At 44.3% G+C, this 109,852-nt stretch overlaps 1 protein-coding gene and 1 long non-coding RNA gene across 2 annotated transcripts; both read left to right on the forward strand.

The window, feature by feature from the left end:
• The first annotated feature begins 6,375 nt into the window (after positions 1 to 6,375).
• On the forward strand, positions 6,376 to 83,088 carry LOC146074395 (plexin-C1-like). Its single transcript, XM_083182403.1, has 12 exons — positions 6,376 to 7,488; positions 17,160 to 17,294; positions 30,904 to 31,038; positions 34,937 to 35,037; positions 42,404 to 42,518; positions 51,916 to 52,078; positions 65,669 to 65,756; positions 75,231 to 75,324; positions 76,747 to 76,797; positions 78,063 to 78,193; positions 79,884 to 80,057; positions 82,958 to 83,088. The coding sequence occupies exons 1-12, from the start codon at positions 6,568 to 6,570 to the stop codon at positions 83,070 to 83,072; spliced, it is 2,223 nt and encodes a 740-aa protein (XP_083038529.1). The 5' UTR covers positions 6,376 to 6,567; the 3' UTR covers positions 83,073 to 83,088.
• Positions 83,089 to 94,832: 11,744 nt separating this feature from the next.
• On the forward strand, positions 94,833 to 96,521 carry LOC146074396 (uncharacterized). The gene is made up of 3 exons (XR_014473424.1): positions 94,833 to 94,959; positions 96,124 to 96,294; positions 96,375 to 96,521. It is a non-coding gene; the product is annotated as an uncharacterized LOC146074396 (long non-coding RNA).
• Positions 96,522 to 109,852: the final 13,331 nt, after the last annotated feature.

The following is a 109,852-nucleotide window of genomic DNA, read 5'->3' on the forward strand; positions in this document are numbered from 1 at the left end:
CAACCAATCAGTTTTATCTAAATACGTTCGCCACAAAGGAATATTCTGTCGTGCATGTTGGAGTGATCGCTGCAGCTCCAGGAGTACCCGTCCGTATCAGCGTTTTTTTCTATGCGAGTACTCAATCAAAGTATGTTTTTGCAATGACTGGGACTTCAATCTGTGGCCCACAAGAGGTTGTCAATGTACATGTTCCTAAAATGTATCGCCACATTGTTCCTAAAAGAACAGTATATCTTGAGGGCCACAGACCGAACACATGTGCTAAAAAGGCTTTATATGTGGTGTGATGTGTGTGTTTTAATATCCATATTTATTTATTTGTTTTAACAGACATTTCAGAATGGCTGAGAAAAACGTGGAATTTATAAAGGATTTCATCGAGGCCTACAGAGACCAGAATTGTCTCTGGAAAACCAAGTCTAGAGACTATTCTAATCGCCAGAAGAGGCTAGCTGCTCTTGAGGAGTTGGTGAGGGTGAGCCAGCCCTACTACCCACATGCAAATATCGAGTGGGTTAGGGCAAGGATTGCCAATATGAGGACCGTCTTTAAAAAAGAACTTAATAAGATGGAGTCCTCAAAGCGGTCTGGGGCAGGGGCTGACCAAGTGTATGTGCCCAGGTTATGGTACTTCGACCTGTTGGTCTTCACGGTGGACCAAGAGCTGCCCAGGGAATCGGTCAGCAATTTGGCCAGGGACCAGCCTGTCCCCTCCACCTCCTCGTGCAACCCAGAAGTTTCTGAAGACACCTTCTGCGGCACAGTAAGTACACAGATTTTATTTTAAATATTTTTTAATAAAGCAAGAACAATATAACAACCAGTGCAGTATAAAAAAATGAACATGTAAAATTTTATGAAATCATGTCATTCTGCCAATCCACAGCGCCAACACCATTAAAATACTGCATGTATTCATCCCTGGTTAATTTGGCATGCATAGATGCATTTCTGGTATTTAAATTAGTTTCCAGAGATGTCACCCCTAACGCCTCTTCAACTAGTTCACTTTCATCCGTGTCAGCAATATGGTGGTGTGTGGGCTGGGTTCTTCTGCGCAGATAGTTGTGCAGCACACAACAGGCCATAACCACCTTATCTATTTTGTCAAGGCGCAGATTTATGGCACTATGAAAAATTCTGAACTTATTGCTCAGAATGCCAAAAGCATTTTCCACCACTCTCCTTGCTCGTGACAGGCGATAGTTGAAAATGCGCCGTTCTGTATTAAGAGCCCTTTGGGGGTACGGTTTGAGAACATTAGCATGTAAAGCAAATGCCTCATCAGCGACAAACACAAAGTTTAGACCGTGCACATTTTCTGTTCGCTCTGGCAAATTCAGTCCATTTGTTTTGAGTTTTTCATGAAAGCCAGTCTTTTCCAGAGCCCCACCATCAGATACCCTGCCATTTTTGCCTATGTCCACAAATATAAACTCATATTTGGCATTAGCAATGGCCATTAAAACGATACTGAAGAAGCCCTTGTAATTATAATAAAAGTAATTACAGGCACAGGGAGACAGTGCACGGCTCACAGCACACTCAGGGAGTAGCAGAGTCTCTGGGGCAGATGTATGAACCAGCGTTAAGTGCAAAAATGCACTTAACGCTGGTTAACTGGGGGGGGGGATTATGATTCCTCCAATGTATTACTAGCGCACCTAACGTGCGCTAGTGACAGCCTGCCGAGTTACGCTCGGCGGGGCTGTCCCCTGCAATCCCCCCCCAGGGATTAACGGCCGGGGCAATGTATTAACAGCCTTCAAGGCGTTAATTCGCCCTGGCCGCTTCGCCAGCTCAGGGCTAGCGTTGTCCTATCCCCCACTGTGGGGACAACGCTAGCCCTGCGTCTGGCTTGGGCTGCGCTGGAGATCTCGGGGTTTTAGCGAGATCTCACGCATGCCCAGAAAGCTGGCCAGGGGGGGGACGGCGAGTGCGCATGTGCAGGGCGGCGAGGGAGACGATAAGGAGAGCCGTTCACGCTGGGGATAACGGCTCTCCTTATCAGCTGGGATGGGGTTAATACATCTGCCTATAACGTTTGCCCGCTTCTCCACGTTATGCTGGAGAAGCAGGAATCGTTATTCGCCAAACGTTATAGGCAGATTAATACATGTGCCCCACTGTCCCTCAGTGTGTGCTGTGTGCCGGCAGACAGGAAGTTAGTCAGTGGCTGGGCTCATGAGTAGTGTGGAATTGCAGGCACAGGGAGACAGTGCACGGCTCACACAGGGGCGGATTGGCCATTATAACTACCGGGAAGTTTCCCGGGAGGCCGATGATAGTGAGGCCGAAATACCATCCCCAGGCTCCCCGTGTAATGTGTCATTCAGCAGCAGCCCCGCTGCTGAATGCGGCTCAGCCTCCTCCCGGCCGCCTCCTCCCTCTTGCGCTCACTTCTATAGACAGCGCAGCGCATTGCGCAGCGCAGTGCTGCAGGCCTCCCAAGCCAGCGCCTCTTTGAAGTGCGGCACCGGCCGCCAGCCACTTAGAACTGTTGTGTTCCAGCAGCCGCGGTGATTGGCTGCCGGTACATGAGCTCTGATTGGCTCACAAACTGGAGCCATAGTTCTCTCTGCCGGAGGCTGCCTGGGACTAGATGAAGCAGCAGCGGGCGGCGGCAGCGTGAGACGTGAGTCGGGCTGGGGACTGGACTAAGCTCTCTGGGCTGGGGTCTGGACTGAGCTCTGGGCTGGGGCTGTGCTGAGCGCTGGGCTGTGCTGAGCTCTGGGCTGGGCCATGTGCTGGTCTGGGCTCTCTAGGCTGTGCTGAGCTCTGGGCTCCCTGGGGCTGTGCTGAACTCTGGGCTGGGCTCTGTGCTGGTCTGAGCTCTGGGCTGGGCTGGGGCTGTGCTGAGCTTTGGGCTGAGCTGGGGGCTGTGCTGAGCTTTGGGCTGAGCTGGGGGCTGTGCTGAGCTGAGTTCTGGGCTGGGCCCTGTGCTGGTCTGGGCTGTGCTGGGCTCGCTGGGCTGGGGCTGTGCTGAGCTCTGTGCTGGTCTGGGCTGTGCTGAGCTCTGGGCTGGGTTGTGCTGAGCTCTGGGCTCTGGGCTGGGGCTGTGCTGAGCTTTGGGCTGGGCTGGGGGCTGTGCTGAGCTCTGGGCTGGGCCCTGTGCTGTGCTGGGCTCGCTGGGCTGGGGCTGTGCTGAGCTCCGGGCTGGGCTCTGTGCTGGTCTGGGCTGTGCTGAGCTCTGGGCTGGGTTATGCTGAGCTCTGGGCTGGGCTCGCTGGGCTGGGCTGAGCTCTGGCTGCATCTATGGCCACATCTATGACCGCCACCGCAGCCCCTGCAAGAACCAGGTGCACACATGGCTCCGCCCCCTCTCTATTATACATTCCTCCCCACCTTCCCTAGGGATGTGTCAGAATCACAGCACACCTGCCCTGGGACAAGCAGTCCCCTTACTCTCTTTAATGAGTGGGGCAGTACCCAGCTTCCTTATGTCCTTGTCCTGTGCCAACCTACTCCTCCTGTCCCCAGCTCCCACCTATTCTGTCCTGGCTCTCCTCTAATACGCAGCACTCCTCCTAATACAGTACCAATTCCTCCTTTCCCTGGCTTCCACTGCAACCTGCATCTTTCTGCCCTCTCTAGCGCCCTACGCCTCTCTATCCCTCCCTAGTGCCTGTGTCTCTCTATCCCACCCTACATCTCTCTATCCCTCCCTATTGATCTGTCTCTCCCTGCCGTCACTGTCTCTGCGTCTCTCTCTGCTGTCACTGTCCCTGCATCCCCGCCGACAATATCCCTGCATTATGGCCCACTTCCATGTGACATAATGTGAATTTTGGCTCCTACTATGCGGCAGAATGTGAATTTTGGACCATTCCGTGTGACATATTGTGAATTTTGGCTCAATTCAGGTGGCATAACGTAAATTTTGACTCCTTCTGTGTGATTTATGGTTTATTCTGTGTGGCATTATGCAAATTTTGGCTTATTCTGTGTAACATTACATAATGTGAATTTTTACTCAATCTCTGTGAAATTTGGCTTATTCCATATGGTATAATGTGTAAGGGACAAGTACAGTATAAGGGGGTCTACTATTGTTTTGCATAATTTGCGTAAGAGGTATATGGTGGGGTACACTACACTCAAGGACATGCCCCCTTTTGAGCGGCCACACATCTTTCCCTGCAGCGTGCACGCTGAACTATCACTTTGCCATATCCCCACTTAAAAATATCTACTTCAATCACTATATATATATATATTATATATATATTATATATATATTAAAAAAATGTAAATATATTTATTTTTACGGAAAAGCTCCATTTCGTCATTTATTAATGAGCCGGTGCTCTGTACTTGCCCCCCAGGCTAAAAGTTGCCAGCCCCTGTGCGTGCCCGATCAGTGGCACCTGACAGGCAGCGGTCAGCGGCAGCGTGGCTCCATGCGCCGGGGATGTCAGCAACGGCGGTAGTCAGCGTCTCCATGTGCCGGGGCCGGGGATGTCAGCAGCAGCGGTGGTCAGAGGCTCCATGCGCCACATCAACGCACCCAGCGGTAAGATTGCCTTGTTGGTAGGAGTTGGTGTCCCCAGTAGTGGCTGCCTGGAGTTACTTCCCGGGAGAAGGAGGTAGTAGTCTGTGTGCCATGGCACGGGGGTATATGGCAGCAGTGTATGTATGAATGAGACTGTCAGTGCATGTATGTATGTTTGTATTTATGTATGTATGTATGAATGAGGCAGTCAGTGCGTGTATGTATATTTGATTGACAGTGCATGTATGAATGAGGCTGTCCCTGTATGTATTTATGTCTTTATCAGAGCGGCTGTACATGTATGCATGAATGAGAGTGGCAGTGTAAGTATGTAGGTATGAATCAGAGCGACAGTGCATGTATGTATGAAAGAGAGCGGCAGTGTATGTATGTATGAGAGCAGGAGTATATGTATGTATGAATGAGTGCGGGAATGTATGTATGTATGAATGATAGGGCAGTGCATGTTTGTATGAATGAGAACGGCAGTGCATGTATGTATGAATGAGAGCAGCAGTGTATGTATGTATAAGAGTGACAGTGCATGTACAATATGTATGAATGATAGGGGCTGTGCATGTATGTATAAGTGCGGGAGTGTATGTATGAATGAGAGCGACAGTGCATGTATGTATAAGAGCGACAGTGCATGTATGTATGAATGAGAATGGCAGGGCATGTATGTATGTGTGTATGTATGTATGTATGAATGAGAATGCAGTGCATGTATGTATAAGAGCGACAGTGCATGTATGTATAAGAGCGACAGTGCATGTATGTATAAGAGCGACAGTGCATGTATGTATAAGAGTGACAGTGCATGTATGTATGTATGAATGAGAATGGCAGGGCATGTATGTATGTATGTATGAATGAGAATGCAGTGCAGGTATGTATGAATGAGAGCAGCAGTGTATGTATGTTAGTGTGCTGACCACGGGGAGGGCACATTTTTCAATTATGAGGGCAAATTTTTCAGTCAGGGAGGCACATTTTAATACTTTAATCTAGCATCCCAGTTAGGATAAAAATAAATAAAGGCCTCTTCACAAAAAGCTTATTATTGACTAGATTGTGTGCTGCCAGATTAAAACAAAAAAAATGTGTAATGCCCATTTCACAAAATGTCACACACAATAATGCCCATCGCACATGATGCCACTCTATAATGGCCATTACACATTATGCCACACAACATTATGTCCCTGTGGCACTATCTCCCCATTTTCCTCTCTCTCCTGTCACCCTGCCTTTCCAAGACATCACGCTCTGCCTCTCTCAATCATCTGTTCACTGTTACCCACTATCTCTGCTTGTCATTCCCTTTGAGGCCATGCCCTTGTTTTGAGGCAACGCCAACTGTTTTGGGAACATGCGCAAATAACCCCCCTCCCTTCCCTGTTATGGTGTCTACCTGTAGTTTTGTTCTGAAAGCACCCCTGATGGGCAATGTATCAGTGGGGGCAACACCGCACAGAGCCCTGCTGCTGAATGCAGCCCCACCTCCTCCAACCCCACCTCCTTCTCCCATACACTGCAGTAAATATAAGGCCCAGGTCTGCTGGATGTGGCTCCGCCTATTGTTATGCTGGCTCCGCCCATTAATGATTTGCTGCCACCCACAAGAGGCCACTTCCAGATATTTTCCAGGGCCACTTTTAGTCCCCAATCCGCCCCTGGGCTCACAGCACACTCAGGGAGTAGCAGAGGCTCTGTCCCTCAGTGTGTGCTGTGTGCCGGCAGACAGGAAGTTAGTCAGAGGCTGGGCTCATGAGTAGTGTGGAATTGCAGGCACAGGGAGACAGTGCACGGCTCCCAGCATAGACTTAACTTGAACTCAGCTGCTACTGCACTCTCCTTTCTCCTGCAGAGCCTGACGATTCAGAGAGGAGGGGCTGAGCTTACTATGCTATAATGCTGCTGCTGTCTCGGCTCTTGCCACAGTGACTAACTCGAATCATGTATTCAGCTTAATGGTTGGAGTCACTGAGTCGAGGCAGTGATTCACTAGCCATCTCTACATACACCATCCAGTACCCGCAGTCCTCACAACTGCAGACCAGGGGTGCAGAATGTCAGATATTCTTTCTGCAAGTATCCTGCTGTCTCTTCTCATCAGCTTTGTAGCCACACAGCCTGAGTATAGTGAAGGACACTTCGTATTTGAACATCCTATCAATAACATTGCTGCTGGTAGGCAACATCTCATCGTGGCCACGGAGAACTGCCTGTACCAATTTAATCACAAACTTCATGAGGTAAAAAGTTCAGGAGCTAGTGAAGAAAATGACAATGAGTGCATGAAAACAGGAGCCATGGGTAAGACTGCTACTTATTACAACAAAATCTTACTTGTTTATAATGACACTGTGCTCAGTTGCTGGAATGAAAACCAAGGATCCTGCATGGAGCAAAGTATTGATGGGCTGAAAAACAGAACAAAACCTACCACAGGCATCGTTCCTAGTGCCCGGGAAAATGCAGCTGTGGGGCTTATATTTATTAAAAAATATGTCTACTTCATTGTTGCTAGATTTCCCGAGAAACAAAATCCAGAATCAGAAAGGCCAATATATATGAGAAAGAAAGAAGATGGTTTGTTTGTAACTGAAGGTCCAGATAACTATGTCTCGCTAAAGGATAATGCAGAGGGTCTGCATTTTGTTGATGCATTTCAATGGAAGAAAAACATTATATTTCCTTATTACACATCTATCAATTCAGTTGCGAGACTTGTTGTTCTGAATGTAGATGACCACTTGACATTGAACTTTCAAAGCCAGACTAATCTTACATGTGGCAGTGAGAGAGGAGTTATTTTGTCTTCATTTGCATTTGCTACTTCAGAAGGATATTTTTGGGCTGGAATATTTGCTACAAACAAGAAGGTGTCCCCGGACAGAACAGCACTTTGTGTCTACAACTTCACTGTCCTAGACAGTACAAAGAAATCGTGTATCGAATATGACTTTGCTGTTAATAACATCAATTATGTGAGTATTTACTGAAGCACAAAAGTGAGGGTGTCTGGCATAGATTTAGGGGGAGTGCAGGGCATACAGTACTCCGGGGTTCCCCTTCGTCGGGGCCCCTGGCCAGACATTTTACTAGCTGTCCCTCTTTTGAGGCAGCAAAATCAGGCAGTCAGAATGGGATATGGGTTAAAACTGGACCGGACCAGACAGGACCCCGGAATGCTGGACCGGACAGGCTCCATTCATCAATATATGTAATTCTGGAGCTTGTAGTGTCCAGTCCATGGGGGCGCTTTGCCAGGGGTGTCCCGTCCAGTAGGGCTGCTCTGACACCTATCACCAGGGAGAGGATAAGGGGGAGAATACAGCCTCCCTGCATGGTCCGGGGGTGTAATAAAGACTGTAACAGTCTGGACCACAGGGGGTGGCTGTAATCACCCCATGTCCATGGTGAAAGCTATCACAGGGACACCCCCCAGAACGGTCAGACACTACAAGCTCCGGAATGAAGAGTTTGATGGCCGGTCTGGCGTTCTGTGGTCTTGTCCAGGTCCAGTTTTTACTTAGTCCCGTCACAATGCAAGCAGGACACTAGGCAGTGATAGGCTGAGATACAGGAGGATCAGTAGCTACTTATAGATCTTTCTGACCAGAGGAGATATATATAGGAGGGCGGAGAGAGCTGTAGGTGACACAGGGATCCCAGTTTTTTCTTCTACCCACATGGGTGTCTAGGATTTGTTAAACTATTAGTATAAATCTAATATACAGTACATCATTGGTTTGAATTTAATATACACAATCCATACATGACCTATTCCAGGACAGACAAAATGCTGTGTAACTGTTACTTTATGATTCCATTCACCTGTGTTAAAACACCTTTCTTATCAGTTACATAGTTCTATACAGGTTGTTGGGTTAAACCCCCCCCCCCTTCCTCCCCACCTTCCACCGGAGCCCCCCTGTCTTAGTTGACCCAAGAAACCTAGGCCTAGGTTGCCTTGTGGAAAATCCTCCACAAGTAGGTTGGGTAGGTAGAGTATTTGCTGCTTCATGTGGGTTTTTGCTTGGTTTTTGTTGACTTTGGATGTCTTTGTTCAATATGTGTATAATGTGTGTTTGTACATAAAAAGGTGTTTTTATCCGCATTCAGAGCTGGACGAATTTCAAGTATCATCCAGTTATACAGGGCAGCAAATGTACAAGTAATGTAAGCAAGGAGAGAATAGTAGTATACAGATATGTCTTCACATGCCTAGCATCTATGTGGCATACGGCATGAGATGCCCGCCACAACTGAGATGTTATATACAGTAAAAACTGTGTATTGAATATATTTAAAAAAGCAAAGATATATTTAGGGGCCAGGGATGGTCGCATGCTCACAGACCTCCGATCCCTTGCTTCATAACTCACAACCCCTGCATTCATCAGCCGCTACCTCCATTCCAGGAGATGTCCATTAAAGGCAACATTGTGAGTTTGCTGCCCTGGAGATGTCCACCACAGGCTAACCTTTTGAGTCCCAGCTCTCCAGATTTTGCCCATTGTCAAGATATGCACTAGTCAGCCCCAAGATGTGCACCCCAGCCATTCTAACCCCAGAGAGCCCCGGAGGTGAGGTGAGAGGGTATCTGAGGAGGGTGCCAGGGCAATCACTGCAGCCACCATTGGACCACTGTACTGACATACATGAAGATCGGCTATCCCTCCTGCTAACGCCAATCACATACCCTCCAACTGTACCATTTCAGCCGGTACAGTACCGGTTTTAATGGACTGTACCGGAAAAAAATAAATGTACCGATTCTTCAGCGGTGGCCGCTCCTCCAACTCCGCAGGCGATGGATTTGATCAGGCCCAGCGGAGGTAATTGTGTAGCAGCCCCCATTCCCAGTGGTGCTTTGCGTGGCGTCCCGGCAGCCAGCATGCGAGTGTAGCATGACGTCATCATGCGGCCCGCGGACCCGCTCCCGCACTATGGGGATGTCCGCACAGTAAAGGCCGCCAGCCCCAGTTCATGCGTCCTTGACATATCCGGATGCCAGGTCAGTGCACTGACTGACTGACCCCCCAATGCGAAATTGTAGTGGGCTAAAGGACATTCCACACCCAGGGGTGGGACTTGGACGACGGAGCAGCATCTGGTGTTGAGAGAAGTGGCCGGCCATGCAGCCAGTGTCTTCTTGTTGTCAGAGTCGACGTCACTCAGCTCAAGGGGGTACCATACACAACACATTTAAAATGAATGTTTGTCCTAAATCCGTGACCACGCCCCCTGTAACGGTTTGCAAGGGTAAAATGTTGGAGGGTATGCAATCCCCCTCCACAGTACTGTTCAGGGATGTATGTATGGGCCATAGAAATATCTGTGCTCCCCACCAACATATGCGCAGTCTATTCCCAGCAGGGGCTATTTTGACCATGATTTTGGTTTTCATTCTACTAATTATTTCTGAGCTCCTATCCAGTGCTGATACTGCCTCCTGCTGTTTTATGTAATTTTGCTTTTGATCCATTATTTTCTGATATTACCCTTATCTTCTGTCCTGACTCTCTACGCTACCTTTCTTAATGTTTAATCTCTGTAAATTGCACATCCTGGCCACTGTTACGGGCACCTACATCTTTTGTATATCTTTTTTCTCATGTACTTTCGCCCCACTGTATGCTTTCCCTGTGTAGCCATAGCACCACTGTGTGAAACCCCTGGCCAGCAGCAACCTATGCACACAGCATGCCCCAGATGGGTCCCTCAGATATTCCGCCATGGGTAGGATGTACTACACAGTAGTGCCTTTTGTAGTGTGACAAACATGGCTGCCTTGTCTGGAACACACGCGGATGGGATGAAAAATACATATACCAGATGGTTATCTTGGGACACTACTCCTAGCATTAGGTTACTGTCACTACCCATTCTCTGCTAGCTGTGATTTATTCCACACAGGGTAATACAATATAGTGCAACAAATATGGCTGCCTCCTCTGGTACCTTTATGGCAGGGATACGGAAGGGATACAGATTTGCTATTTGCCCATGCTACACCCATACCTCCCAACTTTTCCATGGCAAGAATAGGACCACTGCGCCTCTGAATAGACGCTGTGCACATGCACATAGCATCTATTCTGTCAGATTGGGGGGGGGGGGGACTCCCAACTGCCCCCCCTTCCTGCAGCGGGAGACTGACGGCTGTGGGAACGTCCACAAATACTGGGACTTTCCCACGTTTAGCGGGACTGTTGGGAGGTACAGTATGCGAAAGCTGTTGCAGGGCATACTGGAAAGTCTTCCGGTCCCGCGTTCTGCTTCCCGTTTGTGACGGGGTGAAGTAGTTATGTCCCGGATCTGGACATCGTGTGCATGAGCTGCAACTTGTGGTCCAGTGCTACTGCATACACTATTGCAAAATGAGTATAAGCATCTGCTCTGCAGAACAGATGCAAATATCCTCGACAAAAAAAAATAGCCACGCCGCAAACGGGAAGCAGAATGCCATGACCGGAAGACCCGGCTGACAAAGTACATCTGAAGTCAGACCGCAGGTACAGGGTTGTGGACCCTAGGCAAAGCAATGCACTGGGGCCCCTACTTAAGTAAAAAAAAATAACTTCCTGCGGTGTCTCTCCATCTGCTATTAGCCACTCAGCAATTAGCATGCTTAAAGCCATTGACTGTTTGGCTGCAGGCCGGTAGAGAATGTTTCCCAGCAGGTCTGATTTTGGCCCTTATTCAGATCTGATTGCAGTACAAATTTGTTCTCAAAATGGGCAAAACCATGTGCACTGCAGGTGGGGCAGATGTAACATGTATAGAGAGAGTTAGATTGTTGCTGTGCAGGGTAAATACTGGCTGCATTATTTTTACACTGCAATTTAGATTTCAGTTTGAACACACCCCACCCAAATGTAACTCTTTTTGCACGTTACATCTGCCCCACCTGCAGTGCTCACTGTTTTGCCCATTTTGAGAACAAATTTGTACTGCGATCATATCTGAATAAGGGCCTTTGTGTAGATCAGAGACAAAGCAGCCAGGGAGCAAAGGTACCTGGGAGGGAGCAGAGGTATTAGCAAACCCCTGGTCATAGTTGTTGCTGTATTTATGCATTTTTTGTGCTGCTCCAAAATGTAGAAACATTCTGTTTATTTCACACTGTTGTGTTTGGGTTCTATGTGCCCATAACCTATAGATTTGACCTATTGGAGGAACTTTTAGGTGATGCCATTAGGATAACAGTGGATGTTAGGCCACACAAATGTTAAACAGCGGTGGTCTGGTACTCACAGTATTTTAACTCTCTACACAGTGGCATCAACTAAGCTGTGCATTCGCAATGCAACTTCACCAGATTAAAGTTTGAACTGCCTCATGACTCCGGTAAAGTGCTGAGATGCAGAAAACTTCTCTAAAGAAGTATCACTCTACCAGTTTCTCTAAAAAAACAATCCCCATTTAACTAGACAAAACTAAACAATGATTTTTCAAACAACTGGCATTGCTAGTTTTATTTACAAACTAAAGGTAAATTCCATAACAGACACCCAAGCTGTTTTCAGTTGTTTTCTAGCTTCCTAATTACAGTGGGGCTAATTTTGAGTTGATGCATCTGAATCTACTTTTCTGCACGCTTATTTACTAGCTTTTGCAAATGTAAGAATCTAAATCTACCCATTACTCTCCCGGAATGGATGACACGTTCCTAAAAATTGGTTGATGACCCATCCACATGTAAAATTGGGCAAGCCTGCAATGGCCAGCTGTTACCCACCACTTACCCCAATGGCAATGTTATTGTGAGGGGAGGTGTGTGCAGTGGTGTGGTACCTGCTGCCACTGCTGCTCCAGTGCTCGGAGCAGAGAGGCTGTCCCAGTAACGAGGGCACACTTCTACACCCCCCCTTTTTCCTTTGTACTCCCTACAAATATCTTGTTGTCAGTCATCTGTAGTTGAGGTCATTCCAGCTACAGAATTTTCCATGGCAAGAATAGGGCCACTGCGCCTCTGAATAGACGCTGTGCGCATCCACAGAATTTTTAGGGCCCCATACACTGATATATCTGGGGGCCCCCCACCCCCTCAAACGCTATTAACCCCCCTTTTTTGCTGGAACATAAACTGGACACACTGCGACCTGCGTTCTTTACCACTGACGCCCTCCCTCACCCCAAGGCTTGGGCTCTATCACATTGGCGCACTCCCTTACCCCGTGACCTGCGCATTATACTGTAACACCAATGCGCTCCCTTGCCCTGCGCTCTTTCACATCCATGCACTCCCTTACCCCGTGGCCTGCGTTCTATCACTGTCACAAACCTGACTTGATTCACACTTATTTCCTGATGCTGGTCTGGTTCCTAGCTGCTGCTGTTGCAGCTGCTTTCCATTCCTCAGTGATTAACTCCAATGAAGCTTCCTGAGTTCTGCACTAGTCACATGTTCCAGGTACTCAAGGTATAATTCTTAGTTCTGGCTGCTGCTGCAGCTGCAGACAATTAGCAATCACCTGGAGGAATATAAGCCAGCTTCCCAGAGTCCTCCTTGCCTTGAACAACTGTTCATTCTGCTTCATGAGTGGTTACCCCAGAGACAGAGAGTGCCAAGGCTCCTGCTTATCCAGTCTCCAGTGATCCTATCTCCAAGTGTCCTGCTGCTACTTACCTGGTTCCGGTCATCTCCAGAGACTCCTGCTAATTCCATCCTGCGGTTGAGTGAGCAAGCTATTCCCTCCAGAGGATACCACTGGCACTGGCCAGCAATCTCCACTAGCTCTCAGGCTAGACCCCTTGGCTTCCAGGCCAAACTACCTTCAAACCTATCAGTGACTTTCTTCCATCTCAGTCCTGATCTGCCGACAGGCACTGTCTACCTCACAGTCGACACTCAGCTTCTGCCGTCTATCCCTGACTAACAACATCTGCGTCATCCCTGACGTCCATCAGTTGCTGCATCTGAGTATTATCACGTTATCATCCATTGTCGACATTGTGTCAACTGTTTGCCAAAGGGCCTCCAGAGACTCTGTACTTCCGTCATCTCCTGGTGACTAACAACATCCGTGTCATCTCCGACATCCACCAGTTGCCGCATTTAAGCATTGTCACACCTACATCTGTTGTCGACATCCTGTGTCAACTGTTTTCCCAAGTGTCTCCAGAGGTTCTGTCACTCTCTCCAGGTTATCTACATCATGACCTGGGAGTCGTCAGTACATCACCACCGGCTCCCAGGCCATCCCGCAGCTCCCAGGCTGCCAACTGTCATCTCTGGCTCCCAGGCCGTCTCGCAGCTTCCAGGCTGTCAACTATCTTCCCCGGCTCTCAGGACGTCTCCAAAGACATTTCCTCATTTCTCCAGTGTCCTCACTCCCAGCCCGCGTCCAGAGGACCAGGACAGGGGGCTGCGACCTGCTTGCCAGGCGCAGCCAAGCCCATAGTTCCTTGCGGGACTTCCTGGTGAACACCGCTGGCAAGTTAGACTCCGCGCCCCTGCTTCTGGTCTCCGCCAACCCTCTGGTTCGCTCTGCTCGGGTTCCCAGGGTATGTCATATATAAAGTCTCTTGCTCAAATCTGCTCCCAGAGTTTCTCCTGTGTCAGCGAAGCTCCCAAGACTTCAGGCTTCCCAGTCTCATCTGAGAATCCTCCAGTTGCTATAACTGTGCCTCCAGTCGTCTCCCATCTGACTGTCGACATCCTACGTCAACAACTCCCGCAGCTTCCAGACTGTTCACTGTCAGTTGCCAACACTGAGTTACTGTGCCCTGCCTTCCCTGCGTAGGTCATACCAAACCTTCTATATCCTGCTACCCAGCGCCCTCCACTGGCCCACCACAGTCACAGCTGAGTACACAAGAACCCTCGGTGCTGACAATCACACTGACCTGCTCCCTCAGCCCGCAGACTGCTTTCTAGCCCACTGATGCGCTCCCTCAGCACCCGGACCATGCTCTATCACACTGACGCACTCCCTCACCCTGCGGCATGCGTTCTATCACACTGACGCACTCCCTCACCCTGCGGCATGCGTTCTATAGCACAGTAATGCACTCACTCACCCTGCGCCATGCTTTCCTTCACACTGACACACTCCCTCACCCTGCGGCATGTGTTCTATAGCACAGTAATGCACTCCCTCACCTGCACTCAATCACACTGATGCGCTCCCCCAGCCCATGATCTGCGCTTTATCGCACTGATCCATAACCCTTCCTACCCCTGAAACCTAATCCTTCCCTATTATTCTGCAACCTAACCAGTGCATTCTCACTGTGGGTGGCCCTGGATTGGCAGCAACTTCATTTATTCCTCTCCCAGGCTTTAGTACATGCAGCACAGCAGATCTGTTACTTTGTATCCCCGCCCCTTCCGGGACCCATGTAGCTCCGCCCCTTCAAGTTCTGTGTAGCTCCGCCCCTTCTTCACGAGTGCTTGCATGCAGGCAGGGGCACTGAGAGGGGAGAGTTTCTGAGGGATGCGGCTTATAATCTTAGGCTTGCCGCAGCCCACCCCGCAGGTCATATGAGGGAGGGGAAGGGAACCACTGTAGGGGAGACTCCATCTGAGTGACGGCTGAGCGGGGGGCTGGCAGGCCTTGGGGCCCCTCAGGTCGTCGGGGCCCGGGATGGCTGTCCCCCTTAACCCCCTGTTGCTGGGCCTGGACAGTGGCCCCACATCCTTCTTCCACTGGTTCTGGACTCGTTTTTGTATGTCCTAACTTCACTTTTCCTCTAGGGAAGGGGAAGGTTGTTATGGCAATTCACCATAGGCCAGCAGAGGGAATCCTTTTCAATGAGTGCAGCGGCCACCCATGCTTCATCCTCCACCTGGTCTGGGGTGTCATTACTTGCTCCATGGAGTGGAGCTGACCACCACCCAACAGTGAATTCCTCCACGGCATCCTTTTAATCCCGGGCAACCGTCACCATATTGCAAGCTTCCTCATGGGGCATTTCCAGTAGTTCCATGTCTTTTTCTGGAACGGTTCCTCCCATGGCATTACTTTCCCTTATCTCCATTCAGTTCTGTTCTTCTGGTAGGTGGTCTTCCTCAAGGACCTTCTCCTCCTTTTCACGGATGGTGATTAACTGTGAATACAGCTCCAGATCCTGCCAGGCACACTTTTCATCTATGGCCAACAATTCCAAGTCTTGACTCCTCTCCATAGACTCCATCTTTTCTGCTGCTACGTCTCAAAACCCAGGACACTCTTGTTCCAAATGTCCAGGTTAAGAACTCTTCCAATCTCGAGAATTTCTGATCTTCCTTGCCACTGGGTCCACACACTCTTCCTCATAGCATGGTTTCTTCACCTCCAGGTTATCATCATTCATATTTAATGGTAAACAATCTTTTCCAGGGGTCTCTTTCTCTGGACACAACAATGCCAAATCATCCTCCCAGGGACACTCATGGGCCAAATGTCCCTGTCGCTGACAATTTCAACATGGGGGCACCAATGCAGCCTTCAATGGAGTCATCATTGCCACTTCCATCACACACAGATCTTTACCCCTCGGCTCTCGCTGAGACAATATGGACACATACAAACTCACTTCAAGCAGGCTCTACCGCATCATTTCTCAGGTCTTTTCCTGCCAACTCTGTACTCGGCCATCCATAATCATCCGCTCTTCATCCAATGGACAATCATGGAGCTTGTACCCTAACACAAAGCTGACAGGGGTTCTTCGGCCACCCTGTTCCCAAGCTCCCATTTGAGCTTCATCTGGGACCTAATCATCGCCTCAGTCTTCGTAAGGCCTTCCACCCAAGGACAATTAGGTAACAGATGTCCTGGGACTTCACATTCTTCACAACAGTCTACTTAATGCTTGCTCATAGTTCATCCTATAGACAGCTATTATGCTCATGTCCATATTTCCCACAGATCAAACAGAGCCCTTTATCTTCCCCTGGGTCTTGTCCATGCTGTGGAATGGCTTGCTGGACCATCTGGGTCTTTTTCTTCAGGGATGTCTGGGGAAACTGTTTGCATCACAGGCTCACTCCAGGGACAGTCACTTGCAACAGGTTTCAGCTGCTGACAAGTCCTGCAGGGGATCACAGCAGCCTTCTTGTGCCCCTTCTCCTGACATTCTTCCTTGCTATACTGGATTGACCACTGCACGATCTTCATGATGTCCTCTCCTGTCACAGTGACCCATCCTCTCTTGTGCTCCGCTGCACAGGGATGGATCTGTTCCAGAGTGGCTCCTGGGTACGTTCCACGTCGTGTCTGTCCCAGCACCAGGGCACACTTCTACATTATCCAGCATTGAATAGAAAATGAAGCCACAATCACTGAAGCATCACTCCTCATATAGTCTCCTAATCCTTGCTGGGCCCCCTATGACACATCTCAACCCCCTCACTGCACTCTGCAGTGCTAACCTGGACTATGAAATCCAACTATTATTAGCACCCAAAGATACATCTGATCTGAAACAGGCATCACTTCTATTTCTGCTTACAATGCCATGACACTCCCTATAGATTGAACAAGCCTGTGCATCTGTTTGGTCACTGCCCAGTTACTGCCCAACCATGGTTTTATCACTCCATCATTTATAGTTGCAAACTCAACCCGTGTGCATTCACCTCACCCAATGTATGCAAGTGGAAGTGGTATTTTTTTATTGTTAGTTCTGAAAATTGTATTAATTCTATGTATTTTATTTTCAGGCTAATGCTATTCCTATTTTGCCAATACTTAAAAAACCAGTGTTGATCCATGGAGACCTATCTGCAGTATACGCAATGGAAGTGCAGAAGAGTATGGTATTTTTTCTTGGAACTAGAAATGGACAATTACTTAAGGTCAGCCAATTACTTAAATGCTTTCACATAGTAAAGTTAGACAAAATCAATGCTAGATTTTAATGTCATTAAGGGAACCCATTGCGCTCTTGCATACTTGTGTAAGGGGATGCCCATGACAGGATCTTGACAGCCAACATCCTAGACATCAAGTATCAAGGGTAGGATATGATGCTCCGGGGAAGGGATGGGGGGGTATTAGAGTTAGCCTTTGGGGAGGGAGGGTTAGGTTGATAGGGGGGTGGTGAAGGATAACTTACCCTACAGTTGTTGGAATCTTGGCAATTGGGAAGCCAGGGTCAGTGGGGCAGATGTATTAACAAGAGATAAATGCAGGGGTGATAAAGAGAGATAAATGTCCTGCCAATCAGCTCCTTACTGACTTTTTTTCAAACACAGCCTGTAACATGGCAGTAAGCAGGTGATTGGCTGGATGTTTATCTCTCTTTAGCACCCTTGCATTTATCTCTTGTTAAGGATTAATACATCTGCCCCACTGACCCTGGCTTCCCAATGGCCAAGATTCCAACAACTGTAGGGTAAGTAAGTTATCCTTCACCACTACCCTACCAACCTAACCCCCCCCCCCCCCCCCTCCGCAAACAGGGGAATGTGTTTAAAAGGCAGTACAATCTTTATGGAATTTCAGTACAGATATGTATAATGCTGGCTGACTATAAACTATATTCCTACACATTTTGTATAAAAGTTGTGCAAGTTTTTTCTATTCAAATGTTATTTATGGTAATGTGGGGAAGTAAGACAAGCAACGCAGAGTAGGTAAAAATAACATTGGCATTACTTGCATATAAGAAAAGGGACATTAGTCTGGATTAAGGCTGCAACCCCAACAAATCTGGCAGTCCACACAGCAAAACGTGTCAGGTTTTGGCATGCCTCTCTGCAGCATCATAAGGAGCATGGACCAGGCCCCTAGGATTCACAAGCGCCATCAAAAGATGTGAATGCTTTTGGTCCCATGGAGTTACTGCTTTATTCATTGACACTCCAGAGGACTTTCCAGACAGAACTTGAAAGACACTTAGGGGGTTATTCTAGTTCATTCTTTCTGACAAAATCCTTCTTAGATGGACAAAACCATGTGCACTAAAACCATGTGCACTGCGGGTGGGGCAGATGTAACTTGTGCAGAGAGAATTAGATTTGGGTGGGGTTTTTCTTCAAAGTGAGATCTATATTGCAGTGTAAAATAAAGCAGTCAGTATTTTCTCTGCACAGAAACAAAATAACTCACCCAAATCTAATTCTCTCTGCACATGTTACATCTGCCCCCCTGCAGTGCACATGGTTTTGTCCATCTAAGAAGGATTTTGTCAGAAAGAATGAACTAGAATAACCCCCTTAAAGACCAATCAATGTGAAGAAAAGAGGCTAAATTGGAGCTCCCTCTGATCCGATGCATGGCCCCACTTCAGAAGTATCTAGCAGATAGATCATTGGTGCTGCACCAAGGATCTATCTGATTTAAAGCCACCAGGGGCGCATTGGATGGGTCTTGTGTACTTCAGATGTATCACATCTGAAGTACAGAAGACTTTGGCCACTCCCACCTGCCCTGAGTCCTGCCCTCCCACCCAGGGGACCTGCCGCCGCCTCATGGATCATGGTGGATCGGGTGAAAATTGGCCAAACTGAATGTGATTGGCATCCGATCCGATGTAATGCGCAGTCCCATGCGCTCAAATCATTGAGTTTGGATGTGCTGAACCTCCGACCCGGCCATCCTCCCAGCATCAGTGGAACAGGATCGTATGAGATACATCAAATGCAGAAGGACAGCATGCAATCCTGCTGCCCAAGGGGGAATGGATGCCCATACACTGCTCTGAGACAAGTGTATGGCCACCTTAACCCTTTACTGACATTTTTACAGAGGCCCTTGCTTCAGATATCCCCCATTGTAGCCCAGCATACCATCCTATTATATTTATATTTTATATTTAGGAAAACTTATGGGAGCAGCACTCATTAATGAAGTTGATATTGGGTGCAGAATCCCCAGAAAATAGATAGGAAAACACAATATCCAAGGGACATATTTAGGCAGCACTCCTTTCTTAGAAATAAAGCAGATATTTATTCCATGTGAAAAAACTCAATAAAGGTTAGGACTGGGATGCAACTGATGGTAACGGTGTGGCAGTATCATGATCAAAAAATGCATATATAGTCACCAAATCAGGGCATAGTTTACAGTCAATAGCAGTCAACTGAGCCGTTTCGGCTTTTCAGCCTTCTTCCTGGACTGACCCACAGTAAATTAATGCACCAGTCCAGTATATAAAGCTGCCAAACAATTGAGTGAATCAGAAAAATGTGTGTGAATTAGATCAACTATCCAGTCATTACGCTTTGCTAACATTTGGGGTCACCCACCGGATCTCCATATAAGGAGTATCCGGAGCCTGCTCCAATCACGGAGCGCCCTGCGTCCCATACCTCCAGAGGAGTGTCATATACGCTGAGCCAATAGTCAGGTCCAGCGTCCGACGACTGCACATCAGCGTGTGCACTTCAGGCGTTGCCTAGAAACCAGACGCTTATGAGCGGCGTCTGTCAGCGGCGAGCCTTACTGTGTTATGCGCATGCACACCTTCTCTCCCGGCGAACTCTGCAAGTTCAGAGCCGCTGTCAATGCACGGTATTAGACACCGCCCTATGGGTGACGTACTGCACTGTAAGTAGAGCCAGGTCCCATCAGGAAAAATGTAAAGCCATATCATCTACCTTTCGGGAATAAGGGTGTAACACTAGTCGAGTGCAGAGTATGCAGTTATTATGCCCTGGTGACTCGCAACAACTAAACACCGCTACATCACTGCCACAGTGTCAGATCCGGGTCTCATCGGGGCGCAAACCAAGCACATCTCATACACTGCCAGACTTGGTGTTTAGTGAAAAAAAGGGAAGAGCATAACAGTTCAAGCTATATCGAGGTGGACAAGGGTGAGGCATGATTTCTAGGGCGAACCCCAATGTCAGCCAAGATCCTGGCTGTTTGTGATTTAGAAAATATTTTACAAAACATCTAATGACCAAAAAATATACATAAAAGTGGATATACATAAAAAAAAACCTACCAAAATGCAAAAAGTTGGTTCCACTTAAGGAAAACAGCATAAGCAGATTTTATGCTGAATAAGGAGAATGAAACAAGAAAAGAGGAGAAAAGGAGATACCTTTTAAGATTTACCAATCTATATATCTAGATCATCTTATATAATACGGTTAGAACTAATCACACGTAGGCTGACAAAGAACTCCTCGTTAAGTCCCACTGGTGACAGTGCATTAAGTTTACAGATCCACTGACATTCCCTTTGTAGAAGGAGTTTGTGCCTATTCCCACCTCTCTGTAGAGGGGCGTATATGATCCACTGGCATAAAAGAAAAGTCTTTTAAAGAATGTCCAGCTGTGTGGAAATGTTGAGCCACTGGAGGTGTGCTTGGATCTATTTTAATTAATGCCTTTTTAATGGAAGTCCTATGCATCGCAATACGCTCCTTTACCATTCTGATGGTCTTTCCAACGTAGATTTTCCCGCAGGGACAAATGATGACATAAATAATGAATTTAGATTCACAATTAAGTTGATTAAATATTTTGTGCCGTGTCCCTGTATTAGGTTGAAGAAAGTGTGAACCCGTGGTCAGGAAAGGACAGTTTGCGCACCTTGTGCATTTGTATGCACCCATAGGTCTATTGAGCCAAGTTCTGTTGGTGTTAATTGATGGACTGATGTCAGAATATGTAATACGTTGTCTGATGTTTGGGCTCCTCTTGTAACTGAAAAGCGGTGGCTGTTGGCATTCAGGTCCAATCACCGGATCTGTACTGATTATATGCCAGTTCCTGGTGATAGCTGCTTTTATTGAGCCAGATAACATTGAATACATCGTTGGAAACACCACCCTGTCCAATTTGTCTGTTTTGGACTTTAAACTTGGTGATAGAAGAGTTTCTCTATCAATCACCATGCACTTATTGACTGCCATATTGACCTCTGTCTTATCATAGCCATGGTCCAAAAATTTGTTTGCCATCAGTTGCAAATCCCTTATTAAGTCATCTCTTTCGGAGGTAATGCGTGTCACTCTGATCAGCTGGGAAAAGGAGAGACCCCTTTTGAGTGGAGCAGGATGAAAACTAGAGTGCGCCAGCAGAGTATTTTTGTCCGTTTTTTTTGACAAATACTTTAGTGACAAATTTGTCAGGGGTGGCGGTAACTGTCACGTCCAAAAAGTCCATGGTGTTCTGGTGACAGTTTTGGGTGAAACGGATCCATCCAGGTAGATGATTTAAATGGTCGATAAATTGTTCTAACTGATTTTTGCTACCAGTCCAGATCATAAAAAGATCATCAATATATCTACTGTAAAATAAAATGTGTTTTGAAAAAGTAGAGTTGGACATGATATGGGTTCTCTCATAGCTGTACATAAACAAATTTGCATACGTTGAGGCCATGTTTGACCCCATCGCTGTTCCAGATAACTGCAAAAAAAACATTGTTAAACAGAAAATAGTTTTTGTGCAATATAATGTTCATTAACAGAATGAGGTAATCAATTGGTGGACCATTGTAATGGGGACTTTCCGTTAGGATTTCACAAACAGCAACTGTACATTCTTCGTTGGAAATATTAGTGTACAGACTGCTGACGTCTAATGTTACAAGGAGACTATTGGGTGGTGGTTTACCCAAATTGCGCAATTTTAGGAGGAAATCAGTGGTATCTTTTGTAAAGAAAGGGGTATTAACCACCACTGGCTGTAGATATAAAATCCACAAACTGTGAAAGAGGTTGGCCCAGTGACCCCCCTGGCAGAGATTATAGGTCTGCCAGGAGGGGCCACCAGGCTTTTGTGGATTTTTGGGAGTATATAGCGTAGCGGAATTTTTGGAAATTCCTGAGTTAAAAACTCACTTGTATGTTCGTCTATCCACCAATTCGATAAACCCATAGCAATCACTGCATCTACCTCTTTTTTGTAGGCAGATGTAGGGTCAAAGGTCAGGTGTTTATAACAAACAGAATCACTCAACTGTCTGATGACCTCATTGATGTATGTCTCTTTATCGAGAATTACAATACCCCCGCCTTTATCAGTGGGGCGGATGATTATGGTGTTGTCATGGAGCGAACGTATGGCTTCTGATTCAGGTTTGGATAGATTTGATCTGTAAGGTCTCATGGTCTTCTGTGTTGTATCTATCTCATTCCTGACCACCCTAAAGAATGTGGCAGTCGAACGGTTAATAGTCGGCGGATCAAAAACACTTTCTCCTCTAAAGGGACCCCTATCCACTGGTGTTTGTGGTGCTTGTTTCTTAAAGAAATCCATGATATTCAATTTTCTTTGACATTTATACAACTCCACCTCCACATCAATTGGTTTGGGTTTGAACAAATGTGAGGCCCTTTGATAGGACTGACATTTCTGCTTGAGTGGGATTATATTTGGATAAATTAAATACCACTAATTCCAAGGTTTAGGGTTCCCCTCCTTTCCTCTTATGTCTCCTGCCTCCCCGTCTAGTTGGACATCTCCCTTCCGATTTCGGCTGCGTGTGTGTACACACTCCCGAAAAAAAGGACGTCTCCTCCCTCTAGAGGGTTGGTCCAAGTCACTTTGTGAAGTGTGAGACTCAACGTCAGTGAGTCATATTTTATATTTAAATATTGCATCAGATAGGGGCGTGGCTTGGCCGAGTTAGGAGAAGGCAGCAGCTTCCCTGCGCTCCCGTCATTTATCCTGCATAAAATCCTGTTTGTCTCCTGTTGGTAGATTTCCTACCTGTGTTGACTGGGGGACATTGTACCCCATTGCTGAATGCCCCTGGTGGTGACACACGACAGCATTTATCCATCGCTTCGACGGTGACGGCAGCTGCGGCGTACTGATACCGCGGGACCCGGAAGCCAGAGCTCCCAGTGTTGAACTCATCCGTCCTGTATACGGCGCCCTGCTGTGTGACGCCCTGCTCTTGAGTGCCTGTTGAGCTGGGGTTGTGCACGCTGGTGACCCCTCCGGATTGTGTAGCAGGGAGAGCGGGAAGCCGAGACGTGCTGCCGCAGCATGCACAGAGGGAACTGGCGCTGTCTTGCCCGCTCACTTGTTTACTGGACTGTGGCGTTCGTGGAGGGGTGCTTCGGATCCTGTAGCTGCTGGTTGGTGTGACCTGGAGCTCCCTGTCGATACTGCAATAACTTCAGGTGAAGCTGTTTGGTGGCCCTGCATAGTGAGTGGTGCCTGATACGGCGCACTTGGTGTGCTGGCGCCATTACTCCTGCTTGTACACTTGTCAAGACACTGTTGACAGTAATTTGCTTTTGGACTCCCTGGGCTAATTATATCCTGAAAGACATTATACTGTTATAATGTCCTTTAAGGCTAACAGTCTCCTGTATACCATTGGTGGCGTGCTAGCCGTCACCATTCTCTTATGACAAGAGACATTTTCTGAGCCATTCATGTGCTTAGTCAAATATGGAATCCTGCTTATCACAAATTATACAAGCGATCTATGCCTCTTCTGATAGATTGTGCAGGAAACTGGATGAGATACAGAGAGGTGCCTTATCCTCTCTATGTCCCCTTGATGGTCAAGATATGGCTACTATGGGAGATATCTCTACGCCCACAGTCCCTCTGATCTATCCTGCTCCAATCTCGAATAATGCGTTTCTGTGTGATGGCTGGAAAGGTGACCCATCCTCTCTATTTACCTTCAGAAGATGTGATATGGCAGATGTGAGAGATAACTACATGTCTACTGATCCTGTAGCTTATCCTGATCCGGCTTTGAGTACCACTTTGGATCCATACCACTATGTCGACTTCTACAAGTTTCTATCTGATTGGTATATTAACCCTGTACATATCAATGTTAACGCAGTTCACCTCCAGACCTCTGTTATGTTAATGGAGATTACGTTCTCCTCCTTGACTTTGAGTCATAAGTCCTTTAGATACTACTTCAGTTGTCAATACGAGACTAGACCTACTTATAGAAGCCTCATTTTGCTTCACAACGAGACTGAAAAGTGGCCAGATTAGGGATCGGTCTACACTCGGACGCTGTCTCTGCTTATACATACCTCACTAATGTTAATTCTTATTATGTGTGTTCATATTGATATTCTGTGCTATAGAATGGACTTTTGTCCGGTGGTCCAACATGTTGCACTACCCATTTTTTCTTTATATATCCTGTCATTTTTTGCTGTATGCTTATAAGAATAGACCAATTTGCTTATATGTTTGATTGGGGAAGGCTGGTCCTAACCTAACTTAAACATCCTGGTACTTCTGCCCCTGCTAACTATTTGGGTACTCTTTACCTAGAACGGCGCCCGCAATTGTCATCGCGGGCGTCGGGGGTAAAATATCGCGGGCATCGCGGTCATCGTATGCACATTAAAAAACGGGTGCGACGCGATGCCCGCGATTTTCCCATAGGGATCAATGTTAAAAGTCAGATTGGACGCGATTTTAGTGTTAAATGCCTCAATGGCCGCGATTTTAACATAGGAATCAATGTTAAATGGGCCACAGAGCCCTAATAGTCCCCCTGAAGTCTTAAATGGCCCCCACAATTTTTAACGCCACCCCACGATCAACGTGAACCCGAAGCGTGGCGAGCGCAGCGGTACGCGTCCTCCGACCTTTTCATACCCCCCACTAGCCACGTCGGCGTGGAGGTGAGAATAGAATAGTGTGGTGAGCGCAGCGAGGGGACGCGGATACCTGTGAAGCCCGCGAAGGGACGCGTTTACCTGTGAAGGTATCCGCGTCCCCTCGCGGGGCTCGCTGCGCTCGCCACGCTTCGGGCTCGGTGGCTCGCCACACTATTCTATTCTCAACTCCACGCCGATGTGGATAGTGGGGGTATGAAAAGGTCGGAGGACGCGTACCGCCGCCCCCTCGCTGCGCTTCGGGTTGACGTTGATCGTGGGGTGGCGTTAACAATTGTGGGGGCCATTTCAGACTTTAGGGTGACTATTTGGGCTCTGTGGCCCATTTACCATTGTTTCCTATGGAAAAATCGCGGGCATTGAACACTAAAATCGCGTCCAATCTGACTTTTAACATTGATCCCTATGGGAAATCGCGGGCATCGCACCCGTTTTTTAGTGCATACGATGGGCGCCGTTCTAGGTAAAGAGTACCACTATTTGTTATATCTCCTTTATTCAGGGGGGGGGGGCGCGATAGGATTAGATAGTTAATATAGTTAGTTGGGGAGGGGGGGGGGGGGTTAATGGGATCCAGGTATACCTAGGTTGGGGTTAGGTCATACAGGGTGGTTTATTTTTGGCTTTTGGGGATGATTTTGATTTAATAGTATAGAGGGGTTTAGCTCAATAAGGGTAATCATTTCTGCTGGGTTCTTCTTTTTTTTTTTTTTTTTTTTTTTTTTCTATTGGGGGGTTATTAATGGGACTGACATTATTTCCGTTCTTTGTCTATTTCCTGGAAATATTACGTCATATATTTGCCTAGCTCCGATTTAGTTAAATGCACTAGAAATGGTATTTCTGGATGTATCGCTGCACTTTTTATCACTTAGACTTATTTGCCCGAATGGCGCCTTCGGGCAATCGCTATAACCTATACTTATTGTTGAGTGAGGTGAAATATTCCCAGTCCTGTCTGTTGTTCATCCAAACTATTTACCTGCAGAGGTTTATTTTAAAACCGAATGATTTTGTATCGATATCCTTGGTGTGCATGTTATTGTAATTGTCATGTCCCACTGCTACATGTTCATCTAAAAATCTTAATAAAAATTACTCAATTAAAAAAAAATATTGCATCAGATACATCTGATGTAGCATGTGTGCATCAGATTAGTCTGACACAATCTGTCTGCACCAGATAGATCTGATCAGATGTATTTGAAGTGAATAAAGTGAAAATTTAGCCCAGTGTCAGATCAGATTCCTGGGAGAGTTCAAGGGAAATCTGAATAGATTTGTAGCTTCAGATATATCTGTGTAGTGGATGGAGGCCCACAATAGTAGGATACAGTAGTTCATATTTTGGGACTTATCATCCCTAACAGGTTCCCAGACATTCCAAGGGTCACAATGGGAACAGGACTCCTTTAACTAAAAGCTGCTACTCACATAATAAGAGAGGTGCATTACCAATCAAAGAGTTATAACTTTTACATATTATTGTCATCCATGGTACCAATTTTATAGATAATTAATTGGTTAATAAATATTTTATTACATCAGTTCATACACTTAATGGTTCATTTCATGCCTTCCTCATAACATTTTCATATTCTGCACAATAACATATATATATATATATATATATATATATATATATATATATATATATATATATATATATATAATTTGATTGAAACTTGAATTATAAGATAACATACATTGTAGGAGCACAGATACATAATGCACAAGATCGGTCAAACTGTAAATTATACACGTATGTCGTGTAATAGTCTAAAGCAGTGATTTTCAACCTTTTTCAGCTCGCGGCACATTGGACAAGACTTTAAAATTGCCAAGGCACACCATCAGTCCACAAGGGGATAAAAATAATGCATACATTATCCCTAATCGAAAAAATACAACACATACAGTACACTGGCCCCCACAGTAATAAAACATAAAGGCCTCCAGAGTAATATAAACACAATAGCCCCCACAGTAGTACACGTTTTATCCACAGTAATCAAACACATTAGCACCCTAAGTAATTTCACACATTGCCCCACAGTGATTCATGTAGATTGTCCTTCACTGTGCCACCCAGCCTGCCTCCCTCCTTCACTGTGCCACCCAGCCTGCCTCCCTCCTTCACTGTGCCACCCAGCCTGTCTCCATCCTTCACTGTGCCACCCAGCCTGCCTCCCTCCTTCACTGTGCAACCCAAGGGTAAGGGAATTAAATAAAAAGGTGGTAATCTTATATGGGAATAGGGTCTTTATAGTCGAGGAGTTGATAGGAGTACCAGGTTGTAGTTTGAAAACATTGCTTGAGAGCAAGAGTTTAGTTGCAGGGGGCAGGATACAATAACATATATTTCCAAAGCAAATAGCAAAATCTTTGAGATATTTCAATATAGGTTATGTTTTTTGTTTGAATTCAAAAAAATGCAATGAATTTCACCAGTGTTAATTAAACAAAAATAGACAAAAAATATATTAAAAGAAGCTAATACCAGTATACACACTGGGGATGGTGTAACAAACAAGACAAACAGACAGATAACAGGAAATCTAAAATATAATATAAATTCTTCCTTCAAAGCATGCTCTTATGTAATTCTTTCCTTATACGATCGTGCTTTAGATCTCAGTGGATATTATGCTGGGTACACACCAGGACGACTAGGGCCTGATCCCCACAATCTAGATCCAATTCCGATCAATTGGATGTAGATTGTGTGCTGATTGGGCCCTTTTCTGACCTGGTGTGGACCGATACCGATCCGATGCGCGGTCCCGCGGGTCGGTCGGTCGTTATTGAGATCCTACCTGCTGCAGGTAGGATCTCAATGACGACCATACAGCCGGGTGCGGGTCGCCATCGGATCGGACCCGCTCACGGTGCACATCGTGAGCGGGTCGTGCCCCCCCGCGTCATCGTGAGCGGGTCGGACGAGACACTGACGACCCGCTCACGATGTGCATCGTGAGCGGGTCGTCCTGGTGTCTACCCCGCATTAGTTCATATGGGGCGTCAGAAAAAATGTCAGTCCAATGTTATATCCACAACTTTGGTGCTTACCAGGGTGCAGTAAGTGGCTGTGGGCCTGCTGGCTGTATGGTATACCTACACGGCGTCCAGCGGGATCCAACTTGCTCGCAATCAACGGTACTTGTGTGACAGCAACCCTGTGCTGGTGTGGTGCAAGATGGCGTACCTTGATGTGGGCTCACCGACTTCCGATCTTCAAAGCTTCTTTCTGGAAAACCTGTGGCAGGGGATAGGACAACCCAAGGAGACACACAGAAGACAATACTAATACATTTAGCAGCAACAAATATTTATTTAAAAAATGTATGAAAACCGGTTGCTGCAAGACATTCACGGCTAAATGCAAAACAGTCACTTTATACCATTTAGTACTTAAAGCAATAAATCATCAATATCAATACAAAAGAGCAAAATATTCAAATTACCTGTTACTACGTCACTACGGCACTTGCTATACATATGACGCTTCAACACAATAAGTCCGCCAGCTGGTGCTAGGCACCCTATATGCTGCACGGTAGTCCCTGGTGCAATCCACACAGTTATTGCATTCAAATAACGGTCCCACGACGGTAATCTTCACAAGTAAAAGGTAATCCCTACCTTAGTGTGCACACTACTTTCAAACGATCCTCATAAAAGAGGGACAAGCAAGTCCCCTGCCTTAGGGTGACTTCCTGTAAGTATTAGCCACGCTAGTCCCACAAGTGGCTCTCCTCTCTTACTATATGGAGCCCCTTAGGGTGCAGGCCAGGGCTAGGGAGGATGGAGTACCTTTATACCAGAGGCTCTGCTGCTGTTGCCGGCTCCTGCCAGTAACGATCCTGGCCTCTGCTGCCTGTGTCTCTCCTGCGGGTCAGGGGTCACAGGCGTTGCTCGCGGGTCTCGTCTCTCTGTGCCGTCAATCATCGCCCTGTACCACTCTCCTTCACGTCTTTGTTCCCAGGTCTCTCTCTCCTTACATCACAGGTCACCTCTGACCTCTTCTTGTCACGCTGCTGGGCTCTCCAAACTCTCCTAAGCACTGCTTTCTCCTTCAGACACGGCTGGCTGGCTCTCTCTTCTCTGCAGGTCTTTAGGCTGCTCAGCGTCCTCTCTCTCACTGCACATGTTAGCCTTCTTCACGCTGCTGCAGTCTTCCTCGGTCACGCTGCTGCACAGAGCTGACCTCTGACCTCTCACTGCGCGCTCCCTCTGCAGCCAATCCCCATGGGACCAGACGTCTCCTGCAGGACAATGTAGAGGGGGAGACTGGGTCCTAATGCTCTGCTAGCATTAACCCTTCAGTCTTTTAATATCTGGGTGCCCGATTTTTTTCATTGTATTGCATCGCATCACATCACATGCAATATAGTGGCATACAATTCATGTGATGCGATTTTTCATTGTAAAGACCCGATTTTTAATTGGATAGTCACCCATGGGTGATTTCATACCCCCACTATCCAACTACGCATGGAGTTGATATATAGTGTGGCGAGCCCTAAGCGTGGTGAATGCAGCGAGCCCAGCGAGGGGATGCAGAATACATGTAAAGTAATGCGTGGGGCTCACTGCGCTCGCCACGCTTCGGGCACGGTGGCTCGCTGCGCTCGCCACACTATATAAGATCAACTCCATGTGTAGTTGGATAGTGGGGGTATGAAATCACCCATGGGTGACTATACAATTAAAAATCGGGTCTTTACAATGAAAAATCACATCGCATCGCATGCCTTAAGTAGTGGCATGAGATGAAAAAATCGGGCGCCCAGATAATACACAAGTACCCAATCGACTAGTTTAGCCTTGTTTGGCTTCTTCAGGATGCTGGAATAAGAGTGCCAAGTGTAGTGTACAGCCTGTTTCTTTCTCTGAAATGATTTCTGTTAACATATTTTCTCTTAGTACAGTATATGGATATTGGAGGTCAGTCATCGATGTTCAATAAAGTGTACAAAATTTTGTCTGTGACATTCTATAAAGCTATAAAATTAATATACAGTAGCAGGACACATCTTTGCAGGGGCTAGCGACTGCCAGGAGAGCTGCGTGCACGAGACGCTTGCGCGCCCCGTGGCAACGGAGCCTGACGCCGGTCCCCGCCGTCGACCCCCCCCCCCCCAGAACTGGTCAGCGTGTCCCTTAAGCGGAGACGAGCCGAGAGACGCTGCCCAGCAGCCGTGATATTGGGACGCGCGTGAGACGCACACGCGTCCCAGTCCCTATCACCGGCGATCCAGGCAAGGGATCAGGGATCTTGCGGACGCCGGGCAAAGATGTAGCCTGCTACATCTGTATAATGGGGAAACAAAATGTTCAATATTATTAGTTATATCATTAAAGACACATTATTATGATATATAGGCTTGAAGTTACGAAAACATCAGTTTGTTATGTTTTCCTCTTTATAGATTTGGATGCACAGTATGCATTTTGCTTTTACAATCAACAGATTTGTCAGTAATACTAATGACACCACATATTGTTCAGTATTTTTATCATGAACCAGAAGTCTCTTAAAGTACATTTTCAAAGTCATAATTAATTTGTTGGTAAGCAAATTTTAAAGAAAAAAATGTTGCATAAGAATTGAACCCCATGTGCTGTGGAGGTTCCAAGTTTATATAGATGACCAATATTGTCCTAGAAATTGGCTTTTAATCAGCCTCTTCATGCGGATAAAAGACCCCCTAATCCAGATAACATTGGTCATTCTGTGAATCTGGAAGAAAGCTGTGAAAATGAGGATCCAAAAAGAATTGCAGGGAAATTAAAACAATTCATTTTTATGATAATTTACATTAAGTAAGCAGTCAAAAATGTGATTTATTAACTACATTTAATTTCATACATTTCTGAAATCCAGGTGACTTTAAACTCAAACTACACTGCAAACTGTCCAGCCATTTTATATGAATTTAAACAAGAAGCTCCAGTGTTTCGGAATATCATCCTGGATCCTATTGACAATACCTACCTATACGTAGCAACTGTGCATGAGGTTTGTATTTGTTGCTTGCCACACCATTATGATTACCATAGATGCATTACACTAGCATAGTCTTTGCATCTCCAGATGGGCTATTTCTAAGAAGTGATGGCTGCTTTTCGGATGTTTGGAGCTGAAAATTTAAAGTGGCACTAACATTAAGTGTAAATCACATTGGGCTTTACACTGAATGATAGTGTCAACATCATAGACATAGTCCCTACTTTGTGTAAAGCTAAATGGTTAAGAGGATGAAAATAGCATCAGCATGTATCCAAAAGTATATATATGCACCACAGGAGTGCATCTCCTCCTACTGTAGCGAGTGATGAGACAGGCCAGGACAGGGGTAAGTACTGAATGGTTAGAGCGGGGATGGAGAGAGTGGGGGAAGTGACATACTGTACAGTATATGAGAAAGTTGAGGAAAAGGACAGAGAGGATAGAGCCAGACAGGAGCTACATTGTTGAAAATAAATCAGCCATTTAAAATGTTATTGCAGTACAGATGCGCAAACAATGTTTCAATGCCTCTTTAATAACATGACATTTTCATGATGAAAATGCCATGTTATTAAAGATGCATTGAAACGTTGTGTAACATGCCATGGATCTGTGATTATCTATTGGAGTGCCACATCTGGAGGAGGTTCATGTTATTACTATATGCAGGCACCCGCACAGTACTACCTGTAAGAAAGTGCCAGGCCACAGGGAGTATAGATGTGCAGTCATAGGCGTGCGCAGCACATTTAATTAGGGGGTGCACATTTCATTAGGGGGTGTCTTACACGCCGATTGGGTGTGTATAACGCCACCAATCAGACTACCATCAGCTATTGGCACTCGCTACAATATAAAACATCTCTCAGCCACACCATAATCTTCTGCCTCGTTCAGTTTTAATCTTCTAATTACTCTGTGTAACAGAACATGCAAATAAAGTCATAAACATATATGGATGACGCAGGTCTGTAGTGATATGACAATGGTCTATTACAATTAACAATGCAAAACACACATACTTGATTGATGGGCGCTGGTTTTAATGTAATACCAGTTCTAAAAGCAAAAGTATATAAGGGTGGGCACAGCATTAGGGGGTGCCTGTGCACCCCTAACACTCTATGTGCGCACGCCTATGTGTGCAGTGCTCAAAGTGATATGATATACAGCGGTATGGCATATCGGCACATCCATTGTACTGGCCTAGAAGCTGCAGCTTCTGAAGAAGCGAGAGGATGTAAGGTGGGGCAGTGACTTGTGGTGAACAGCATGTAGGACAGCTGCTCGCTTTTGGACAGTAACGCCTGCCCGTCAGTGCAACTCTGTGCCCCACTTTATCAACCAGCTTCTAACTGTCATTTTGAAAACACAGCTGATTGGCTGGTGTGCTATAACATTTAATTTTATCAATTCACCGGGCTTAATACATCTGCCTGATTCGCACATGCCCATGGCTGCATCTTTGCCGCAGTTGCTTCTGTGTCTTGCACTAATGCAGGCGCCAATTGAGAGGCAGATCTATGAAGCAGTGTTAAGAGAGAAGTGAGCCCATGGCCACCAATCAGCACTGAAGTAGCAGCTATAATTTGCATACTATAAATATACAGAACAGCTGATTGGTCACCATGGGCAACTTCTCCACTGGCTCACGTCTCCTCCCTTATCACTGCTTCATACATCTGCCCTTAACACACCTACATTCAGCATCTTGGGACAGTGCGTTTTCCATCAGTCACTTCATCAAAACTTGCAACTAGCAGGTTCAATTACTCCCTTTGAGTATGGCCACCTGTACATGCCTCTTTGGACAATGTTTCTTTCTGTAGTATGACCACCCTCCTGTTGCCTCCCAGCGATGTCCACTAAAAATGTCAGAACATGCACCCGATACTGTGATGACTCTGTACATAATTCAGCAACCGTGTGTGGCATCAATGTTGCATCTCACTCAGAATTAGGCCCAATGCTAAAAAAAAATAGCAGTACAGTACATTGCTTTTCTTTCCATAGTACACAATGGTACCGAGTGCCAGGACATATGTTCTGCGGTAGTTTAAGAAGTTTAATTTAACACTGCGGTAGTTTAAGAAGTTTAATTTAACACTGAGGTGTCTGGTTCTTTTTTTCATTCCGCAAAAATTGAGTCTGTTTTATATACTTCGCTTATAGTGTTTTTAGGTTCAGCTAGTGAGTGAGATCAGACTTAAAAGGGTAGTTAAGACCAGAGCCAGCCCTAGAAATAGGCAAGCAAGGCAAATGTCTAGGGCATTTGGAATGCCTCGGGGCATTAAAGGTTGCCTACGCCCACTGGAGGTCCTGCTTTGGGCTGGCTACAACTATTGGAGCTCTCAACTCCGATTGGACAACTCAGCCAGGAGGGGTACGGGTCATTGGGTTGACCCAATTTAGGTTGACTTGCATTGGGTCGACCACTGAAGGTCGACACCTGAAAGTAGTCAGAATACCACTGCCGGGGTCTCTTCTTGCCATATTCATTGCAGATTTATGGAAGTGACTATACAGTATATCTTTTATTGTGTTATCTAAAAGTATAAAGTATTCTACCTAATATAATTATTGGGAACCATCCTGGACAGAAATAAATCAGTAGATGCCGTTAGGAGAATTTTGCAGAACTATACAAACAAAACCAAAAGTAATGTAGAATGTGGCTACTTTACAAAACCCCAAAAATAGTAGATGGAATTAGCTGTTTCGTCTCCATGGAGACAATAACTCTGGAGCATCAATGCTCCTATCTTGCCAATTCCTCCAACATATGTACTATATCAGGGGTGGCCAACCAGTCAGAGGTAAAGAGCCGAAAAATATCATCAGTCAAGCCAAAGAGCCAAAAAGGGGCGTGATCGGGGGGGTGGTCAGGGGCATGGTCATATGACACAATGGGAGTGGCCACATGACAAAACTTTATGCCCCAAGTGCCAGATATGCCCACCACAGTGCCAAACATCATATGCCCCCCACAGTGCCAAAAATCATATGCCCCCCACAGTGCCAAACATCACATGCCCCTCAAAGTGCCAAACATATGCCCCCCACAGTGCCAAACATCATATGCCCCCACAGTGCCAAACATCATATGCCCCCACAGTTAGGAAGCTGGGCCCTTCAGCACAGGTGTTGAACACAGTGCAACACCTATGCTGGAGGGCCCAGCTTCCTAACTAAAGGGCCCAACAAACAAATGAGCCACGGGCCAAGAGGGCCCGACTAATGCGCACACAGACCGGAAGGGCCTGAATTTGCCCACGGGCCTAGTGCCCGACACCCGGTGGTCTAGGGTGGATGGAGGGTAGGAGGCCAAAGGCCCCTACCTGGTGTTGGGAGAGGCCGCTGGGGGGAGCTTCGTCAGCTCTTTTGCTTCCCACCCCCGCTGGCTTCTCCGGGAGCCATCTTCTTTCTTCTTGCAGAAGGCGCCGGAGATCTTCTGTCTTGATCCCGGTGTCTTCTGGCCTCTTCAGCGGCGCCGGAACTCTTCTCCCCGCCGCCGTCTTCTGCGCCATCCTCCGGCAGCTTCTCGCGTCTTCAGGAGCGCTCCTGCGCTCCACCGGCGTGGAGAAGACTTTTCGCCCTCCCGCTGGCGTCTGATGTCAGACGCCGGGGGCAGGGCGGAAACGGCGCGGCGAGCGCTGACTGGCTCGCCGCAGCCGTTTCCTATTGGCCGCCTATGCGGCGTTTTGAATTGGCAGCCGAATTGGCGCCAAATTCAAAACCCCGCTTTGCAGATGGGATGGGAGCCGCACTTTACAGCGCGGCGAGCCGCATGCGGCTCGCGAGCCGCGGGTTGGCCACCGCTGTACTATATAATAATGTTATACCTGCACAGTGTAAGAATAGGCAGTAAACAATGATGTTGTAATGAAATGATGAGTTATGTCCCTAGATAAGGCGGCTGAAAATTGTGAATTGTGAGCAACATACATCCTGCAATGAATGTTTATCTGGGAGTGATCCACACTGCGGATGGTGCCAGACACAGAAAAGGTTAGTTCTTAATAATCTTTATGATGTTTCCACAACATGTCAATGATAGTGCAGCTTAGTAGGCCACTGCAAGAGATCTCTCAGTCACTGATTGTTACATGTTCCAAAAATGGGGTGTGATCTGAAGAAGACCACCCACCATAAAAATCAAGTTTTATAGACTTTTTAATAAATCATTGGTCCCTATAATTTATAACATATATTACAGCCCAATACACCCAATAGATTATAGAGGTATAACATATCCAAAGCATAGCCAAATTAAGGGAGGGGGATGACATACTGTACCCTGGGCCCTGATTTGTCAGGGGCCCCCCAAGGTGGAGTACACTGACATCACTAGCTGTCCCTTTAATGCAGCAGCAGGACCAGGTAGTCAGAATTCAAACAGAAGTGGCTGGAATGGATCATGTTGGGAGATGTGCATAATTGAATATAAAACCCACCACCACTTACACCACCTTCCACTGGGGCCCCACTGCCTGAAGTGACCCAGGCACCCCCAAGACTTACAAAGAGAGAGATTCCCGCACCAGTATTCTTTTGTAGACAATCCTCTACCCTCAGAAAATTTCCTCAATGGGGGAAACCAGTTATCTTACCTCAACTGGGTCTGAGGGGTGCTACCCACTACTTAGATATAGACATAAACACCCACAAAGAAAATAAGTATTTCTATGGGTGCACTGAGGATCAAATAATTACATACATAAAAATTAACTTTTAACCCCTTACCGCCGCAGCCTGTTTTTGCCTTCCTGACAGAGCCCTTTTTTTCAAATCTGACATGTATCACTTTATGTGGGGATAACTTTTTATTGCTTTTACTCATCCCAGTGATTTTGAAATTGTTTTCTCGTGACACATTGTACTTTAAGTTAGTGGTAAATTTTGGTCGATACAGTCTGTGTTTTTTTGTGAAAAATACCAAACTGTCGTAAAAAAATTGAAAATTTAGCAATTTGCAAAATGTTAAATTTTCTGCTTGTGAGACAAATAATCATACCACTCAAAATAGTTAATAACTAACAAAGACCATATGTCTACTTTATGTTGCCATCATTATTTCAACCTCCTTTTAATTTTTTTGGACACTAGGAGGCTTAAAATATGAATAGCAAATTCTCAAATTTTCAAGAAAATTTCAAACACTGATTTTTTTAGGGACCAGTTCAGTTCTGATGTGACTTTGAGGGACTTGTATGTGAGACACCCCCATAAATGATGCCATTTCGAAAACTGCACCCCTCACAGTATTCAAAACAGCATTTTGGAAGTTTGTTAACCCTTTAGGTGTTTCACAGGAATTAAAACAAAGTGTAGGTGAAATTTCAAAATTTCATTTTTTTTGCAGATTTTCAATTTTAATACATTTTTCTAAGGAACACAGTAGATTTTACTAGAGAAATGTGACTAAAAATTGATTCCCCCAATTCTTTTGTTTTCATAAATATCCTATATGTGGCCCTAGTGTGCACGTTGACCAAACCACAGGCTTCTTAATAGAAGGAGCACCTACTTGATTTTGGAGCCTCCTTTTTATGAGATTATTTTTTAGGCACCATGTAGGTTTCTAGGCACCATAAGATGCTAAAAGTTAGGAACCCCCCACAAGTGACCCCATTTTGCAAACTACACCCCTCAGGGAATTCATCTAGGGGTATAGTGTACATTTCAACCCCCAGGGGTTTCACCAATTGTGGTACAACTGGGCTGTGAAAATGAAAAATTACATTTTTTACACAAAAATGCAGTTCTGGCTCAAAATTTTTCATTTTCACAAGGAATGAAGGAGACAAAGCACCCCAAAATCTGTGCCCCAATTTCTCCCGAGTACGGCAATGCCTCACATGTGACCAAAAAATACCATTTGGGTGCATGGCAGGACTCAGAAGGGAAGGAGTGATATTTGGATTTTGCAGCACAGATTCTGGTGGAATGAATGGTGGGTGCTATGTCGCATTAGCAAGACCCCCGAAGCACCAATACAGTGGAACCCCCCCACAAGTGACCCCATTTTGCAAACTATACCCCTCAGGGAATTCATCTAGGGGTATAGTGTACATTTCAAACCCCCAGGGGTTTCATCAATTTTGGTACAACTGTGCTGTGAAAATGAAAAATTACATTTTTTTTTTACACAAAAATGCAGTTCTGGCTCAAAATTTTTCATTTTCACAAGGAATGAAGGAGACAAAGCACCCCAAAATCTGTGCCGCAATTTCTCCCAAGTACGGCAATGCCTCATATGTGACCAAAAAATACCATTTGGGTGCATGGCAGGACTCAGAAGGGAAGGAGTGATATTTGGATTTTGCAGCACAGATTCTGGTGGAATGAATGGTGGGTGCTATGTCGCATTAGCAAGACCCCCGAAGCACGGTGAAATGATGAACCTAATAATCCATAGATGTGTGGTATATTTTAAAACACTCCTTCATACATAGGCCGGGTTGGTCGGGGCAAGTTTCACAGTGGAAAATAGTTTGCTTTCTTATTCCCTTTTTATAGCAAACTTTGCACCTTTTTTGTGTCCTGTCCTTTTTTCCAGTGGAGGGGATTGTGTTAGGAAAATGCTGCCCTGATACAATACGGGGGCCAGTACTAGAAGTACTGGGGCCAGTACTTGAAGTACTGTGGCCCTCTGCCTGCTGGTTCCCAAATATTAGGCCCTTTATGACTTCCTCTTGAAAGTGCATAAATGTCCCCGTCTGGCTGGTAGAACGGAATAGTACGTAAGCGTTATACAGTGCCATCTGGATGATATACACGGCCAGCTTCTTATACCATATTTTTGTTTTCCGCAGGGCACTGTACGGCTTCAGTACCTGATCTGAAAGATCCACTCCGCCCATGTACTTATTGTAATCTAGGATACAAATAGGTTTTGAGGTGTGGGTACTGGTACCTCGTACAGGGACGGAGGTGGTACTGTCTCCGTGAATTGTTGTCAGTATAAGGACATCCCTCTTGTCCTTATATTTGACCAACAACATATTTTCGGTGGATTGTGCCCTGCTTTCACCCTTTCTCAGTAATTGGGCAATGTGCGTTTTTGGGAGGCCTCTTTGGTTCTTGCGCACAGTACCGCAAGCTGCTGTACCTCTTGAACCAAGGGCCTTAAACAGGGGGATGCTGGTGTAAAAGTTATCCACATAGAGGTGATAACCCTTATCCAGGAAGGGGTGCACTAAATCCCAGACAATCTTTCCACTAACACCTAAGAGGGAGGGGGGGCATTCTGGCGGTTCAATTCTTGTGTCCTTCCCTTCATATACCCTAAGCCTGTGGGTGTACCCTGAGGTACTTTCGCACAGCTTATACATTTTTATGCCATACCTTGCCCTCTTATTGGGAAGGTACTGGCGGAATTTAACCCTTCCTTTAAAATGTATCAGTGACTCGTCTACACAAATGAATTTTTCGGGGATGTACATCTCAGCAAATTTGGCGCTGAAATGATCAATGACCGGCCTGACTTTGAATAGCCGGTCAAAGGTGGGATCATCTCTGGGTGGGCACTGTGCATTATCGTTGTAATGCAAAAATTTAAGGATCGTCTCAAAACGAGTCCGGGTCATGGCCATACGATGAAGTGGGGTGCTGTACAGAACATCTGTACTCCAATATTGTCTAATTTCTGGCTTTTTAACTATGCCCATATGTAACACCAGACCCCAAAACGTCATCATCTCTACTGCATCTACAGGGGTCCACCTAGCAAATGATGACATGGGGTTTTGGGCAATAAACTGCTGGGAATATAAATTACTTTGGTCCACCATTAAATTTATAAAATCATCAGAGAAAAAGACTTTGAAAAAGTCAATTTCTTTGAGGCGTGTAGTATCAAATTGGATTCCTGGGTTGGCCAAAAACTTAGGAACCTGGGGCTCAAAATTGTCTGGTGGTGGGGTCCATACGGGATCAATCATTTGGGGGGGGGTCTCAGCTGCTCTACGGGGGCGTCTTTGAGGGGGTCCCTCATCACTAGAGGAGGAAGAGGAGCTTAAGACGAATGCAAATTCATCGCTTACATCACTGGCTGTGTCAGTGTCAGAGGCAATAAGGGCATATGCCTCCTCCGCTGAAAACAGTCTTTGGGATGATTGGGACATTTTTATTATTTTTGTGTAAGTGTAGTGTTTCAACACGTGTATAATGTAGGGGGGGTACAAACTTTATTTCAACACGGGGGTATGTAGTGTGTATGTAGTGCTTTAACACGTGTAAGTGCACTTAAGGGGCAGCAGCTTCAAGGCAGCTTTTGGTACAACCTTGAAGGGGTTAAAAGAAAAAAAAAAGCTCCTGCGCCAAAAATTGAGCACAGATGTTGGTCAGTAACGTCCGTCACTGATCAGCGCTCAGCGGCCACAGGACACCCACAAATCACTGTGGGTGTAAAAAAAATAAAAAAAAAGACCCCACAGCACCCTCAAAAAAATAAAAAATAAAAAAAACTGCTGATCAGTCAAAGGCAACAGGAATTTGATCCCAAAAAAAAAATTAGATCAACCCTGTGCCAAAAATGCTGATCAGTGATGTACGTCACTGATCAGCGCTCAGCGGCCACAGGACACCCACAAAATCACCGTGGGTGTAAAAAAAATTAAAAAAAAAGACCCCACAGCACCCTCCAAAAAAAAAAAAATATTAAAAAAACTGCTGATCAGTGATGCAACACTGATTAGCAGTGAGGGGCAGCAGGCGCACAACTTTTGGTGCAACCTGATGGGGTATATATAAAAAAAAAAAAACCTGCACCCCAAAAAAGTTGCTGATCAGTTAATTTATACTGATCAGCACAAAAGGGGGGCAGCAGAGACAAAATTATATTACACAATGACGCTGCAGCAGCAGCAGCACAAAATTATATTACACAATGACGCTGCAGCAGCAGCACAGCAACCAGGAAGCACTAGCAGCAGGCAGCACGGATGCCACCACACCACCAACGCTGATCAGGTCAGTATAAGAGGACAGATGGGCACGGAGACCGCTCTGCACGCTGTTCCTGACCGGAATGGCGGCTGCAGGGCTGTCTCCGTTATTTTCTCTGAGGTGTAATGGCTGTGATTGGTCCGTCGGTCCGACGGACCAATCACAGCCTTGGGGGCAGGTGGGGTGAGGTGGGGTGACCACCAGTGACCCCTTTACACCCGGTGGTGATTGGTGCTGTACTTAACAGCACCAATCACCACCGATCCCTGTGTTACCGAGTGCCGTTATTCGCCGGTACACAGAAAACGCTGCAATTGGCTGTTCACATTTGAACAGCCAATCGCAGCGATCGCTGATGGGGGGGGCATCGCTGCCCCCCCTGGGCAATGAGGGAAGATGTCTGCTGTCAGGGACAGCAGCCATCTCCCCTCTGTCACCGCGTCTATAGACGCGGTGACACTTTAAATGCATGACGTACATTTATGCCATGCGTCGGGAAGTACATCCCGACCATGACGTAAATGTACGTCAAATGTCGGGAAGGGGTTAATGTTATTATCATAAAAAGTCTCATATAGAAGAGAGACCTGATATCCTGATATGGTGAAATATTTAAAAGATAGATTGTGAGTAAAGAAATGAAATTCTATGTGAAATAAATTAAAAAGAAGAAAGAGAGGAATACACGTGTGTGTGTGTGTGTGTGTGTGTGTGTGTGTGTCTATGATTTCAATATTTGACTTTATATTACAATATCATAGATCTCAATAAATTGCCCGGTTTCCTTCAATAGGAAGTTACTTCCTATTAAAGGAAACAGGGCAATTTATTGAGATCTATGATATTGTAATATAAAGTCAAATATTGAAATCATAGACTCACACGCACACACATGTGTATTCCTCTCTTTCTTCTTTTAAATTAATTTCACGTAGAATTTCATTTCTTTACTCACAATCTATCTTTTAAATATTTCACCATATCAAGGATATCAGGTCTCTCTTCTATATGAGACTTTTTTATGATAATAACATTAAAAGTTAATTTTTATGTATGTAATTATTTGATCCTCAGTGCACCCATAGAAATACTTATTTTCTTTGTGGGTGTTTACCCCCAAGACTTAATCCGTTTTTCTTTGCTTTGTGTTGTAAAACCTCAGCACTCTGAGTGCAAAAGATCAGCTTGGGTACTGATGGTAACCCCACATTCCGCTGCCCTTATACTCTGCATGAAGGGGAATGGTGAATGCCACTGAGGGAGGGCAATCTTTAGCCTGAGATGTGAATGCCCCAAATGGATTTACTGCCACTGGGGCTTTTGAGTAGAAGTGCCACTGTGAGATCTAATACCACTCAAGGTTAGTGTTAAAGAGAGATCTATGGCCACTTAGGAAACTATTGCTACAGGGAAAGTGGGGCTAATATTACAGTGGGGACCTATGGATACTGGGAGTGCTAGAACCTCCTATGTGTATTTTCTTAACTAAAGTGATAAAATATATTTTTTTAAACATTTAAAGAAAAAAAAAAACTCTAGTTAAGTGTTTCAAAAATCCACTATTTGTCATGTTGCTAAACTTAGCTTATTGTAAAATAAACACAGCATTATGGGCATGATCTAGATTTTTAATGACACATAGAAGTACAGTTCATATCTCGCTGACCTGTCCGTGCTTTTTGAAACACGCTAGTGAGGGGGACGTCTATTTAAAACGTGTATTTAGGTCCCATTTTGCACAAATCACACGTATATTTGCAAACATGATTATAGGTAAATTCCCGTGTCAGCGTTGTGAATGGAAATTACATCTGAGGTTGACCAATGGTGTATATCATTGTACAGTATATACCTGTATACCTGTGTTTTGAACTTCTATACTCCTGTATTTTCACTTGTAAATTTCCATGCTTGCTAAAATGGGAAAACACTACCGTGTTTGTAAATTCGTAAATTAGTATATTTACCCCTTAGTCCTCCCCTGATATTTCTATTTATGGAAATGTATGTACTGTAGCTTATTTCTACATTAGTGAAATGTGCATGCCAGTCTCACATATCTTATATGTCTTATGCTGAATTTTTCTGTCTGCCGTGCAACTTGAAATTGCACTAATTCAGTTTTATTTTGGTTTAATGTCATTTTCATGTATGTCTTTTATTATAGCACTTATTTTTCTGATCAAACTGTTACCCTGTATGTTCCAGGATATCTGTATCTCTTTGTACAGCGCAATGCAATTGGTGGTGCCTCTGAATAACCTTGATAATGATGATGATGACGATGAGAATACATTGTAGCTGTGGTCAATATCATTACTACTATTGCACACATGTAATCTTATTAACTTTAATAGTAAATGAAAAAAATCTTGTTTCCGAAAAACATAGGATTGCAGTTTACTATTGGATATTAAATTAACAGGTGCACCATGAATACAGAATGTGAAGCAAAACCTAATCTAGGAAACTGGGTTGGAATTTCAGAGGAATATGACAAATGTCTGGGAATTCACGTGTTTCCTGCAGACCAGAGAAAGGTTACCATTTATTTCTATTTCTAGTTTAAGCTGTTTGCATGAACTGATTTTCGAAGTATACATAAAGGAAAAGGGGAAGTGGAATGGGAAACGCACCAGTTTTGATGGGCACTATGTTATATTGATTGTTATTTGTGGTCTAATTACTGTATTTTGGGACTACTGACTATATGAGTACCATCTCACAATAAGTCACCTCTGCCCTTCGGATATATCCTTGGGTTTAATGTGACAGTCAGTGGTGCACCCCGAGTTTTAGAATAGGTCAAATATGACTGTGGGTTCAAGAGAGAACAGAAGAAAGAAAGAAAACTCTATTTGGGGGCACCCTTGCGTCCCAAAATATCGTGTGTGCTATGACTATTTATTAATATTTAACTTTTATTAAGATCTTCATTAAAATTATGGACCACCTCTTACTGTTTTATTACACACCGCGAAAATATAAGTGATTTGAACTATCCATATCTTGCATATTCAAATATAGATGTTTTAGCACTCCTCTTTATAGAAAATTGCGAATCCGAGGTCCACTATGTGTGAAAAGAGTCTCGGAACTTAATTGAAACAGAGTGTGAATAAAATGACCATCATATATCCAGCCACTTTTTACCCAATAACTCGGGTTGGTTGTGTGGTCAAATCATTGGTCATCACCTTCACATACTCTCATTAGGTATAAATCCTGTTTTTTCCATATTAAATATAATCTTGAGCAAAGGATGGAATAATAGATAGTCCGCCCTTTTGGACCTTTATTACCTCTGCTGTTCACCCCTCATGTCATTCGAGGCAGAGGAAGGGGAATGAGAGAGTGTTTTGGTCCCAGGGTTAAGACTGAGGTAGATGAGATAGCCAACTATCCTACCACTGTGATTATCCCAGGCCCCCCTGTTGCCACGCTAGGCATTGCAAGGTATCACCATTGGGTCACAGTTGGTTGTTTTAGTTCGCTATGAAATGTTGACATATAGGAGATAGGGAGGACTTCTTACTACACAGATAACAGTGGTCACCCCTGTCAGTGGAACTCCACTTCTGCTTTTCTCCCTCTTGTGATAAAACAGTGGAGGGAAAATGAGAGAGTGGGGCCACCCGGGTTTTGACCTATGGATAGTCAGATGACCGATTCCAGTGCCGGCAATTCTTGCAAGGTGCTCCTGATACTATATTAGCATTGCAGGATACATTTCTTGCTGAAGGTCGGCTCTCATATCGGTCATGAAAAGAGAAAAAGGAATCCAATATAGTTTTAGAGTATATATGGAATATAAACAATATTCACTGTATATCCATTTCTCTATTTTGCATTTCTATACTAATCTCTCTATCTGTGATGCCTCTATTATTCTAAACCTATCTGTTTTTAAATTTGGAAAAAATCAATCAACAGCTCTCAATTACCAATTTATGTCCCACTCCTTTGTGGTAAAATCTAGCAATAGGTAACGTTTTCACTGAAAATGCTTAAGAATTTTTACCCCCACATAATGATCACAGAATGCTCTCAAAAGAGGGAAGTCATTAGAACATTAACCTCATTGGCTCAGTTCAAAACAGTGTTACTTGTTACCAGCATCAATTTAATTCCAGAAGGTATCAATTAATTTCTGCTTAAAATGTATTCAAATGAATTACTTAATGTCAGTATTGATCTCAAACAATATTAAACAAGTCAAATTCATCCACATTCATTTACTACAAAACCACATTAATTGATTCTCTGAATAAAGGATTTTACCAGTGTTCATTTCATACAGAATGATTTCAATTATTCACACAATTACCAGCATTTAATTTGCTTCTAATAAATTCCCTGAATAGAAAATTTTACTAGTGATCATTTGATACAAGATAGTTTCAATTGATTATAGATTGTACAATTACTAGCATTAATTTGCTTCCAGACCATATTAATTAATGGCTTCCCCAAAGAGAAATAATTTTTCTCCTACCAGACAGAGCCTTATGCCTGTCTAGTATTTCAGGCGTAGTTCACAAGACAATCTGCAGATGAATGTTTCCTTTTTTAAGCTACATGCAGATTCTAAGTCACTGATTACCACACCAAGGATGATACATTTGCATGGTATACAGACAGTTACAATGTTGTTCTGTTAGAAGGTCATGTAGCTATTTAGGGACCCTTAATGATACATACCCCAATTAAGGGGGATCCCGCCCGACTGTGGGGTAATTTATCCTTTGGGCAAGTGTTTTAGACAAAACCTAATGTGTCCGCACATTCAGTAACATCTATGTGCGTGACTGCTGGTTTGTCCCAGATTGACACTGTCACTCACCCCTGTGTGCAGATAACTCTATCCCCTGCTTTTAGCAGCGGCAGACAGTAATCCTGGACAGATCCTCCTGTGTCCGCACATTCAGTAACTGATGTGCGCGTATCCACAGGGTGTCCTGGTTCGTGCTGCCGCTCCCCGTGGGATGATGTCACAGAAACCAGCTATTAGCAGCGGGCCGCCAGTGTTTTACTCGCAGTGACGCGAGGTCCTCCTGGCGTCCCCCTGTTACCTCTCCCGTCGGCAGGCTGTTTCTTCCGCAATGATTCCCTGCTACGTCCAACTCTCTGGGGAACTTCTCTGGACTGATTTGATTTGCGGTCACGTGAGTGCACCACGTGACCCGCCGCTCTCTGACGTACGTTTCGCCTCAGCTTTTTCAAAGTTGGTTGTGTGTGTCCTGTGTAGTCCCCCTGACTGCCCTTTTATCGGCGTTTTTATCCAATCAGCGGGCTGACTACATCTAATCAGTGCAGACTCTGTTTCTCACACTACTTGCATGATTTCTGTAATTTCTCCAATTCCCTCAGATTAATAGCGCTAATAGTAATCAAAAATTAGCATTTTTCTTCCATTATCTTTGATTGAATATGGAAACCGGTAGAAATAAGTGTGTTTGAAAGGTTTTTTGGGAGAATAATTCTCCCAATTATCCCATAAACAATTTGTTATATATTTACCTTATTGGAAGGGGTTACTAGCGATAACTCTACCATTTGTTGTATCTGCATCATCCGATACATATACCTCCATGTCATTCTTAATTTTTAGTCGATTTACATTGGTTTAATTTTTAATTTATTGATTTTATTAATTTTATTAATCTTATTAGGCCATATGATTAATTGTGCTAATATTGTGATCTTCCTTCCTAGTGATAATAAGTGTTAAGAAGTATTAAGAAAAATGTAAGATTTATATTATTGTATCAACAATAACATAAAATTATTCAAGATAAGTAAGTGAAAAATTAATATGAAAAAATAAATAAAATTATTAGTAGAAAATATGTGCACATTTGTGTCACTATTTACTAAATATGTATGCGCACACTGGACCTATGCACACACATATATATGTGTAATTATATGCTCTTTATAATATACAAGAGAGCATATATATGTATTCAAAAAAGAGATGATCAAAAAATTATCAAGAAAATGACAAAAAAGTGTGAAAAATCTGTGTGTACCAATCCAAAAACCGTGAAAACTTAAACTATATAGGGGCTACTTATGTATATTTGTATATTCTTTATGCTAGATTAGCATGTATTGTATTGTCTAATATCAAAACCAATGTTCCTCCAGAAAGGGGTTTCAATTATGTTCTTTGTGTTTATCTCAATTGTGATGTTTTTAATTGAGGAAGGCACCAAAATTTATATATTCATTTAATCCATATGGATTCACGGCATTTAGGCAGAAGGTCCATTCACTTTCCTTCTTTAGAAGGGCATTCGTCAGATCACCACCTCTAATTCCTAAAGTGATCTTCTCAAGTCCACATACTTTTAATTCCTGCCATCTGCTGTTATGGCACTTATGGAAGTGGCGTGCCACTGATGTCAGTTTTTTCATCTTTCCCAGATCAGATGTTGCATTGCGTATTGTTCCCACATGTTCCAAAACACGTTGCTTCAATTGTCGTGTGGTCATGCCCACGTATCTTTTTTGGCATTTACATGTAAGGCAATATACTACTCCTTTCGTATTGCAGTTAAAGAAACCTTGGATCTTGCACGTTTTTCCAAAACGATCTTCTATTGTCTTGGTTGTTGTCATATGTTCACACGCCTTACAGCCTCCACATGGGTATGTTCCTGTTGCCCCTGTTTCCTTTCTTGTTGTTCTGACGTAATGACTGGAGACTAAACGATCCTTAAGATTTCTTGCCCTCCTCCAGCTCATTGATACTTTGTCATCAAGGTTCCCTGCTAATACTGGATCTAGGTGTAGGACTGACCAGTGTTTCTGTACTGCTTGTTGGACCTCCCTCCACTCCTGGCAATAGTTGCCAACAAATCTGATTTTATTTTCTTGTTTTTTCTTCTTAGTGCCGAATATTAGGTGTTCCCTGTCCTTGGCCTCAGCAGTTCTGGCTGCCTTTTTGATAGCCGTATTGCTATATCCCCTTTCCTTCAGTCTACATGACAGATCTTTGCTCATATTTTTAAACTCCCGATCATCCGAGCAGTTTCGCCTTAGGCGAAGAAATTCGCCCTTGGGAATATTTTCCACAGTTGGCGGGAAGTGCGAGCTTGTTTGATGGAGGAGTGTGTTAGTCGCAGTTTCTTTTCGGTAGAGTTTCGTCGCTATCCTCCCTTCCTCAGTTCGATGTATCAGAAGATCCAAAAATGGAATCTCTTTCTGACTGATTGTGTACGTAAGACGCAAATTAAGGTTGTTGGAATTAAGAACCTCGATAAAGGAGAGAAGTTCCTCTTTCTCCCCCTCCCATATCATAAAAATATCGTCGATATAACGATTCCACATAATTACATTTTTGGTCAAGTACGCATTTTGGTCATTAAAAACTAATTCACGCTCCCACCAGCCTAGGTAGATGTTTGCATAGGTGGGGGCACAAGCCGCCCCCATAGCTGTGCCCCTCACCTGTAAATAGAACCGGTCATTGAACGTGAAAAAGTTATGATACAGCACAAATTTTAGTAATTCCATGAGAAAATCATGAAATTCATCATAGCCACTAGTCCTGAGAAAATACTGTACTGCTTGTAATCCTTTTTCGTGCCCGATTGATGTGTACAGCGCCTCGACATCCAAGGACACCATGTACTGGTTATCCTCCAGGGTAATATCATGCAATTTCCTGAGAATATCTGCTGTGTCTTGAGTGAAGGAAGGTAATTCCAAGACATACTTCCTCAGGTGTAAGTCAAGAAAATTGCTCGCCCTCTCTGTCAGGCTTCCTATCCCCGAGACTATCGGGCGTCCCGGGGGATTGGTCAGGTTCTTATGCACTTTTGGTAGTGCATAAAAAGTGGCTATTTTTGGATTCTCAGTTTTCAGATATCCATGTTCATTTTTTGTAATTATACCGTTCTTAAATGCTGTATCAATCATCCGATCGTATAGTTTTTTGTAATTCTCCAATGGATTTAATAAAATGCGTTGATAGCATTTGGAATCGTTAAGCTGACGGTTAACTTCCTTGAGATATTTTTCCTCTGACCAGAGGACAACATTGCCCCCCTTGTCAGAGGATTTAATGATGACCCCCTTCCACTCCTGCATTTCTTTCAGGGCTTTTCGTTGTCCCTGGGTTAGATTGGATGATTTCAAACTTTTAAACCCTCGTGTATAGATTTTGTCAAACTCCTGAGATACTAGTTTAGAAAAAATCTGTACCTCTGGTGAAGTGTGTTCTTGGGGAAAAAAAGTTGATTTCTTTTTGACCTGAGGTCTCACTACCTCCCTTTCTTCATCCATTGTATCTCCTGCCAGTTCACATAATGCTTCCAGTGCTTCTTGCTCCAGGGTGTCCAAATCATCCTCAAGGGTTAATACCTGTTGTTGACCTGTAAGAGGTTCACTTCTCTCTCCATACATTTTGGTCAGCAGAATTTTTCTACAGAAAAGTTTCAGGTCTCGTTCCCACTCAAATCGATTAAAATGTGGGGTTGGTGAGTAGGTGAGGCCTTTTTGCAGAACTGATATTTGTTCATGAGTTAATATCTGTTCCGTTAAATTTATGATCTGAAGAGGTGCAGTTCGAGAAGTTTTTCCCGGCATATCTTCTTCTTGTGATACTATTGTCTGCGTGTGGTTCTTTGCGGGTATCGAGGAGTCTGTGGTAGATCCCACTGTGGAGGGCTTCTTGTGTTTCTGGCCCCCCCTCCTCGTCTTCTTCCTCTTGCCTTGTTCCACCCTCTGCTCTCCCTGATATCCCCTAAAAAAGGGGCCGATACAGAGTTAGAGTCCAATAGACGATCACCTCTTGGATTTTGATTATTCAGATGACTACCCAGATGTTCCGCCTCCTCGTCCACACCTGATGTTTCTGCCTCCGAGGATGTGTATTGTTCTGAGTATTTACGAGGCGCCCTCGCTGGTATTGATTTCTGCCATTTGAAAATTCTCCCTGTTGCGAAATCCTTCTTGTCCCGTGCGAATTTGTTCTTTTTGCGGTCTATGATCATCTGTTCATACTTCTTCAATTCTTCCTTGTTCTTCTCGAAGCATTTCTGGAACTGTTGATCCTTTTCCCATGTTTCCAGCTTTTTGCCTAATTCCACTAGATCCTTTTCACACTCATCCAATGTCAGGGTATTGTGTTTGACAAGAATCTGCATGAGTTCTGTTGAGCACTTTAAGAGTGCATCTTCCCAGTCTTTTTTCAGGGTTTCATTTGCTAACTCAAATGTCGGAAAAACTCGTGGACGTAATCCCCTTGGTGAGATCTTATTTTTTAGGTAGTTCTCCGTTGTAATCAAATCCCAATTCACCCTCGCCTGTTTCTGTAATAGTTGTTTTAATTTCAAAAATTCCGCTTCCCAATTGTTATGTGGGTCATCATTTATGACATCACTAGGAAAAATATCTTCCAATTCATCCATATTTTTGCATCTTGTTGACAATTCTTGTAGTAGATTGAAACTCATTTTGAATGTGTACTACTACCAGTCAGTTATTGTTTTCAGCTTAGTGTGAATAGATAGTTCCGCACTGGTCTGGAGGAGATCTATAACCTTATTGTAAGTGCCCTTATACTGTGCATGTCACCTTTTGAAAGCTGTTACCAGCCAATTTTTGAAGTATACATAAAGGAAAAGGGGAAGTGGAATGGGAAACGCACCAGTTTCTACATCCTAGAAAATTATAGACATAATCTGATATGGTTGCTATTGGCAACATCACCTCTTCATTTTCAGAAGCTTTAGTAAATGTACCCCTTTCTTTCTTCTTTCTCTTGTCGTTAAAGTGACTACAATTATCCAGCATATGTAATGTAATTGTATGCATTAAAACACAAAGGGCGGTATTCAATGCCGATTTTCGGCATGTGCAGCGAATCCTGTTTAGGATTCGCTGCACATTCGCCGCGATCCAGAGGGCTGGAGCATTCACTGTCAGCCATCCCTGCCGCCCTATTCAACGCAGCGAATCCGCAGAGAGCCTGGGGACGGTGGCAGGCAGGGAGATGGAAGTCTCCCTGCCTGCGTCGGAATGTGTGTGTGTGGGAGGGGGGGGGGACAAGCAATTTGATCAGAGCCATCTAGTACAGAGGTTCCCAATAGTTTTTGAATCATGGCACACTATAGTATCAGAATTTTTTTCACGGCACCCCTAGGCCAAAAGTTTTCTATTGATAAATTTAGAAAGAAAAATTAAATTAAGTAAACTGTGTTTATATGTCCTTAGGGTTAGTTATATGGTGAGAAACAGGATTTGGTTCTGTTTGTCCACATATTGAATGATGGGAAGCCACAAGAACTAGTTTTGCCTATTAGACTGACCATTTTGGATTTCAATTTTCTCTAAACCAATAAACTGAGGCAAGTCTCCCAAGGCACCCTAGGATGCCTAGGCACACCATTTGGGAACCTGCCCTAGAGTATCAGAACACGGCATCCCTAGGCCATAAGAAATTTAGAGCAAACTTATTATTAAATTAAGTAAATTGTCTTTATATGTCATCTTTAGGGTCAGTTATGTGGTGAGGCATAGGATTTACTTCTGATTGTCCTCATATTTTATCATTATTATCAGCCTCAAACACTCATTCTACCTATTACATTAGCCATGAATAATTTGAATTGGTCCTGGACCACCAATCAGTCTTGTAAGTCTTCTGAGCCACCCCAGCGTTCCACGTAACACAGTTTGGGAGTCACTGATCTAGTCTTTTAACTATGGTTCCTATTTGAGTTGTAAATTCCTTAGCCTTATGTCTAACCCACTCCTGATTCAGTTCCCCTTCTATTTTTGTTGCAAGGTTATTTCATTTAATAACCCCTTGTGATAAAGCACATTTTTTGACAAGAATTCCTAAACCTTCTACCTTTCATTTTTTAAACATATCCTTGAAGTGCTGGGGAAATTTAAGGCATGCCTGCATCTTTTTCCCTCACATCACATAGTAGTGATGAAATACAGTACTTCTCAGTGAGGTTCACAAATGGCCTTCACCACTGCACATTGAGGAAAACTGAATTGCCCACAAGGTCTTTTGCCTGAGACAATGAGCAGTATTCAATGAGGTTTTTCGGCATGTGCAGCAAATCCTGTTTAGGATTCCCTGAACAGTCACCATGTTCCGGAGGGCTGGAGCATTCGCTGCCAGCCCTCCCTGTCGCTGTATTCAATGCCGCAGGGGCTTGCGACGAAGGCCGCAGGGAGCCGAGGGATGGTGGCAAGCAGGCATATTAATGTGCTTCAAGCACATAAATAAAAATAGCATGCCCCTTCACAGAAAAAAATTCAGATTTTTTACACCAAAAAAATCCAAAAAAACCTTTATTTTAAAAGATCACTTTCCAGTTCACCTGAAAAAAGATGTCGAATGCAAAACGGTGAATCATGGCAAAAATCAGGGAGAAAGCAGCGAGCATGAAACGGAGAACTGTTTGCTTTCGGCGAACAGTGAACATTGAATAGGGTGAATCAGATTTTCAGTGAAAAAGATTCACTGCAAGGAGTGAAAATAGCCCAATTTGCCCCAAAAAAACCCGTGAATCGGGAGCATTAAATACTGGCCAATGTGCTTTTGTAGCAATTGAAAATATTTTCTGCCTTCTGTATATATTTAAATGTAATGGTCTTTTTCTGTAGATGAAGGTCACTTAAGTCACAACTCTTGGGAGACCCTTTATTTAAACAAAAAGTTTATAAAATGGTATCTTTATTTATCTTCCATACAACAATATAATAAATAGTTGTACACCATTCATTTAAATCATTAATTTTGTCTGAATATAACTTTTTATGTGGCATTCAAAATGTGTATCTCTGGCCTTTTAGTCAGATGCAGAGGCTAAATTGTCACTACAGTTCGTGTGTAAGGTCAAACATACATAAAATTGTTAATTTGGTATGTTTTCTGACCAAGCCTTTATATCCATCTCTTTATATTAGATCAGAATAACCATTAAGAAACATCCTTCATTACTTGGCCAAAATGCCGCTTGGGATTGTGTAATTAAAAATACAGAAACAAGTAAAACACTTTGTTCGCAGAGCACATCAGCCTCTATGGACTGTTCCTGTGAATTTTCTGCAATTGCAGCATCTGAAAGTGGTACAGTATATCTTTAGTTTAATGGATAATAAAGTTATGTATTTAATGTGAAACGCATGCACAGGACATGACATTTTGACCTGTTAAATATACTAGAACACATTTCATAATAAAACGTTTTTTTTTTTTCTAGTCAGCAACATATGGTAGCGACATCTCTCGTGGATGTTTGGCACTCCCTCATCCATCTTAGCAATCTATTTTTATCAATTGTGAATAAGTATGGTTGAGGTAATTTATTATACCAATGTTTTGGAAGAATTAATAATAAAAATAAAAAACACCATTTGCTTATCAATAAATAAATAAAGTTGCATTGTTAAAGAAAAACAAAAAATACTTAATATTTTTTTATTCTTTAATTAAAAAATGTGTTTATTTTTTGGAAAGATTTCAATTTCTTAGATGTACTTTTAAAATTAAACTGCTTTTTGTTTTAGTTTAAGCCATGTCCACTTTTGATTAATTTGTCTTTGGCTGAGTCATCCTCCATTATCAAATTTCCCATCTCATGCGAACACTCACTAACAAACCAATGTATGTTGGAGCCTGTGAAGACAAAATGGGTTCTGTGGGATTTTTTAAAGTTGTTTTTTTATGATATTTGATGTTGTTAGTTATTTCTAAATGTGTGCGTATAAGGAATATATCCTCTAATCTGATGGACAGGTGGTATCTGATAATTACTAGATTCCACAATTACCCGCAGGCTACTTTAATGCCACCCTTACAGGATATTATGAAAGTGGCTCAATGATTCTGGTGGGACTACCCTGTCACATAGACTTCGAAGCTCAGACAAGCCCTGTGCTAGGTGCAGACTCTCCTTCAGAATATGGACTCCAATATGGACTCCACAATGGACTCCAATATGAGTGATCATGTATCTGAGTTGACAACAACGTCAGTTACACATCTATGGCACTCCCATAAATGTTTATAAGCCAAAACATTTTTGTCTGTCTGTATAGCCACTTTATAGTCACTGCCCAGGAAAGCCAATGCCATCTACCATCTAAGCGTATAGGCATACTGGACAGCTGTCCAGGGCCCCACATTCCGAGTAGCCTTCGAACAGGGATGGATAATGGGTAGGGATCACACAATCAAAATGGTCAGGCAGCATTCTCTACCTGCCTTTAAGCTAGAATCCAGACAGTGAATGGCTGCCAGCATGCTGATTGGTGGAGGCTGGAACTATTAACTAATAAGACAGCCACTCCATGTATGGAAGCATGGTGGGGGACAGATTTCTCTTAATTGGCTCCATTGCTGTTAAGATGGCCTGCGGAATGCACAGTACATTTTCTAGAATGCACATCTCAATCGCAACTAGGACTCTAGAAGCATGCAGAGTGTGACTTACACGCATGACATTGACCACTAGAAAAAGATTGCTCCACTGCATCTGACATCTACATTACTTTCAACTCAGAATTAGCCCCAAGATGAGCCCAGCTATTTGGCTCTGGCTAACTGAGATAAAGTTATACTCTTGTCAGGGGGACGCTTAGTTTTTATTTTTAGTAATCAGGGAATGCTCCTGGGCGTCTATTATTTAAATGATGTGAAGAAGCCATCTACCAACTGCAAAACATCACCATATCAGTATCTGCAGATGGTCAGGATATCCTGAATTCAAATATACCTACTGTGGATTGTAAGGGAATGTTATTCTAATGAAATTCCTCATTGTATTTTCGTGGTTTTAAAACCAGGCATATTGTATGCCATTCATCTCAGCAGCATGTGATAAACAGACCATGGTTACAGCAACAGGAAGAGCTAGCCCATTGTGAAAATTCTGCTTTGTTTTGTCACATTTGTGGCTTAATTTAACTATGAGAAGTCACAGACAGCCTGTTTCTAAACTGTGAGCACTTGGACAAACCATGTTGCAATGCAGTGGGTGCAAATACATTTATTGTTTTGCATACAGAGTAAATACTGGCTGGCTTTTGCATGTAACACACTATTACTGGGCACACAGCTCCACAATTCCCTCTGCACATATTCATACCTCCCAACTGTCACGATTACAGCGGGACAGTCCCGACTTTTGGGTCCTGTCCCGCTATCCCACCCGCGGCAGGCATTGTCCCGCTGCAGGGGTGGCAGTTGGGAGACCCCCCAATCTAATAGAATAGACTCGTATGAAAATGAGGTTGCGGCTAATTAGCATAAGCCGCGCCATCATTTGCATACGCCCCGCCAGCTTTCCGGGCGCTTCGCCGCGCGAGTGTCCCTATTTCCCAAATACAGAAGTTGGGAGGTATGCATATTGAATCTCCTGCTGGCAGCAGATCATGGTTCAGTTACTTGCTCTGTTTTGGCTGCACTCGCTCCTCAGAATCAGGCCCATTTTGCATTTTTGCTTGTGTTAAGTTTTAATATCTTGAAAAGATGAGGAAAGGGGCCATTACTTTATAACTAAGGATTATTTAGATTATGAAAAATGTATAATAATTACAAAATAAGTTGTAAATATATCAACTTAAAAATAAGAGTATAATGTTGGTATACTAAATAGAAGGTGTCATGGTGGCAAAGTGCCCCATTGCTGTTTAACAGAGCTGAAGTCACAGGGCCCTGTCTAAAGTTGTGCACACACTGGGCATCAGTAATGTTATAATTGCTGGGCGATTTTCACCCTTCCCATCGATTTTTCACCAGCATTGACCCACTCTCCATATTAGGAGACTGGAATCTAGTACACATAATCTGTAAAACAGGCAGATGGAGGGCGGTCGTTGGAGATTATGCGAGAGCGAGCATCAACGATCACTGTTCATTGCCGAGCCATACACACTAGAAGATTTTGAGCTCAAAGTAGCTCAAAACAGGAAAATGTGCTACTTTGAGCTCAATACCACCTAGTGTGGCCTTAGTGGAGTTTGTATATTCTCTGTTTGGATGGGTTGCTCCTTGTCGGAGCTGGGGGCATGCCTGCACACTGAAAAAAATCTTGTTTATATGATCCGAAGATCCATTCCCCGCATTTATTAAATCGGTTAGTGGGGGTGCAGATCCCAAACAGTAACAAGTTAACGTATTTAAAGAAAAGAGAAAGGACTGTTGTTCAGGGACCGCACTTTAATCAATACACGTAAAATTTAACTTTTAATTATTATTTTCTAAAAAATCCCTTTATAGGATATGATGAGAGGCCGCAGTGAATTTATAGGGGTTAAAATCATACATACAAACACATACACATATACACACAGATGGTGTTTTAAGTGAACAAAATAGAAGGAAAAGTGATCCTTAAAAATAACCTTTGTAATTGAAAATGTCAATATTTAATCAAGCACTGTCTCAATGTAAATGAGAAAAAATTCCAGAAAGGTGTCAATGACTACTATCGGTCATTGGAATATACCCTTAGCTCCTTTTTCACATAAATGTTTTTCAGAAAAATCACTGGTACTCTTTACCTAGAAGGGCGCCCGTCGCGGGCATCGCGGGTACATTTATGTATGGCCGCGACGCGACCGACGCGATGCCCGCGATTTCCCATTGAAACCAATGTTAAACATGGAAATCGTGTCGGTCGCGTCGCGGCCGGCCATAAATGTACCCGCGATGCCCGCGACGCGATGCTCCCGATTTCCCATAGGAATCAATGTTAAAAGGCGCGATGGACCCGATTTTACTGTTAAATGGCTCAATCCACCCGATTTGGCCATAGGAATCAATGTTAAATGGGCCACAGAGCCCATTAACCCTTAAATGTCCCCCCCAATTTTTAACGCCACCCCACGATCCACGCCAACCCGAAGAGTGGCGAGCGCAGCGGTACGCGTCCTCCGACCTTTTCATGCCCTACTATCCACTAGGGCGTGGTGTGAGAATATAATAGTGTGGCGAGCGCAGCGAGCCACCGAGCCCGAAGCGTGGCGAGCGCAGCGAGCCCCGCGAGGGGACGCGGATACCTTCACAGGTAGACGCGTCCCCTCGCGGGCTTCACAGGTGTCCGCCTCGCCACGGACACCTGTGAAGCCCGCGAGGGGACGCGCATAACTGTGAAGGTATCCGCGGCCCCTCGCGGGGCTCGCCACGCTTCGGGCTTCGAGGGGCCGCGGGGCTCGCTGCGCTCGCCACGCTTCGGGCTCGGTGGCTCGCTGCGCTCGCCACACTATTATATTCTCACACCACGCCCTAGTGGATAGTAGGGCATGAAAAGGTCGGAGGACGCGTACCGCCGCCCCTCGCGGGCTCGCTGCGCTCGCCACGCTTCGGGTTGGCGTGGATCGTGGGGTGGCGTTAAAAATTTGGGGGGACATTTAAGGGTTAATTTGGCCTATTTGGCCCCAAATCGGGTCCATTGAGGCATTTAACAGTAAAATCGCGGTCAATCTGCCGTTTTAACATTGTTCCCTATGGGAAAATCGCGATGCCCGCGATTACCGCGATGACGCGTCCTCCGACCTTTTCATGCCCTACTATCCACTAGGGCGTGGTGTGAGAATATAATAGTGTGGCGAGCGCAGCGAGCCCCGCGAGGGGACGCGGATACCTTCACAGGTAGACGCGTCCCCTCGCGGGCTTCACAGGTGTCCGCCTCGCCACGGACACCTGTGAAGCCCGCGAGGGGACGCGCATACCTGTGAAGGTATCCGCGGCCGCTCGCCACGCTTCGGGCTTCGAGGGGCCGCGGGGCTCGCTGCGCTCGCCACGCTTCGGGCTCGGTGGCTCGCTGCGCTCGCCACACTATTATATTCTCACACCACGCCCTAGTGGATAGTAGGGCATGAAAAGGTCGGAGGACGCGTACCGCCGCCCCTCGCGGGCTCGCTGCGCTCGCCACGCTTCGGGTTGGCGTGGATCGTGGGGTGGCGTTAAAAATTTGGGGGGACATTTAAGGGTTAATTTGGCCTATTTGGCCCCAAATCGGGTCCATTGAGGCATTTAACAGTAAAATCGCGGTCAATCTGCCGTTTTAACATTGTTCCCTATGGGAAAATCGCGATGCCCGCGATTACCGCGATGACCGCGATTTTAACCCCCGACGACCGCGATTTCAATCGCTGGCGCCCTTCTAGGTAAAGAGTACCAAATCACTTTATGATGTATACTAGGTTATGGGGTGTTTGGTGTAACTTTACTGCCCTCTACTGACCAAAGTGAGATTTCTTAGGCACTTTTGTTTTTAAGAGCCCAAAAATTGGTATATGAATATCCCTTTTAAATATTCCTTCCACACAGCTGTGTTCTATCTGTCCTAGATAGGGTGGTCCTCACGTTTCTGGCTTTATTGCCTCTAATGTTGCCACCTCACAGCTGTGTTTGACAGTGAATTTAGGGGAAAACAGCAGTATAGATTTTGCCTTACTTCAGATAGGCACTATCTATTTGTTCCACATGGGAATCAATTTAGGCAGATATTTATTGCCCTCTGCTGTCTGGAAAGCAGAACTTCACTTACAACTTTCCTATTCAATAAAGTATAATTAAGAAGCTAACAATCTAAATACATTGAGATAACATTTCTATTGTGCTAACAGACATTTAATTTAAGGTATCGACCAACACATGTTTCACTGCACCGAAAGCAGCTTTTTCAAGGCCAACCAGGGTGCCCAATCCAGAGGATATTTATTGATATCTGCCTGCCAATCAGCAGTTTCGTTTGTTGTCACATGATATTAAAATGATGTCATCGAATTGTACCTCATGATTGACATTCCCACTATCCTATCCAGATCCTAGGTAGTGTGTGTGGGGGGTGGGTCTATCTTATCAATCCTCTGTGATTGCTCGGGATCATATGTCAATCATAATCCGCCCCCTCTCCCCCTGGTGCTCGGCAGCACATCATGTGACCATTGAAACCAGCCTTCATTGGTTACTGGTGTGTCACATGATCGGCGCCGTCATCCCAGAGGGCTTTGCGGCAGGTCACGTGATCGGCACTTTTGTGATGTGCAGCACTATGTCATCATTCTGCGCCTTATTGCTGCCTTGCATCATGTGATCCGATCACATGACCGGTCACCTTGTTATGTCACATGGGAGGCGTCCACCTATCACAGGTTCCTGTGTGAAAAACCAGGAAGTACCTGGTCTCTTGAAGTCACAAGCCCCAGCCCTGTATTGAGCATTGAGTATAACTATGTGACATTACACCTATATAGTCTCTCTATTATTATATTGTCCGGTTTCCAATTGTCATATTTTATTGTTTATAGGAAGTGGGTAAAGTACACTGTATACTAACATTTTTCATGTATTGAAGACTGCAGGTTACCATCTTGTTGCAGAGTGTAACTAACACGAAGGATATAAAAGCGACTGAGATCCACATAAATTATATAGTGGATGAGATTCATATAAGTGTATATTTGTACATAAAATTGTAAATACTTTGTTTGATTATTGATGCAAATCACATATAATTTTGACCAATGATTAAAACCCTAATCACTGTACAATTGAGTGAAACATCCCAAAACATCGATGGTGATGTGGTGATAGGGCGATATGATGGTCATTCATTTATTTGTAATCAACTTTTCATTGATACAACATCTATCAATAGCGAACAATTGTTATTTAATACCAGTTCCTGAATAAATTTATCATATATATTCGCAGGATGTTTTGTATAAAATCTATTCACACAGCTATAATCTAAGGTGTAAACCCTATATATTAAAGTGTACACCCTAGTTTCTTTTATAACATAAAAAATTAAAGTAAACAAATAATATAAATTTAAAAAAATCTAAATAAAAATATTGTTGTTAAACACTATAAATTATTAAGCGGGCACAGCAGCAAAAAATAAAAAAATAAAAAATAATTCAAAAATGCTCAAATAAAAAATATTAACTGAATAGCTTTATTTGGAGGACCTAGAGTGCACCCCACCCGAGTTTCTTTTTTCTTTTTTTGTGTAATATGACTGCAGGTTATATCCAGATGTTATTATTTATACACGAGGAGTATACAGATCCTTATGCACGGAATCTGTTATTGTTATATAACACTTACATAGGTGAAATCACGCATCTGAAGGAATGAATAATAAAATATGGAATAAAGAATTAATAAAAAATATAAAATATACATTTGTGTCCCAGTCTTTATGATTTATTGTTTACTGATCTAAATTCTTTCCCTATCTACAGTATTAAGGTAAGTATGGTGGTTTTCTGATTGGTTGGATTTTCTATATCGAATATTACACATACAATTGAAAGTCTTATATTATTTATAGTACACTCCTAGTGATTTAGGTGTCCTTGGTGAATTGTGGATCATTATAAGGAGGTTATGCATTATTACATGAATTATTAATGAGTCACATAGGGACTCAGGGATATAGTGATAGATTGAGTGAGTGTATATTGGGATTCATCCTCAGGGATATGAAGTGACTGTGTTATCCCTTACATGATGAGTGTATTGAATATCAAATCTTATGTGAAAATTAATTAATGATCTCCCGAGGGAGTATTGTGTATTAATATTGATGTTGGAGTGAGCGAGCTTGGGGTATAGCATAGGGGGTGATATTGAATGAGGGAGGATCATTGTCCTCAGAGTGCAACACAAAAAAAATTAAAAAATTATAATAATAATAATAAACTACAATATAAAGAAAGGGGGGATAAGGGTGAGTGAAAAGGGGGAATATTGGATTAAAATTCAAATAATTGGGGAATGTATCTTATTGTGAAAAGTTCTGGTAGTACATGGGTTAACCATATTTAGGAGTGTATCTTATTGTGAATTGCTGGTCTTTATAATACATGGGTTACCCCTATTTAAGTGCCCTGAGGTGGCTTGTATATTTTTTCTCTACTAAATTATTTTCCTGGGAATGTATCCCAGGTGTTTGGCAATATTACCCTGTGTAATGGGGATCTGCCCCTCCCATAGGGTAGGGATATCAGTTGATTCCGGGTAAATATGCAATAGTAATAGGATTAGTTCATAGACAGTAGGTATGATCTTACTTAATTATCGGGTTCACACAGGAGTGGATGGGGCAAATTGTTTTTTTTCCCAAAATTCCTCCTCCTGGGTAATCAGTTATTTCTTGACTGGCGTCAGACTGGTCAATGGATAGGTCAAATTCATGGGTAATTAAAAACTTTTGAAAGAATAATAAAAAAATATATATTGGGATAAGTTATATCCCTAGGATGTTTTAGCTGAAATTTAATTTCTTGGTTTGGAAGATGGAATTTAAGGAAATTGGTTCCCCTTAGTTTATATTCATAGGAAGGGGGTGTAGCTATTGGCCTCATTTAGGCCCTTGGAGAAGAGGCTGTCCAGAAGGAAAATCATTTTTGTCTCGAATTGGAGGAGTCTTTTGTCCAGATCTCCTCCTCTTATTCCTAATTTGATATGCTTGATACCAAATGCTTTTAGGCCATTAGGATCTCCATTATGGTATTTTAGGAAATGTTTTGCCACTGTGGTTAAGGTCTTGAATTTTTGGGAGTCCTTCTGTGCATTGAAAGGACTCCCAAAAATTCAAGACCTTAACCACAGTGGCAAAACATTTCCTAAAATACCATAATGGAGATCCTAATGGCCTAAAAGCATTTGGCATCAAGCATATCAAATTAGGAATAAGAGGAGGAGATCTGGACAAAAGACTCCTCCAATTTGAGACAAAAATGATTTTCCTTCTGGACAGCCTCTTCCCCAAGGGCCTAAATGAGGCCAATAGCTACACCGCCTTCCTATGAATATAAACTAAGGGGAACCAATTTCCTTAAATTCCATCTTCCAAACCAAGAAATTAAATTTCAGCTAAAACATCCTAGGGATAGAACTTATCCCAATATATATTTTTTTATTATTCTTTCAAAAGTTTTTAATTACCCATGAATTTGACCTATCCATTGACCAGTCTGACGCCAGTCAAGAAATAACTGATTACCCAGGAGGAGGAATTTTGGGAAAAAAAACAATTTGCCCCATCCACTCCCGTGTGAACCCGATAATTAATTAAGATCATACCTACTGTCTATGAACTAATCCTATTACTATTGCATATTTACCCGGAATCAACTGATATCCCTACCCTATGGGAGGGGCAGATCCCCATTACACAGGGTAATATTGCCATACACCTGGGATACATTCCCAGGAAAAAAATTTAGTAGAGAAAAAATATACAAGCCACCTCAGGGCACTTAAATAGGGGTAACCCATGTATTATAAAGACCAGCAATTCACAATAAGATACACTCCTAAATATGGTTAACCCATGTACTACCAGAACTTTTCACATTAAGATACATTCTCCAATTATTTGAATTTTAATCCAATATTCCCCTTTTTCACTCACCCTTATCCCCCCTTTCTTTATATTGTAGTTTATTATTATTATTATTATTATTATTACTATTATTATTATTTTTTTGTGTTGCACTCTGAGGACAATGATCCTCCCTCATTCAATATCACCCCCTATGCTATACCCCAAGCTCGCTCACTCCAACATCAATATTAATACACAATACTCCCTCGGGAGATCATTAATTAATTTTCACATAAGATTTGATATTCAATACACTCATCATGTAAGGGATAACACAGTCACTTCATATCCCTGAGGATGAATCCCAATATACACTCACTCAATCTATCACTATATCCCTGAGTCCCTATGTGACTCATTAATAATTCATGTAATAATGCATAACCTCCTTATAATGATCCACAATTCACCAAGGACACCTATAAAATATAAGACTTTCAATTGTATGTGTAATATTCGATATATCAAAAAACCAACCCATCAGAAAACCACCATACTTACCTTAATACTGTAGATAGGGAAAGAATTTAGATCAGTAAACAATAAATCATAAAGACTGGGACACAAATGTATATTTTATATTTTTTATTAATTCTTTATTCCATATTTTATTATTCATTCCTTCAGATGCGTGATTTCACCTATGTAAGTGTTATATAACAATAACAGATTCCGTGCATAAGGATCTGTATACTCCTCATGTATAAATAATAACATCTGGATATAACCTGCAGTCTTCAATACATGAAAAATGTTACTATACAGTGTACTTTACCCACTTCCTATAAACAATAAAATATGACAATTGGAAACCGGACAATATAATAATAGAGAGACTATATAGGTGTAATGTCACATAGTTATACTCAATGCTCAATACAGGGCTGGGGCTTGTGACTTCAAGAGATACTTCTCATGTATAAATAAAAACTTCTGGATATAACCTGCAGTTTTTAATACATGAAAAATGTTACTATACAGTATACTTTACCCACTTCCTATTAACAATAAAATATGACAATTGGAAACCGGACAATATAGTAATAGAGAGACTATATAGATGTAAGGTCACATAGTTATACTTAATGCTCAATACAGGGCTGGGGCTTGTGACTTCAAGAGACCAGGTACTTCCTGGTTTTTCATACAGGAACCTGTGATAGGTGGACGCCTCCCATGTGACATAACAAGGTGACCGGTCATGTGCTCGGATCACATGATGCAAGGCAGCAATAAGGTGCTGCACATCACAAAAGTGCCGATCACGTGACCTGCCGCAAAGCCCTCTGGGATGACGGCGCCGATCATGTGACACACCAGTAACCAATGAAGGCAGGTTTCAATGGTCACATGACATGCTGCCGAGCACCAGGGGGAGAGGGGGCGGATTATGATTGACATATGATCCCGAGCAATCACAGAGGATTGATAAGATAGACCCACCCCCCACACACACTACCTAGGATCTGGATAGGATAGTGGGAATGTCAATCATGAGGTACAATTCGATGACATCATTTTAATATCATGTGACAACAAACGAAACTGCTGATTGGCAGGCAGATATCAATAAATATCCTCTGGATTGGGCACCCTGGTTGGCCTTGAAAAAGCTGATTTTGGTGTAGTGAAACATGTGTTGGTCGATACCTTAAATTGAATGTCTGTTAGCACAATAGAAATGTTATCTCAATGTATTTAGATTGTTAGCTCCTTAATTATACTGTATTGAATAGGAATGTTGTGAGTGAAGTTCTGCTTTCCAGACAGCAGAGGGCAATAAATATCTGCCTAAATTGATTCCCATGTGGAACAAATAGATAGTGCCTATCTGAAGTAAGGCAAAATCTATACTGCTGTTTTCCCCTAAATTCACTGTCAAACACAGCCGTGAGGTGGCAACATTAGAGGCAATAAAGCCAGAAACGTGAGGACCACCCTATCTAGGACAGATAGAACACAGCTGTGTGGAAGGAATATTTAAAAGGGATATTCATATACCAATTTTTGGGCTCTTAAAAACAAAAGTGCCTAAGAAATCTCACTTTGGTCAGTAGAGGGCAGTAAAGTTACACCAAACACCCCATAACCTAGTATACATCATAAAGTGATTTTTCTGAAAAACATTTATGTGAAAAAGGAGCTAAGGGTATATTCCAATGACCGATAGTAGTCATTGACACCTTTCTGGAATTTTTTCTCATTTACATTGAGACAGTGCTTGATTAAATATTGACATTTTCAATTACAAAGGTTATTTTTAAGGATCACTTTTCCTTCTTTTTTGTTCACTTAAAACATCATCTGTGTGTATATGTGTATGTGTTTGTATGTATGATTTTAACCCCTATAAATTCACTGCGGCCTCTCATCATATCCTATAAAGGGATTTTTTAGAAAATAATAATTAAAAGTTAAATTTTATGTGTATTGATTAAAGTGCGGTCCCTGAACAACAGTCCTTTCTCTTTTCTTTAAATATTCTCTGTTTGGCAAGCTATATGAAGTCACACTTGGCCATTTTCAGAGAATCTACAGGAGACTCTAAAAGTTTAGGGAAAATAGACCAGCCTTCTGGATTTTGCATCCTTCCCCAGTTATGGGAGCAGTGAATAGACATGATGTTATTAATTTGGCGCCATTGCACAATGCTGCAAATAATTTCATTGTACTGAAGGGTGACAAAAATCTCCAGGCATTTGGCAAGTTTTGTGTAAATAGTTCACTCCTGACAGCTTCTGATATCAGTTGTTCAAAAGACACAGCCTTGCGTGAACATCGGCCATCTGAGTAAACCTCCGGTTACTCAGAATAGACGCTGCTTTGGGAAGGAAGAATGTATTATCTATATTTATGTCTAGTGTCCGTTTGTGTGTCTCTGAAACACTGCCATCTGTTTGCAGCGAGTGAAACTACATCTAGAAGGCAGAGTAGCTTTCGGAGCATTTGATTCGAGCAGGCTTACTAGTTGGTAGATATGTCCCCATTTTACCAAACAATCACTGATGCTGCCCCTTCTACACCCTGAAACAGCCACAACATGTCAATGATAGTGCGGCTTAGTAGGCCACTGCAAGCGATCTCACAGTCACTGATTGTTACATGTTCCATACATAAACTGTGCAGACAAAGTTGTACGTAAAACCGCAATGTCAGGCGGTGCCCCCGGCAGCTCTGTTCCCCAGTTTGTGGACCACACGGTGGGTGAGATCCCTGGTGTTCACCAAGCAACCAGCTCCAGGGATGCTTCCATCCAGTGCCTGGCCAGGTGATGACTTCTGCCCGGTGGTTGCTGGAGCAGCGGGAGATGCTGGGTAGGTGCACCTTCCCACAGCTGCACTCATTTGGTCCGGAGGGCTGGCTGAATTCTCTGCAGGTGATTGTTCATCTGAGCCCTTTTAACAGATTCAGTCCAGCTCAGTCCCACCAGTGATAGTTCCACCTTAGTGGTAGTCACTTGCCCTCCTGTTTGCTCCTGTGTCCTGCAGCTGCACTTTGGACCCTCTTGCTCCTGGAAATTCCAGCCTGATTCCAGTCCCGCTTCAGGGACACCATAAATGCTCCACCTGTAGCCCTGGTTCATTCCTTTCTTTACTTGTTTTTGCCAGCTACCTTGTGGACAGAATTGTGATTTTCGGGTCCACATTGGTACATTTCCTCTGTGATTTCCAGAGGATTGTCACAGGTTTGCGCTTCCTTATGTTTATTTCTCACCTACGCAGGTTGAGTTCCTAGGTATTTCAAGTGCCCTTCTCTTTGTGTTGGTTGCTGTGTTATGTTTGGTTTGCATTGTGCGTTTTGTTGTGTCTTTTGTATTTGTGACTGGGTCACACTGGGTTTGCGACTAGGTCATCCTTATTATTATCTGCCCTCTGGTATGGACTTATTGCCTCTGAAGATTACGGGTACCTTGTCCCTGCATAAGACCTGGTTGCACTGGAGTTGGGGTGGCCCTGATTTGTCCCTTCAAACTTGACTATTATAGTAGAAGTCCTAGATATTGCAGGTGCCATCCATCTTTCAGGGGAGGCCAACAAAGGCAGCATAGGTTTTGCGGTGGCCGTCCTAAACAGCGGTCACAGCTGTGGGTTAACACACAGATACATAACACTAGGGTGGCTTATGGCTCCTGTGTTATCATACGTCCATAAACACATGCTATTGGTCCTTCTTATCATGTCTGTTATCTTATGATGACTTGTTTTTTATTTATCATTTGCATAAATTAACCTAAACCATTTAAATGTATGGTGTTGAAAATGCTTAATAAATTTACTGTATTAACACACTTCTATTTTACATTTCAGAAATGTTAACTGTTGAAGCAGAAAGTAATAGCAGAATAGTCTCCGCTCAGTTACAGTTTAAAAATTGCTCGCAGTATTCGGAGTTCAGGTATTTCTTCTATTGCCAATTAGTAAACTGATACTAATTAGATTTATTTTAGTGATGTCATCAATAGATTATATATATAGGATTATGGCTACAGGAAATGAGTAGTGAAGAAGCATCATTATATATATATATATATATATATATATATATATATATATATATATATATATATATATATATATATATATATATATATATATATATATACATATACATATACATATACATATATAGGTTCAAGAAGACGTGCAGCACTCCAAACTCGTAAATCCAAAATCTTTATAACAACGTTTCGATATCACAACAATATTTTCATCAGGTCTAATATGTGCAACATACAAACACGATTTAAATACCCTTACGGGAATTGCTGGCGGGGAAGCGTGCATGCAGCGTCGACTTGCGCCAGCGCCGCGTCACCCGCCCCCCTAGACAACACCTCCTCACCACAATTGTTACATCACCATGGCAACACGATAGTAAACATATGTATATCAAATGACCTTTTACAATCAAAAAGAATACATACACAAAAAAATACAAAAAAATACAAAAGTTCAAAAAGTCACAAACAACATACTTTCAATGGATGGGTATGATATTACTAGTGTCAGTAGTTACTCATTTGATATTACTTAATATAGTTATGCAAGGAGAGCAGTTATACCTGACTGTTCATTTAACCCATTCGGTGCCAGTGTTCCCAACCGGGCAATCCAGCGGGCTTCACATTTCAATAGCGCAAGCTTTCTGTTACCTCCTCGTATCGACATTTGCCGCACCCGCAAATTCACCAGGCGCGGAGGGCAGCACCGTCGCAAAGGCACGTGGAAAAAAAAACCCGAAAGCTCAGAAGAGCTAGTTTTGAATTTATCCTCATATGATTTGTCACCTGCAGAAACAAAAGTGTTGTCCAAGGGTTTATTGTTTATACCGTCAGCAAGATTTAATCAACTTGAATGGTATGTCGACAGTCACAGATTGGGTCGACAATTACGGCTAAAAGAACATTTTCATAAAACTAATGCCCAAGTGATCTCTACACCAACGGAAGACCCTTTACCTGTGCAATTAAAGAAGATTTTACCCCGGTCGACATTCGACCCTCAGTCGTTCAATCCATCGATTCGGACATTTGCTAGGATGGTGAACACTGAGGTACAGACTATTACCAAACAACAGTCTTGCACACAATTGTCACCCCTCCGGAATAACTTGAACAAGAACGAGAGAGATCTTCTAAAGAACTTATCTTCTAATGCTTCCTTGGTGTTCCGCTCCGCTGATAAAGGCGGAGCGCTGGTCATTCAGGACATTGAGCAATACCACAATCATGTAATGATGAACCTGAACTAACATATTCTAAATTGTCTGGTAACCCTACTGTGACATTTTCTAGAGAGTTGCATACTATTTTACAACAGGCTGTTGATATGGATTCGGTATGAAATCCCGACGGTCAAAATCCCGACGGTCATAATACCGACAGCAATTGACAGAAAGTCAAAATCCCGACATGGTCAAAATCCCGACATTTAAAATCCCGACATGGTCAAAATACCGACAAGGTCAAAATACCGACATTTAAAATCCCGACAAGTTCAAAATACCGACATATAGAATGTAGACAGGTGAAAAAGTCAACATGACTTTCGGGCGACAGCTCGCGAGGTCGATATGGGCTTTTCACAGTTTTTTTACCTGAATGTCGACACAGTCGACATGGACACAGTTGGAAGTCAACCGCAGCCCCTCGCATAGCTCGCTGCGCTCGCAATGCTTCGGGCACGGTGCCTCGCTACGCTCGGCACACTATTTTATTCTCCCACCACGCCCTAGTGGATGGTAGGGCATGAAATACCGCCTGTCGGCACATGTCGGGTCAAGAAACAGTGAAAAACCCATGTCGACCTCGCGACCTGTCGCCCGAAAGTCATGTTGACTTTTTCACCTGTCTACATTCTATATGTCGGTATTTTGAACTTGTCGGGATTTTAAATGTCGGTATTTTGACCTTGTCGGTATTTTGACCATGTCGGGATTTTAAATGTCGGGATTTTGACCATGTCGGGATTTTGACTGTCTGTCAATTGCTGTCGGTATTTTGACCGTCGGGATTTTGACCGTCGGGATTTTGACTGCATCCCGTTGATATTAATATAATTTCCAAACATGTGATGCAGGCACTGATTCCAGCACATCCTATTGTGCCGTTATTTTACTGTATACCCAAGGTACACAAGTGCCTTAGAGATCCTCCTGGCAGACCCATTGATGCAACCAGTGTCCATTTATTTAGACAGCCTGATGCAGCCCTGTATACAGGGACACAACAGATATCTGCTTGACACCAACTCTCTATTAAGAAAACTAATGACATTGCCAAAGTTTGATGATAACATTTGTATGTTTTCTATCGATGTTTCTGCCTTGTACATATCGATTCGCCACCCAATGGGTCTTTCTGCATTAAAACATTTCTTGACAGGTAATCCCCTATACAAGGGCCCTGATATCAGACTAATCATCGGATTGATGGAGATGGTGCTGACCAAAAATTATTTTCTATATGATAATAAATTCTTTCTGCAATCAATCGGGGTTGCTATGGGGGCGGTGGTAGCCTCGTCATATGCAAACATTTTTATGTTTGAGTTTGAGCAGAGTGTGTTTTTCGATGTTCCGATGATTGCCGATGGAATTATTAGTTATCATAGATACATCGATGATATTTAGATTTTTTTTGGAGGGGCCCGCCACAGACTCTGTCTAATTATCTTAATGAACATAATATCAGTAGTAGCCCCATCAAGTTCACCTTTACATTCGATGAACGGAAGATTCATTTTTTGGATGTACTGATTGAACTTGTGGGAGGAAGAATTTCTACCAATTTATATAAAAAAAGCACTGATAGAAATAATGTTCTTGAATACTCCAGTTATCACCCAAGAGCCATGGTTAGAAGTCTGCCATACTCGCAGATGTTGCGTGTCAGACGCATTGTGTCAGACCCAGCATGCGTGAGGGAGCAGATGGATGAAATGGTGAACAGGTTTCAGGCAAGGGGGTATCCGGTGATTGAACTTGAGGCTACCAAAGAGAGGGTGATGGCCCTGGATCGCCATACTTTACTCAGTCCTCAGATTAAATCCAGTGATGACAGTCTGAGAATGCCGTGGGTAACCACAGACACACAATCCAGCACAGAAATTACGAGAGTGGTTCAGAAGCATTGGCCCCTAGTGCAGTCAGACAAAGATTTAGGATTACAGACTACTAAATTAATGCCTAGCTATAGGCGATCCAAGAATTTGAGGAGCATGCTGGTGAAATCAGACGCTGCTCCTAGTTATATGACTGTCAGTAGTAGAAATCGGAGTTGTATTAGATGTACCTGTACGTCATGTAAATTTATGTTACCGGGATCGTCATTTAACCACCCACGCACTGGTCAAGTGATTGACATCAAACACACTTTGACCTGTAATTCTTGCTACACGGTGTACCAGATCATTTGTCCCTGCGGCCTTTCCTATATAGGGAAAAAGGAGCGGCCATTCAAGGATAGAATGGCCGCGCACCGTTCCGCCATTAAGAGTGCTATTGGCTCAGGGACAAGTGAACAACCGGTAGCAAGACATTTTGCCACTGCGAGACACAACGTGTCTACCATTAGATATAGGATGATTGATTTTATTCCACTGTCGATACGAGGAGGTAACAGAAAGCTTGCGCTATTGAAATGTGAAGCCCGCTGGATTGCCCGGTTGGGAACACTGGCCTGGCACCGAATGGGTTAAATGAACAGTCAGGTATAACTGCTCTCCTTGCATAACTATATTAAGTAATATCAAATGAGTAACTACTGACAATAGTAATATCATACCCATTCATTGAAAGTATGTTGTTTGTGACTTTTTGAACTTTTGTATTTTTTTGTGTATGTATTATTTTTGATTGTAAAAGGTCGTTTGATATACATATGTTTACTATCGTGTTGCCATGGTGATGTAATAATTGTGGTTAGGAGGTGTTGTCTAGGGGGGCGGGTGACGCGGCGCTGACGCAAGTCGACGCTGCGTGCACGCTTCCCAGCCAGCAATTCCCGTAAGGGTATTTAAATCGTGTTTGTATGTTGCACATATTAGACCTGATGAAAATATCGTTGTGATATTGAAACATTGTAATAAAGATTTTGGATTTACGAGTTTGGAGTGCTGCACGTCTTCTTGAACCTACGTATCCCCATCTGTGCGGGCACCCAACACAGCAACATGGACGATGGTTGTGCCGGGCCCCTTGGACTTTTTTATATATATATATATATATATATATATATATATATATATATATATATATATATATATATATATATATATATATATATATATATATATATATATATATATTTTTTTTTATATATATATATATATGGTACATGTGGAGTATCACGGCTCCCATCGTATGGCAGTACGGGGCGGCGGTACGCGTCCTCCGACCTTTTCATACCCCCACTATCCACGTCGGCGTGGAGTTGAGAATAGAATAGTGTGGCGAGCGCAGCGAGCCACCGAGCCCGAAGCGTGGCGAGCGCAGCGAGTCCCGCGAGGGGACGCGGATACCTGTGAAGCCCGCGAGGGGACGCGTATAGCTGTGAAGGTATCCGCGTCCCCTCGCGGGGCTCGCTGCGCTCGCCACGCTTTGGGCTCGGTGGCGAGCGTGGCTCGCCACACTATTCTATTCTCAACTCCACGCCGACGTGGATAGTGGGGGTATGAAAAGGTCGTAGGACGCGTACGGCCGCCCCTCGCGGGCTCGCTGCGCTCGCCACGCTTCGGGTTGACGTTGATAGTGGGGGTGGTGCACTATGAAAAATGGCATTTTGGGGGCATTTCACAAGTTTAATACACATTTCAATGCATTCTGATGCATTTCAATGCAAAATCGGGTGAGATCGCATCGCATCGCATCGGATGCCATCGTATGGCATCCGATGCGATCGCATACGATTTTTGAGCTAAAATGCTCAAAAATCGGTAAAACATCATATCGCATTGTATGCCATCGTATGCCACTACATATGGCAAACGATGCCATGCGATGGCATACGATTTTTGAGCAAAAATCGTCAAAAATCGGTAAAACATCGCATCGCATCGTATGCCATCGTATGCCACTACATATGGCATACGTGCCATGCGATGGCATACGATTTTTGAGAAAAAATGGTAAAAAATCTGTAAAACATTGCATCGCATCGTATGCCATCGTATGCCACATGCGATGCGTTGCGATGCGATTTTTAGCATACGATCTGCATACGATGCAGGTCGTGGGAGCCGTGATACTCCACAAGTACCATATATATATATATATATATATATATATATATATTATCGAAGTTGTTTGGCACTCGAGATGATTGCAGCAATGCCGGGGTGCCTTCCAAATGGAGAGATATACAAACGTAGGTTTTTCTTCCAGTACCCAGCCGGGTGTTCTGTCAGAAAGAAGAGGCGGCACTCGTCGGACTTTAAATAGGTGTTATATTGGTACAAGTAAAAAATTCATTACACCAGATTAGGACGACGTTTCAAGACCCATATTGGTCTTTTCATCAGGTCTCAGTGCAAGTGGTACAGTGCAAAATCACAAACAAGAGTATCTTACCTCGGGAGAGACTTATAGCAGTGTGCAATTAACATGTGCATGGACACAGGTCTGCAGCTACTCCACAGGACTTCCGGGTAGACGGATGCAGTGTTCCGCCTCCACATCATGTGACCCCGTGATATCACTATGGGGCTGCAGACTGTGAATAAAGAAACAAGTGAAAACAATCAGTGTACAAAATAACAACAATAATCAAACGTGCAACATAACAGTGAAATCATACACATCTAAAATATTAAATACTAAAAAATGTGTTGCGGGTATGCACGATTAACTCGTGGAGATGTTGGCAGCCTGGTTTATCAAAAACGCTGCTGTGTATTAGCGCTGTCAAGCAGCGTGTCTTATCCAATGTGTATTACTGCTGACCAGAGTTTGTAGCGGGCGCCCAATTAGAGTAATTAGTTACTTACTTATGTCAATTAGTTGTATGACTCATGATGTGTTCCCCTGGGTGTCCTCTACCTCATGGGGAACTGAGTCTGTCTCTGCGCAGTGGTGAAACACCGCCCGTCACTGACAGCTGATAGCATAATTAATTGCCGCTTATCCTGAAGGGGAAACCGGCTAATTCATTCTGGTTGTATTTAGGCTGTATCTGTTATTAACTCCACGTATCCCTACATACCCCCAATATTAAAAACATGACATTGGTAACTTAATCAATTATATACTGACGGTTCCCAGTTAATTTATATACATGATTTTAAACTTTAATGATGTTTCTGGGGATTTTAGTCCGTCCTGGTTGCCAAAGATAATCAAGCAATTTGTTCTGGTCAGACCAATTAAAGTAATGTTTGCCTAATGCAAAAATAATGTAGTTAAATCGATACTGGGTGATCCCCAGTATATATGACGGACCTCAGTACTGCTGTTCCTGTAATATGATGAATAAATAGATGTGAACTAACATGTTATATGATGATGATGATTTAAGCCATATTTAACAAAACCAGTACTGCTGCAGAAATAAATATGCCACGAGCATATAGAATGAGAATTGTTAAAGCGAAAGCAGTATTGCACCATAGGCAGGGGGATTGTTATAGGGGGGAAAAAAACATTCTCAAAAAGTTGGTTGGGGGAGAAACAGGGGGTTAAAGAAAGATGTTCCACGTAAATTGCTCATTTAAGCCATGGGGGGACAAAGTTTTTAGTGTGTGAATCCATTTAGATTCGCATTGTGAAAGTTTTTTCAAGCGATCCCCTCCTCTTGGCGGCTGTGGTACGTGGTCAATTATTTTGCACCTTAGGCTAGCAAGGGTATGTCCGAAGGTCTTAAAATGTTTTGCAACAGGTTGATCAATATTTTTAGAGTCCTTTCCTTGTAGGGCCGCCCGAATGGCTGCCCGATGCTGGGTCATACGGATTCTTAAATTACATGTAGTTTGCCCCACGTATACCAACCCACACGGACATGTGATGGTATAAATAATGAAGGGCATCGTGCATGTGAGGGTATACTTGATGTTATACTTTTGGCCTGTATGTGGGTTTTTCACATATGTCCCTGGCTCCAGAGCGCTGCAGGCAATACATGATGGGCATCTCACACATCCCCTGATTTTTGTAGGTAAGAACGTGGTGGGGGCAATTGGTGTAAGGTTGGTTTTCACCAGCATATCTTTGATGCTCCGCCCGCGTCGGTATGCCGGCATTAGACGTTGGTTCTTAAAGCAGGGTAGTGTTGAGTCACTTGAGACCATGGGCCATAGTTGATTAATTGTTTTAGACAGAATATCGCAGGTTGGTGTGTAACAGGTGACAAAGGGGATTCTGTTATCAACTGCTTGTTTATTTTTAGTGCTTGCTTACCCTTGCTAGCCTAAGGTGCAAAATAATTGACCACGTACCACAGCCGCCAAGAGGAGGGGATCGCTTGAAAAAACTTTCACAATGCGAATCTAAATGGATTCACACACTAAAAACTTTGTCCCCCCATGGCTTAAATGAGCAATTTACGTGGAACATCTTTCTTTAACCCCCTGTTTCTCCCCCAACCAACTTTTTGAGAATGTTTTTTTCCCCCCTATAACAATCCCCCTGCCTATGGTGCAATACTGCTTTCGCTTTAACAATTCTCATTCTATATGCTTGTGGCATATTTATTTCTGCAGCAGTACTGGTTTTGTTAAATATGGCTTAAATCATCATCATATAACATGTTAGTTCACATCTATTTATTCATCATATTACAGGAACAGCAGTACTGAGGTCCGTCATATATACTGGGGATCACCCAGTATCGATTTAACTACATTATTTTTGCATTAGGCAAACATTACTTTAATTGGTCTGACCAGAACAAATTGCTTGATTATCTTTGGCAACCAGGACGGACTAAAATCCCCAGAAACATCATTAAAGTTTAAAATCATGTATATAAATTAACTGGGAACCGTCAGTATATAATTGATTAAGTTACCAATGTCATGTTTTTAATATTGGGGGTATGTAGGGATACGTGGAGTTAATAACAGATACAGCCTAAATACAACCAGAATGAATTAGCGGGTTTCCCCTTCAGGATAAGCGGCAATTAATTATGCTATCAGCTGTCAGTGACGGGCGGTGTTTCACCGCTGCGCAGAGACAGACTCAGTTCCCCATGAGGTAGAGGACACCCAGGGGAACACATCATGAGTCATACAACTAATTGACATAAGTAAGTAACTAATTACTCTAATTGGGCGCCCGCTACAAACTCTGGTCAGCAGTAATACACATTGGATAAGACACGCTGCTTGACAGCGCTAATACACAGCAGCGTTTTTGATAAACCAGGCTGCCAACATCTCCACGAGTTAATCGTGCATACCCGCAACACATTTTTTAGTATTTAATATTTTAGATGTGTATGATTTCACTGTTATGTTGCACGTTTGATTATTGTTGTTATTTTGTACACTGATTGTTTTCACTTGTTTCTTTATTCACAGTCTGCAGCCCCATAGTGATATCACGGGGTCACATGATGTGGAGGCGGAACACTCCATCCGTCTACCCGGAAGTCCTGTGGAGTAGCTGCAGACCTGTGTCCATGCACATGTTAATTGCACACTGCTATAAGTCTCTCCCGAGGTAAGATACTCTTGTTTGTGATTTTGCACTGTACCACTTGCACTGAGACCTGATGAAAAGACCAATATGGGTCTTGAAACGTCGTCCTAATCTGGTGTAATGAATTTTTTACTTGTACCAATATAACACCTATTTAAAGTCCGACGAGTGCCGCCTCTTCTTTCTGACAGAACACCCGGCTGGGTACTGGAAGAAAAACCTACGTTTGTGTATATATATATATATATATATATATATATATAGGGTCGTTTTAGGCGGCAATCCTACGTCTTTCACAAGAATTATGACCACGCAATTTTCATCAAGATCTTTCGCGTTTAATGCTCGTCATCAGTCCTGATGACGAGCATTAAACTCGAAAGATCTTGATGAAAATTGCGTGGTCATAATTCTTGAGAAAGACGTCGGAGTGCCGCCTAAAATGACCCTATATGTGCCACCCCTCATTTGGGGTACGGCTGAGGAAGGCACCTGGTGCAGCATACAGCAACTTCAAGCAAAGGGAGTGCCGGCTTTTTTCCCAGTATATATATATATATATATATATATATATATATATATATATATATATATATATATATATATATATATATATATATATATATGATAACATGTCCTGAAACTTATATTTTCTAAGCACAAGTAGCGTTCTACACAAACATGTAATACAACATCTGCTGGGCTTTATAATTCAGACATGTTTCACTTTCACAGTTGCTTGGAGTGTATATCCAGCGGATGTTTTTGGTGCACCAAAGATTCTTCATGTAATTCTCCACTGACTGAATGTGAAAATTATGCAGATGAGGTAAATGTAATGTATTATTAAGTTGTGCAGCACAGCATGACCTCCACTGCTGCTCCCTTTTGTCAGTCCCAGGATTGGTTGCTGTATTTGTGAAATCTCTTGTAGAACTCTACAGTAAACATATGAAGAGGCAAATGTACTAAAGCCCCATACACACTAGGCAATATTGTGAACAATATCGGGGCTTCTGAGCAAGTATGATTCATAATGGAGTCTAGTGTGTACACACTAGACTCCATTAGTCTAGTGTGTTAGCAACAGTTAACATTTTCTATGTCTCCTCACAGAATCACAAATGAAGTATTTAGCTCCACCTGTGGATCTTTTAAATGTGTCAATAATGAGTGCACCTGTGAGGTGAGCTGGAAAACGTGAACTGTTGGTAGCTCTCGAGGACTGGAGTTGGCTACCCCTGCACTAGACTCACGCGCCTCGTTAATGATGATTGATGTCTTCCAAACATGTAGATCAGTTTGGCAGTATAGCTAAGCGACCTTCATGTTTTGTGGGCCCCGGTGATGTCACTTAATGATATCGGTGTCCGAGATCATTCAGTGTGTACGGACAATATCGTTAACTATATCAGCCGCAGCCTCTGTCGTATAGTGTATATGGGGCTTTAGTCTTAAAGGGAGATAAAGTGGATAGATATAAAGTACTAGCCAGTCAGCTTCTAACTGTCATTTTTCAAACACAGCCTCTAACATGGCAGTTGGTATTTGATTGGCTGGAACTGTATCCTTCTCCACAGCTTAGTACATATGCCCTTACAAATCAAAAGTACTATGGCAATAAATCTCTATTATAGGTTTTGGCTTTACTCACTCACGAGCCAATACAGTAACACACAACCTACCAATTTTTAGCACTGTCTATGCTCCATACACATCACTGAATGGACGTTACTGGGATGGTGATGGGTTTTCGCCATACAGAACTCTGGATTTTGCTTGTGCGGAGAGATCTGCCTCTTTTCAAATAGATCTCTTCCACCAAGGAAAGGGCTGGTGCAGACAATGGCTAGAAAACCAAGACTATCTAGATGATAATGTAGGTTGACCATATGGTTGACATGCATTAGGTCAAAATGGTCAAAAGGACGACTGGTACCAAAGGTTGACAATGGTCGATATGTACAATGTTCGTAACAAGTTTTCCTGATGTATGGCAAATGAAGCGACACAAAGTGAGTTACATATTGAGTTGGGTACATGTAGAGGGAGCGTGATAGCCAATTATATATGAGAACTGTATGAATAACATGCAAGTTTTTGTTATTCATTTTATATTTTATTGTTAAATTACAGTGCTTGTTTTTGTATAGAAATGAAAATGTGTTCTTGCCTATACACGAATGCCTTTCAATGCCAAATTGTTCAATGTTCACCACTGATTACTGAATTGTTATTTGTAATAATGCAGGCTATGTGCAGAAGCATTGAAGACGGAACATCCCTGAGCACACCATCTAATGTAAGATCGCTTTTATATACTGTACCTTTTTTAGTAGAACATATACTGTAAAGTTATATGCTGATTTTATGGGAGAGAGTGAAATGGCTACAAGGGCACCCTTTTTATAAGGATCCTTTTAGTGTTAGTAGTGTTACGGTAATGGTGTGTACACACAGTACTTTTTGCCATCCGATGTTGACGATATAGTCAACATCGGATCGGAATCGGATGCAGATTGCAAGGGTTTTAACCCTTCAGATCCCAATCCGATTCCAATGCATGTTCACGTATCGCAAGGCACACTATATAAAATCAACTCCATGCGTAGTTGGATAGTAGGGGTATGAAAAAATGGGGTGCATTTAACATGGGAGCCCAGATAATACATAAGTACCGTTTTCAGTATATCAGTAAAAGTTTAATTTCCATGGTCCGATCAGGACAGGGTAACACAGATGTTTTCCTAATGGTCCCATGTCCTTAACATGCTAGGGATGATGTTAATCTAATAATGAAATTGATTTAATTGATCATTCTTGGGCTTGTTCATACCATTTTGGAATTCTTACTAACTACTGTATATTGTTTCATCTTATCGGTGTACTAAAAACTCATATCTATATAAACAAAGGTGTTTATATTTGCTGCCTATTCAGGTTCATTCGCTCTCCTGTGCGTTCGTGCAGGGGAACAATGGTGAGTGACTGCACATGCGCATATACATTTATGCACATGTGCAGTCGCTTGGTGCGAGTGCCGTCCTGTTCGCACCTAGCAGTGTGGTCGGGGGTGGCAGTGATGGGCTGCGCCCATTTGAATGCCCAGCATTTCATGGGCATTCCAATGAAAATGCTGGGCGTTCCCATGTTAATGAGTCTGTGACACACATGCGGGGGGGGGGGGACACAAGCAGCTGCCTGCCCGCCCGCTTCCCTACAGGGCACCCACAGATCTGACACCACAGAGGTTGGCTGGCAACCATTAAATGATTTTGTCCCTGCACGCAAGGCTGCGAATGGATGTATATGCAAAAAATTGCCATTTGCATGCATGTGGAGGAATTCGCCGTTTAAGGGGTGCGCGGGTGGCCGTGCGGGCAATGGGAGGTGGCATGTCAATGACTCGCAAAGCTGCAAAATTTGCAACCAGAATAAGGCCCATAATGTAGTACAACAAACTGAACTGAAGTTTAAAATGTCATAAAATAAAGTTACATTGTAAAAGTAGAGAAGTACAATTTCTTGCTGAAAAAAGAGTCACATATTATGTTTTGCCCTCACCAGGCCTCCATTACTTCTGTCGTGCCTAGCAGGGTAACCTCAGCAGGAAAGAAGAGCGTCCTAATTATTGGGGACAATTTGATGAACTTGTCAAGAATGTTTTTATTTGGTACCAGCAGCTGCAAACCACAGCAGTAAGTGACCATATGTTATATTACATCAAGAATTGTTGATCCATTAGGTTTCAGATAAGTCATAAATGAAATCTACTATGGAGTTTATTTACTAAGATGGGAGTTCTATTGAAGATAGGATGCTGCCATGGGCAACCAATCATATTCTATCTATAATCTCCCAGAAGATGCTGAATAAGTAAGAAGTAGATTCTGATTGGTTGGTATAGGCAACAACCTATTTTTTATATAACTCCCATCTTAGTAAATAAGCCCCTATAAGTCTAGTAAGTCTCAGACTTGGCATTATATTTATAGGTAAAGTATGAATATAGCTACCAGCCGACGCATAAATACCACTGAAAAATGAATCTACATATACACAGTGCACAGTACTTTAACCACTGGAAAAAGTACTACTTATGCATGGGGTTTTTTGCTAATTTTTAACATTTCAAATGAATTTCAAATGTCAGCTTTTGTATTGTATGTTACTTAAACTATATACTTCCATGTGATTTCATTATGTGATGCTGATCCTTATTGTAAATGTAGCCCCATGCATTATAATTTATTTGATTACTGCAAAGGTTGTTGGTCATGGGCAAGGGATTTGATGGTATCGTGTGGTTCTGAGGAACAGGAGACTGACCAGTAGATGAAGGGTTGAAATGGGCTGGTTTAATGAAGGGGAAAATAAGTTCAAATACTTCTGTGAGATAAAGTCAATGAGAAAGAAATAAGCAAGTCCCTGCAAGTACAACTTGAGGCTTTCAGAGGTAGTTGACGGAAATGTGCCGGGGGCTGTGGACGATGACTTAAAGAGGGTAATGAGGACTGCAATTGTATCTGGAAAGAAGAATGAGGCTTATAATGACAATTCGATCCAATGAAAGAGCTGAAAGACTTTGGTATACTGGAGTGGGTAAACATGGAACTGGACTTAAGACCGGAACTGGGGGTTACATCGAGAGTCCAGTGAGGGCCAGAGGGTGGAGGCGGACAAACGAGACTGGCCGACTGGTAGAGACTGCGATGAGGTCAGAGGCCAGCTGAAGTAAACTGATAGACAGGGCAGAGGGAACATGAGGCACTATGGATAGTCAGGAATCTCCCAAAGGAAGCGCACAGCTCATGAGACTTTTTGTACTTACCCAGAGTATCCTAGGCAGATCCCCTATATAGCCAGCTGCCATTGGCTACCTTGTCAGAGAGAGTAGGAGAGACCCTAACCTGGCCAATACACCTCTTTGCCCATAATCAAGATGGCGGTGCCGGCCTCCTGATGCCGCCAGCCCACACAGGCACACTGCTGTGCCTCCATCTCCCACACCGCCACTCTCACATGCCGCCCAGTGCCAGTCATCGCCCGCCAGCCCTGGGAACCTGCCAGACACATGCCAGCCACCAGCGGACATTGACAGGTGAGTGCTGTGCCCACCGTGTGCTGCCACGACATCATGTGACATGGTGAGGAGCCCCCACAGAAAACTATAGTACAGTAGGTCTGAGGTTTTTTTTTTTAAGTTCTGCTAATTGCTAAGTGTGTTACCTATAATGTTGTCACTTGTGTATTGGATAAAGATTTGGAACAGGAACAATTAACTTTCCCACTGTATAATATGCTTTGTTTTATTAAGAAGTGAAACATTTTAAATGTATGGCCTCTTTCTAGTTTGCAGTTATATTTACGATCCCCATTTTCTTTCAGACTCAAAGTTATCCCTCAAATAAATAACACACATGCCTATGTAGCCCTACCACAAAGCCGCAAAGAAATTAAAAGATTATGTGCAGGTTTTAACCAGAATTGCTACAATGGGAATATTTTATATGAGTCATTGCCAACATGTTCTGTAAATTTTCCAAATTCTGTGTGGCTCAGGTAAGTGATTCCAATTACATTTGGATGTTTTATTATATAGTTGACTATTGCTGTATTCCTGCAGAATCTATTTTCCTACTAAAGGGGGAAACTACTTGAATTGATGAAAAATTTTCTTCCATGAGCTAGTGATTCCAATTACATTTGGATGTTTTATTATATAGTTGACTATTGCTGTATTCCTGCAGAATCTATTTTCCTACTAAAGGGGGAAACTACTTGAATTGATGAAAAATTTTCTTCCATGAGCTTGTGTATCCAAATACAATAACCTATCATGAAAATGATTTCTTACATTTTCTGGAAATAAAATTAGATGTAAGAAGCCATGAGGTCACATGTTGGCACACACACAAAGGTAAACAAATGTTAAAAAAATAGAGGTCCTTGTGGCCAGCAAGGTTCAACTATCTGGTCTGAGAAATTGAGAGAATTCCAAAGCCGCCAGCAATGTGTGGAGTTAAATCTGATGCACATTGCTGGCATCTTGGTTTGTTAAGATCCAAACGCAGAATATTACAACGGTCGATTTGGAGACCATAACTGGCAGAATTTGTCTACTTTTTCCAAATTGTAACGGATCAAACTCTGCCAATTTTTTTAACATGGTTTTGCCTTGTAAGTGATTTCCCCCTTTAAACACCCAAGTTTGGCTGACATCCCTCACAGCTGACAAACTCGCACTTCATTACACCCTGCCCTAAATCTGTAACTGGAAGTCCAAGTCTACATATATATTTTCTGACTAGAAAGCGGTAAGTTCAGCACTACCTCTGGCAACCGGTTACAGTATAAGGTCAATTACTAGGTCAACAGTCACTTGGTCGACCAGTAATGGTCAAAAGTGACTAGGTCAACACCTGAAAATGGTCGAAATACCATAGGTCAACATTGACAGAAGGTCGACACAAGCTTAAGGTTGAAAGGTCAACACAAGTCTTTCACTTTTTTATGACAACATGTGCAACATATAAGAGTACCGTGTCCCCTCACATGGTTCGCTACGCTTCGGGAAAGGTGCCTCCTTGCGCTCAGCACATTATTATATTCTCACTCTATACCTACTTGGATTGTAAAGTATGAACCAAGTCGGTCTAAACAAAAAAGGGAAAAACTTGTGTTGACTTTTTGAATGTCCACCATGCCCATGTCGACCTTAAACATTGTAAAGGTCCAAGTGAATTTGTCCAAACAGGTGTGAAAATTGGCAAGCACACATTTTATTTCATCATAATGACCTGTAATCATAGGCGTGCGCAGCCCATTTTCTTAGGGGGTGCACCATTGGAGGGGCATGTCCATCACCACCTACTGGGCGCATCCATCACCGCTTACTGGGCATGTCCATCACCGCCTACTGGGCGTGTCAATCAACGTCTTTTGGGCGTTGATTGTGAATCACAAGGAGATAGTGGGTGAAAGGGATATAGTGAGCGACAATATAGTGCGTGACAGATAGCGAGAGACAGGAAAATAGTGGGTGACATGGAGATAGAGGGTGACACAGAGATAGTGGGTGACATATAATGGGTGACACAAAGGTAGTGGGTGATACACTATGTAGTGGGTGACACAGAGCTAGATAGTGGGTGAAATATAGTGGATGACACAGAGATAGTGGGTGACATACTGTATAGTGGGTGACACAGAGATAGTGGGTGACACAGATAGTGGGTGAAATAGACATACTGTATTGGGTGATGGTGAGATATTGGGTGACTGGGGGGCATTGGATGAAAGCTGTGAGATGGCAACAGGCTGTGACATTGATAGGTTTACTTACATCTTAGGCAGGATGAGATGGGCTGGCTCTTTTTGTAGGCAGGGAAAGAGTTCAGCTGTTACTGCATCCACCTGGCCACAATCATCATCCCCGGCAGCACAGCTTCCACTGCAGAATCACCCAACAAATCCCGACTCCCCAGCAGCCATACAGGAAGCAGAGGAGAGGAGCTGGGGAAAGATGAGAGGGTAGCTCCGCCTCCTCCTCCTGACTGCCCGGAACGTGGCGCCAGCAGAGTGTGCTCAGCTGTGCTGTCACGGCCATAGTGTATAATGCCAGCAGTGCGGAGGTGTATAATGAGTCTGTTTGACGCATTCACGATAAAGCTGCACTCTGTAGGCAGGCAGCTCTATGCCCGGCGGGGACACCGACTGTGATAGAAGGAAGGGGGCGGGGGGAAGGGGGAGAAGGGGGTCAGGGCGGCTGCTGCACAACCACAACAGGCTCTATGCTCTTCTGTGGGGACTAAAATATGCGGCCGCGATGCGTTGGTCATCTTAGCAGCCAGCCGCATCATCACTGCTGCTGCCGGTCAAGGAGGTGCTGCAATTGTGCGGGGGTGCCGGTTATTAGGAGGTGCCTGTGCACCCCCGGCACCCCCCGTGCGCACTCCTATGCCTGTAATGTTTACCTTATATAGGACATATCTATTTTTACACAACATTTTTTATTTTCATTTATATAACAAATGTGAGCGACGCTGCCATTTTTAGCGGATATTTTGCGCATCTCTCGCAGAGATGTTGGAACTCAAAGGGGTGAGCTTGTGTTGACCTTCTCTCAATGACGACCTATTGTAAGCCGACCATATTTAGGTGTCGACCTAGTCACCGTCGACCATTACTGGTCGACCTAGACATTGTCAACCCAGGGAACGGATACCCTGGCAACCAATATCATCATTATCATTCCACTGCCCGGGGACATTTGTATTAGTAAATTGTGCTGATAACTGGTTTTCTATAGTTGGTATAATTGATGGAATAGCATTACCACTGCATATTAATTATCATCCGCCGGCCTGTAAATGATGTTTATTGTAAAACTGAAGTGAAGTATTGAGCGCTTACGATTGACATTGCCTTATTTTACTGTTGTATTTTTTTCTTATATTTAGTGGTGGTCGAAATATCTCAATATCTGGTACAAACCTGGATTTTATAGATAATTTAATAATTTTAGTAAACACATTACACAATGTAAGTATGACATTTATTTTTATAAGTACCTAGCTGTAGCCCATGGCTTCACCCACTATTACATTGATTGCTTCTGCCAACATGTTTTATATTTGAGGTGTTATAGTTCTATTTCTTTGCATAGAGGCCTGTCACAGGAATGGCCCACATGACCCACAGCAGTATACTGATTGATGACAGCAGTGCCTACACCCACCACTCACACCAGTGTCAATGCTATGCACTGTAGCCTGTCCAATTTAAGTGAGCCCCCCCACCCCCTTTACCAGTCGTGTGCATTGAGATGAAACAAAGTGCAACTAATTTCTAGGAGTTTTCACTTCAAAATAATGCAGTTTTTCATGAAAATTGTTTTATGAGGTTTTTGTCAACATGGAACAAGATGTTTGTCACCTTTGTCACACTATCCGTGTGGAGGGGTGTATATCGTTACAGGTTACCTTGACCGATTTTACAAAGCATGTATCAAAAAATGGTGATATAAAAAAAAAAACATTTTTTCTTGTATTTGTTGGCTATACACAGAGCGCTAATTACTATTCACCACCTTGTTCTGTCGAACATGGAACAAGATGGCAAACACAACATTCTTATAATATTAGTATAGTAATGTTAGTATAGATAATAACTTTATCCAAGAGGAATGGTAAATAAGATTGTCAGTCGTAGTGTCTAGATTTACCTTATCAACATGAGAATGTCTACATGGTACGAATGTCGACACTGAATATGGACAGGATTTCAAAATCAACAGTTGTCATGTTGACATTCATCTCCACACTGACATAATGGTTACATGTTCAGAATTATGCGTGTGACTGGTACAAATGTCTCCATTAAACTACATTCCTGGTTCCTGTGATCCTTTCAACTGACTTACTACACCGCTCCAATGTCTGCTCACCATTCTACAGACTCCAGTGTCTACTCCAGTGCATACCTGCTCCATACCTTGGAAACCAAACAGAGGGCTGCGACCTATGTTTTGGGGCACAGCTAAATTTACTCTCTTTGCAATGGTCCTAGGTTAGACTCTGTGGGCGAGATTTATTCTGTTGACAGTTTTTGTGAAAATGCGATTTAAACTCAAATCGCGGTGTATCGCCATTTTTTTATATCGCTTTTTTTCCAGAAATCGCGTATTGAATGGCTGGTGCAAAGCCACCAGAAAAGTGCGATACATGGCGATAGACGGCGATAAGGTGCGAATTGAGTCAAAGTAATACGACATAAAAGTGCGATTTCCGGGTTAGGTCATGTGCGTATTTGCGGCCAACCGGAATGCGATTTACACCAATACACCTGAACAGCCCATACAACATGCTAACCTATTGGCCCACCTTAGTCCCTTGCAATACGCATCACACCCCCTATATAAAGGGGCGCAGACGCCATTTTACCCTTTGAAAGGGAGTAAGGCGTTTGAGATGGAGAGGAGAGGAGGAGGTTTTGTTAGGTGCAGAGGAGGCAGAGGGACAGCCAGCTTGGGCCCAAACACCCCAACCACTGGGAGAGGTAGGGGAGTGAGAGCCAGCACTGCCAGAGGCAGGACAGGGAGAGCCAGCATGCTCCCAGCAAGAGCTGCGCCAGGGAGAGGCCACATGGTGGAAGCTGAGCAGGTGGCTATGGAGGATGAGGAGGAAGCAGGCACAAGCCAGGTGTCTTCACAGGAGGAACAGAGTGCCAGGCACACAGAGGAGGAGCTGCAAGAGGGGGATTTCTCTGAGGTGGACTGGCCTGAGCAGGAGGCAGAGGAAGCTGACTTGGATGTGCTGGGGGAAGAACCAGGACAGGAGGAGGAGGAGGAAGAGGGTGAGGCTGAAAATGTGGAGGAGGATGATGCAGCTCGTACAGCTAGTGGGAGGAAAGTCAGGTTCTCATATGAGGAGAATATGGCCCTGGTGCGTGCACTCCTGCCCCTGTATGACCGCCTACTTGGTCCTCACCATCATCGCACAAGTGTGGCAAGGAAGAAGGGGGTGTGGGACAGTATCACCTCCGCGGTAAATGCAGTTAGCACACACAAGAGGAGTGTGCGCAACGTCAAAAAGCGATACAATGACATCAAGCGCCTCCTCAAAGCCAAGCTTGCCCTGGAGAAGAAAGAGGCCTGTCGCACAGGAGGTGGCCCTATGCAGGAGGTCCGCTTTAAGGCCTATGAGAGGCTGCTACGCCGAATCATCCCACCGGAGGTGCTTCCCGGCATCCACATTGCCGACACAGACAGGCCCCCCACTCCACTGCCAACTGGTAAGTGTCCACACATGTCAACTACCCATTTTGCTATGTCATGTGCGCATGCTCTTATGGTGCTATGCTTTATGTGTCCAAAAGATTGCTGTGTGTGGAACTACATATCCCAGCAAAATCACATTTTGCTACCTTGCATTGCTAAATAATGGACTCTGCATTTTGCTGGGTTATGTAGTTCCATAGATCCAATTAATGTGTGCTGTCCTAAACACTGTAGGCCTGCAGTGTACTTGATTGTTAATCCATATCAATCCTCTGGGTAGTTGGAAAAGCACTTTACAGTCACTTTTACAGGTCTAATCTGCTGGTCTTTCCTGTTATTTGCAAGTGCATTCAAAATATCGAACACAGTCATAATTCTCAAATAACCACTTCAGTTCAAAGTCTTCAAATTCCTTATGTAATCATATCAGGGTCAAAAGGTTTGCTTTAGGTAAAGTTTTTATCTGCATATTTCGAAAAGTGCCAGTTAGGTGCAAATGATAATAATGGAAAATGTCTTCTTCTTTCAAACAGCTCCAGCTCTGGAGTCCCAGCCTGCTGTTGACCAACATCAGCCACATCCGATTGGTCACACTGTCCAGTCTGCAGGTGAGATATCATAGTGTTACACACACACATTGCACAATTCACACATGGCTGTCCCCACCACAGTAGCCTGTGCCAATGCATAATGCATGAGCAACACCTAACCATTCCAACTAAGGTAACATGACCCACCATACACCAATCTGCATAGCATACTTATCACTCTTTTCTCATGTGTAGGTCCTTCACAACCGATGCCTGAACCAACGGATCCCATGCAAAATATGGACGACATGAGTGAAATCATCCTGGAGACGGTGACATCGTTGGAGCCTGCACAAAACCAAGCACACCCAGTCAATGAGGCCCCCTATACGCAGTCACATAGGCAGCAGCCCACAATCATTGCAGCCACCAACACCCCCACTAGTGCGGAGGAGTTGGCGCAATCCATCCATCTTTTTAAGGGGAAACAACTCGCTTTTATGGAGGTGCAGACCACCCAACTAGAAATGGTGAAGGGGTATGTGCGGAACATAGCTCTGCAAATGAGACGAATTTCTCAAAGTGTGCGGGCTAATGTAGGGACACAAATTCGTCTTGTCTCTACATTAGACACACGCTTAGCAGAAATTGGCCAAGCCATTCAGGGTCAAACTACTAATTTTAGAGGTCTAAATGCCAATATGGTTGAACAGACCCAAGTAATTAATGGGCAAACAACTGCATTGATGTCCCTACAAACGCAAATCAGCCTCAGTGCAACTACTTTGTTAGGTCAGCACCAAACCACATCTACCCAAAGCAGTAGTGTATCCTCCACACCCATGAGTGGGTCCCCCACTACTCCCCCACGGCGTAGTGTCCGTACTAGGGGTGGTGGTGCCACTACTGGTAAGGGTGCTAATACCCGGCCTGTATTTAAACATGAATAATCTTCTTTGCATTTACATGTGTATCATGTTCATTCTTTTTTTCATTCACTCTTGCAGTGATTGTTCCTGCAAATGTTTCATATGCTATGGCCTATGGCTAAATTTTTCTGCAAGTAAAAATTATTTGCATCCAGCAAACTTGTTGTCATTCTTTACAAATGATTACCCACACTGTTCTATTATGTATTGTCAACTAGTCACATTTTAGCAGACACGGACTTTGGGTTGTGTGTGCTTATTTGTAATGGGATTTTAAGGAAATAGTCACATTTGAAGGGGATAAGCATTGGGAATTGCATACTGTGTGTAGGCGCCACTTGTTTTGCAACATTTCAAGCACCTGAGATCAATGATCGATGTCACCTCCATCCATTAAGCCTATGTTAATTTGTATTTCCCAACATTTGTACACACAGAAAACTACAGTACTTACTTGACATTGTTATAGGTGTTATCATGTTGCCAGGCATAAAGTATGATGTGGTGGGGTAGCTTGCAGGGGTTGGCCATTATTGTTGGTCTGCTTCTGGGCAATTAACATGGACAGGGAAAAATGTAATGTTACCAATGTATGTGTGTTACAGATTCCCCATTACTAATCATTGTACACACACTAATTACCTGTGAAATGCTGCAGGATCATCCGTGTATGAATCACATCCCCCCTCCGTGTACCTCACACTACAACCTCAGTAGTTTGAGCTTCCTGCACGACTGCTGAAGGGGCCACATCTACATAATTTGGTTGACCCAAAGCTATGTTATGCAGCATGCAGCAAGCCTGGACAACCAAAACCACTTTGGCAGGGTGGTATAGCAGTGTACCTGCTGACCTGTCCAAACACCGAAATCGGCTTTTCAGCACCCCAAAGGTGCGTTCCACTACATTGCGGGTAGCAATATGTGCAGCATTGTAGCGGTGCTGTGCAGGGCTTTGTGGGTTCCGCAGAGGTGTCATGATTCACGAATGACACCCATATCCTGAGTCACCTAACATGTAAAGGGATTTGTGTGGTCACATATCATGTGGGTAATTGGTACATAATAGTAGCAGCCTATACTACATTGTTTGGCCTGGTATAAACAATTACAACAGAAATGACTCTTGATTAGAAGGTTCCACACATGGATGTTAAAGGTAAAGACATAGGTAAGCAAACAGCATGTAAACAGTGGTAAGTGACTTACCAAGTAGCCAGCCCTCTGGCATGGTGTTGTTGTGGAAACGGTCCCAGAGAGCTGAGTGCCGCAGGATATAGGCATCATGGCAGTTCCCGGGGTAGCCTGCAACCACACTGAGAATTCTGAGGTTTGCATCGCAGACCACCTGCACATTGAGGGAATGTCTGCCCCTGCGATTGACATAGACATGCTCCCTCACGTGCGGGGCCTGAATCCCAATGTGGGTGCAGTCTATGGCTCCCAGCACATTTGGAAATGCTGAGAGCCGATAGAATGCCGCCTTCAGGTCCTGCCACTCGGACTCACAACGTGGGAATATGATATATGTGCGCCACAGCTTCTTTAATGCATTTAACACTTGAGAAAAATGTTTAGAGAAAGTGGCTTGTGACACCCCCAAGGCCCATGAGCTCACAGACTGAGTGGAGCCTGTGGCAAACAAGTGGAGGGCGCACATTAATTTCTTCAGCCCAAACACTGCATAGTTGCCCCCCCCACAAGGGTCCAAATCATCTCTCACCTGCTCATATAAGTTCAACAGGTTCTGTCGGTTCAACCTAAACATGTCCACCACCTGTTGATCAGAGAGGGAGTCCAGGTACACCCTAGCACAGTACCGACAAGAAGCACGGAGTGGTCGGGGTACCTGGACCTGGTGGGCAGCAGCAGCATCCCTCCTGCGTAGCTCCTCCAAATGCCCCAGCTCACACACTAGCACCTCCAGTCCACTCTGCAAAATGTCCATCTCAAACAGCCTCACAGGTGTCCATAATCATGTGGGAGTATATGTAGGGGAGTTAGTAAGTGATATGTGGGTCACCTGTGAGAGATTTAACCATTTCTACGCTCAAACGCTGGCGATTTTAAGCAAATCGCCACCCTGGACTTGGTCTGTTTTTTTGGGGGGCAAAAATCGCATTTTGCTGTTGATTTCCAAATGCGGCAGACATTAAATTAGCAATTTGTATCTTTTTCAATGGGAAAACATCTGGATGCGATGTTGTAAATCGGCACTTCAGAAAGTGCGAATTAGCTGCAAAAAGTGCGATTTATGCCGCAAATCGCCACCCATTAAGTAGTCGATTTCGGGAAAAAAAAAAAACGGCCGTTTTTGCGATATAAATCGCCAAAAACCCAACAGCGATGACTTCCGGTTCCGGCGGCTGCATGGAAGGCTGCTGAGAGACGCAGCTCCGATAGACGGCCGTCCAAAGCACCTTTTACAAGGCTTAAAGCCTCCCCAGACATGGCTCACTGAGACCCGCTGTACTGCTGACAACCCCCGCCGTATGGACAAATACCTCTCGGCGATGCCGGGATCAAGAAACCGCTCACAGAGGTAGAAAACGAAGGGACACAGAGAATCCAAAATGGCGCCCTGACCCTCCGCCAGCGTGTCTCTCCCTGCATCTCCGTCACACAGCCAATATCACTCGGAGGACGATCAGAATGTCAATCGCACAGGAGGTAAGTTTTCGTCATAAGTATCGGCCCCTCATGTATGTATTGGGAGTACAACTCAATAAAGTCTGGAGGGTGTGCTACCACTGGACAGCTGATTAGAGCAGAAGTTCATGGGGACAGAAACGGGATGTCACTGTGTGGTGCACCCAAAGAATACGTATTAAAATGTAACCTTTATTTAATTAGATAGATAAAATGTAGCGAAAATATAACAGACACAAGACAGTAAACACATAACATGTAGTAAAAATGGATATCTTTATCCATGCGACGTGGGACCCCCGTTCCCTTACTAGTAATGTATTCACTTTCAATTAGTGTTCTGAGAAACTGTCTTTTAAATAAGCTTTATTAGGTACGGTATATTTGGGAATAAGTCTCCGTATAGTTAACTGTGTATGTGACACAGAGTACAGATAGTAGTGGCTAGAGCGCAATCATATATGCGGCATAGGAGCACAATGCTCGATCACGATTGTGCCTTGCGGCCGGTTAATGCCTCAGAAGTCAGGGGGTCGCAGTGCTACGCGTCACACACTGCGCTTCCCTCGCTGACTCTGGTGTTAGCGGAGCTATTAAGACACACAGACCTTAAAAAATATATACATTTTTTTTTTTTTTTTATAAAAAAAAAATAAAAATTATATAATTAAGCTAGACAGATCAGAAATGCATTCAATGGGTAAAGGGAGTGGGGGGTAGCCACGAAGGTACGGTCGGCGTACGCTTCGCCACTAGCTTCGTCAGGACCAGGACCATTTTAATACGTATTCTTTGGGTGCACCACACAGTGACATCCCGTTTCTGTCCCCATGAACAAGAATTATATGATTTTGTGAGAATCAAGCTACCCACACTATTACAATGCCAAGATAGATGCAATGATCTTGTGATAGAGCGCGTGCACAGACTTGGCCCACAGAAACCACAAGAGGGCGCCAGACCCCGTCCCATCATTTTCAAATCCTTGAATTACCTTCACAAGGAACTGTTATGGGTTGCATCACGCAAAATGAGGAATATTACCTGGGAGTCCCATAAAATCCTGCTATTTCAGGACTATTCCGCGGAACTATCCAAGGCACGCAAAGATTTCTCCCCGATATGCTCGTCGCTAATACAGGATGGCAGAAAATTTGCGCTGTTATACCCGGCCCGACTGCGAATCTTTGAGGGCTCCTCCTTTAAAGATTTCCTCAACCCAGATGATGCTAAGGCATATTTACAGGAGCAGGCGGGCAACCCGAGATCTCCTCACCACATGTCGGTCTGTGACTGACCCGGCAGCCCCTCTCAGCCTCTTACTTCCTTGTAAGATGCACACCATCGGCTAACTTGGAATATATGTATGCACTGGCCCTAAGGGTGACTGTGCCCACAGGCATCTTTTCTATTTTTGCATTTTTCTTTTTATCTTTGTCGACTTATGTGTTACCAGTACCAGTTGAGGGCCAAATGATCCACATAGCCTTTTGGTTCCAGCTGCTGATCACTATGGCAACCACAAAGCAGATTTTTCCCTGACTGCGGACACGCGTAGTTGGCAGCCAATCTGGCTAGGTCACCAGCGAGAACCACCAATGTGCATAATGGCGCACAAGTTCTTTGACAATTCTCTGTTGCACGTTTACACTGGTTTACAAACACATATCTTGCATCATTTGCAGCGGGATGTGATAGTTACTATGTGATAGTTACTATAGAAAGTTTGATTGCGAAATTGTTGTTTGTTTTAAAATATCAAAAACTTTGGACGGTTGGTGCTAGGAGCCAACCCTCTCCAAGCGAATGTCTGGGATATTTATATCCTAGAATGCAGATGATTTCCCACGGAAGTCAATTTAAACAATTTTTCTTGTTTGTAATTGTCTTTATGTGTTTCCCTCCCCCCTCTCTCCCTCTGACTTTCCTAACCCCTTCCCCCCTCCTATGGGTTTGACAAACACGTCAATACTATACTCTGCTGCGGTGTATTCCGCCACTAAGGCCCTTATTCACATTGGCGCGTACGCATGCGAATTCGCACGTTTCACCCGGCAACCCTCACTGCGCATGTGCAGCAAGCGCAATGTGCAATGTCATGAAAAAATGCTCGCAAGCAAACTTTCGCGGAGATTTCTCCGTGCGAACGAGTTCATCGGTAGTAGGCGTGCAGTGGGCGTTAGCATGGGCGCGACCATTATAATGAGCAAAAGTGGGCGTACACATGGGCGTACACATGGGCGTTCACTATGAGTGGTGGGAGTGCTTTCGCATGAGTGCAAGAGGGATTGTTCCCCTCCAACGCAAAACTTTTCGCCAGCTCAAAGCAGGTTTTTCGTTTCGCACTCCTTGCTCCTTGTAATGTGCTCATTCGTACGGAGCAAACACACACACAAAATGGCTAAATCAATGGGTAAATCAATGGCACCTGCACACTATTGACACCAATACATGGTTGATTTCATGAGACAATTACCTCAGCACAACTTCTGATTGCATACCACCAGCAATCAAGTGTTAGCAGATACAAACTTCTTCTGTTGCTAAAGTTATTTTGACCAAACCAATGCACTAAAACCAAACAAATCCCACCCTTATAAATTTGCCTTATGTAACATACCACCACTATTGTCATTTCTACTCTGCTATATTTAGCATGTTGCCCCTGTGAACATTAGTCGACATGTGTCACCTCACATGCAACATAGATATCAGATACTTCCTTTGCAACACAACACATGTCACACATGTTAATTGTAATCATAATTTTTATTGCATATGCAAGATACAATAAAAAGTGAATTTTTTTAATGCCAAATTATATCACAACACACAATGAAATTATTTTCGTCCTCGTTTTGGGATACCACCTTTTGTGGGTCGACCAGACCTGCGTCTGCTGGTTATTGGGGGTTGATTTTGACCTTCCCCAGGTGGGGCAGAAGCTGCTGGTGTACCCTGAGGGGCTGATGTTTGTGTGTCGCGATGGTCGTTGAGGCGCTTCATCTCATGGTGGATGCCCTGAAGGCATTCTGCAATGGTGGACATCACCTGCAGCATCTGGGCCTGCCCTTCCACAGTTGTGCGTCCCTGTTGACAGATGTCACCCAGCACCTGCTCCAGGTTAGCCCTGTCCACTGGTGCTGTGCCGTCGGCAGCATTGCTTGGAGGTGTTTGAGGTGCAGAAGTCTCAACTTCAGTATTTCTATCTGTCAAGCAAGGAGAAAATATCAGTTTCATCACATTCACCCTTATACAAATAAGTTATCATTAATAAAAAACATTTACCTCCTAGCTCAGCCCCAAACTCATCCCCCTGCAGTTCGCTGTCCATTGTCGACACCCCTTGTATCTCCTCCATGGTAATGCACTCTTGTGCCAACTCATCTAGAGGTGTGAGCTGTAGGTGTTCGGGCAAATGTCCCCCCCCCCAGTTTTCTGGCTAGCTTTCCAACGCCCAGACAGCTTTCTCTTTAGCCGGGATTTGTAATCCTGCCACCTGCCGATGTTCAAAACATACATATGGACATATGAAACAGATATTTCAGATGTAATCATGTGTATCAAGCACAAGTGTGTTAGGAATCACATGCTTCAATGTGAGCCAGTACAAATGGTAGACCTTTTATACTACGTTTCACAAATTCTACATTGTGATGGTGGCACATATTAAGGCCTGTGCAATTGCGGACCTCCAGATGTGGACGAAGTACACATCCCAGGATGCGTAGCATAACTTTTGCTATGTGGCCATGCTGAAGCAAGCCATGCTGGGATGTGTACTTCCTCAAAATCTGAAGGACCGCAATTGGGAAGGGCTGCACATATTGAATTACTACACATGTACTACATTATATATTTATATATTACATCACAAACACCTTGTCATCTTCACTCAGTACAGTGTTAACAGGTGCACACTGTTGTCCAAATGTCTAATATTTATAGAATACCTCTGTAATAATTTGCACATACAGCAAAACACACTTGCCTGCACTTAACATGCTGCCAATCCCGGGCCTGATGGGACACCTTATTAATTTCATCAGTGATCTCTTTCCACAGCTTGTCTTTGGTGTTGGGGGTCATTTTTTTCGGGCCGAATTCAATCAGGTCACGTGCTCTTGGCACTAAAATGCCCAGCTCCACCTTTGAAAAGGGTGTGTTTCGGCTTCTGCTTGCCACGTCCATACTCCCAACATTGCTTGGTCCTGGACATGCAGCTGGAGTTTGGGCTGCCACTCCATCACCCACGGAGTGTGCTTGGGTTGATGGCAAACTGCTTGCAATTACAGGCTGTGTTGCTGCTGCCCTTTCACCCTCCTCACGTCTGCTCCTCTCCATCAGCCTTGCAGTGATGGAAGTTAGTCTCTCTATAATAGCCTCGTGGTCAGAGGTGACCTCTCCTTCTGATTCAGAAGTCATTCACCTTGTAAATGTGTCATGTGTTTTTGTGGCCATTTATAGTTGTGGTCTGGAGTGTGTTTTCGCAAGCACGCAAGACACACCTGCGTTAGCACGTCCACACCTGCGGTAGCAGCTAAAACCTGGTGTTGTTGGTCATGGTCTAGCATAATGGCTATAAGTTTAGTTTGCAGTGCACTCTCATATGTCACTGTTATTATGTGCATGACATGTGTGGAATGTTGAATGCATGTGTGTGCTATCTTTGATACAATAGGTGTGTACTCTTCACAATCCATGCCATTTTTTGTTATTTGCTCACGAGCGCATAATTTTGCCCGAGAACGCCAAACACATGCTGTGTGCCTTATAAAAGAGCAGATTGTCCCGTTTACCCACACTTGCTATCCTATATGTTTGTTGACGGTGGCGGTTTTGCAGGAGCAGAACGCATTGTACCAGAGGGTAAGTTTAGTGGCCACATATTTGCACTTTGAATGTTGCTACATTTAGCTACTAATGATTAATACTTCTTGTAATGTCTGCAATGCATACAGAGATATCCATATGTATGTTACAATGCATGTGTGAACAGGTGTTTTGGTAGTGATTGTATGGTTCTGTCACCTATTTTAATGTGATATTTAATTGCATCGCTTTACCCTTAGGATATTTGATTTGGCCAGCTACTGGTGTATCATTTGTGGTGTTTCTGCTGTCTCATAAGGTAAATTACTCTTTACAGAACCTTTATCTTCATACTAAGGGCAACTTCTTTCTGCATGCTAAATTTCACGTGCTTGCTACCTTATTTGCTAGTTTCATTGTGTGTATTGTGACCTAATGACATTGTAATATCATGTAAGCGTGTGTGTTAATGGCTTTTGGTGTACACATCCCCTTTTACAGGACTGTGGTCATATATGGATCTATTCAGCCATCCTTTGCCCGTATGTGTTATGTTGCTTGTGGTGTGTGCGTTTGTGTGTATGTGTTTGTGGTTCCTGTCACTAAATTTGTTCCATTTGTCTTTACAGAGTCAAATGGTCGCCATACATGTGGGTGTGTGGCAACTGGACCAACGTGTGGCTCAACCTCTTCGAGGAAGGAGGCTGGGGCGTGCTAAAATATTCCGCACACGTGTGACCCTCTTTGGGATGCCTGATGATGAGGTACAAACTAGGTACCGGTTACCACCGCATGTGATCCTAGACACTCTCTCATTAATAGAGAGTGGTCTGGAAAGTTGTCACCGGCTCCCAACAGCAATTCCGCCTCTCACACAGTGGCTGGCGGTGTTGCATTTCTGCGCCTCAGGGTCTTTCCAGCAAGTGGTGGCAGTGCTTGCAGGAGTTTCCCAACCTACTTTCAGTAGGATCCTGAGGCGTGTAATGTCGGCCATGTTTCGACGCAAGGGCCACTTCATGGCCATGCCATTTGACCAGGACTCTCTGGATAGGGTAAAACTGCAATTTCACCACCTTGCAGGTTTCCCTAATGTGATAGGTGTTGTGGATGGGACACATGTACCCTTTGTACCACCATCACGTACTGAGCACATCTTCCGTAATCGGAAGATGTTCCATTCCCTGAACGTGATGGTGGTGTGTGGGCCATCCCTTGAGATCCTGGCCTTTAACTCCAACTTTCCGGGAAGTGGCCATGACTCCTATGTCATCCGTCAAACCAGGATCTGGCAAAGATTAAAAGAGCTGGAAGGACGTGACATGTGGATTTTGGGTGACTCCGGTTACCCTTGTACGCCCTGGCTCCTAACTCCTTACAGCTCCCCCACTCCAGGCCCACAGGAGTCATACAATACGGCCCATGTCGCCACCAGGCAAGTGGTGGAGCGCACCATTGGCCTCCTGAAGGGCAGATTTCGTGTGCTCCATCGCACTGGTGGTGACCTCCAGTATGCGCCAGCCATGGTGGCAAAGATTGTGGGGTTGTGTTGTTTGCTACACAACATAGCTGTAACGAGATCGGTCCCCTTCCCTGCGGAGGAAGTCCATCCACCTGAGCCACACGACGGTGCCCCCTGCCGCTACAGACACCCACAAAATGTGCGTGGGTACGCCCTGCGTGACTCTGTGGTGTCACATTTTTTCAGGTAGGTTGAATAACAGTGTTTGACACCATATTTACAAGTACTACCCACATTCCCGCAGAACATTTATGTGGATGAACCATGTAAATCTTGTTAAAACACATTTCCAGATCAGATGTGTGATTACATGAACCAATATATATGTGATGTTGTTCTGTTACAATATCTTCGATGTATGTATTGGAATGTGTATTAAATAATGTGGTAAATTTCCCTATCCTTGTAGCTGAACTCATCAAGCAGATTGTCCAACACACCATCCCCAGAGGCCACCACTAGCCACAACCAGGATGCTGGCACACAAACTGAAGGGCAGGCAGGGTTGTGATCTGCTGGCCAGATGGAATGTCAATATTATTGCACAAAATGGAGGATGTGTGTGTCAGCAGATGTGTTGGTGTGTATGTGTGTGTCATCAAAGACAAGTATATGTCGTTTAGAACTCACTCTAATGGCTATTCTTTCTATCCTTTCCAGGTGCAACACAGAGAAGACACGCATTTGTGGCAATGCTGCGGGATGTTCCAGTGCACCTAAGGGATGCTGCTTGCTGTGTGTTCCCATTGCTGAACCTGTTCAAAAACTAATGTAGCTGCTATGTTTGCACTAGTGACAGTTTGGAGATGTGACAAATAGGGTTGTGCACAATAAAGTTTTGAATTTTCACTTGTGTCTGTGTGGGTCAGTATAGTACTGATAGTGATAGGACTATACTAGTAGTGATAGTGATGGTGTGAGAATACCCGAGATAACAGATATGTATGTTTTCAGATGACACTTGTTGAGAGATATTTGTGACGAATATTCTTTATATACAGTATGGATCATGTTACATGTTTGCATGGTTGTACAAGGTGAAATGATGAGTAATTGAAAGCTGTACTAGGTGTCACAAATAGATTATGGGGGTTCAATATAACAACTTTGTGTAACATGCAATTACAAATGTCATCACAGGTGTACATTACACACCTGAATTTCGTGTGCGGTTATGTGTATGAACGCATACTGTAGTAGTGGTTGCATATTTGGCCATACGCCATATAGAAAGGGCGTGTCATTTGAATGCATAAGTGTATGTTCGCCTGGGCATATCCGAAGGTATTGCGAAAATTTTGATTTGCATACATTCTGTCAATTTGAAATGGCCTAATAAAGTTATCAGCAAAAGACACAGATTTCTGACCAATCACTGATCACCCACACTTATATAGGCACCTGCAATTAATAACTGCGCCACACCCAATATGGCAACTAGCAGGGCACCACCCTTCCGCAAACGCGAGCTCCTCGCCCTGGTCCAGGTAATGGATCAGCGGCTGGGGCCCACGGCACCTTATATCTCTAATGCGGAGAAGCGGCGGGCATACAATGCTGCCCGCCGCAGAATATATTTGACTACGGGAGTACGCCGTAATATCGGCCAACTCGAACGCCGGTGGTCGGACTTGCGACGCCGGCAGCCGGAGCTGCTATCACGTATCCGCGGGTACATCCGCCGATGTAAGTATATGTATTTATGGCAAAATGTACGCATGTGTTTGTAAAGTATAAAAGAATGTTTCTCTGTGCGTGGGTATCTGGAAGTATATATCTGTAGTTAATGTTACTTTTGCAATTTGGTGAATTGTGTTCTGTGTGTATATATGGTGAGTGTGTATATGGGCCAATATGGGTGTACACGGGTATAGATAGGTGTTTTTGTGTGGTGAACAGTGTATATGGGTGAGGTGTGTCGCTTTATTGGATTGTGTTTGAAAGTTAGACAATGAAAGAAGCCTCAAGTGTGTATGCAGATCACATGACTAATTGTAGTTTCCATTTCCCTTTCCTATTCATCCACCTTGAATGACCACTGACCCATCACTGACATTGCAGCAAGAGCCAGGGCACACCAGGCAGAGGTGGAAAGGGCACGGGCCCAAACCCAGGAGGAAGAGGAGCCCACCAGCAGGACCAGATCCAACAGCAACTCATCTAACCCACCCCCCTCCCATTCCCCACCCCCCTCCACCTCCCATTCCCCCTCCAACACCCCATCCCCCTCCCATTCCCCACCCCCCTCCACCTCCCATTCCCCCTCCAACACCCCACCCCCTCCCATTCCCCACCCCCCTCCACCTCCCATTCCCCCTCCAACACCCCACCCCCTCCCATTCCCCACCCCCCTCCACCTCCCATTCCCCCTCCAACACCCCACCCCCCTCCCATTCCCCACCCCCCTCCACCTCCCATTCCCCCTCCAACACCCCATCCCCCTCCCATTCCCCACCCCCCTCCACCTCCCATTCCCCCTCCAACACCCCACCCCCCTCCCATTCCCCACCCCCCTCCACCTCCCATTCCCCCTCCAACACCCTATCCCCCACCAACCCACCACTACCCCCTTTTGCTCCCCCCTACTACTCCCCACCACACACCCCCAACCCCTACCAATCACCAACACAACCCATCACCATTACCCCAAATCCCATTCCAGCCTCATCCCTCCTTTTAAGCCCATATTCCACCATCATGTCACCATCCAACAGTGAGCAGGATGGGACTGGCATCCGTAAGTAATATATGTGCCTAATGTCTTTACACAAAGAGCTACTAATTACCAATCACAACACACACATATGTGCAGGCAAAATCATTTTTCAGTCAACACAATCACTGCAGTGCAACCCTGACCTGTGGGGTGTTCACCTCCAGAATCCAAGTGCCCCTTGAAACATAAATTGTGTGCAGACAGGCCTCACACCTTCAGTAATTGCCCACACATAACAGTGACTGTCAAAAAAATGATAAACAATAAGATTCATGTGCAGTGCAGCACCATCCAGTGTGCTTCACAATTTAAACATTGATAGGAAACACAGCCAAATCCAAGACAGACAAAAGGTTGCTGGGGCCTGCTTGAAAGCTTAAAATCTATAGCGTCAACTCATTCTATATTGTAGAGTAGTGGTGTGCTATTTATGTGGGCCAAGCTGCTTCAGAAGTGTAGTTTCCAGCATGATGTGCTACACACATTTCCATATTGACTACTTAATTCGATGACAGGCCATGCTGAGACATGCAGTAGTAAAAAAGCAGAAGGGCCATACATTGTACAGCAATGACAAACAACTTGAACAATAATGTGTGGTAAATGTTACAAAATGACAGCAGCCGAAAACAGGAGCATATGTCCCTTCTGAGGTTTGATGCAATTCCACCAGCTAAAAGAACCCAATTGTGATGCAGCCTACATTAATGCTAAGTTTGCTGGTATGTAAGATGTATGTGTGTGGACACATCATAGTGGTTAGGAGCATGTTCACAGCAGCCCCTTCTTCAATGTAGGTGTAAATGTATGTGGCCTTCACCATTCACTGGAAAACTAATCATATCTTAACCCCTTCACGACATATGACGTATTTATACGTCATATGTCGGTTGCGGGGGAATCAAGCCAGCTCACGGAGTGAGCTGGCTTGAAAGAGAGCAGGTAATGGCTGTATATTACAGCCAGGTCCCTGCTCTCACGGCCACGAGCGGCGAGTTCGCCGATCGTGGCCGTTTAACCCTTTAAGCACCGCGGGCAAAGCGCCCGCAGTGCTTAAATAGCTGATCGGAGGGGGGGCGCCCCCCTCCGGCGCCGATCGGGGCCCCCCGCAGCGAGATCGGAGGGTGCCGATCGGTTGCCATGGTAGCCAGGGGTCTAATGTAGACCCCTGTGCTGGCCGTGTATGCATACCTATTACATCCTGCCTCAGGCAGGATGTAATAGGAAGTGCATAAAATCACTACGTTCAGCCATAGAGCTCTATGGCTGAACCTAGTACAGGCGATCGCGCCCCCTAGTGGTCAAGTACACTAGGGGGCCTTGTAGTAAAAGTAAAAAAAAAAAAAAGTTTAAAAATAAAAAAAAAATAAAAAAATATTAAAAGTTCAAATCACCCCCCTTTCCCCATTTCCCAAATAAAAATAAATAAAAAATAAAAAAAATAAACATATTTGGTATCGCCGCGTTCCTAAAAGTCCGATCTATTAAAATATAACATTAGTTATCCCGCACGGTTAAAGGCGTAAACGGAAAATAATCCCCAACGCCAAAACTACGCTTTTTGGTCGCATCGCGTACCCAAAAAAAAATAACTAAAAGAGATCAGAAAGTCGCCCATATCCCATAATGGTATTAATTAAAAAGTACACTTCAGCCCGCAAAAAATGAGCCCTCACCCAGGTCCGTAGGTGGAAAAATAAAAAAGTTATAAGCCGCAGAACATGGCGACGCAACGCAAATTAGAAAAACCGTAAAAGTTGCGATTTTTTTTTTAGTGGTAAAACATAATGAAAACTATATAAGTTTGGTATCACCAGAATCGTAACGACCCATAGAATAAAGATAATCCATCATTGTAAACGAACTATGAACTCCAAAAAAACCGTAACCAGCGCAAAATTGTGCAATGGCGTTTTTTTTTTTTTTACCCCACATTGAATTATTTCCTGATTCCCCAGAATATTATACGGTATAGTAAATGGTACCATTACAAAGTACAACTTGTCCCGCAAAAAAAAAGCCCTCATGTGTCTATATAGCCGGAAAAGTAAAAAAGTTACGCTTATTTGAACGCAAGGAGGAAAAAAAAAAAAAAATACCTTAAAAAGCAATGTCGTGAAGGGGTTAACATACAAAAATACTTTATGTATATGATATAATATTTATACTGTTCTGTTTCCATTCCCCACAGACACTGATCAGCAACAGGAGCCCGTGGGCGAAGTATTTTTGGAAATACAGCTCACTTTAATTTATTTGGCCATTCTCTTGGAGCGTCTGCAAGAGCTGATTTAATTTTAATGTTTATTTTATTTATGTTGACGTTATGTTAATTATACCCAAAAAAGTTTGGCAAGTAAAGTGGCAGTTTAACTTGTTTGGGAATTTGTGTGCGTTTTATTTCGGACCAATATGTAAGAATGGTACTAACAACAGGTACATACAGATGTGTAGTGTCAGTTATATAGCAAATTAAAAGGAAAGTGTTAGCAATGTTGCTTGCGTAATAATGTGGCCTGTATGTGGAATCAACACATAGTCGAGATGCATGAATGATTGAAGTACTTACAGTAACACTTCACACATCACATCTGGGTAGGTTGACATGGTAAAATATAGGAACACCATAATTAAGGCCATAACTTAACACATACACATAAACAACACATTTGTGGGTAGTCATAGGCATTTATTACAGTTACACATGTAAACATATTAAATATAAATGTACTGAGGGATAAGTAGTATGTTCCTTTTGCTACTTATTAGGGAAGCCACTTTAGATAATAAGGAAACATGATTAAATTCAACTCTATTGTGTCAATGTAATTTGCTTGCAAAGTTGATGATTGTATCCAGCACATGGAAATGATTGAGGAGGGTGATGTGATTTAATTGATGTGTGCGTGGATGTTTGCTGCGTGCATACTAGTATTTGGTTTGCTAACATTTGGGGAGTAGAGCATGTTCGTTAGCAGCTAGAGGTGAGTGTGCGTGCGCAAATGTGTGGGCGCGTGCGACCAGTTACACGTACGCACAGCGAAAGACCACCCCCCTTACTTGTATGGTTGCGTGCGAATGATTTCGCAAGCGCTGTAGGCGTGCCTTCGCCCGATGCGTGCGTGTGGTTTTTCCCGCAAGAGTGCTTGCGAATGTGCATGCGAGCGCCTGAACCTGAATGAGGGCCTAAATCACAACTGCTGTATCATGCTCTTGCGTTTTCACATCCTGAGATATTAGATGTCACTTAAAATTGGGAGTTGGAATATCGGTGGCATAAACTCTCCGGGCAAACGCAAAAGCATCCTGATCTATTTAAACAAACTCCGACTAGATGTGGTCATGTTGCAGGAGCCACACCTGACAGTCAGTGAAACACTAAAACTAAACGCTTTGGGATGGAGAATGGTTGCGGCCGCGCCATACACCTCGAAAGCTAGAGGTTTAGCCATATTAGTCAGATCTAACCTACCTATTCATGTAAATAATGTTACTGCAGACCCTGAAGGTCGCTTTGTCTTATGCCATATGTCTTATGAAACTCAGTCATTTGTTGTTATGTCAGTTTATGCTCCTAATACATATAACAAACCATTCTTTCTGAAAATAGTATCTCTACTTACACCCCACACACACTCCCCGATTATCCTGGGGGGTGACTTTAATCTAATTACATCGGTCATCCTGGATAGACAAATTACCCCCACACGCCCCCCCAAACTCCCCAAATTTGGAATATCTGCCTTAGCAGCCCAACTCCAACTATTGGATATCTGGAGAACACTCCACCCCATAGAGAAGGAGTTTACATGTCTCCCGGCAGCTACAGGGCAACTATCAAGAATAGACTATATCCTTGCTTCATCCTCCTTACTCCCAAAAATGGAAGACTCTTCTATTGAACCTATCACTCTCTCAGACCACGCCGTGGTTTGGGTTAAATTAAAGCTAACTAAAGAGAGGCCCTCGATACGATGCTGGAGGTGCCCCTCCTCCCTGACATCATCTCCCAAAATGAAGGAGGCGGTGCGCTCTGCTTGGGATGCGTACCACCTACATAACAAAAACATTTTAGATACCAACCCGGTACTATACTGGGAGGCCTCCAAACCAACCATACGTGGAGAAATTATTTCTTTCTCTGCATTCCAGAAACGAGAAACGACCCGAGAATATATTGCAGCACAACAGCAGCTCACCAATACGTTTCAGTCTTTTAAAACTGACCCCAATCCTCTATCTCGTACTCAATACAACTTAGCTAAGACAAACTACAGTATGTTACTATGTACATCCTTGCTGGCGGGTCGCCAGAACGTACGCGCTGGCGACCCGCCAGCAGCCTCGCCAGCGAGGAGACTGAGACGCACGTGCGTCTCACGCGCACGTGCGTCTCAGTCTCCGTCGCTAGCGCGACGGAAACCCTGTCCGTCTCCGCCTCAGGGAGACGGACAGGGTTAGGGGGGGTTAGGGGGGGGGGCGGGCAGGCGGCGGGGACCCCGGGTTACCGCCGGCAAGCCGGCGGGGACCCGGGGAACTGATGGAAGCGCCGTCGGAAGGGGACGCGCGCGCCCTCTCGAGCGCGTGCGTCCCCTTCTCACCATCGCCATGGCGCTGGCGGGGGATGGCGGCTGGCGACGCCAGCGCCATCCCCTGCAAAGATGGGACCTGACCCATCTGTATGAAAAAATTATAGCCAAAATGGAGGCATGGTACTCCTTTAACAAAGACTTTAAATTCCACAGATTTGGTAACAAGTCTGGAAAACTCCTCTCCAATCTTCTGCAGGGCCAACGTACCCCTGCCACTATCCACCCCTTAAAACATCACGATAACACCTTAACTACATCCGACAAAGAAATAGCCCAAGTCCTACATACATTTTACAGTGACCTATATTCAAAATCTAACTCTGACGCAGACAGGGAAGCGATCTTCTGGGACAACCTACCTCTTCCTCAACTCCCACAACAGTTAGGTTCAGCACTAACTCGTGAAATCACACTCCAAGAGGTAGTAGATGCCATAGCGGCACTGAAACCTAACAAGGCCCCTGGCCCTGACGGATTTACAGCGGCATACTACCATCTATTGTCCCATAGGATCGCGCCTAGCCTAGTGTTGGTATTCAATACCTTACTTAAATCCCCTAAAATTCCACTAAGCTTTAATTCGGCAAATATACGAGTACTACCTAAACCGGGCAGGGATCTCTCAGATCCTGCCTCATATAGGCCAATATCATTATTAAATCTTGATTACAAGATGCTGACCAAGATTTTAGCAGAAAGGCTAAAACCCCTTGTCCCGTTGCTAGTACATGAAGATCAAACCGGATTTGTGTCAGGAAGACAACCAGTCACAAATATTCGCCGAGTACTCTCGGTGGTGTGTGACTCCCGATGCGCCGTGTCGAACACGTCTAAAGCCATACTCGCCCTAGACGCAGAGAAGGCGTTCGACATGGTGCATTGGGACCACTTATTCCACACTTTGCGCCGTTTCGGATTTCCCCCAGTCTTTGTAAACTGGCTCAGCGTTATATACTCTGGATCCTCATCCAGACTACTATGCAATGGAGACATCTCTGAGCCCTTCCCCATCCTGAGAGGCACCAGACAGGGATGCCCCATGTCCCCCCTCCTCTTTGCCCTGGCCTTGGAACCCTTGGCAGTAGCCCTGAGAACCTCGCCGTTATATCAGGGGGTTTCTATACGAGGGGTAGACATGCGGGTATCCCTGTTTGCAGATGATATGTTACTGTTCATTTCCCATCCCGAGCACTCAATACCCACCGCATTTGAAATTATAGATCAGTTTGGCAGTTTCTCTGGATATAAAATAAATGTCAATAAATCAGAATTGTTAATGCTAAATGGAAGCCCCCCATCTTTCCCCCCATCCACCAATTTGACCTCCATTCAAATTAAGAACACTCATATTAAATACCTTGGAGTACAGATACCTAAGAACCCTGACTCTCTCCACTCCCTCAACTACTCTCCAGCTGTGACCAAGATTAAGACCTCAACTGAGCTATGGCAGGACCTTCCGCTGTCCCTATTGGGCAGAGTGGAAGTGGTAAAGACCATACTTATGCCGAAACTAACCTATCTTATGCAACTATTACCGATTAAACTAAAATCTTCAGATATAAAAACCCTAATGCAGATTTGCTCAAAATGTATATGGAAATCAGGTAAACCACGCATTGCCATGGCCAAGCTGCAGATGCCTAGAGCAGAGGGAGGATTGGGTTTCCCGAACATACATCTGTACTCCAGGGCGTTATTATCCAGATATGCTATGGATTGGCTACTGGCATCTAGTAACTTTACAGTTTATGAGTTAGATTGTGCGTCCTTTTACCCATATTCCCCCGCAGCTCTTCTTCACACCCCAAGGAAACAACTCCCAAAACAAATATATACTCATTTGCTTTTCAAAGACACATATGAAGCTTGGTGGTCGGTATGCAATACCCTAAACCACAACCCACGCAACTCAAAATGGCTTACCATATGGGGCAATCCACTATTTACCCCGGGGATTACGAATCCGATGTTCCGCCAGTTCTTCCAAAAAGGACTCAGGCTCACATCACAAGTCTTCGACCCGGGTGGTAAGATACTAACTGGTAAACACATCCAAACTAAATTTGGACTCCCCGCCCAAAGTCTATTCTCTATAGCCCAACTACTGTTACGATCCGCCTCCAGCGGATCGGTGTTATGCGCAGATTCACGCATTCCCCTGTGTGTTGGCTCCCTGTGTATTTTCCTGTCTGTGTTGGTATTTGCTCGTTGGTGACCTCCGGTGGTCAGCCTGGGCCATTACAGCTCACTCTGTCTGTGTGGGTGTGTGATTAGGGCTCAGGTGTTCTCATCAACTGCTAGCTTGCTATGCTCACCTGCAGGCTATGTGTGTTGATCACTTCCTGGTGTTCACTATATAAACCTTCCTCATCTATTACTTCCTGCCGGCTATAGCTTCAGTCTTTGCTAGAAGTGTTCCTGTGCTCCCATCCTGTTCCTGAGTCCGTGTCCAGTATCCAGCCTATCCTCGTGTCCATGTGCAGCTTCCAGTTTGTTCCAAGTGTCCGCATCCAGTATCTAGCCCATCTGTGTGTCCGTGTGCAGCTTCCAGCTTGTTCCTGAGTCCGCATCCAGTATCCAGCCCGTCCTTGTGTCCATGAGCAGCTTCCAGTTTGTTCCCAGTGTCTGTATCCAGTATCCAGCCATTCCGGTGTCGGTGTGCAGTCTCCTGTCCCTCCTTGGTTCCAGCTGACCTGTCCTGCTGCGCACAGATAAGTGGGGTATTCCCCCAAACCTCCTTTACTGTGCTTTTGGTTATACTGAGACACCTCTGTGTATTGTTACACTTGCTTTGGATTTATGGTACACCTTTGCGTATTGTTACGCCCGTAGTTGAGCCATTGTTATCAGTGGGATTAGGGTCCCTTGCCATCTCAGGGTTAGTTAGGTTATCCCCTTGCGCTCTCCTGGCCTCGGCAGCAGGTGTTGTCCACCCTTAAGACCTGCCTGTAGCGGAGCGGAGCGGGCCTAACTCGCTCCCCAGCCGAGACGGGCCCAGGCGAAGCCTAGCTCTGCACACAGCTGCCGACTCCTGTCTGAGGCAACGGAGTTAGGGTCCGGCAGGGGTCCCCTTCTCCTAACATTATAGCCGGCCATACAGCACTCTGGAGCTGGGTTCTGCCCTCTCAGTCCAGAGATTTCCAGCCGTGTCAGTTTTTTGCCCGTGTCAGTTTTTTGCCCGTGTCAGTTTTTTGCCCGTGTCAGTTTTTTGCCCGTGTCAGTTTTTTGCCCGTGTCAGTTTATTCTTGTGTCAGTTTTTTGCCCGTGTCAGTTTATTCTTGTGTCAGTTTTTTCTTGCTGGTGTATAAACTTGCATGGCCATATCATGCAGGCCATGCAAGAATCATTAGCGGCTCTAAATTTGGCATTCAATGCCGTAAAACCTGGACAGTGGGAGATTTTGCAGCAGTCTCTTCTGCAGCTGCAAAGACTCATCACTGATATTTTTCTGGTCCTCCCAGAGGTCACTGGGGTTCGTTCAACCCCTAATGAGGCCCTGCCTAAGGAAGTATTAGGCAGCAAGTCCTCAGACCCAGAGGGTCAGGTAAAGCATAGAAGTTATCTACGGCCGAAGCTTCCGTTAGAGGAGCGTCAGCGGCGTAGAAACCTTAATCTATGCTTATACTGTGGAGATTCTGGCCACTTCTTGCAGACGTGTGGCTTGCGTAATTCCGGTGGTGCCGACAGGGTATCTCCTCTGGCCAGGTCTGAGCAGGTTGTCAGATCTAAGCCTGTCTCCACTGTGGCAGAGGAGTTCTCTGCCGAGTCTCCCAGTAAAAGCACTCTGCCTTTTTCTACTGGTCCCAGTGCTGATGTTTTAATGACCAGGGAGTCAGAGTTGCAAACCCTTGAAGGGAAAGCCCAGGTGGTTGAGTCATATGCCGGGGGCCCGCCGAGCGAGCCAGATGCCGGGGGCCCGCCGAGCGAGCCAGATGCCGGGGGCCCGCCGAGCGAGCCTGATGCCGGGGGCCCGCCGGGCGAGCCTGATGCCGGGGGCCCGCCGGGCGAGCCTGATGCCGGGGGCCCGCCGGGCGAGCCTGATGCCGGGGGCCCGCCGTGCCAGTCTGATGCCGGGGGCCCGCCGTGCCAGTCTGATGCCGGGGGCCCGCCGAGCGAGCCTGATGCCGGGGGCCCGCCGTGCCGGTCTGATGCCGGGGGCCCGCAGAGCCGGCCTGATGCCGGTGTCGCCCCAGAAGGGGTTCAAGCCGGTGTCGCCCCAGAAGGGGTTCAGGCCGATGCAGCCCCAAAGGGGGGTCAGGCCTGTGTCGAGGCCGCAGCCCCGAGTGGGGGCCCGGAGGCCGCAGCCCCGAGTGGGGGCCCGGAGGCCGCGGCCCCGAGTGGGGGCCCGAAGCCTCAGTTTGCAGCCCCGAGTGGGGTCCCGAAGTGCGCAGCCCCGAGTGGGGTCCCGAAGTGCGCAGCCCCGAGTGGGGTCCCGAAGTGCGCAGCCCCGAGTGGGGTTCAAGTTGGTGTCGCCCCAGAGGGGGTTCAAGCCTGTGTCGCCCCAGAGGGGGTTCAAGCCTGTGTCGCCCCAGAGGGGGTTCAAGCCTTTGTCGCCCGAGAGGGGGTTCAAGCCTGTGTCGCCCCAGAGGGGGTTCAAGCCTGTGTCGCCCCAGAGGGGGTTCAAGCCTGTGTCGCCCCAAAAGGGGACTCTGTCTGTCTTGTCGCCCCAGAAGAGGACTCTGTCTGTCCTGTTGCCCCAGAAGGGGACTTTGTCTGTCCTGTTACCCCAGAAGGGGACTCTGTCTGTTCTGTTGCCCCAGAAGGGGACTCTGTCTGCCCCATCTCTCAGAGGAATCCTGATTGTCCTGCTTCTCAGCTAAGTTCCAGCCTTGCCGGTGGCTTCGAGAGAACAGCTGTTGGTCTACCTTGTGCTGTTCAGCCAGAGTCTCACTATCGTGCCGCTCATTCCGAAGTATTTCGTAGCACTGCACAGCCAGAGTTTCTCCATGGTGCGGATCAGCCAGAGACTCATTATCGTGCTGCTCACTTAGAAGCACTTCACAGTGTTGCGCAGCCAGAGTTTCACCCTAGTGCTACTCAGCCGGAGATTCACCATTGTGCTGCCCAGTCAGAAATGCATCACTGTATTGTTCAGCCAGAGACTCATCATAGTGCTGCCACACGAGAAGGACCATCAGACTTTAAAGTCTCAGCCCCACAGGCCATAGTCCCAGATATGCAGTCCAGTCAGGTAACAGAGAGTGAAATGTCTGATGTCTTGGATGATATTTCTACCTCTATAGTCTTTGATGGGGACTTAGCCCAATTTGTTGCATTATTAGAACATTATGTCATCATCATGGAGTCCAGACCGTTTTTAGGCATCACTTCTGACAATTTGGTGTTATATCTAATATATTCCTTCAGAGGTGTGCCTTTCAGATGGGCGTCCAAATTGGTTCAGTCTGAGGATCCCTTGTTAAAGAACTTCTCAGCATTTAAGGATGCTGTATTAGAAAGATTTGGCCCCAATAAGGTTGATTCAGATGTCTCTGGGCCGACCTCCTGGCCGGCAGAACCTTCTTCGGAATTGGGAGATTCAGCCAAAAGATCTGCTCATAAGGCCATATCCTCAAGGGGGGTCCCTATAGCCACAACCTCAAGTGAGATCGTTGGTGATGTTACCCCCGTGAACAACTCATGTCATTCAGCGTGGAAAGCCCAGCCCTTAGCTATTACCGCAGGGTGTGCTTTCTTGACTCCGTCTAACAGATATATCCCTGAAATGTTAGCTTCTAGAGCACTGAGGTCTAGGCTTGAGTCTGTATCTGATTCTGATTCGGAGATTGATGAATATCCGGTATATAAAGGCCCTATGGTCTTCGAAGAAGCCTATTGTAAACCAGGGACGGCTTCCTGTACCAATTTACCAAAGAAGAAGAAGAAGAAGTCTCGTCGGAGACATTAGCTCTGTTCTGTCTTTGTCATATCCTACTAAGGTGTCCGGAGTCCACCTTTTTTAGGGGGGGATACTGTTACGATCCGCCTCCAGCGGATCGGTGTTATGCGCAGATTCACGCATTCCCCTGTGTGTTGGCTCCCTGTGTATTTTCCTGTCTGTGTTGGTATTTGCTCGTTGGTGACCTCCGGTGGTCAGCCTGGGCCATTACAGCTCACTCTGTCTGTGTGGGTGTGTGATTAGGGCTCAGGTGTTCTCATCAACTGCTAGCTTGCTATGCTCACCTGCAGGCTATGTGTGTTGATCACTTCCTGGTGTTCACTATATAAACCTTCCTCATCTATTACTTCCTGCCGGCTATAGCTTCAGTCTTTGCTAGAAGTGTTCCTGTGCTCCCATCCTGTTCCTGAGTCCGTGTCCAGTATCCAGCCTATCCTCGTGTCCATGTGCAGCTTCCAGTTTGTTCCAAGTGTCCGCATCCAGTATCTAGCCCATCTGTGTGTCCGTGTGCAGCTTCCAGCTTGTTCCTGAGTCCGCATCCAGTATCCAGCCCGTCCTTGTGTCCATGAGCAGCTTCCAGTTTGTTCCCAGTGTCTGTATCCAGTATCCAGCCATTCCGGTGTCGGTGTGCAGTCTCCTGTCCCTCCTTGGTTCCAGCTGACCTGTCCTGCTGCGCACAGATAAGTGGGGTATTCCCCCAAACCTCCTTTACTGTGCTTTTGGTTATACTGAGACACCTCTGTGTATTGTTACACTTGCTTTGGATTTATGGTACACCTTTGCGTATTGTTACGCCCGTAGTTGAGCCATTGTTATCAGTGGGATTAGGGTCCCTTGCCATCTCAGGGTTAGTTAGGTTATCCCCTTGCGCTCTCCTGGCCTCGGCAGCAGGTGTTGTCCACCCTTAAGACCTGCCTGTAGCGGAGCG

The sequence above is a fragment of the Crinia signifera genome, chromosome 4, assembly GCF_055691185.1.
Source record: "Crinia signifera chromosome 4, ASM5569118v1, whole genome shotgun sequence".
Lineage (NCBI taxonomy): Eukaryota > Metazoa > Chordata > Amphibia > Anura > Myobatrachidae > Crinia > Crinia signifera.

Excerpts from the sequence above, each read along its gene's own strand:
- LOC146074395 (XM_083182403.1), top strand. The coding sequence starts at position 6,568 with ATGTCAGATATTCTTTCTGCAAGTATCCTGCTGTCTCTTCTCATCAGC. Across the intron at positions 31,039-34,936 it reads ACGTAGCAACTGTGCATGAG|ATAAGGCGGCTGAAAATTGT; the intron begins GTTTGTATTTGT and ends TTATGTCCCTAG. Across the intron at positions 76,798-78,062 it reads CCCTGAGCACACCATCTAAT|GCCTCCATTACTTCTGTCGT; the intron begins GTAAGATCGCTT and ends TGCCCTCACCAG.